At 44.2% G+C, this 144179-nt stretch overlaps 1 protein-coding gene and 1 long non-coding RNA gene across 2 annotated transcripts in view; one reads left to right on the forward strand and one right to left on the reverse strand.

Moving 5' to 3' along the window:
• Positions 1–31472: 31472 nt before the first annotated feature.
• LOC144753139 (uncharacterized) lies at positions 31473–106317 on the reverse strand. Its single transcript, XR_013594218.1, has 3 exons — positions 106238–106317; positions 35271–35350; positions 31473–31585 (listed from the first exon to the last, which is right to left on the reverse strand). It is a non-coding gene; the product is annotated as an uncharacterized LOC144753139 (long non-coding RNA).
• A 7814-nt stretch (positions 106318–114131) lies between these two features.
• Positions 114132–144179, forward strand: part of TMEM278 (transmembrane protein 278) — a 413837-nt gene continuing 383789 nt past the window's right edge. The window contains exon 1 of the mRNA XM_078640919.1: positions 114132–116297. Coding sequence (XP_078497045.1) covers positions 116028–116297 — 270 coding nt within the window. The 5' untranslated portion in view covers positions 114132–116027. The remainder of the gene's footprint in view (positions 116298–144179) is intronic.

A 144179-nucleotide genomic window follows, 5' to 3' on the forward strand; every position in this document is an offset into this window, starting at 1 on the left:
TGTTACTTGCATTTAAGCTGTGTGCTCTGTTATTTTATATGCTGTTACTAAAATTGAAAGACCAACACAAATAGTGACAGAATTCTTTGAATGTTAAAATCCACATCTGTAAATTGGCCTTGCCTGCACCCCATTCTTGGGACAAAACCCATAATGCACTCTGCTGCCAGATTCAACTATGCCAACCAGATGTTACTGGAGAGCACCTTCAAATCGGCGCTGTGCTGGGGACCACCAGGATGCAAACAGACTTGTGCTGGGCTGATTGCAGACTGCAGAGGCATGTGCCAGGAGGCCTGCTCTTGGCCTTTGAAATTGATCTCTTAAATTGCAGCAGACAGTTTCCTCACACGCAGAATCTAGGGCTTCACTGTGGCTGTGTTGTCGCCGTCACCCTTGCACTATTCGGAGGAGTAAAATGATGGCAATTGATTGCAGGCCGGCCTGCGCTGGCACTGTTAAGTGTGCGCTTATGCCAGGCTGGAGAGGCTGGCCAGAGAGAAGGTCAATTATCACACATTGCTATATTGAAGAAAACAGCCTGCTCCCACTGCCAAGCCCACCAACAGCACGACCACCTGCTGCTACCCCAGAGCGCACACAAAGAACAGGGTAGCATAGCACTACCTTAAAACACACACACAAAACACACACACACAGCCTGCCTGGACCATCAAAAGGTGTCAGGACAGTCTGGAAAAATAAATAGCATCTTGTTTTTAATGTTGTGTTCAACGATTCACTGCGACGTCTGATGCTTGGCCCAAAGGGGCCAGGCTAATTTGTTTATTCATTGAACAAACAAATGTTGCCAAATTTAGCTGTTAACACTTATTAGTCCAGCGAATGCTCACCCTCCCAGCCTGGCTAATGATAACATTACAAATGCAAAAAGTCCCCATGAGGCACAGAGTCAAGATTGATTTGCATATATCTGTGTCTGAACTGGGATGGCAAAGTGAGCTAATGAACGATGATGGATTCAACCCAGATCTGCGACTAGGGGTGAGTGTCTGAACAGTTTCAGCACTCCGTCCATCATCTCATTGTGTTTGCTTTTTTCGCCCTAAGTTGGCAGGGTATGCCCAGACGTGGGTCCCTTGCTCACTTTGCCACTGGATTCAAGCTAGCTTGGTTGATGAGGGCTGTTAGCCTGAAACTGGTCCCAGGATGCTTGTTTCTGGTCCACTGAAGACATGGCTTGGCAGTTCGGGTTGAACTGTTCCCATGAGGCACAGGGTCAAGACTGATTTGCATATAGCTCTGTCTGAACTGGGTTGGTAAAGTGAACTAAAGAATGGCACTCTGTCTGTCATGTCATCTCCTTGTTTTTGCTGTGATTACCCTACGTTGGCAACTGCATTCCATGATCCTTGTTTCCAGTCCAGGGAGGACCTGGCTTGGCAGTTGGGGCTGGACTGTTCCCATGAGGCACAGGGTCAAGACTGATTTGCATATAGCTGTGTCTGAACTGGGGTAACAAAATGGTCTAAAGAACGATGATGGATTCAACCCAGATCTGTGACTGGGGGTGAGTGTCTGAAAAGTTTCCGTGCTCCGTCCATCATCTCATTGTGTTTGCTTTAATGATAACATTACAGCAAAACAGAGCAACGCAAAGCCTCAGGGCACACGTCAGCCCCAGGAGCTGTAATAAGCTTAACTACTGCATTTTGGTGCGGTGCTGCTGACACCAAAACTAAAATGTGTTACTCTAACCCCTGGTGCGTGGTACTTGGCAGGGCTGTTGAAGGCTTGTATACCATTGCCTGAATTTAGGTCCTGCCCCTGGGAGGCTGACATCAATGCTTGATTAGCAGGCAAAGGAGATCTAGATCGCCTGGCTTGCATGCTAAACTACCTCCTCCTCAAAAGAGCAAGCGGGAGACAGGCTTCATCTTCTCACACCTTTTCTTCTCCATGATGTACTGAGGAAATGCCATTGTACAAGGAGTGCTAGTGATAACAAGGTATATGTAAAAATGAGATTGCAAGTACAGCAATTAATAGCAGATTAAAGAAAACCATTCCCCTAATTGCGCCAATTCATTTTGTTTACTAATTGGATACATGCCTACCCTCCTAATTCATATGGGGGACTACCGATTTAAAGGCTAGTGTACCACCTCCCAATTTCTGCATGAAAAAACACGATTCCTCTGCAGACTTCAGATGGCAGGGGCTGTCTGCCATAGCGATTTATATGTGCTCTTGACAGGCATGGAAAAAAATTATATTTGAATGTCTGATATCTGATCCAGCAGTGGCACACTTGCAAGTTCCATGCATGCCAGTAGACCCGATGCTGACCACAATACAAGTCAATGAGAGAAATACATCTCCTGATTATGTTTTTAAACCTCCCACTTACCTTTCCCAAAATGTTGGCATGTATGCATGTGCCAATCAGATATCACACTGCATCATTAAATATACGCCCCCACTGGAGCCTCCTCACCTCCATATTCCTGCTTTGGGATGTACTGGAGGACACCATCGCTCCAGCCTCCAAATTGTCACCCTGGATCAGCTGATGAATGCGCACTGTATACTCTTGCTGAACCAGGAAGTGAATGGAGCTCTTTCCAGCTGGCCCAACCTATCGCACATGCTGGAGCTGGGGCAACCTCGCAGTCACTGTATAAACAGCCTGAGGCAGTCCCTTACACCCTGCAGTCTCTGCTGCCCCCCATGCCCATATCTGCCACGGTTTCAGATTGCTATGTGTGAGATTTTCATATTTTCAGTGTAATTATGAGTGACATTTCAACGACTATGAGTGACACTTTCTCACAAGTAAATCCAGTGCATGGAAAGAGATACATATCAGAAGTACACCCTTTTGAGCAATAAGAAGCTCTGAAAGCTACTTGAAACTGCTACAAAACCCCTGAAAAGGAAGGTTTAAACTAGGTTTATAACAAACTAAGGGCCCGATTAGGATCGCGGTGAATCCGCATCCTCCGGGCCGGCGGAAGCCACCGCCGGCCTGGAGGATGCGGATTCACCGCGGCGGACACAGAAAAGACCCCCCGCCAGATTAGGATGGCTGGGGGGTCATTTTTCCGTCCGCCGCTTTTCCGCCGCGGTCGCCTTCCGATCGCGGAGGAAGAGCTCTAATATGGTGGCGGTGTCTATTAGACACCGCCAGCCATATTAGGATGCCGCCGGAGACATGCTTTTCCACGGCGGGTTTTCCGCCGTAGAAAAGCATGTGGAGTTTGAGTATGGGGGTGTTGGGGTTGTAGGTGCAAATAGGAGGGGTACCTATGGTACCCCCCTGCCTTTACATGCACGAAGCGGCAGGCACCACGCGGTGCCTGCCGCTTCGTGCATGCACAGGAAAACATGCACATTTAACCTTGCGGCGGGTGCTGCTTGAAGGAGCATCCACCGCAATGTTAAATATAGGGGATGTGACCGCCAGGGTGGCGGTCACATCTTAATTCCGAGGGAGGGAACACCGCAGCCCCTGCGGACGGTCCCTCCACCTCGGGCCAGCGTCCTTCCGCCATCCTAATCGGGCCCTTAATTAGGTGTCAGCAGCCTAGGGAGACATGGGTTAGGGTTTGTTCTAATGGAAACCTGGCAGTTACAGGCCTAAGTACTCTAGTGCTGCACTGCAGCCTAGGTCCTCGCGTGTCCTAGCAGGATTCAAAATGGCCTGTGAGCTCAAAACGGACCAAACTTGAATCACAAAGGCCCATAGAGGATCTGAGAAGACCCAGACTAATATCACATGGGCACTTTGAGAGCATGTGTCTGTTAGTCCTGTTGTCTATAACTGGTGCCACTGGAATGAGCGTGCCAGACACAACGGTGAAAGCACCAGCACAGTCCTGAAGCCCCAACTGCTCCTCTATTTATTTATTTATTTGCGGGTTTATAACGCGCTTGAATCGACTCTTTCCAGAGTATCTCTGCGCCCAAAACACCAGAAGCATAGTCAGACAGTCAATGGATAGCAGTTCAGTTCTGAAACAGGAATGTTTTGAGCTTCTTTCTGAAGCTCAGATGTTCAGAACATTGCCTCAGCTCAAGGGGTAGCTTATTCCACAGAGTCGGACCAACTACAGATAAGGCCTTACCACCCTGTCTGGCCTTTCTCACAGCTGGTACTCTCAAGAGAAGCTGGTTACTGGACCTAAGAGACCGAACCGGGTTATATGGGATGAATTTATCTCTCCAGTGCAATGGCCCTAGTCCATTTAGGCTCTTGTGTATTAAACAGCAGGTCTTAAATCTTACCCTGTTACGGACTGAGAGCCAATGCAATTTCTCCAGGAGAGGTTTAGACGGTGTTCTAGGGGGGGCATTTAATACCAGCCTGGCCGCAGTGTTTTGAATCATCTTGGAGTTTGGCTAGTACTCCATCGTTGGCCGATAACAGGAGGCCAGTACAATAGTCAAAGCGACTAAGTATCAGAGCTTGCACCAAGGTTTTCCTGGTATAATCCGGTAGCAGGGGGAAAACCTTTCGCAACATGCCAATGACATGGAAGCAAGAACCCACAGTGATGTTACAATGTTGCTTAAAAGAGAGTTCACGATCCAAGCGCACTCCTAGATTTTTCACAACCGATTTAGGGTCCGGGACGGGGCCAAGGTCTTGCGGCCACCAGTCCGGAGTCCACAGGATCTTTGCTTCCCCAAAGAGCACAACCTCCGTTTTCCCTACATTACATTGTAGGCAATTAGAAGTCATCCAATTTGCTACCGCCTTCATGCCATTGGAAAAAGAAGTTTTCAGTTCGTCGGTTAAAGTTTTAAAAGGAAACAGGAGCTGGGTATCATCCGCGTATGATACGGGGATGAAACCGAACTCTCTCAAGATTTTAGCCAGGGGGGCCACATAGTTGTTAAAAAGAGTTGGGCTCAAACAAGAGCCCTGTGGCACCCCCTTGGTAATCTCAGTTTCCGCCGAGCGAAATGTGCCCATACTAACCGATTGAGACCGGTTAGATAGGAAACTTCTAAGCCAGGCCAGTGCTGTACTCACAAGACCGATCTTAGCAAGCCGTCCGAGCAGAATATTAGGAGATATAGTGTTGAACGCTGCCGACAGATCTAACAGTACCAGGACTACCGAATGACCCTTGTCCTGGTACATGTGTAGATCATCCGTTACTGACAGTAGTGCCGACTCGGTACTATGTTTCGGCCTAAAGCCAAATTGCGAATGATCTAGACTGCCGGTCTGTTCGATATAGCTCGAAAGGTGCTTGTTTACGTGTCTTTCAGTGAGCTTTCCCATGAAAGGAAGTAGGGATATCGGTCTGAGATTAGACAAATCCGTCCAAGGGATTGTGGTATTCTTCCTAATAGGTCTTACCGATGCCTTTTTCCATGCCATGGGCACTCGGCCTTCAGTCAATGATAGATTTACCAGGCATTGAATCCCTGCGCCCAATGTCTGAGCCACCACCGGCATCATTCTGGCTGGGATAGAGTCCGAAGGGATGCCACTCTTGGTTTGACTCACCAAGCATTGCACCTCTTCCAAAGAGATAGGAGGGAATGCACTGAGAGTGGCTGAGCAAGTTTCTTCTTCGACTAATGGGGATGATAAATCTGCCATAGAAAACCGGTTGGCACTCATGATGTTATCATAGATCTTATCAATCTTAGTTGTAAAAAATTGCGATATTTCATCGCATAGCTGTTGTTAGGAAAGTTCAACACTCTCACAAGCCACTGGCTTCACAAAGGATTGGAGAATCTGGTATAATAACCTGGGGGCATTTCCTGCGGCCGAAAGAAGGGACGCAATGTGATTCTTGCGAGCGACCCGGATAGCCTTGTGATAGACAGTGAGAGCTGTCCAATAGTCTATCCGGTCGTCCACTCTGTGGGATGTTCTCCAGACCTTTTCCAGCTTTCTGGCGGCCTGTTTTAGGGAGCGTAGATGTTCCGAAAACCACACTTCCTGTTTGTGTGCAGGACGTGGATGAAACACTTTCATAGGGGCAATAATATCTACCGCCATACGAATGGCTAGATCATATTTGGCCAACGCAGTTTCCACTCCCTATGTAGGATTGAAAGAGGGCTCAACAAACTTCTCATGAAAGCCTTCAGGGGTCACCTTATGCCATTGTCTCCGTCTATTGGGCAATACTACAGGTCGAGGGAGCGGTTTACCTAGATTCAATGTATCGAATTCCATAATAAAATGGTCTGTCCATTTTACCTGGATGGGAGAGAGGCAGTTAATATTTGAAGTGTTCGAAAAGATAAGATCCAGGGTATGCCCTGCCTGATGGGTTGGGCCAATATTTTGCTGCGTGAGGCCAAGTAGTGCAAGATCAGTCAATAATGACTGCGCATCACCACAATCCTTCAACTCACTATGGACATTAAAATCTCCAAGGAGTAGGAATTCACTTCCAGGATCTATATGTGGAGCCAATGCCTCTAACAGAGAAATGGTGAAATTTACGCAGGGGCCCGGGGGGCGATAAACTAAAGCTCCTTTACGACCTGTTTTGTTAGGCATATTAATCTTAAAAATCATCAGTTCTAGCTCAGAAGTGCTACATTCTTCCAGAATTGTGATGGAAAGATAGTTTTTATAGACAATGGCTATACCTCCCCTAGTTTTAACTGGGTGGTCTAATCTTAACATCTTATAGCCATCCGGGATCCCTAGTGTAATTATTGGAACTGAGTGTGATTTAAACCAAGTTTCGGTAAGGAAACATAGGTCTGGCTTTCGTGAGGAAATTAGGTCCCAAACTTCAGGATAATGTTTGGATAATGATTGAATGTTACATAGAAGATTCTTGCAGCCTAGTCTCATGTTTTGAACCCACTCTCTAGTGGACACATGCTGTAAATCATCTAATTTCCTATCACATAATGCCTGAAAGTGACAATTGTTACAAGAGAAAGGACCCTCTGGAGGGGTTCCCACCTCCCCTAAACATCCCGGCCGGGAGGGTGTCCGTAAGCCTAATAATTCTCGTGCAGTGTAGCTTACCCGAGTAATGGCATGACAGCCAGGGACAGCAGATGAAAATGCCATGGCCCCTAGCCCCGTCCGGTCGCGGACGGGCGCAGACGGGCTTCTCTCTGGCTTGTCTCAGGCGCGTCCTCAGACGCACCCCTGCACGCGACCGCTGCGCGCTCGAGACGACGAGAGGGCTAAATAGCCCTTCTTAGTGGGAGACTAGACCGCTACCCGCTTCGTACTAGCGGAAGTGGAGTGTGTGTGTCTGCCTCTTACCTGTCGGCCCTCCGCTCTACGGCGCTAATTGCCGAGTCGGTCAGGCTATACCATCGAGTGCAGGCTCCCTTTATGTAAGTAAAACTTTGTTACCCTTGTGACCCTAAGCAGCGTGGGAAGTTAATTAAAATTAAAACGAAACAATTGTGCTTTTAAAATTATTCAAGTCGTGCAGATAATAACAACATCAACATCCAGGATTTCAAATACTTTGTCCAATATTGCTGTGCTTGAGGAAGCTATCTGGCGTCAAGCGGGTCGGGGAGACTCTGCCACCGTCCTCCCTACCGCAGTCAGCCGGCAGCTCCTCGCTGCCTAAATAGCCCTTCTTAGTGGGAGACTAGACCGCTACCCGCTTCGTACTAGCGGAAGTGGAGTGTGTGTGTCTGCCTCTTACCTGTCCGCCCTCCGCTCTACGGCGCTAATTGCCGAGGCGGGCAGGCTATACCATCGAGTGCAGGCTCCCTTTATGTAAGTAAAACTTTGTTACCCTTGTGACCCTAAGCAGCGTGGGAAGTTAATTAAAATTAAAACGAAACAATTGTGCTTTTAAAATTATTCAAGTCGTGCAGATAATAACAACATCAACATCCAGGATTTCAGAATTAAAATACTTTGTCCAATATTGCTGTGCTTGAGGAAGCTATCTGGTGTCAAGCGGGTCGGGGAGACTCTGCCACCGTCCTCCCTACCGCCTCTGTGCCATGACTCTCAGGCTCAGCAGCAGTAGTACTGTGGTGTGCTCTGCGGTAAGCGTCCACTGTTGTCCGTGGGGTGGCGGTCCAGTTCTCATTCTTTAAAACAAATTTTACTGCAGTGCAAGCAGCACTGGCATTGCCACTGACAGAAGCCTACCTCAACTTAATTTCATGAACTGCAGCCACCCGCTTCTGCAGCCATTCTCTCTCATGATGTAATCAATCAGTAATGCCACGCAATTTCTATTGGTACAATGTTGCAGTTAGAGCTGCAGAGCAGCTCAGCCAGTCCCCAATCTTGCCGGGAGCAGCACGCAGGGCGCGCTGCCGACTCCAGCCTTAGTTTCAATCAGGATTAATGGTGCATGATTAGCAGCACTAGGACTTCACAGCCCAGGAGACGCTATGCCTATTATGCGTGACTTGGCATTTCAGTGCAGTGATGCAGACCACCACACTGAAATGCGTTAGTCTAATGCCGATGCATGGTACTTGACAGGGCTGCATGCCAAGACCGTCTGTTTTCTGCTAATAAATCTGCAAGTGCTGACAAAAGTGTTTGCGAGACAAGAAAAAACTGGAGGAGGCAAGGAGATGAGGGGATTTTATTCTGATACTTGGGAGCAGGTTGGTTCTGTCTAGGAGGTGTGGATGTCTCAATAAGTATTGCAGCAAAGCAGCAGACAAGACAAGAGGGTAATGGAGGCCAGTCTTCTGTCCCCACAAGCCACTTGTGCAGACAGAATAAAGAAGATAGCAGCGGTGGCTCCTCCGCAATGGCGGAGGAGCGTCGCCCTACTGGCAGAGCCAGCAGCTGAAAAATAAAATTATATTTGGTTATTGTTTTATTTTTAAGCAGCTTGCTCAGCCAGAGAGTTTGTTGAGGGAGGGTGGGGTTGGGCATGGGAGGAGGTAGGAGGAGTGTTATGTGCACTCTCTAAGTGGACATGTGTGTCTGGCCGGCCGTCTCAGGTGAACAAAAACACACATGCGCACTTAGGTTTCTCCAGCCGGGCTGTATTGAGCAACCGGGCTGGAGAAACCCCAAAGTAGGGCATCTTTCTAGCCCTCTTAGGCACGGGTATTGGACAGGGATTCCGATGCAGCCCCAGTGCCTGCTGGGACATGGAAGAAGAATTACCCGGCGCGACGAGGGACTCAGCCGTCAACTTAAGGAAAGTTTTATGGGTTTTTTTATTCTCTCCCCACGTTCCCCCTCCTGCGTGCCCCCTCTCCCCCGCCCCACTATCTTTTGTATGTGGTGGCAGCTGCTAGAAGATAGGTACAGGTGCCTGCCACTGCTTGTGACTATTCTTCAAGGAAAGGGCGTTGGGGTTGAGAAGCACGGTATATTTATCTGTCTTTTTCCAATTTCTGAACATGAATTTAAAGCAGTTTTTTAAAGCATTGCTGTTGGTCTTTGTGGGAAATGGCACATACTTGTGTTAAAGTGCATACCCGAGAATGCATAGGGCCTCCTTTAAGCACTTGCTCTCTGCCATGCTTAAGAAAAGTGATTGTGGTTGTTGGCCTAGGAATCCCACATTCACATTCACAGCATCAGCAGTGCAAGCTTCACAAACACTAACCCGAGTAGTGCAAGCTTTCAAGGCATTCCCAACAGCTGCCACTTGAACAGCGAAAGTTCAATAGTTCCAAACCTATAACTACATAGCGTGGACAGTAGGAATGCAAGCTTTCAACACAAACACAAAGGGCCATATTACCAAGGTGAAGTATCGACGCTTTTTCGGAGAATTGTGCCGAGAAAGCGGCGATACTTCTAGCGCCCTATTAACAAGGGCATGCTAACGCCTGCCTCAAGCCCACTTTGCATGTCAGCGAGAAACATCGCTAATGACATGCAAAGTGGGCGTTCCCACGTCCAACCACATGTAAAATGTGGTTGGAGGTGGTAACACCCTATTACCAAGGCAGGCGTTGGGAGAAGGAGACCTGCGATAAACTCGTTTATCGCAGGTCTCCCAACGCCTGCTCTGATCAGGTGTTAGGCATTGATAACATGGGGGTGTGGATCATAAAGCTAAATCCACCCCCCCATATTATCAAGGCACACATTAGCGCGTGACAACAACGCTTGTTTTCACGCGCTAATGTTCCCTATCGCCGGATTTAATATTGCCTACGTGTTGCGCGTTGATAATGACGCGCTAACACGGCAATAAAATCCAGCGATAGCCGGCGATAGGGAAATGTGCGATGTGCGTTTTTTAACGCACATTTTGGTAATATGGCCCAAAGTACCTACAACACACGAACAGCAGCATTGCAGTGTTCTCCCTCAAAGACAACAGAGAGCCACAGAATAAGCTTCCTGCTCGCAAACAGGAGACGTACAACAGCACCGGCCGGTACTGAAAGCTTCTCAAGCACAGAACCAGTACCCCATGGACAGCAGCAAGCTTTTTCACTAAGTAAAACAGATAGGATATGGTCAGCAGCAGTGAAAGCTTGTGAGAGATACTCATCACCTACAGCATGAACATCAGCAGTGCAAGCTTCCCAGCCATACACAAATGTTACAGCATGAACAGGAATAATGGAAGAATCCGAGTCAAACTCGAAAGTTACAGCATGAGCACCAATACTGAGACCTCCCTACACATATACACTGGTGCAGCATGAACAGCAACAGTGCAAGCTTCAACGTCATACACGACAGTTACAACATGAACAGAGGTAATGCAAGAATTCGGGTCAAACACGACAGTTACAACATGAGCACCAACAATGTGATCTTCCTACACATATACACTGGTGCAGCATGAACAGCAACAGTACAAGCTTCCAAGTCATACACAACAATTACAGCATGAACAGGAGTAATGGAAGAATTTTAAACGACCACAACAGCATGAGGACCAATTCTGTGAGCTTCCTATACAAATACACTAGCACAGCATGAACAGCAACAGTGCACGCTTCCAAGCCATACACAAAAGTTACAGCATAAACAGGAATAATGCAAGAATCCGAGTCAAACTGGAAAGTTACAGTATGAGCACCAATACTGCAAGCTTCCTATACATTTACCCTGGTGCAGTATGAACAACAGCAGTTCAAGCTCCAAAGTTACACAACAACTGGTAGAGGATTAACAGTAGTAGTGCAAGCTTCCCAGCCACACATACTAGCTACAGTATGAAGAGCAGTACTGCAAGCTTCAAAATCAAATGTACAGCATGAACAGCAGTGCATGTTTCTCAAATGTTTATACAGGTACAGTATGAAAAGCAAAAGTACTAACTTTAGTGTTATTGAACAATGGGTACAGCACGAACAGCAGTAGTGCAAGCATCACAGTTACACATCTGGTACAGGATGAGCAGAAGTAGTGCAGGATTCACAGCATGAGCAGCAGTACTGCAGGCTTCAGAATCAAATGTACAGCATGAACTGCAGCAGTGCATGCTTCCCAGATATACATTGTTGGTACTCATGTTGTTACTGTCATGCTTGACTCAGATTCTAGCATTATTCCTCGTGTAGCATGCATTGTAGCAGTGCAAGCTTCCCAAACATATATAACAGGTGTAGCATGCTCAGTAGTAGTGCAAGCTTCTCAAACAAATGTAACAGGTGTAGCATGTGCAGTAGCTGTGAAAAACATATATAACAGGTGTAGCATAAGCAGTAGCAGTGCAAGCTTTCGAAACATACATGACAGTTATAACATGCGCAGTAGCAGTGCAAACTTCCCAAACATACATAACAGGTGTAGCATGAGCAGTACCAGTGCAAGCTTCCCATACATACATAACAGCTGAAGCATGTGCAGTAGCACGGCAAGCTTCCAAAACATAAATAACAGCTGTAGCATGTGCAGTGCGATCTTCCACACCATACATGACAGTTGTAGCATGCGCAGTAGCAGTGCAAGCTTCCCAAACATACAAAACAGGTGTAGCATGCGCAGTAGCAGTGCCAGCTTCCCAAACATACATAACAGGTGTAGCATGCGCATTAGCAGTGCCAGCTTCCAAAACATACGTAACTGGTGTAGCATGAGCAGTACCAGTGCAAGCTTCCCAAACATACATAACAGCTGAAGCATGTGCAGTAGCAGGGCAAGCTTCCGAAACATAAATCACAGTTGTAGCACACAGAATAACAGTGCAAGCTTCCCAAACATACATAAAAGGTGTAGTATGCCCAGTAACAGTGCCAGCTTCCCAACACATACATAAAAGTTGTAGCATGTGCAGTAGCAGGGCAAGCATCCCAAGCACACTTATCAGGTGTAGCATTGACAGTAGCAGTGCAAGCTTCCAAGTTACACTGCACAGACACAGAATGAGCAGCAGTTGGCCAAGCATCTGAAATGTACCTCGAAGGGTGAGTCTGGTTGCAGGGCTATAAAAGGAGCCACAACCATCCTCGGCCCTCTATGTCTTAACTCCTATAATCACCCAATCAAAAAATGAATAAATAAGAAAATGAAAGGCGTCTGTGTCAAACAGTCAATGACTAGATAAACAAAAGAGGGACCCTGAGAAAACTAATTCTAGGGGAAAATCCAACCAGGGGAAAAAGACAGACTGAAGAACATCAAAAGATGTCCCCAACAGTAGGCAAAAAAGGGCAGTAGCTCCAAGATATTGAAAATTCACCCACAGATCAGCTCACATGTTTTTTTATTTATTTATAATCATTAAATATTTTATCATTTTCTTTTAAAAGAAATCAGACAGAAAAATAGAAACATTTTCAATATCTTGGAGCTACTGCCCTTTTTTTGCCTACTGTTGGGGACATCTTTTGATGTTCTTCAGTCAGATCGTGAATGAGGCCAGCAGATCACTCTGACTATAAACCACTGCCAAATATTGTGTGTAGGTGCGGAGGAGAGTAAAAACACCTCAAAGTTTGGAATTCTGCTGGCAAAAACCTAGACACTAGTAAGGAATGAGGAAATTCACTATTTGGATGGTGGTGCTTAATTTGTAATCCACCACCAGACACGCCCTGCCCCTTAACGTCACACTTGTAGCTTCCTGCCTTCTCCTTTTATCACTGTTTCTCGTTCTTTTTCTCCTGCATCCTTTCAAACCTTTGTATTTTCCTCTCTCTTGCTCTGGATCAACGGTTCATGAGGGAAAATAAGTGTGGTCCTCAAAAATGAGTGCTGGTGAGCCCCACCTGCATCCATCAACTCAGATTAAGCACTTTTGGAGGCTGCAACACGCATTGAGTGCTCAAACACCCTGGGCATCGATACACTGTTGAAAAGTTAGTTTTACTGAAAATGCGGTTTGAGAGTGTTACTGTGGGGAGAGCTAGTACTTCCCTTACATCATCACATAACATAACCTTCCTGAATTGGTGGATGCAGACATTGTATTTAGCTGATGAAACTCCACACATCTGGTTTTAAAGTACTTGCAAGAAACGTCTGCTCCAGACAAGTGTCCCAATAATCAAGATCTATACATAGCTTTTTAATTGTGCAATAAATACATTCTCAAGCCCCTAGTTGTGTGTAGTTGGTTTCAGATACATTATAACACATAAGTAAACACACACAATAAAGGTCAATGGTTATCGAGAGGTACCTTGCTAAGAAATACAGGGGCACATGCATTAAGCTTGCATTTTGCTATTCCCAAATAGTGAATTTTACCAATTCGCTATTTGGTAATCTCAAAATGGTATGCATGTAGGAATCGCAAAACAATTTGCGATTCCCTAACATTACCTAATAGCGATTCGGAAATTGCAAATTGCTTTTAAGTAATATGACTCCATTTATTCCAATGGGACTACAGGTCTATAGGAATGTACTGCATTCGCTAATTGCGATTACCGAATTGGTAATCGCAAATAGCGAATGCAAATCCAAGAGGGACAGGGGGCCTAAGGCCCCCCTGAAGCACCCCACAAAAAAAGGTAAGTATGCACATGTAAAGATCACACATGCCCTAAGCGCTTGTGTGCGATACACGGCACTTTGAAAAATGCATTTTTGTGCAATTTTCAAAGCATGCACATATTGCCATCAATTTGAAATTGATGGTAATTAGCGTTTCCTAAATGCACAGTTCGCATTTAGGAAAGGCTACGTGCATCGGCATTAGGGAATCGCAAATTGCGATTCCCTAAATGCATTCGCAATTTAGGTAATCGCAAATAATTGCGATTGCCTAAATTGTGAATGCCAAAACCTATATGCATAGGAAAAGTCCTTTTTCCATTCGCAAACGGGAAAAGGCTTGATGCATGTGCCCCATGGTCTTTAATACTTACTGAGAGAGATAGAACAATTAAAAATAAATACAAGCTCATGTGTTTCGGCTCTGCTGACTGCAGTCATGGAGATTAGCAAGTCTGCATCAGGGCACAAGGGCCCTCAGGAACAGTACCCCGAGATCCTTACCTTTCAGAAGTTTCAATCAATCAATCAATCAAGGAATTTGTATAGCGCGCTACTCACCCGTAAGGATCTCAAGGCGCTGGGGGGGGGGGGTCGCTACTGCTCGAACAGCCAGGTCTTGAGTTACTTCCTGAAGGCGAGGTGGTCCTGTGTCAGCCGGAGGTGGGTGGGGAGGGAGTTCCATGTCTTGGCTGCCAGGTAGGAGAAGGATGTTCCTCCGGCGGTGGCTTTGCGAATGCGTGGGACGGTCGCAAGGGTGAGGCTGGCGGAGCGGAGCTGGCGGGTTGGCGTGTAGAATGCGAGTCGGTTGTTGAGGTACATGGGGCCCGCGTTGTGGAGAGCTTTGTGTGCGTGGGTGAGGAGCCGGAATGTGATTCTCTTCCTGACGGGGAGCCAGTGCAGATTCTTCAGGTGGGCAGAGATGTGGCTGTGGCGGGGGATGTCCAGGATGAGTCTGGTCGAGGTGTTCTGAATACGCTGCAGTCTTTTCTGGAGCTTGGCTGTGGTCCGGCATAGAGGGTGTTTCCGTAGTCTAGGCGGCTGGTGACGAGGGCCTGGGTGACCGTTTTCCTGGTCGCGGTGGGGATCCATCTGAAGACTTTCCGGAGCATGCGCAGGGTGTTGAAGCAGGACGATGAGACGGCGTTGACTTGTTTGGTCATCGTTAGGGAGGAGTCCAGGATGAAGCCCAGGTTGCGTGCGTCGTCTGTGGGTTTGGGGGTGGTGCCCAGGGCAGGTGGCCACCAGGAGTCGTCCCAGGCCGAGGGGGATGGTCCGAGGATGAGGACTTCCGTCTTGTCTGACTTCAGCTTCAGGCGGCTGAGCTTCATCCAGTCCGCGACGTCCTTCATTCCTTCCTGGAGGTTGGCCCTGGCGGTGGCGGGGTCGTTGGTGAGGGAGAGGATCAGCTGTGTGTCGTCGGCGTAGGAGATGATGTTGAGGTTGTGTTTGCGTGCGATGGCAGCGAGGGGGCTCATGTAGACGTTGAAGAGGGTGGGGCTGAGCGAGGATTCTTGTGGGACGCCGCAGATGACTTCGGTAGCCACGGACCGGAACGGGGGGAGGCGAACTCTCTGGGTTCTACCAGCGAGGAACGAGATGATCTATTCTAAGGCCGCGCCTTGGATTCCGGTGTCGTTGAGGCGTTGTATCAGGGTGCGGTGGCATACCGTGTCGAAGGCTGCTGAGAGGTCCAGAAGGATGAGTGCGGTGGTTTCCCCGTTGTCAAGCATAGACCTGATGTCGTCGGTGGCTGGGATGAGGGCGGTCTCAGTGCTGTGGTTAGCTCGGAAACCGGACTGTGATGGGTCGAGATATCCGTTTGTCTCGAGGAAGGCGGAGAGTTGTTGGTTGACCGTCTTCTCGATGACTTTGGCAGGAAACGGGAGGAGCGAGATGGGTCGAAAGTTCTTGAGGTCCATGGGGTCCGCGGTGGTTTTTTTCAGGAGGGCGCTGAGTTCGGCGTGCTTTCAGCTCTCTGGGAAGGTGGCTGATGCAAAGGAGCTGTTGATGACGTTGCGGCGTTGGGGTGCGATGATGGAGTCGGCTTTGTTAAAGATGTGGTGTGGGCATGGGTCGGTGGGGGAGCCGGAGTGGATGGCGCTCATAGTGCGGGCGGTGTCTTTGGTGCTGACCGGGTTCCTGGTGGCGGTTGGGTGCGCTGGATCGGTGGTTGGGTTGTGGGTCTGTGCACTGAAGCTGTCGTGAATGTCGGCGATCTTGCGGTGAAAGAACGAGGCGAGGGAGTCGCAGAAGTCTTACGAGGGTGTGATGTCGTTGTTGCAGGCACTGGGGTTGGAGAACTCTTTGACGATGCTGAAGAGTTCCTTGCTGTTGTGGGTGTTGTTGTCCAGGCGCTGTTTGTAAGTGGTTCTCTTGGTGGTACGGCTCTGCATAATATACACCAGAGTGACAGAGTGGCTAAACGGGGAAAGGGTTACATAGGGTAGGGACACCAGGTAGAGAGACCTGTAGATGAAATGGCAAACATAAAAATAATGTCAACAATGAAATAAGATCGTGCACTGCGTAGGTTATATTTGAAATTGAATGGTGTGCCGTGCTCCAGAAAATCATTCCCCGCTCGAGAGCGTAATTAATAGAATCCAAGTAGCACCTCCACCACTGTGGAAGTGTCTCTCTGGGCACTGATGCTTCAATGCTGTCGATTACAGCGAAGATAAACCAAAAATTCTCAGAAACAAATGTTGATAGATATGTTTTTACTTTTCAAAACACAAATCCATGATTGTTTTGTCTTCTAGTGTCATTTCAAATGAACAAGTTGAAGTATTCCATCATACCTCATCATTGTTGTTACACATAGATTCCATCCCTGTGCATTTCGGCACTGGGCCTTCGTCGGGGGAATTTCTATAATGAATGTAAACAGCCACTGTAACTAATGGGGAATTGCCGCTCTATCAATCACCATCACCACTAGATGCTACAAATGGCATAATGCAAGTGCTCTCTGTGCAGTACCGTGGTCAAGAGTGTGAAAACAATAAAAATACGGTGGAAACGACGCGGTGATAAGAAACATGCATGATATACCTTAACTCAGCATCTGTCCAAATTTAAAGCCGAGTGTAAAAAGATCTGTGTGCTCAACGTGTTGTTAAATGCCACTATGATGGTGAATGGGAAACGATAAAAAATACGAAGCTGGGACTTTTGGGGTAGATCTTCATTAGGTATTTCCTAACCTTTTCGTTGATAATCCCGTTGTCTGATGCTTTCTGGATAATGTTCGATAAAGTCTCCTGAATTTCTGATGTTGGAGGATGAAGTCCACTTGTGTCCTGAGGTCCTCAGGACACAAGAGCACCTCATCGCCCCACCAGCAGTGCACCAGAAGCCGCGTTTGCAGAGTGGTGTAAAAAGGGGCATGGCCTCAGGCCACCTCTCTGCAACGCAGCTCTGTTGTGCTTACTGGAGATACCTGGTGGGCTAGTTGGCCTCCAGGGACCCTCAGAATTCAAGGGAACTTAAACCCCCAACTTAGAACACACATTTGCAGAGTGCTGCAGGGAGGAGGTGGGCCTCCAACGAGTTGCCCCAAACCTAGCAGCCTTTTCAAAAAAATTATAATTTAGGGAGGGGGACTCCCTGGCCCCCCCTCCAGAGGCCAATTATGGCCCCGGGGACCACATCCCCTGGGGCCTGGCTAGCTTTTTTATTTTGGGTATTTTTTGGGAGGGGCCACGTGGCCCTCCTCCTGGGCCACTTCTGGCCCCGGGACTCCATCCCCACGGCCTGGCCTCTCTGTTTGGGACCGTGGGGGGAGCCCCAAGGCCCCCACAGTCCCTGCTGGTTCCCCACCTCCTGCAGGCATTGCTTTTGAGCAAGGGGAGCTGCTAACATGCATCTCCCCTTAATCAAAAGCAATCCTGCTTAGCTTAATTGAAGCGAGATGCATACATGATGGAAAGCAGAGTTTGCTATGGCAGGGTGCCCCCCGCCCTGCCATAGCAAACTGCAATGTCCCAGGTGTTGCCACCTCGGGACATTGCAGGAGCCGGCCCAGGGGAGTGGTGGTCCCCAGGGCCATCAAAGGCTCCAGGATGGGGGCTGCACGCCCCCCCTCCACGTGATTGCAAAGCCCAGGGGAGGTAGTGGTCCCCAAGGCTGGGGGTCTGTTACGGACCACAAATTTGAATATTTGGTGCCACGGGAAGGTAGTGGTTTCCTGGGCATGTGTGGGGTGCTCAACCCCCCCCCACACACATTGTTTTTAAAATGAACAAATTGGATTTAGCACCCATCAAGAATGATAACATCCACAATTTACGCAGCATCAAATGTCCAAAGGAAAAAGCACACAAGCAGGTCCCAGATCCACTTGTTATAGATGATCTTCTTTATTAATATACTTTAAAAACGTCTTTCAAAATCCAAATAGTCAAAATTTGATTCTTTTCTTATTTTTAAAATAAACAGAGCCCAGGAGAGGTGGCAGTCCCTGGGGCATGTGGGAGGGGGCTCAAGCCCCCCCCCCCCCCACACTTTGTTTTAGAAATTAGAGCACTGGGGAGGTGGTGGTCCCCGGGGCTGCGGGGGGCTGCCTGCCTCCGCAAATCATCAATAAAGCCCCGGGCTGGTGGCGGTCCCGCGGGCTGCGGGGGCCCCCGCAATATAATTTGGGCATGCTCCCGGGACCTGGTGTAGTAATGCTATGTATTCCTCCCTGTTAGAATGTTCCCTTAGCTCTATGGTGAAAGAATGTTTACTCTTGAAGCTCCCAGGGCTGTTGGTCATTTTCCCTGGAAGCTATGTTAGAATGTTCCCTTAGCTACATGGTGATAGAATGTTTACTCTTGAAGCTCCCAGGGCTGTTGGTCATTTTCCCTGGAAGCTGTGGTGATGAACGGTGATAAAGACCCTTATGCTACAACTTACCTTGGTTTGTGGTCACTTCACCTGGCCCACCAGGGGCTTAACAATAACGAAACGCCGGAGCCCGCGCTTTTTTTTTTTTTCTTTTCTCTGCCAGATTCATGACCCCAGCAGGAATTCGACCGATTTCTATTTTAAAAAAAAGGCTTTTTGGCCCTAGGGGTCCTTGTGAGACCCCCTGAGCAGGCCCAGGGGGTCAGTTGTTTCTACCCTGCCTCCTTGTCTTGGTTTTCAACCTCTTTTTCACTGTTTTCCTGTGACTCGGTTCTACTGAGTCCCAAGATGGCTACCAACACTTCCTGGTTTGGAGTGTTGGCAGCCAATTAGAATGAAGCTCGCGCTCTGAAGGGTTCGCGACTCCTCTTCGGTGCTCAGATATCGATATTTTTTCTTTTTTTAATTTCTCAGGAACTACTGAACGAATTTAAACCTTTTAAAAAAAAGGGCTATTTCTGAACCAAATGTAAATATATATATGTGTGTGTGTGTGTGTGTGTGTGTGCGTGTGTGCGTGTGTGTGTGTGTGTGTATATATATATATATATCACACAACAAAAGGAGCCCTTTAGAGGAAAGCCACAGGTACGTGATATCCGTGATTCTTTTATTCAAGGCAGCATGCAGGAGAACAGGAAATGAGAACTTCCGTCACAAATTAAAAGTCAAAACCAGACGCGTTTCAGGAACATGAGTTCCCTTCCTCAGTGGCGTGACTTGCTGCATGCATCGGTTTCCATGTTCTGCACTAATTATTTATAAGTACCTGCCCCAGTGAGCGTGCCCAGTCCTCTGGCCCTCTGGTACTCGTAGTGTCAGTAGTAGTATTCCTCAAGTGAGTTGGTCCGACGTGCAGATGTATAAAAAGTTTTACCCTTGTGGGTTGAAGGAGGCACATTGCTCTGTTCTCTGCGCCTCGTAGCTGCATTGTCCACAACACCGCCTCCCGTGTGAGATGATGTATGTTAATCCCATCTCGGGCCCGCTGTTAGTGCGGTGGGCTCTCCTCGCGACCGGACAAACAGCCGCTTCATATCACACAACAAAAGGAGCCCTTTAGAGGAAAGCCACAGGTACGTGATATCCGTGATTCTTTTATTCAAGGCAGCATGCAGGAGAACAGGAAATGAGAACTTCCGTCACAAATTAAAAGTCAAAACCAGACGCGTTTCAGGAACATGAGTTCCCTTCCTCAGTGGCGTGACTTGCTGCATGCATCGGTTTCCATGTTCTGCACTAATTATTTATAAGTACCTGCCCCAGTGGGCGTGCCCAGTCCTCTGGCCCTCTGGTACTCGTAGTGTCAGTAGTAGTATTCCTCAAGTGAGTTGGTCCGACGTGCAGATGTATAAAAAGTTTTACCCTCGTGGGTTGAAGGAGGCACATTGCTCTGTTCTCTGCGCCTCGTAGCTACATTGTCCACAACACCGCCTCCCGTGTGAGATGATGTATGTTAATCCCATCTCGGGCCCGCTGTTAGTGCGGTGGGCTCTCCTCGCGACCGGACAAACAGCCGCTTCATATCACACAACAAAAGGAGCCCTTTAGAGGAAAGCCACAGGTACGTGATATCCGTGATTCTTTTATTCAAGGCAGCATGCAGGAGAACAGGAAATGAGAACTTCCGTCACAAATTAAAAGTCAAAACCAGACGCGTTTCAGGAACATGAGTTCCCTTCCTCAGTGGCGTGACTTGCTGCATGCATCGGTTTCCATGTTCTGCACTAATTATTTATAAGTACCTGCCCCAGTGGGCGTGCCCAGTCCTCTGGCCCTCTGGTACTCGTAGTGTCAGTAGTAGTATTCCTCAAGTGAGTTGGTCCGACGTGCAGATGTATAAAAAGTTTTACCCTCGTGGGTTGAAGGAGGCACATTGCTCTGTTCTCTGCGCCTCGTAGCTGCATTGTCCACAACACCGCCTCCCGTGTGAGATGATGTATGTTAATCCCATCTCGGGCCCGCTGTTAGTGCGGTGGGCTCTCCTCGCGACCGGACAAACAGCCGCTTCATATCACACAACAAAAGGAGCCCTTTAGAGGAAAGCCACAGGTACGTGATATCCGTGATTCTTTTATTCAAGGCAGCATGCAGGAGAACAGGAAATGAGAACTTCCGTCACAAATTAAAAGTCAAAACCAGACGCGTTTCAGGAACATGAGTTCCCTTCCTCAGTGGCGTGACTTGCTGCATGCATCGGTTTCCATGTTCTGCACTAATTATTTATAAGTACCTGCCCCAGTGGGCGTGCCCAGTCCTCTGGCCCTCTGGTACTCGTAGTGTCAGTAGTAGTATTCCTCAAGTGAGTTGGTCCGACGTGCAGATGTATAAAAAGTTTTACCCTCGTTGGTTGAAGGAGGCACATTGCTCTGTTCTCTGCGCCTCGTAGCTGCATTGTCCACAACACCGCCTCCCGTGTGAGATGATGTATGTTAATCCCATCTCGGGCCCGCTGTTAGTGCGGTGGGCTCTCCTCGCGACCAGACAAACAGCCGCTTCATATCACACAACAAAAGGAGCCCTTTAGAGGAAAGCCACAGGTACGTGATATCCGTGATTCTTTTATTCAAGGCAGCATGCAGGAGAACAGGAAATGAGAACTTCCGTCACAAATTAAAAGTCAAAACCAGACGCGTTTCAGGAACATGAGTTCCCTTCCTCAGTGGCGTGACTTGCTGCATGCATCGGTTTCCATGTTCTGCACTAATTATTTATAAGTACCTGCCCCAGTGGGCGTGCCCAGTCCTCTGGCCCTCTGGTACTCGTAGTGTCAGTAGTAGTATTCCTCAAGTGAGTTGGTCCGACGTGCAGATGTATAAAAAGTTTTACCCTCGTGGGTTGAAGGAGGCACATTGCTCTGTTCTCTGCGCCTCGTAGCTGCATTGTCCACAACACCGCCTCCCGTGTGAGATGATGTATGTTAATCCCATCTCGGGCCCGCTGTTAGTGCGGTGGGCTCTCCTCGCGACCGGACAAACAGCCGCTTCATATCACACAACAAAAGGAGCCCTTTAGAGGAAAGCCACAGGTACGTGATATCCGTGATTCTTTTATTCAAGGCAGCATGCAGGAGAACAGGAAATGAGAACTTCCGTCACAAATTAAAAGTCAAAACCAGACGCGTTTCAGGAACATGAGTTCCCTTCCTCAGTGGCGTGACTTGCTGCATGCATCGGTTTCCATGTTCTGCACTAATTATTTATAAGTACCTGCCCCAGTGGGCGTGCCCAGTCCTCTGGCCCTCTGGTACTCGTAGTGTCAGTAGTAGTATTCCTCAAGTGAGTTGGTCCGACGTGCAGATGTATAAAAAGTTTTACCCTCGTGGGTTGAAGGAGGCACATTGCTCTGTTCTCTGCGCCTCGTAGCTGCATTGTCCACAACACCGCCTCCCGTGTGAGATGATGTATGTTAATCCCATCTCGGGCCCGCTGTTAGTGCGGTGGGCTCTCCTCGCGACCGGACAAACAGCCGCTTCATATCACACAACAAAAGGAGCCCTTTAGAGGAAAGCCACAGGTACGTGATATCCGTGATTCTTTTATTCAAGGCAGCATGCAGGAGAACAGGAAATGAGAACTTCCGTCACAAATTAAAAGTCAAAACCAGACGCGTTTCAGGAACATGAGTTCCCTTCCTCAGTGGCGTGACTTGCTGCATGCATCGGTTTCCATGTTCTGCACTAATTATTTATAAGTACCTGCCCCAGTGGGCGTGCCCAGTCCTCTGGCCCTCTGGTACTCGTAGTGTCAGTAGTAGTATTCCTCAAGTGAGTTGGTCCGACGTGCAGATGTATAAAAAGTTTTACCCTCGTGGGTTGAAGGAGGAAACCGATGCATGCAGCAAGTCACGCACTGAGGAAGGGAACTCATGTTCCTGAAACGCGTCTGGTTTTGACTTTTAATTTGTGACGGAAGTTCTCATTTCCTGTTCTCCTGCATGCTGCCTTGAATAAAAGAATCACGGATATCACGTACCTGTGGCTTTCCTCTAAAGGGCTCCTTTTGTTGTGTGATATGAAGCGGCTGTTTGTCCGGTCGCGAGGAGAGCCCACCGCACTAACAGCGGGCCCGAGATGGGATTAACATACATCATCTCACACGGGAGGCGGTGTTGTGGACAATGCAGCTACGAGGCGCAGAGAACAGAGCAATGTGCCTCCTTCAACCCACGAGGGTAAAACTTTTTATACATCTGCACGTCGGACCAACTCACTTGAGGAATACTACTACTGACACTACGAGTACCAGAGGGCCAGAGGACTGGGCACGCCCACTGGGGCAGGTACTTATAAATAATTAGTGCAGAACATGGAAACCGATGCATGCAGCAAGTCACGCCACTGAGGAAGGGAACTCATGTTCCTGAAACGCGTCTGGTTTTGACTTTTAATTTGTGACGGAAGTTCTCATTTCCTGTTCTCCTGCATGCTGCCTTGAATAAAAGAATCACGGATATCACGTACCTGTGGCTTTCCTCTAAAGGGCTCCTTTTGTTGTGTGATATGAAGCGGCTGTTTGTCCGGTCGCGAGGAGAGCCCACCGCACTAACAGCGGGCCCGAGATGGGATTAACATACATCATCTCACACGGGAGGCGGTGTTGTGGACAATGCAGCTACGAGGCGCAGAGAACAGAGCAATGTGCCTCCTTCAACCCACGAGGGTAAAACTTTTTATACATCTGCACGTCGGACCAACTCACTTGAGGAATACTACTACTGACACTACGAGTACCAGAGGGCCAGAGGACTGGGCACGCCCACTGGGGCAGGTACTTATAAATAATTAGTGCAGAACATGGAAACCGATGCATGCAGCAAGTCACGCCACTGAGGAAGGGAACTCATGTTCCTGAAACGCGTCTGGTTTTGACTTTTAATTTGTGACGGAAGTTCTCATTTCCTGTTCTCCTGCATGCTGCCTTGAATAAAAGAATCACGGATATCACGTACCTGTGGCTTTCCTCTAAAGGGCTCCTTTTGTTGTGTGATATGAAGCGGCTGTTTGTCCGGTCGCGAGGAGAGCCCACCGCACTAACAGCGGGCCCGAGATGGGATTAACATACATCATCTCACACGGGAGGCGGTGTTGTGGACAATGCAGCTACGAGGCGCAGAGAACAGAGCAATGTGCCTCCTTCAACCCACGAGGGTAAAACTTTTTATACATCTGCACGTCGGACCAACTCACTTGAGGAATACTACTACTGACAATACGAGTACCAGAGGGCCAGAGGACTGGGCACGCCCACTGGGGCAGGTACTTATAAATAATTAGTGCAGAACATGGAAACCGATGCATGCAGCAAGTCACGCCACTGAGGAAGGGAACTCATGTTCCTGAAACGCGTCTGGTTTTGACTTTTAATTTGTGACGGAAGTTCTCATTTCCTGTTCTCCTGCATGCTGCCTTGAATAAAAGAATCACGGATATCACGTACCTGTGGCTTTCCTCTAAAGGGCTCCTTTTGTTGTGTGATATATATATATATATATATATATATATATATATATATATATATATATATATATATATATATATATATATTTATATATATATATATATGTCTCCCTTTGGTGTCCCTCCTCTTGGACACACAATCCAGCGGCACCCGCCCAACAAACTCCGACTCCACTGCTTCCGGGTCAGTTTTTTTAAAAACATTCAAGTTTATTTGGCTTCCAAATCTAGGAGCACAGAGACTTTTTTAGCTGGGGATGATAGAGCAGTGGAAGTGAGAGAGAATAATTCAATCTTTGGTTCAGCCATAGACTTTGAAATGGGTAATGGTATCAGTCTGCAACGGAAGTCTCTATTTCATAAAAAGAACTAGAAGATGGCACTCAACCCTATTTCTTTGGGTTCATTCCCATGCTGGGCTGCCAGTGAAGATTCAAAAGACTGTACTGCTTATATGTATTGTATAATGCTTCTATGAGAAAGAGAGAGACATTTGTAAATGAACACCACATTTGGAACTGATATCTTGCACCAGTGAATGCCAAATGATGATTACTCATGTTATGGCTGGGGGGTATATTTATTAAACTAAACTTGGGGGCATATTCTCAAGGAGTTACCGCTGAGTTAATGGCAATTTATTGCAGCCACGGTGGCAATAAATACATCACCCTATTCACAAGCTGGTGCAAACAGCCCATATCACCAATTAACCTGCAATAGCAGCCGCAAAAACATCGCCACAGATGACCCCCGCAACTATCGCTAATGAGATGCAGAGTAGGCGTTCCTGTGTAAAAAGCCACAACAACACCACTCCACAACATTCTCGTTGACCAGCCTGCACAAGAAAAGGGAGCCAAGGCCACACATGAAGGGCAACAGATGCCATGGAGCCACTGACTATGCAGATGGGAGCCCCAATAGGGCCACAACACCCACCATCACTCCTCCCCAGAACCACCCCCCCCCCCCCCCCCGGACAAACACCAAGGCAGCGCAGACAAAGACAGAGACCCTCAGAAAATGCACCAACCTCACAGATCCAACACCAGAGAATGTCATTGCACTCCACAGGCTCAAAGGGACAACTATCCTCCGCATCCTGACCACCATTGCCCACAGGCTGACGGTACCAACACAGCGGACAACCAACACCCCACCTCAGACAAAGCTGCTGGCTGTGCTGCACCTGTTGGCCCTGGTACCCTTCAACCAATACCCGCCTGAGTCGGAGGAGTCTCACAGCCAGCCCAATCCAAGTCCCTCACAACGGTCATGGATGACACCATCAGCTTGGTTCCACACTATCTATACTTCCCCCACATTGTGCAGGAACATCTGGAGACAAAGCAAGGCGTCTACACCCCAGCTGGCAACCCACACATGTTATGGGTCAATTGACTGCACATATGTCCTACTTGTGCCCCCTGGCAACACTGCACACAATAACCACAACAGAAATCGCACATATTCCATCAATGTCCAGGCAATAGTGGACCACCGGGGAATCTCCACCAACGTCGACTCCAACCACCCAGGCAGTGTGCATGATCCCTACATCTTCCAACAGTCCATCACCAACCAGCTATACCAGGATGGCACCCACGGATATGCACTGCTCGTTGGCACATACCAAATGTACACACCACACATCTCAACTCCACAATCATGCAACTCGCAACTCTGGGGATGCACATGTAAAAAGCTCACATACAACATGCCCACCCACCAGACACGACAGCACAACTTACTGTGGGAACCTGGGCCAGCCATGCACAGAAGCCATCAACGACATGGCACCTCAGCCACACAATAGCAGAAGGTGGGAAGAGGTGGGGCCCAGGGATGTGCGAAGGAGGCAAGTGACCCATGAATAAGAATTTACAAAATGCCAAGTGTGGCATGGGTGTGCTGGCCAGACTGCAGTATGCAGACCACAGACATGTCCAGGTCGACATATACCGCTGGCGTTTGGAGTGTAGTGGACAGTGGACACAACCATGTCACCCCAGCCAGTGGGGAGCATCGCAGAAATGTAGTTTGTTACATCTCCCCCATAAGCGTGAGCGGAGTGGGCTGGCCCAGCGTACCCTAGGCCAGCGTAGGGGTGTGAATAAAAGGCACGTAACTATGGGCGTGGTCTTCTTCTGGAATGCCCAACGTGTCTGCCAGGGCGGCGCCTCTCACCCCGCCACGAAGCAGATGCCGTCACTGTGAGCGGTGTTGCCTGTGACCCTGTGTGCCTGCTGCCCCCAAGGGTCTTGTCCCTGAACCAGTCTTGCCCGCCCCTGCGCACCCAGGCCTCAATGCCTACCTGCCGACACCGGCGTGTGTCAAAGAGGGCCCACTATGTTCCGGTACAAACTCCACGCCTGAGGTCCACGGCCCTGGCAACCTGCTACGACCATCACAGCCTCTGCGAGCAAGGCCCGCAGTACTCCTCTCTCGTTGACGCACTCTACCGGCTGACACAGTGAACTAGTAGGTCACACATTTGGAATTGAGTCTTGATTACACAATGGTAGTGAATATTATTTAAAACAGAGTTATGCCACTATACTCCCTTCGATGTGGTGCCACCAAGTCTGTGCATAGCATTACAACCACACATGTCTGTGGGCCCACGCAGACTACTGCTCTCTGGCCACACAGCGCTCGGGTAGGTCACACATTTAGGACTGAGTCTTGATTTAGCAATGGCGGATTCCATATCATTGTACTGGCATCATCACAGACTGCATCCCCTCTCAGCCCCAGTGCCACTAAGTCTGTTCCCCGGCATTCATGGACACTCTCTGGTTGAATTTTGGTGGCGTCTGAGTCTATGGACTAGGGGGTTGTCTTCATCCTCATGTAGCTGATACCGAATTGGTGGTGGAAATGAGGCTGTAGCATTCCACTCCTCCATTTGCTGCTGCCGGACGGCTCCTGTCCTCTGCATCATACCCTGGAGGACACCTTCCCCTGTCCCCCGCAACCCTCTGCCACATCGTCGAGGACCCGCTCAGTTTGCATGGCCCTACCTCAGTGGACCGTAAGTCACCATCCCGTGGCGGTGTGCCTGTGCCGGCAGCTGTGCAACCGGGCTACTAACTCTGTGCAGCTCAAGTCAGGGACCCTGTCTGATCGAATATTGGATGGCCTCTGAGACGATGGCCTTGGGCTCATTAACGCCATGTGTCTGTGGCCCTGCGCTGCCCGCTGCCTCTAGCCTCAACTGCGGTTCACCAGGGCTCACACATCAAATCGAGACATGACCGGCCTGGATGTCACACCACTCCAGGATGCACACACCATCATCACCAGGACCACCTCCAACCGCCATCTGCAAGAGTCGAAACAGGGGTACTAGCAGATTAACGGAGTTGCTCACACCTGTTGTGGATGCCATCATCTGCTGATCCCCTGCTCAGCATGCTAGGTGCCTCTAACTCAGTGCACTGCAACCCATGGACCGTTACTGATTGAGTTTTGTGCTGTGAAGGGGTTGCGCAGCAATGTTAGCTCAGGGAGTGTGGGAGTCCTGGGACAATGATGAGGAAGAAGAAGCAGGTGTAACACACCCTACTGCAGCTGCATAAGGTATTTCCCAAAGGGACACAATCCTAGACAATTTGCACACATGAGCGGGCTCATCTCTAGTGCCCCAAACTCAGTGCACTGCAACTCACGGACACTTCTGTTTGCCTATTGTGTGACCTCTGTACTTGGTCCGGCTACCTCCATGTTGGTCAGCAGTTGTCTCTGTTATGCTGGTGTTTTCTGTTTCCGTTTTGATGGTGTTTACTGTTCAAGTTGTTGCCAGCACCAACCACTACGTGCGAGCTGGCTTACACTCACCCCACATATCCAGCACAGGCGTCACTGCACATGTAGTCCTGCCAATAAAGGGGCCAGGCGCACGTGCCCATAGCCAGTTCCACTTACTGTCTAAGTGTGTCCGTGTGGTCATGTTGTATGCATGAGGACCCTGGGCCCTACGACATTACATTGTGCTGTGTACAGCGGACGCAGGCATGTCACCGCAGGCAGCGGGTTAGAGCTTGGACATGTAGCTTTGTCGTCACCCACTCAATATGTAACAGGAGTGGACAGGGCCGTCGTACGCAGAACCGACATTGGTGTGTGAATGATAATTGCGTGCCTCTGGGCTTGGTTCTGTACTGCAAATGTGCATATGCATGTGTCTCAGTAGCGGTGTGGGTCTCCTTTGTGGGGTATAGGTGGTCCCTGAAGGGTATTAGACATCCAAGTATGTGATCTAGTTCATGGTGAACAACCTTTACAACGAAACTTCTACAACGCGGTCATTACAACGCAAACCATTACAACGCATTGCGCTGGGGGGCGCTCTAGGATAGGGAATAAGTTTAATTTACTATCCAACAGCTTCCCTAGTGTCCACGGGGACTGGAGTTGGAATAGTAAATTAAACTATTCACTATCCAGCACCCCAAAGCGCTATGCGTTGTAATGGATTGCGATGTAAAAACCGTGTTGTAAAGGCAGGCGTTGTAATAGCCTGCGTTGTAACGTCATACATCCCTAGTTCATCTTCCATGGGTTCGGAGCCCTACCACACATGTTCTGCCACCTCCTTTTGGCTATCTGACACCTGGTATTGGAATGGCATGTGTGGCTCGGTGGAGTGTTGTGAGCCAGCCGTGCTTGCGGGAGCTTCCTGCTGGGTGGTCTGCCCAGGGGCTGGGTTCTCCTCTATGTAGCTGGGTTGCCCTGGTGGTGGGTTGCCTGGTATGTCCATAAGCTGTTTTAGGGCGAAGGTGTCGAAGGCGTGGAGGTCCGCTCCTGTATCACTGATGAGTCGGCTGGTCTGCTCTGCTGGAGGTGTTGTTTGTCCCTCTGCAATGTGAAGGGGAGAGGCATGTGAACATTGTGTTGACATGTATGTTGATGCATGGATCTTGTTTACATGCAGACTGTATGGCAATGTACATTGTGACTGTTTAGGAGGTGCTGGTTTTTGATAATGGACAGTGGACATTTGGACTACATGACGCATGTGAGGTTGAACGCGTACATTCCCATCTCACAGTTTCCTGCTCTGTTGGATGTAGTTGGCCTGTTTCTGCGCATATACGGAGCCAATTGTGCCCTCTGTTCTGCAGTGTCGGCGTTGCACATTGTACCACATTGTCGTCAATGTGAATGTGTTGTTCTTGCTATGTGTGTGTGCTGCTGTGTGCCATGGGGATCAGGGTCATGATCCAGGGTCATTGTGGGTGTGCAGTATGCTACGCATCGTTGTGCAAGTGTGCCATTGTGCTCATCTCCCCCAGCCCCCCAGTCCCTGGTTGTTACTCGCCCTGTTGATGTTGTGTCAGGTCCTATCGAGCTATGTCCGTACTCCCAACTCCTTGCTCAGTCTCCACACTGATGACTGTGGCCTCCATTTCCTCCAGCTCTTCCCGTGGGGCAGGACTTCCACCTCCGGTCGCCGTTGGCCTTCCTGTTGGCAGCGGGTTTATCCTTGGTTTGGTTTTCACATTATGCCAGCGCCTCTTGGCCTCCTCCATTGACCTCCTCGACACTCCGACTGCATTCACGGTAGTCCAATTGTGGGTCAGTTGATGGAAGTGTTCAGTCACCTCCGTGAAGCTTTTCTGGTTTGCCTGCGGACGGCACCCCGTCTTCCTCTCCCTCTTTTCCTTGGCCTTCCCTGACCACGTTGTTCCTTGCTGGTGGTCTGTGGGGCTTGATGGGTTTGCGTTCATCTCTTCACTCGGTCAGGGTGCATCCATGTTGCTATGCACTTTGAATTGTTTTTGGTGTGTTTTTTTGGTTGCTTTTATAGAGCATTTTCCCACCAGACTCGTGGGATTTGCGGGCCTGCAGCTGTTTTCTGCTACTTTTTCTTTCGCATTTGGTCTCATTGCAACTTTTTGTCGTTCGTGTTTCACATTTTTGTGGCTTTGCGTTTGCTTTTTTGCTGACATTTGCCGGGTTGTCTGGGGCCTATTGCATGCTGCCTCCATGCTATGTATACTTAATTAACACAGCATAATTTTCCCGTGATAGACTGCTATGTTGAAGGTTGCACTAAGTTACTTTGGCGATACTTATCACACGTTCGTGAGAATATCTCCCTTGATATTTTATGTTTGGGTGATCATTCTGGATCATCAAATGTCATCAGGATTGTAATTTTACCTGATTGTCCTTTAAAGATCTAATGTCCATCACATTTAGGGTCTTACCTATCAATTACTTTTAATCTTCTGATCCACAAATTGATCTCATCTTGGATGAAATAAAGTCTGCAACTACCTTTGACAACAGTCAACAGAAGGACCAAAGCTTATCTACTTCTACATGAAACAAATGAACTCAAAGAGCCCTACTCCTGTTGACTGGAGAGATCTGCATTGATCAGGATAGAGCTGAATAGTAGTTCAAATGGCAAACTCTAATAAGTAGTTGTGGTCTGGAAAAGTCACATGATGGTCACAGTTAAATGTTTAGTGTAGCGCTACTGTGCCAGCTTCTGCTCCCTTGCCCTCTGACCCCTCATGCACCATGCTCACCTTGACTAGGACTGGGAAAAAATTCAATTACGCCAGCGTTATTTATGTAATTTTCTTAATTTACACGAAATACAGAGATTACGTCACATCTCGTAATTTTGGGAAGAAATATAAAGCGAGATGTTTGTCTATCACTCACCTTTCTCAAATTGCACCTAGGCATTCATTCATGAAATTCCTACCTCTCTTCCCCCAAGTAGTGAGGATGGATAGAAGAGAACAATTGCTTTGTGATGGGCCATGTGTGTGGTCAGCATAAGTTTTACCACGTTGGTGGATCTTCCTGTTTGAATAACAGGGAGGCTACACTGACCAGGAAAAACCTAGTTGTAAATTTAGAAAAGGCACATGGTGTTAAAAACCCATTTATTAACATATAAATGTTAACTTTGACTCTAGTCTCTCGCAACAAAAACAACCCCTCTCCCTAAACCCTAAAAACCCACTAAAATATCCTATAGAAAAACTACCCTGTCCCCAACTGTATTTCCAACCCGTACCTCCCGCAACAGGTCCAACCCCTCTCGGTAAACTCTACAAAATCCACTAACCTAACCTATAGAAAAACTGCTCCATTCACAACTTCCTTCCCACTCTCACCTTCCACAACCGACCCACCCAATCCCTAAAACAACTCTCCCTTAATGGCATGTGGCCCCCTTAAAATACTTCCTCCAGTTTTTTCATGACTTGCTGCGGGGGTTCCTCTTTGGTTGTGGGAGCTGCTCTGGAGCTTGGCTGCCAGCTGTTGAAACGATGGCATGGCCTTGTTGCCTTCAACTGCCAACCAGCCAGTGCATGGCCTCCATCTTCTGGAGGTGCAGCAGGATGGCGATCTCCCACTGGGACTCCAGAGCTTGGCCTCTGGCAGGGATGCTGGATAATCCAAAGAAAGAAGAAAAGAACATGAATTGTGGTACTCACGGCACACACTTGTTTAGACAGACACACAGTAAAAAACATTGCTGTCCCCTAGGGCCACTGGATTGTTTTCATATGATTATTTGTCTAAGGGCCTTTTCTCTCACATAACACAGTTTATAGTATGAATTAATCCACAACTACCACCATAATGTGAAATTGATTTTTTGCTAAAATAAATTAAAAGTTTAAATTAATTCATTGGATGACACTTTCATTAAATACTTGATCTGTTATTAAAATAGACTGAGCTGCAAAATATCATATATATATTGCTATAGAAAAGTATCATGCTTTAAATTTGTGCTGCACAATATATTTAACTATATATATATATATATTGCTTAACGTTACTTGACCCAACCTAAGTTGGCAGTGTGTTTTTTTTACAAGAAATGTCAGGTCATAATACTCTCTCCTAAGTTCTGCCATGAGTCTAGACTGAGTCCCACACTACACCCTCCATTCCAAATTCATTACACATGCAACAAATACTGTAGTCCTGGGCTAAGGAACATGTGGATGTTTGCTAAGGTCTAATAAAAAGTTGGTGCTTGGGCTAGGTTTAGGTTACGCCATGGACAGGTTGGGTCACACTCATATTATAGGCAATATGCTTATTCGAACGGTTAATGGAAGGTAGATGAGAGAACATTCTTATTGGAGGAAAAATGTAGCACATGTCAAAATGACATTGTGGACTGTGGGGGACAAATTGGGGAGGTGGTGGGTATGAGTGGCATGTTCCCTTCTGATTGCTTTCAGTGTAAGAGAGGCTGGGACTGGAACATGGGAAGGTGGGTAATTTAAAAGAATTGGTATCTGGGCTTGGAGTGGGTGATGTTGTGGGCATGCAGGGCCCTAGGAAATCTACAATAAAAAAGTGTACCTAAATAGTGGGTGGAATGGGCACAGGGCGACCCAAAGCCTATAAGAAAATTTGTCCCTAGAGAAGTTTCAAAACAGCATTTCATAATACAGTCAAAAAGAAAGCACTAACTGAAAAACTGAGTTTGAGATTAGATTTTAGGAAAACCATGAAGGTTTAATACAGGAAATAGTAAATGCAAAGGCAGTAATGAATTCATTAAATGACTTAGAAATAATTTGCCATGAAGGCTTTCAAATGCATAATAATATAATAATAGGAAGAAGTCAGAAAAATAATAAGTCTCAAATGTATAGCAAAATCAGTAAGAAATCGGACAGCATCCCTGGTGGAGAGCAAAAGGATCTGGCTTGCCCCCAAAGTCAGGGATTTAAATCGGTTTCCTGCACAGAAATTACTAAGCATTACAAAGTAAGCATGATATGATCACTGCTCCAACAAATCACTTTTTCACAATTTTAAATACCACATAACTCTATAACTTTAGCAGCACTAACCCACTACATGAATATTGATTCACCTCGTCTGATCTAATGTCTTCCGGAGGTGTTAAAAGAAACTAGTTACATAAACAACATTGAAGCATTGTGAATAAATGCTGTGTGCAAGCGGAAGGACCTTGAATAAGGTTGCAAAAGGATATCTTCTAGCAGACTCTTTGAGAACAGTGTCATTCAGAAATAAACAAACCACATCTTGCAGTTAAGCAAGAACTATGAACACAGAGTGCACATTATGATAATGCATCCAATTTGAATAAGATGGCATTGAGGCGTAACTGATGCCTAGTTAATCTAAGCTAGGAAAACACACTTAAACCAGTGTAAATATTGTGTTTTATTTGCAATAGCTCATGTCAGGATGCATGTGTAAATTGACATGCAAAACAAGTAATATTAATGCACATTTTAGTTTAAACGTACAAAAGCTTCTACACTGTTCTAGTTTGACAAAAATATAATGCACTTATTTAGAAAAGCAGTAGTACCAAACATATGTGAAATTATTGCTAGCCAAAGTAACATTTGACTTGAAGGTTTAATTGACATTTTAAAATCTGATGACGCGGTTTTAATATCCAGAACCGCAAGAGGACTGTAATTGTTATTAAACTGTTTTATAGATTTTATGGATTCTTTGGATTTGGTTACACATTTTAAAAAATCACATGCAATGACTATAGGTTCCAGGAAGTTGCTAAAGCAACATTTTACTGTAAGGGGATTGAGCTAACCAAGGTGTCTACTTCCCCATATTTTGGGGTGCTTTTTGAAGATCAACGCTCATGGTGTGCACAACGCACGCTTAAAAAGAATGTTTTAGCTAGAGCGGCAGGGGCAACATTAGATTTCACTAAAAGAATAGGTTCTAAGCCGCTCCCTGCGATTTTAAAGATGTATAACGCTAAGTGTATCCCAATGACTACCTATGGTTGTGACATTTGGGGCTACAGGGACACGATAGAAATACAAGTGGCAGAAAATAACTTTATGCGTAAACTACTTTCTGTTCCCGCATCTACCCCAATTTTTAACATACACGAGGAGTTGGGAGCTGGTTATATTTCAGACTTGATTGCAGTTGCCCCACTTCTCCGCTGGATGAGAATTTGGGCTCAAACAACCTCAAACTTAAGCCAATTAATAATTCAGGATTGCTTAGTACTGGATAAGGCACTAAGCATCCCATGGCTTAAATATATTAAAGTTCAAAAGGAGAATTTATGTTGCCCTGAATTGTTTATGTTCCCTAACCCTTTGACTAAGCCCACAGTTAGAGCAGTTAAGTAGAAGTTTTTAGATAAATGTCAATGCGTAAGGGAGGAAAAGGAACTAATTAAGATTCGGTTTAAAGATGGTACCCTGACTACTGTCCTTTCCGAATGGTTATTTTAAATCGAGCTCACCAATTAGGTGCACATGTGACAACTTCTCAGAGCAAGATACTCTAGATATTATGTTCTTTTGTTCCCATTATGATCACCTACGCAGAAAGTACATCCTCCCACTGGTAAGGGATCAAAACTTTGTTCATGTGAGCCCAGCTTTGGTCTACTTGCAAATTTTAAGCTCACCAGCAATCTGCCTGGGGGTAGCTCATTTTTTAATTGGTGCAATTAGATACAGGAATAAAATAAAGCAGAGTTAATTATTCTGAACAAGACTGATAGTATGTTTATGTGGATCATCATCCAAAGTTACCTAATAGTCTTAATTGTGGTTGGTTTTTATTATCTTTTGTATGACGTATTAATGGATTCTAAATATACAAAGATATGATTTTTAATAGATTTAAATGATGCTTATACAATGCCTTATGTCTGTAGATGTTTTATGTTGTACTTTTATGGCTTTAACTAGCCGAATAATGTTGATTTGACTGACTGACATTTTAATCAAGCAGTCAACATTTAAAAGCTATAAAACACATTTTTAATAATGGAGGCAAATGGATAGGAAAGGATCAGAAAAACAACGATTAAAGCAGGGAAAGGAAATTAAAAGGAGATATGAGAAAGTGGGTGGTAGAAAGGTTTCTGCAACAATGAAAAAAGGAAAGAAAGCTAAAGCAGGAGCAAGTCACCTGTGGAAACAGAGGGAATATCAAACAAAACACAAGGATGTATGCAGGGTTAACAGACATTGAAGTAGGTAGGGGGAATTAGGAAAAACGAAAAATGCAGAAGTCCATAATGCATACTAGGTAAGAATTATTAAAAGCAAGAAATAAGAAAATATGACTTGTCAGCACCAATAGGAATGGCTGATTGGGTGGTATGGTACTGGTGTCACTTTCCTCAGGGGCCTGGGCTGTGGTGGTGGTGCTGGTCCCTTTGGAAAGATAAAGAGAGCAGTGATTAGTTGTACTCATTACAAAAGAGTACTTTACAGACAAACAAACCTTTTATGCGACTAACCAGTCCTAATCCTCCCTTCAACATCCACCCTACAAACTGTTTCCTACAAATGATATTGTTCCTCCACTCGCTATATACATTTTTGCAATTTTGTCACTCTTAAAGCTATGCACAAAGTAAGTCTCCCATTGTTCTTTGCACCTCACAGAGATGGAGATTGTACTAGCAACAGAAGAGCCAAGGAAGAACACCAACACCCTTGATATCAAACCAGTGGCGGTTCTTCTGCTAAGGTGGATGGAGGAGAGCCGCCCCACTACTCTCTGAGCAGTTCAATAGGAACAATAAAAGGATTATAACGCAACGTTATTATCATTTTGTTTTTCCTTCTGCAGTGGCTCAGTTTCACGTGGGTGGGGCTGACCAGAGCAGGGGGGAGGAGTGGGGGCACTCTCTTAGTGTGGATGATGGTTTGACCACCCGTCTTGGGCCGCCAAACTATCATGCGCACTTTGCATGTTCTCCACCGGCTGTATTGTACAGCCATGGTGGAAAACTTGCACAGTACCCGTCTGAGTGTCGAACCGCGGCGCTCAGGACCAATCACAATATTGCTGTCATGGTGACAGCAGCTTAGTGGTTGGCTTAAGGGAGCTGGGAAGCCCGGGTGCTTCCTGCTGCAGTGACTCGAGACAGGAAGATGAAGAGGACGGAGGAGAGGCTGATCGTATGCATGTAAGTGCATTTTTTTCTTTTGTTCATTCCCCCACACCCCGCCCCACAACCCCTGTCCGGTAGTAGCCAGTACTGTATCAAACTATCCTCCTCCTAGTCCTGACATTATCCTGTTCACCAGCCAAAGCATACCTGGCTTACCATGGAATTGAATCAGGTCAGTACAATTCACTTGGTATGACAGTGATGTTATCAACTGTGTCATAGAACATGTCATGAGTGTAGTAATAGATGAGCTCATAGGCAGTGAATGGCAAGGACTCAAGTTATAGTTTCTTGAGTTAACTGACTGTGAATTAATGTTTTCTTCAATTGAGCTTAAAATGTTATGTTTTAACTGCAATATTTTCACCTATGATATCACCTTAATCTTTGGCTTTTTTCCATTGAATTACTCAGGTCTTTTTTCAAGTAAAGTGAAATGTTATTTCCATACCTAATTATAACATCATTTTCACCTTTGGCATTTTCTGTGAATTTCTCTGTGGCTATGTGTGTAGGTGTATGTACAGATGGGGAGGTGTGTGTGTGTGTGTTTCTGAGTGTGTGCTTGAATGTGTAGGTGAATGCCCATGTGGGTGTGTGGATGTGTGTGCCTTCCTGCTTGTGCTCCCTGCTAATTCTCTATTGGTGGACACCATGGGCTGGCCTAGATCGCCTTCCCCAACCCCAAAAAATATCTTGATTTTTATTCAATCCCAAGCGTTGACCCTCTGTAAGGGTCAGGGGTTTGTGTACCTCTACCCTTCTGCATTATTCCTTATTTTTCTGTGTTTTTGAGGACATGAGGACTGGGTTCCTGAGTCCTAAAATTACAATTGCAACGGTTTCTTTCATGGTGCGGCCAACATGTCACATGCATTCAGCTCGCGGTACTGCAGCATGAAATATTTATACATTTTGAACAGTACTGACTAATTTCCATCAAATCACAAAAAAGCCAGCTTTTTGGATCACGATCTGGCTTTCTGCCAAATTTGGTATAATTCCATTCAACTGTTTTGGCTGTAGCTGTGTCTAAAGTTCCGATAAGAAATTGCATGTGGAACATGTGTTTTGTTTTCCCCATTTTTCTTGACCCCCCACTTGGCAGGTAGCCTTGAAACTTTCCAGGAAGGAATTGAGGTGAACAAACTTTTTTTAATGTTAGAAAGTTTTGTGTAGATTCCTCAAACGTTGCCAAAGATATTAGCAAAACAAAAAATCCTCCTTCTACGGCAACCTGGTCCTAATTATACCTACACAGTGGCAACTGGCACTGTGTTATTTTTAATATATCATTTATACATTGAGAGACCCAATTCTTGCTCCTACGGGATCCTTTTGAACACCATGTATCAATATTTACAAGGTTCCCTGAGCCACCCTTATCTAAGTCGGATGGAAGAATCTGCAGAGCACTTAATGATCTTGGGCAGGTCGGTTCTTTCCCAAAATATTCCAGATGAGGGCTCCCTTCAGTAGAAAATGTCTCTCTCTCTTTCTCTGTCCTGTATATCATGGGTAAACTTTTCTATCCCCTACATGAACCGAAGTCTATCGCACCTATTATTATTATGTGACAAAAGGGGTGTCCCTCATTTTGACAGGAATGCAGTTTGGCGGATGGGAGAAGTAGGCTTATTGATGGTCTAGCCCTTTTCCTCCTCCCGCTCCTCCACTAGAACATACATCCCACTCAGTAGTATGCTCCCTAATGATTCTGGTATTTACACCCCCACTATCGAGACCAGGGCAGCAAGACTGCCCTTCAGAGATTCTGGATAAGGCGGCAAGTCCATAAAATGTGGGAAATTGTACCTATCTGGTTAGACCTCATCAAGAATGTATCTACTTTCCTACTGTAACCCGCGTGGAGGCACAGTGGGGTGTAGTGGGACTAAAGTAATATATGGGACCACCGCTCACGAGTGAAGTGATGGCTCACCTCTTCTTCCCATTTTTGCCTGACATCTGCCTCTACCTGGAGAACTGTTTTCCAGGAGGACTGTACAGCTACATGAAATAAGGCAGGAGTCATCTAGCACACCTCACAGATATTTTTCAGATGGGAGGCTGCCAGTTTAATCTGTGGGGTAACCGCCCAGTGCATGATATCTGTGTACCTAAACCCTTCCTCTTTCCACAACCCGTAATCAGACTTTATTTATTTATTTATATAGCGCACTACTACACGAAGGGCGTCTAGGTGCTTGTGATGGAGCGAGATTCAGAAAGGTTTTTCATTTCAACTCGCGAAGTCACACATCCATAAATAAAATAATAAGATTAACAGTTGTGCTGTGTATGTATTAATTCAACCTAGTTTAAGTTGCATCTACACATGAAAAACGCGGGATACTAAAATGTGTGCTCATAAACGTGCATTATGTTGCATTTCCTTGTTTGTGAAAAATAATAAATTAATCATGTCTATTTGTCATGTCAAAAATTAACTGCAGCTGTCTATGTTATTAAATCATTTATTGAGCGCACTAACACTGATTAGTTTCTTGGCGCTAAAAATTGACAGTAACACAATCGGAGGTGAGGAGAAAAGTAGGTTAAAAAGCTTGTCTAAAAAGCCAGGTCTTCAGTGCTTTCCCGAAAGGTAGGAGATCTTGACATAGCCGGATTTCCCAAGGAAAGGTGTTCCATAAGCAAGGGGCAAGTGTTGCAAACCTACGTCCACCAGAGCGTTTAAGTTTGAAGAGGGGGTCTGGAGAAGGCCTAGGTGGAGTGAGCGAAGGTTGCGGGAGGGAACGTATCTGGTGATTAACTGATTAATGAATTTAGGGCTTTTGCCATGCTGTGGAAAAGTAAATTTTGCCATGTTCTGTGTCCCTACGTGTCCTCCATCTTATGTTATGTGTGCATGATTAATATGCATATGTATCCCCCATGTTCGATTAAAGACGCAATTACAGTTGTGTCCATCTCTAGTATGCCAGTTTCCAGTTCTCGTGAAAGCTACGAGTATTAGGCCTATGTAAGGTTACGTTGCCACGTTTCTCAGTGTGCACGTTATTTCATTGTAAAGTCCCCGTTTTCTAGGCCTCAAATGGGCCCGGACACCAGATTCAGCTTCTGTCTCCTGAACCCTCGCTGAGGAGCGATACAGCCCCCACCTGTATCCTCGACCCTTCACTTACTTCCTGCCTCGCAGTGCCCGGCTCGGCCTGGCTCTGCCTACGAGTCTGCCAAGAGTATGTTATGATTCTAGTTATCAGTTCAGCCCTCCTTCTCTGCATTCCTAAGCTACTGAATCGCATCAATAGTTTCCGTCATCGTCTAGCCTTTACGTCTCCATGTAAGAGAAATACTGCATTTAATGGTTATTTAATATTCTTCAACGCACTACATGTAGAATAATGCATGCTCCAGTCTTAGAGTCTGTTAGCCTTTCCCCTCCTAACTTTTAGTTTATATCAACATGTTCTCTAAACATCAGATACTAGATAGGGTTTAGGTACATGTCGCCCTGACTCTCCAGACTTCAGTCTCTACTCCTAGCACAGAGTTCATAGCCCCCAGCTTCTCCTAGTAACACGTCATTGTCAGTTTGCGCGCACCATTAGGTTAGAGGTCCCGGCTCCTTAGGTAGCCCCCTCCATGTTTCCGCCCCATTTATGACATACTCTGTTACGTTTACATCACATGTCTATGTATACGCCTCCTGTTACACCTACTTTCACCCTTATCTTTCGCGACTGCTATTGACCACACCCACTGCTCCGCCTATTGTATTCACTGTAATGCAACTGTTTTAGTATATATGCTTGTGTACTGTTATTAAAGTTAGCGCGCTCATCCCAGATCCAGCCCCGGCAGCTGCCGGGCCCTGTCATCCTATTCCTGTGCAGGTTGTCCTGTTCCTGTCCTTTATGCTGTATTAAACCTGCAAACTCCCACTACCTCGAATCTTGACTCTTATTTATTGAGCTATCTGTTATTCATTTATCCATTCAAAAATAGAGGTATTATTTATTTATTTACCACATAATGGCGCCCGAATAGGGACTTGCCCTTTCCCCACGCGCCGGTGAAGCCACGCCGGCCCCCTGACCCTCTGCAGCCGTGACGGAACTCTTCTGCGCACCGGCAGATATTTCTGCTTCAAGTATCCCTCAGGCCCACGGAGGAGACGGAGGTGGCGGTCCAGCATCCAGACGAGGCGGTGGAGGAACGCGGCGAGTCCCGACCAGAGCCCAAGCCGAGAGTCCAAGGTCCGAGGTATCCGGAGGCCCACCCGTAACAGAAGTCCGAAGTTCGTCCGTCCGGCGTCGAAGCAGTCCAGTCCAGTCCGAGGCCTTCCGTTCTTGCTGCCCGGTGAGTACCATTGCTGGGGTAGTATCTAGACAGGGTCAATCTAATTGCCTCTGGTCCGTGGGTTGGTGGTACACAGACCCCAAACGAAGTGTCCACTTTGGTGGATGCGGGTCCTGACGTGTCTCTTTATGAGACCGGTGAGTTTCGTACTGTTTTAGCAGTACATCTAGTTTCTGTTCTAGTCAGTTCTGTTTCTCGAGAAAATTCATGTATTCTGTTTTCAGTATTCCAGGTAGTATTCTGTTCGAACTGTTATTTTAAATGTTTTTCATGTATTGTAATGTCGTGGTATGAATGTGGAGTAATTATCGTGTTCATGGTGTATTGTAATTGCGTATTGTGTCTAGGTTACAGTTCAGTCATGCCCTTATTTTCTAAACTACGTCAGTTAAAAACCAGAAAAGGTCTGCTAGAAGCAGCAGTTCCTGTCCCGCCTAGGGACAGTCCAGGTCATTTTATGTATCAAAAGCATGGCATAAGTGCCATATTATATCTAGATTTATGGGTAGAGTATACCAAACAGTTAGAGGAAAAGTATAGATGGCCCGTATCAGGTACGTGGGATGCCGAGTGCATCATGCGAGTAGAAGAAGCATTATGGAAAAAGAAAGCCAGACAGTCACAGAAAGATGCCATCGAGTTATGGCGAAAAGAATCTCATAGAAGAACCGAAAAAGAAATCAGAAAGTCAGAATTAAGTAGAGAATCTTTAGAACGAGCCCAAGAAAGGGAATTAATCGAGATAGGTGAACGAGTCAAAACCGAACAGTCAGACAGACAGAGGCATGCCCTTATTAAGGGTATGTATCCTCTTCTTGCCGAGGGCTTGCCAAAAGCGACCCCGGAGGCATCCAGTAATTTTCCGCCACCATTAGTTCCGATCAAGCTACGTCACAAACCGACCGCAGCCGATATTTTCATCTCGTCCTATTTGGACGACACAGTCCCAGAATATGCAAATCCTGTTCCGCCAGCTCCTGTAAATAATGTAATTCCTGCTCCTCCAGCCACCGGGGCACCTGTTACGGTACCCCCGGTCCAGCCTACATTACAATTTCCCACTCTGCCAGCACGAAGAGTATCAGTCGACGATTCCAGTTTAGGGGCCGCAGGAGGAGGTCCTCCTGGTACCCCGCCACCACACCAACGTAGAACGTTGGCCGAGTTACATGAATGTGCGTTACAGCGTACGCCCAAATATAAGTCCGTTGCAGATATCCGACGAGCTCTCACTGAATGCCGCTATGATCCAGTTGCAGGTGATGATAGTACAGTAATATATTCCATCCGTGTAAGACGGGTGACCGGGTATTTGGACACCCTACCGGATATGCAAGAAGATCTAGACAGAATATATCGTTTCATCCGTACAGGGGATGATCCAGAAAGTATTGGCGAAGCCATGTCTCAAAGGAAAGCTGAGATCCAGCTCATGATATTAAAGTTTCTGATTAATTGTCTAATAAGAGAACAAGATTATCCGACTAAAGATCCGGCCGAAATGAGAATCCTGACAGGTGGAGTGATAATATAGCCGAGGGTAAACACAGGACACTCAGTAGTATAGAGAGTATGTACAAGAAAATCCGTAAAGAAATAATAAGGTTACACGAGAAACGCAAAGAAGCACTAGTAAACGAGAAAGAAAATGACTCTTCTACTGAAGAGGTAGACGACGAGAATCCCACGAGAATAGCGTATGTAGGTAGAACTAGACTTTCCGACCGACATTCACGTTTAGACTACAAGAAAACTGTTCCTCATCCAGCACCAGAACAAGGTTCTCTAGAACAAGTATTTCAAGCTACCGATCACATTCTGAAATCACGAATCGGTTACAGTGAGTTAAGTACTATGCATGAACAAGAACTAGCCCGATCAGCAGTCCGATGGATTACTGATTCTACCACTTTTCCAGACGAAATAGTGGCACAAATGTTTCTGAAACTGCCTCCAGCCGAGCAACGACTGGTGGGTATGTATATGATCCAGCACCTCATTACTCTGTATGAGGGTCAACATTCTGATCCAGGTCCGTTACACGATGTCCTGAACGAGTTACTCAAGTATAGATGGAAAGGTCTAGGTACCGATTTAATTAGTGTTATTCTAGAACAGCGCCACAAATATAGAACGTTTTTGAACCCGCATTTTGTTCATGTCTCACCCCCAGAAAGTAAACCCTTTTACATAGATAGACAGAATCCGTTACGAGAAGTACACCCAGTCAGGACAGCAGATGGTGAAATGCAACGAGTGTTTGTTTACACCCCGATTACAAAGATGGAAATCTTAGAGATGAAGAAATTAATTCCCTGTCATGACAAAGATCCAGCAGGGTTCCACCGAGAATTAAAAGACATGCTCCGTATGGGAGAATACACGTATCCAGATATTATTAAAATGTTAAAGGTCCTGTTGCCCGCAGGGGTATACGAGAAACTCAAGGAAAAAGAATGGGAGGTGGGAGAGAAAAAGATCGATTGGGCAGTTCTCGAAGCTGAAGATAACATACGAGTACCAGGTACCGGTCTAGGAGAGAAATGTAAAGAATTACCAGAACTGTTAATACAAGTTTTGCCAAGGTTATTAGCCACTAAAAAGGAAGACTGGGATGCAATCTCAGCCTGTAAACAGAAACAAGACGAAGACACTAGTGATTTTTATTCTAGATTCGAGAAATGCTTTAGTATTAACAGTGGCCTCAAGACAAGTAGCGAGTCATATCCTCATCTCTTTGTTACTAAATTAGTCGAGAATTCAAGTCCACAAGTTAAGAACCGAGTTTTGAAAGTCGAAAGTACCTGGCAAGCTAATACCACGTCCCAAATGTTGCAGATGCTTCAATATCACCAGAATAGAATCAGAGAAGAGCAAGATCATGAAAGAAAACGTATGAAAGATACGAAAATGAAAGTACTAGTTGCACAATCTGTTCCTCAAGACAGTCAAAAGAGGGGTACGAATCAAGCCAGTCATCCTGCAGTTCCCGTTAAAGGGACCTGCAATTATTGTAAACAGCCAGGTCACTATATAAACGAGTGTGCAGTTCTGAAACATAATATAGCTACTGGTAAAACTAAAGAAAGACCACGTCCGCCTAGACAAGAACAAGTTCCACAGACTTCTCAGTCACAGAATGCACAACAGACAGTTCCAGCACCGCAGCCTATTGCTGCAACACAGCATGTTACACAGCAGATGTACCAGTATGCACAGTCCGAGTATCCAGAGTATCAGCCATATTCATGAAACAGCCTAGAGAGGGAGGTAGGCTTGCCTCTCATCGAGATACCTGTAGATCAAGAGGGTCCCTATGTTCATAGTCAAGTACTAGGGAAAGACAGAAAGTTTTTGATTGATACAGGGGCAAGTAGGACGACCATCAGTCACGCCGAAGTTCCAGGGGCTCCGCTCTCAGGCTCTAGAAATGTTTCCCTTGGATTTTCAGGAAAGCCTATTGTAAACGAGATATCAAAGCCAGTTATTCTAGAAGTAGGCCCATTGTCCTGCACTACCGATCTGTTACTTACGAAGTCATGTCCAGAAAATCTGTTAGGTATTAAAACACTGAAAGAATTAGGTGCAGTTATTTGCTGCTCCCCAGAGGGAATACGATTGTTCTTACGTGACTTCAAGGGTCACTATGTATTACGAGATTTTGATCCGAGATTGTCTAATGTTCCGCAGCATCTATGGGCACAAGGTCCAACTGATGTTGGCTTCATGCAAATCACACCCCATCGTGTGACTCTCAAACCAGGTGTAGTGTTACCACGAATCAGACAGTACAGATTGCCACCTGAGGCTGTAGCAGCCTTATCCAAAATTATTGACGAGCTCATCGCTCAAGGAGTAGTTGTAGAAACTGACTCCAATGTATGTAATTCTCCGATCATTCCAGTCATGAAACGTACTGATCCAAATGCACCCCCAGTATATCGATTAGTGATTGACCTTCGAGAACTCAACAAATGTATTATTCCCCAGTACCCAGTTGTCCCAGATATCTCTTCCCTATTGACAGCCATTGATTCTGAAGCCTCATTTTTTACAGTCATAGACCTCAAGAACGCGTTTTTCAGTGTCCCCATTCATCCAGACAGCCAGTTCCTTTTCGGTTTTTGTTTAAATGGAAGGAGCTATATGTTTACACGAGCTCCTCAAGGTTTCACAGAAAGTCCTAGTATTTACAGTCAAGCACCTAAGAGACAACTAGACAATATTCACATGCCAACTGACACTGCCCTGCTCCAGTATGTCGATGATCTACTGATCACAGCCCGTTCTGAACGTGCTTGCGAGCGAGCATCCCTTACAGTTTTGTATTTCCTTGCCGAGATGGGGCACAAGGTGTCCCCTTCGAAGCTTCAATTCTGTGTCCAGCAAGTGATCTATTTAGGCCACTTACTGTCCAAGAGGGGTAGGCAGTTGACACCTGACCGTATCCAGTTAATAGCGAGTCTTCCTCAGCCCAAGACCCAGAAGGAGGTACGTGCTTTTATCGGCCTCACTTCTTATTGCAGACAATGGATTCCTCAGTATGCATTTCTAGCCAAGCCACTGATACAGTTAACGACACAGGAGGCAGCCGTATCGACTGTCCTCCCTTGGACATCTGAACATACACTTAGTTTCAATGAATTAAAGAAAGCCTTATGCCAAGCTCCAGTTCTCGCTACACCGAACTACAGTAAGCCTTTTACACTTTTCGTCACTGAACGCGAAGGTACAGCATTATCTGTTCTTACACAAGATCAAGCAGGACAATACAAGCCCTGTGCTTATTTTTCGAGCACACTAGATCCTGTAGCCCAGGCGCTGCCTGCGTGCCTCAAGTCAGTTGCAGCCACAGCACTAGCTATCAGACAGAGTGATTCCATAGTGTTAGGACATTCCTTGACAGTACAAGTTCCACACTCCGTGGAAGTTCTTTTAAACCGAACACAGACTCAGCACTTGACAATTGCACGTTTAACAGGTTATGAATTGACACTGTTTCAGCCACACATAGAAATCAGACGCTGCAACGTTCTAAATCCTGCTACACTGTTACCATCAGTTACTTTAAATCCTGCCACACATGACTGTGTGGAAGTAGTTAACATTATGACAAAGCCAAGACAAGATCTGACAGACATTCCATTACCAGATCCCGACCTGACACTTTATGTGGATGGTTCATGTATGAGAACAAGTACAGGAGAATTAGTAGCCGCGTATGCAGTGACTACAGACACTGAAGTTATAGAGACACATCGTATTGACACCCTGTCCGCTCAAGCAGCAGAGCTAGTTGCTCTGACTCAAGCCTGCATACACGCTAAAAACCTGAAAGTTAATGTTTACACAGATTCACGTTACGCATTTGGAGTCGTACACGACTTCGGAGTGCTCTGGCAGGAGAGAGGTTTCATGACTTCTCATGGAACCAAGATTCAGCATGGTTTCCTTATTCAAGCTCTGTTAGATGCCATACACTTACCGACATCTATTGCTATTATGAAATGCAAAGCACATACGAAAGTTACTGACACTATTTCCCAAGGTAATGATCTAGCAGATCGCACAGCCAAGCTTACAGCTCAGACACCAGACATTCCAGTTAATAAGACACCGACACACACTTCAGATCTGACTACCTGTATGACAGTTAAGGACCCTACTCAAGATGTCATAGATATCCAGTTACATGCTACTCCCGATGAAATCAAGAAATGGTCCGAACAAGGAGGGGTCCAGACAGATCAGGGATGGGTAACGAAGGGTAAAGCCACATGGTTTCTCCCCGATTCTATGGTTCAAGTCATTATCAATACCGCACATAGTCCAGCACATTTAGGAGAAAAAGCTATGTTAGGCAGTATCCAGAACATTTGGTCCAACAAGCATTTACGAGCTGCAGCCAAGCAGAAGGTCCGTACCTGTATGATATGTTGCCAGTTTAATCCAGGTAAAAGTGTCCCGGTGGAACAAGGTGGATTCCAGCCCCCTGACCACCCTTTTGAAGTCCTCCAAATGGATTATATTCAGATGGAGCGATGTCGAGGTTTCAAGTATGTCCTTGTAGTTGTATGCGCTTTGTCCAGGTGGACAGAGGCATATCCAGTCCCAGATTACACAGCCGTGACCACTGCCAAGCAGTTGGTTCGTGAATTCTTCCCCCGTTATGGACTCCCTAGAGTCGTATATTCTGATAACGGCCAACCATTCTCATCCGAGCTTATGAAACATATTTCCCTGTTGTTAGGGTACCAGTGGAAGTTCCATTGTGTACGCCATCCTGAAGCAGCCGGTCTCGTAGAGAGACATAATCAGACCCTGAAAATTCGAATTGCCAAAGTATGTAAAGAGAAAGGTGTAGACTGGCTAGTAGCTCTGCCAGTTGCTTTGTTTTATATGCGCATGGTCGCACATTCCAGATCAGGTTTGTCCCCGTACGAGGTCGTATTCGGCCGCCCCCCTAATATGTGGGGTACACCTAGACCCCGAAGTATTACCGATGTTTCAAGTAATATGCTGACAGATTACCTAGCTTCCTTGATGTCTGCCCTACACTCTTGTCGTTCACAGGTTGCTGCCGCATTTCCAGACAATACCGAGGTGGCACCGCATGAAATCGTTCCCGGATGCATGGTTCTTGTGAGGAACTTTGATCGTTCAAGTCCGCTGGAGCCTCGCTGGAAAGAACCCAAACAGGTCCTCCTGGCCACCCGTACTGCCGTCAAGCTGGAAGGCAGGAAGGGCTGGGTCCATTTGTCACATGTGAAAAGATTTTTTGGATTGAAGTCTGTTACCAAGAACATTTCCGAGGATTTGAAAGACTGCCAAAGTACTATTCTTAAGGACTGTCCCGCAAAAGACTATGATACGAATCCCTCCCTGTTAGAGAAAACTCCGCAGCAGGAGTATAAGAAGAAATTAAGGTCTAGTAAAATAAGTCAGCCAGTTTGATTGTCTAAGTCCTCCCCTAGGTGAAACGGTTAGACCGGTTTCTGACATGTATAAAATAGACCCCCATAGTGAGAGAGTTAGTCAAAACTCAATCCGATGTATCGTTTTTCTAAGTTTCATATTGTTTTTCAGCCTTATGTTTACCTGCACATGTTATGCATTTTACTTGTGTTTTCCAGTTTCTCATGTAAATAAGTCTGCTAATGCTACAGTAGAGCATACGTTTAGTGATCTGCCTCCTCATGAACTCTCATATCGTCTTGCTATGCGTAATAATTCTTTTATCCGCATGTTACATTATTCACACCAGACCAGCAATGCCACTAATTGTTGGGTGTGTGGTCGACTCCCCCCTTTCCAGACACCGAAGGGAGTTCTGCCACTCTTTCCCTATCCATTTTCACATAATGGTTCGTGTGGAGCATGGTCCACGTTAACGTCATCCTCAACAGATATGTCTTTTCTTAACAGTGCATGTTTCCCAGGCAAGCAAGGTCTTCCCCACAGAACAGGGTTAGATCTAGAAAATGAAGTTTATAATTTGGGTAATTATTCTTCGAATTTTATGGTCCTGAATGTTCAGTCTGATTCTACTCCAGACTTACCTGCTATGTCAGTATTACCAGTCAAAGGCGAATTATGTGTCCGAAATAATGGTTCCATACATGTAGGCCATAGTGATTGTACGACTATTGTCAAGTATAGTGACAGTAGGAAATCTATTTTCAAAGCTTCACGTCATTCTTATTTTGTTTGTGGTCAGACCGCATATGTTCGTCTGCCCCTCGATTGGGAGGGAACCTGTTACATTGCCTTCCTACTGCCACCAGTTTTTCTAGCCCCACCTGACTATCATAGGAATTCCCACCTAGTACATACTAGACACAAGAGAGACCTCCCGATTGTCGATTATACTGAAACTGCTCTAGAACAATACATAGATATCAATAAAGGTGTCTTCCCCTACTTAGGTACTGTCGTGAATAGTAAACTGATACGTAGATTAACCAGAACCCTTGAAGCAGTAGTGATTGAGACTACCTCTGCTCTAGGTAACTTAACCGAAGAACAATCCTTTATGAGAATTGTCGTGTTCCAGAATCGTCTCGTCCTTGACGTCATACTGGCCGATAGGGGCGGGGCATGTAGAGTCATCGGATCTAGTTGCTGCATTTTCATTCCTAATAACGCGCCGTCTGTTTATTCAGCTATAACCAGACTCCATAAAATTGCCCATATGTTACACCAAAATCCAGGCACCTGGACATGGTCCGGTTGGTTCTGGAATATAATTTCCACCTGGGGATGGAAAGTATTGTCATTTCTGGGTATTGCAGTAGCGATCATATTCAGTTGCTGCCTCTGTATACAATGTGGCCCTGCAATTTGCGGCATTTGTGCTACATCCTGTATTCCTAGTCCCAAGTCCCGTTCTAAATCCCGTTCCAAGAAAATTCGAGACGAGCAAATTATACTGTATGAAATGATAGATGGTATCATGAATATTGATGTTTCCTGATGGAAACGTAGTGACAAGGAGGGAATGTGGAAAAGTAAATTTTGCCATGTTCTGTGTCCCTACGTGTCCTCCATCTTATGTTATGTGTGCATGATTAATATGCATATGTATCCCCCATGTTCGATTAAAGACGCAATTACAGTTGTGTCCATCTCTAGTATGCCAGTTTCCAGTTCTCGTGAAAGCTACGAGTATTAGGCCTATGTAAGGTTACGTTGCCACGTTTCTCAGTGTGCACGTTATTTCATTGTAAAGTCCCCGTTTTCTAGGCCTCAAATGGGCCCGGACACCAGATTCAGCTTCTGTCTCCTGAACCCTCGCTGAGGAGCGATACAGCCCCCACCTGTATCCTCGACCCTTCACTTACTTCCTGCCTCGCAGTGCCCGGCTCGGCCTGGCTCTGCCTACGAGTCTGCCAAGAGTATGTTATGATTCTAGTTATCAGTTCAGCCCTCCTTCTCTGCATTCCTAAGCTACTGAATCGCATCAATAGTTTCCGTCATCGTCTAGCCTTTACGTCTCCATGTAAGAGAAATACTGCATTTAATGGTCATTTAATATTCTTCAACGCACTACATGTAGAATAATGCATGCTCCAGTCTTAGAGTCTGTTAGCCTTTCCCCTCCTAACTTTTAGTTTATATCAACATGTTCTCTAAACATCAGATACTAGATAGGGTTTAGGTACATGTCGCCCTGACTCTCCAGACTTCAGTCTCTACTCCTAGCACAGAGTTCATAGCCCCCAGCTTCTCCTAGTAACACGTCATTGTCAGTTTGCGCGCACCATTAGGTTAGAGGTCCCGGCTCCTTAGGTAGCCCCCTCCATGTTTCCGCCCCATTTATGACATACTCTGTTACGTTTACATCACATGTCTATGTATACGCCTCCTGTTACACCTACTTTCACCCTTATCTTTCGCGACTGCTATTGACCACACCCACTGCTCCGCCTATTGTATTCACTGTAATGCAACTGTTTTAGTATATATGCTTGTGTACTGTTATTAAAGTTAGCGCGCTCATCCCAGATCCAGCCCCGGCAGCTGCCGGGCCCTGTCATCCTATTCCTGTGCAGGTTGTCCTGTTCCTGTCCTTTATGCTGTATTAAACCTGCAAACTCCCACTACCTCGAATCTTGACTCTTATTTATTGAGCTATCTGTTATTCATTTATCCATTCAAAAATAGAGGTATTATTTATTTATTTACCACAATGCAGCGACTTAAAAATCATACAGCCTGCTTTGAAGGTACAGCGTTGTGTGACCGGAAGCCAGTGCAGTTTGATGAGAAGGGGAGTCGCTGCCTGCCACCTCAGTTGCCTCAGGATCAACCTAGCAGCATAGTTCTGCACCATCTGGACATGCTTGAGTAGATAGCTTGGGAGACCCAAGTAGATGGCATTCGCGTAATCCAGATGGGACAGAACAGTGGCGATCACAACCTGGGTGGTAGCTTCTGGCGTTAGTAGTCGCCGGACCTTCCTGATTTTTTTTAGCTGGTAGAAGCATTTGGAAACCACCTGGCCCACTTGTGCTTTTAATGAAAGGTCACTGTCCACAATGACTCCAAGCGTTTTAGCCGATGATGATGGTTGCGTAGCTTGACCCAGATCTGATGGCCAATAATGGGGTCCCCAATGCTTAGCACTATCCCCAGTCAATACCAGTTCGGTTTTACCTGGATTTAGTTTCAGCTGATTTTGATCCATCCAGGATTTAATAAACCTCATGGTTGACTGGAAGTGACTAATGGATTTTTCGGAGTTGTCAATGGTGAAGAGTAGCTGCAGGTCGTCTGCATAGTTAAATACTCTCACCTGTTTGTCCCTCAAGGTTTGTATAAGAGGGAGTATGTATATATTAAAGAGATGAGGTGACAGGGAGGAGCCCTGTGGCACTCCGCATGGGATAGGCTGTTTAACACCGGTTAGGTCCCCCAGGCGCACCGCTTGGGAGCGATCCTCTAAGAAGGACCTTAGCCAGCAGGCCGCCGCGCCCTGTATGCCGGCCTGTCCGACACGGTCGACCAAGATGTTGTGGTCGACCGTGTCGAACGCGGCCGACAGGTCCAGGAGCACCAGGGCCTGGGGGGAGCGTCTATCTGCGCAGTCTCGAAGTGTGTCCAGAACTGCAGTGACCACTGCCTCCTTTGAGTGTGCAGGCCGGAATCCAGCCTGATGAGGGTCAAAGCAGGAGGACTCCTCCAGAAAATTAGAGAGAATTTTCGCCACGTCTGCCTCTAGGATTTTTGCCAGGTAAGGCAATAAGGAGATGGGCCTGTAGTTTGCCTTACATGCAGGGTCAGCCCCGGGTTTTTTTAATAGAGGTATGACCATGGCTTCTTAAAAGCAGACGGGACTATGCCCGATAAGAGGGAGTCGTTTAGGAGGGCAAGAACAGAGGTTGGGTAGGTGGAGAAGCATTCTTTCAAGATGTGAGGGGGGCAAATATCCAGTGGGGAGCCGTATTTGACTCTCATCATTAGTTCCGAAAGCTGGCCATAAGTTATGGGTTGAAATTTGGTAAGGGTGGCAGAACCGGTCTTGATTGACATGCCGGTCGTGATTGGAGTCTTTGATTGGGGAATGCTAGTTTTTATGTCTGTGATTTTGTCACTAAAATAAGTGTTAAGTGAGTCACACAGACACTGAGTAGGGATTACTTTAGGACGGACATTCTCCAAGTTGGTCAATTCATTAAAGACAGAGAAGATATCTTTAGATTTGTTTGATGAATCTAGGATACGAGAAGAGAAATACTCTGCCTTTGCTGCAGAGATGGCATTCATATATTCCTTCCTCGCCCTAGTATATTTAATTTTTTTCTCAATGTCATAATCACGGCGCCACAGGCGTTCAAGATGCCGGAGGGCCAGTTTCCTAAATTTCAAGTCGGCAGAAAACCATCTGTTGGCATCCGTGCGCCGTGCTAGTCCAATTCTTTTATAAGGGGCATGAAGATTGCTAGCCACTTGTAGCCAGTCAGTCAGAGTGGAACCTGACAAGTTTATGTCGTTGTCCAGAAAGGGGACATCATTGGCTAGTGACTGTAGAAAAGCGGTCTTATCCATTGCGTTCCAATTTCTGGCTAACCTGCCAGCGATTGGCACAGTGGTTCTGGTGGGAGTAACACAAATCTTAAATTTAAGAATAAGATGCTCTGACCATAGGCAAGGCAGGGTTAGCGGGGAGGTCACGCATGTGGTATTGGACCACACCTGGTCCAGTATGTGTCCTTTGTCGTGGGGGGGGGAGCACCAGTTGCTTAAAGTTAAGGTTAGACAGAAGGTCAGTCAATTCTGCCGATTGAGAGCCCTCTGATGGATCTTTGTACCAATAATTAAAATCACCTACTAACATGACCCTGGCATGATCCAAAGCCAGGTTAGCAACTTGCTCACTAAAAGCCATGGGAAACAGTGGCATTGAAGTGGGCGGTCTATACAAGAGGACGCATGCTATAGTCATGTGGGGAGTAGCAATTTTTAATACAAGGTTATCTGTGTTGGCTAGTGTCAAACAGGTAAGAGTAGTGACATCCAGGCTAGAGTGGATGATCGCCGCGACTCCACCTACTCCTTTCCCGGTAGCGCGGTCTGCCTGAATAATGTAGTAGTCAGGTGGTAGAGCTGCTATTATATCGGCTGCTGAGGTAGGGATTAGCCAAGTTTCTGCCAGTAGGAGAATGTCTGGTTTCTCCGTGTCTAATAGCAGGAAGATGTCCATCTGATGCTTAACAAGGGAACAAGTGTTGAGGTAGAGGATAGCAAGCGAATTGGGGGGTAGATTGGGCGGTGCCAGACATGCTGCACGAGTGGAAAGGTGACAGCCTTGGCTCAGGATACCATGCTTACAGAGCTGATGGAGTGTATCCTTTGATAGGAGTAAATGATCTTTATTATTATTACACTCCAAAAGGTCGGCCCTGGAGTAATGGGTGGTTTGGGTATAATGAAGTGCCCCTAGTCCCGGTCGGTCGCGGACAGGCGCAGACGGGCTTTCCTTAGGTGCGCCTTCGGCGCGCAATCGTCGCGCCCGGTGCGCTCGTCCGCTGCGCTTCCGCGGGAAACACATGATTTATGGGAGTGTGGGCAGGAAGGCGGGGGGCGTGGCCTCCGAAGGGGGCATGGCCTGCGGGCAGAGCGAGGCGCGAGTTAAGCGTTCCACGCCAGATGAGAACAGCGTTTTTCCCGCTATTCACAAGCGTGAGGATGTCAGGGGGTGAGTGGCCAGTTAAAACACACAATCAACAATATTAAAAGAGACTACCTCCCGGCTTTCCGCCTCAGGAGTGTGATACTGCAAATGGCGGCGCTAGTAGTTCAGCGTCCCTATGTAGTATTGGGCGGGGGCGTGGCCTCCGAAGGGGGCTTGGCCTGCGGGCACAGCGAGGCGCGAGTGAAGCGTTCCACGCCAGATGACAACAGCGCTTTTTCCGCTATTCACAAGTGTGAGGATGTCAGGGGGTGAGTGGCCAGTTAAAACACACAATCAACAATATTAAAAGAGACTACCTCCCGGCTTTCCGCCTCAGGAGTGTGATACTGCAAATGGCGGCGCTAGTATTCAGCGTCCCTATGTAGTATTGGGAGGGGGCGTGGCCTCCGAAGGGGGCGTGGCCTCCGTAGGGGCGTGGCCTGCGGGCAGAGCGAGACGCGAGTGAAGCGTTCCACGCCAGATGACAACAGCGCTTTTTCCGCTATTCACAAGTGTGAGGATGTCAGGGGGTGAGTGGCCAGTTAAAACACACAATCAACAATATTAAAAGAGACTACCTCCCGGCTTTCCGCCTCAGGAGTGTGATACTGCAAATGGCGGCGCTAGTAGTTCAGCGTCCCTATGTAGTATTGGGCGGGGGGGGTGGCCTCCGAAGGGGGCGTGGCCTGCGGGCAGAGCGAGGCGCGAGTGAAGCGTTCCACGCCAGATGACAACAGCTTTTTTTCCGCTATTCACAAGCGTGAGGATGTCAGGGGGTGAGTGGCCAGTTAAAACACACAATCAACAATATTAAAAGAGACTACCTCCCGGCTTTCCGCCTCAGGAGTGTGATACTGCTAAATGGCATGTGCTTATTTTGCTTCCCTGTCTATGTGGTGTCATTCTATTCTCTATAGGTGCATAAAGAGCATTAATTATTTTCTTGTGTTTGTTTATACAATAGTTAATGAAAAAGGCTTTGGGCCTAGTGAAATTTTCCGTGTTTGCAAAAATCTGCTTGGAGCCAGAGTGAGTCCATGATGGCAACAGTTTTCTCCTGCCTGAAAAGTTTGTTGTGCTGAGATGACATTCTCTTAGCCGAACAAGGCCAAGGCCAGGAACCGGCAAAAGGCTTGTGACATCCACGTATCCGAGGAAGCTAAAAACTTCATTTGTTGCAATTGTTGCGAACTGGAGGAAACTGCGTTGTTCGAAAACTGGAGACAATGGTCTCTAAGAATGATGACGGAACTATGATTCTGAAATGTTGTGACACGTCGCCTGTCACTTTTGGACCAATGAGGCTCTGATTTCAGCAGTGAAAATATACAATTTTTAGATTAGCTTAGCGTAGAAAGGTATAAAAACTCTTGCCCCGTGGAAGAGTTATGCTTCTCCTTGCAGACCTTTTGATGAGGGCGTTATGCTGTTGGACTTCTCTTGGAACACGTAAGAACCCTCAAAGACTTTACTCTTTAATTTTCCTTATAGTTAGCATTAGCTAGGGACTTAGGTTTTGAAAAATGTCAAACTAATAATTTTCATTTGCAATAATATTTTTGATTCATAATAAAATTGTCATAACCATTTGCAATGATACAAATAAAATGCTTTAATAAAATTTCTAATACATTTTCCAAATGAGTAGCTAATAAAAATCTTACTTTGGAAAACAAGCTGGTCTTGTTATTTTCATGGGTATAGGTTATTCATAGCTAGATCTTATCGCCACAGTGGCTTAATTAGCTTGTAGGTTTGTGAAGTATGCTGAATTCATTTACCATGGTTGTATATAAATGTATATAATTTGTGAATAGGTTAATTAGGTCACATGATTCAGTTGGTTATAATATGTCATGTTAGATTTATGGGCCTTATGAGAGTTTATTGATTGATGGTGTATATAGTGGAGTTGGGTAGCGTTGCTTATGACATATTTCCTATAGCCTGCTGGATCAATTTTTCTGGTAGCAGATTTGATGGTTGCTATGGTAACCGATATGTTACATGGTAGTTACATAGGATCAATGATTAACATATGTTGAGTTTGTTCATTTGTGTTATGTGTAGTCGAAAGGTTTTTTCCTGCATTGTGAAAAATCCTAGTTGTACCGGTACAGAGTAGTGTGGCCAGAGTGTAAAGTCACAAGTCACACAGTGCATTTGATCTGTTTCAGAATAGTGGTATTGTCGTGTATCACAAGTGTTGTCGTCGTGCAGCACATGGTAGGGATATAGGTGTGTCAGATAGAATGTATGCATAGTGAGGATAGTCTATGAAATCGAAGCTTTGAGTATAGGGACAATGCGCCCGTTCTAAAACTCTCTGTGGGAAAGTAATAGAATAAATTCGAGCTTGAGTGAAGGGTAAGGTAACGTCGCTTATTTTACTGACGATTCATGTTATCAGTGGGGGGTTAGAGTCCCGCCAGGATTTCATTTGTGTGCGGTTAGGGATACTTTCCGTTTGCAAGTGCGTAAATGGTTTTGTAATTCCGTTAGAGTCAAACTTTGAATTGCTACTTTATGTGCATTCAGAGGGAAGCGCGTTCGTTATTACGTGTGTGAAGGGTAGAGTAAAAGTTTACTTTATCGGCAAATGTATATTCTGTGAGAATAGCGCCGTCTATTCCACGCAAATAATTTCTCATGTGTCTGTAAAAACTATTGCCTTAATTTAGAGAAACAGACAAATGGTTTGTTCTTTTTGTTGTTGTTAATTGAATTTCATTGAGAAAAGCGTCTTTAAAATGGCGCTGTGAAAAGTTTTTTGTGAAGGAGGGGTGAGCGCTGAGAGTGAGACGTGAGAAACCGCAGCGGCTGTGTACGTCACACGGTCCGCGCAGGGATTGGGTACTATACGTCACAGGCTGTACTGTGATTGGCTCACGTGACTTTGTTGAGCTGAACGCTGATTGGCTCTGGTGGGAAGCTCTGTTTTCACTGGTCGAGCAAGGTGGTGACGTAGCTCGAACCTGATTGGCTTGTTGGTGTGTTTCGCGCACGGATTGGCTGGTGTTACGAAACAACCAGGAAACATTTACGATCATTTCCGATTAAGCGGATTTGATTTAAAAATGGCTTATTACTTTAAACATGTCGAGAAAAAGACTTCGATGTTACAAAAATTTAAAAATGTTATTTCACCCGACAAGAAAATTCAAACGAGAGGTGGTAAATTACTTCATAAGTACAAGACACCTGCAGCATATATGGAAGGTGAATATGGTTACCATACTGTCCTGTGGTTTGATGTTTGGAAAAATTACACAAAGGACGACGGCGTATTGGCTTGGCCGGATGATGGTTCATTTAATGTTAAGGTTTTAAGAAATCTGAGAGAGAAAATGTCAGCTCTTGTACCACGGCCTAGACCGACACAATTTGAAGCTTTGGTTGAATGGGAGGATGAGATGTTTCAACTTCAAAAAGAAGCGAGTGGGATAAAAAGACCTCCAAAAACACAGAGTTACAGACGAGAAACGCATGAAGATAGAATGCGTATGTGGAGACAGGGAGACATGTGTGATGGTCTCTATTTAATTAGAGAAATGGTTTTAGGGTCCCCAGGTGAAAAGAGAATTGAAAAGAAAAATAATGTTGTTGTAGATAATGAATCAGAGGATCCAGTCTTAGAAGAAATTTTTACGACAAATAATAAAAATGCCCCTTTGAGACAGCCTCGTTCATGGTCCACTCCAACGGTTTCTGCCGGAACCACTCCTAGTGCACCCCCAAAAAATGATTCTCCAAAATTGTACCCAAATAATTCTGAATCTTTTGGAACTCCAGAACAGTTTGAGGCAAGAACCAATTCTAGTGCTTGTATTGAAAACAGAAGTTTTCCTATGGAAAGGGAAGCCCCTAGAAATCTGATGAGAACTGACAGGAATGAGGAAGTTGCAAATACTTCAGAATACTTGCGATCGAAAGAAAAATTAATTCAGCAAATAACCAAGAGCATGGAAGCAGTGACAGTTCCAGTAACAATTGGTCCTGTTCAGCCTGTTTTTGATCAAAAGGAAATTAAAAAGCCAGGTTTAACAATTCCATTAAATGCAGAAATTCAAAAAGTAGCTGAAACATTTTATTCAGATTTATCTGAAATAAATCGTGAAAAATCAAGGATGCCTGACTTGACTTTTAATCAAGGTTCTTTTAACCAGACACCAATGGGTGCAGAGTCAGATGCTGAGTCTCCTGAGAAAAGAGAATCAAATTCAAAACTTGATGTTGCAAAATTAAAAGCAGATTTGGAAGAATTAATAATTGGCACAATTGGTCCTGACAGTTTAAAATTTTACCGAGATGATGAACTCCTGTTCATCTTTTTTGGGAAAAAAGGGGGGACCCAATAGGTAGCTGTGGACCATGGGTAGTCACTTATTATGAAGAACAAGAGGTCCAAGGCTTAAACAGATACATTTTTTCTATAGTATAGACCACAATGAGTTACTATACGTTTCCCTTGCCCAGCCGGGCAGAGAATTTTATTTATAGATTAGTGCGAAAGTTTTTCAATTTTTCAATACATTTTTACAGTACACAATTTTTACTGTGAGGCACAGTCATGCGCCATACATAGAGGTTTTAGAAATGAAGGAAAGAAGTGAGCGAGAGATACTTCAGGCAAGAAAGAAGTGAGCGTTCTGGGCACTGTAAAAATAAAATGATATAACAATGTTTCCCAGAGCAGAATATACATGCAAAAATACAAATGATCAACTGTAAGTCTACTAGGAAAGGTCGACGTTTCGATCACGCGCTCTAATAAAATGGGATCCTCATCAGGACTTAAACGAATTATTGCCTGAATAAAACATTAATTACGCCTGTTAAGGAAAAAACAGCTACAGCAGCAACCACCCCAGAGCATTGAAAGACTCATTGCCCTACTCCCAATTCCTGAGGATAAGGCGCAATTGCTCTTCTAAATCAGACTATTTCAGAGAAGCAGGTAATCTGGCTGAAAAGCTCAAGGCCCGTGGGTACCCGAGGAGGCTAGTGAACACTGCATCCAAACGTGCCTGGTATTGCCCACGAGAAGTCTTATTAACACCCAAAACACGGGACAAAACTGAGAGAATAGCCTGTGTAACTACATTCTCTCCAGTCTCCAATAAGCTAAGAAAAACCATTCTGAAACATTGGCCCGTAATAAATGCAGGTCCCATCTACTTAGAAAGACCTCTTTTTGCTTACCGAAAAAATAAAAACTTAAGAGATCACTTGATCAGAGCAGCCTTACCTGCCCCCACTGCGAGAAACACGATTGAAGCCAACTGGGGTTTGCCACCTGTTGTAGGTCATGTGAAATGTGGATCATGTAATGTGTGTGAATTTACGATTGAAGCACGTAATTTCTGTCACAATGGCATAAATGTTGAATTGAAATCTTTCACAAATTGTAACACTTGCAATGTTATTTATGCCATACTCTGCCCATGCTCTAAAATGTATGTGGGCCAAACAACCCAGAAGGCAAAGACCCGCATCTGCCAACATCGAAGCCGCATTAGGTGTGGTACACCCAATGCTCCTCTGGTAGAGCATTTTTCAGAACAAAGACATACAGCTGATGATATCAAGTGGACAATTCTAAAAACCATCAAGCTGCCACAAAGAGGAGGTAACCTAGCCCAACTAATGAACCGCGAGGAACTGAAGAGCATAATTCAATTCAATACCATCCAGACTGGACTCAACCGAAGTGAAGATTGGACAACTCTTCTTTAATCACTTATTCAGATGCTCCACTTGATAATGTGTACAGTTAATTATTTTACTCTCACCGTTTTAAAACGCTGCGCCAAAAGGTTTTTATCTTAACAACTGACCACTCACTTTAACACCCGTTCCGGTGTCCTCACTAATACACACTTCACACAACATCACTGCGCCGTCTTTTCTTTGAATTATGTTTATTCAAAGGGTCACCAATCGATACACCGGTAAGTGGTAAAACAAACCCCTTTCAAACCACCAAATGCATGTGGAGTTCTCTTTCACCACTACAAGATGGCCGCCACGTTATCCCTGCCGTATCAGTGCTTGTCCCTGAACACACGTGATACTGTCACCTGACACCATCACTAATTTTAAAACAACCAACATGGCCCCTGTTGTTTTCAGTCCTGCCACGCAGCGTGGAACGAACAGCAAGACCGGCCCACATCGGGACAATGTTCCCTCCTTGGTAAGCCCAATTTGTGCGCCCTGCCGCTCGTAACACTTATGTGTTCGCCACAACTATGTTTGGTCCCAAACTAACCCATACCTTTTCCCGCCAGCGGATCGATGCATTAATTTCGACCGCCAACTCCGAAAAAACATTGAGGACACCGAGCCTCGAATCGCCAAAAATTGGTAAGATGTTGTTTTTCGCCTCCCTTTAACCATGGTAACGAGAGCCGGGCACAACAGTAACCCTTATGCCCTCTCCCTCCTAGCGGACCTCTCCATCCCCCTGATACCCCTCCGGTCTCCTGCTCAGGACATTTAACAGACATGGTCCATCCGACAATCGGTAAGGTTTCCCGTGGTTACTCAATAGCCAGTTGCCTCAGTGACATCTGCATAACATTAATGTTTATGCCCTCTACCTTTCAGCGGATCAATCCAGACCGCTCGAAATCCCTCTCCATTGAGATCCCTGCTCGCTGTGGAACCAAAAGGTTCACAACCGCGTTCACCAGACCCCGGGTATGCTCACTAATTTTTACGCTTAACTTTAGCCCGAAGCCCTGGACAACCCTTAACTGATTCATTTAATTTCCCTTACCAGTGCCCTCACCAGCCCTCCTCAATTTAAGTGGGAGCCACGCGCATCGTTACAACCAGCGCCCACCCAGGTACTTCAGCTTCCTCACCATGCCTCCCCCTCACTCACCACTTCAGGCATAAGTGTCAACAATAAAGAAGCCTCAATCCCTGTCCCCATAGCCACAGTAGCACTTTGGGCACACTCACAGCATGCAATGTAAAGTTGCCAAAAAATTTTTTTTTTAAAACTGTCACTACCTTGAATCTCTCTGAGAGAATGCGAATGCGTTAATCTAATTTTTCACTCAACACAATTTTTCACTCAACATGCTTGAATCTCTCACTGCGAATCCGAATGCGATAATTCGAACTCTTCATTCACTACGCATAAATTTCTCACTGCGAATCCGAATGTGGAAATGTGGTAGATCTACATACTTAGTACTCTAAACTGGCTATTTTCTATTTTTTCTCTCCCTGTTTTTTCCTTAACAGGCGTAATTAATGTTTTATTCAGGCAATTAATTCGTTTAAGTCCTGATGATGATCCCATTTTATTAGAGCGCGGGATTGAAACGTCGACCTATCCTAGTAGATTTACAGTTGATCATTTGTATTTTTGCATGTATGTTCTGCTCTGGGAAACATTGTTATATCATTTTATTTTTACAGTGCCCAGAACGCTCACTTCTTTCTTGCCTGAAGTATCTCTCGCTCACTTCTTTCCTTCATTTCTAAAACCTCTATGTATGGCGCAGGACTGTGCCTCACAGTAAAAATTGTGTACTGTAAAAATGTATTGAAAAATTGAAAAACTTTCGCACTAATCTATAAATAAAATTCTCTGCCCGGCTGGGCAAGGGAAACGTATAGTAACTCATTGTGGTCTATACTATAGAAAAAATGTATCTGTTTAAGCCTTGGACCTCTTGTTCTTCATAATAAGTGACTACCCATGGTCCACAGCTACCTATTGGGTCCCCCCTTGTTTCCCAAAAAACTTGAGTGCAATCGCAGGATTGCAGGGGTTGCTTAACCTTCAAGCCTCGTTGCACGAGGACGGCCGCCCTAGTGCCTTCACACTTATCTTTTCTCTCCCCCCTCTTTATCCCTCAATATTACCTAAGTATGTCAGCTCATGCACCACTCTACACTGCAGAATACCTCAAACACTTGTGCTCTGGGCCCTCCCTATTGTCAGACACCCCCGACGTTCCCACTGTGACCACATCCTCCTTGCCAGACAAGCTAGAGAAATTAAAAAAGAAACAGGTTCGCCTACAGTTGATGGTGTTAATGCTAACAGACTACCTAAAAGCAGACGTAATTCCAGTAGGCCTACAAGTTCGCAATATTCCCGGCATATTTACAGACAACCCGAAGTACTTATCAAATTTTAGCTATATTGGTACCACTTGCTCTAGGCACTGGCTAGCACTAGGCATAGACATAGCCACAGAGACGTTAAAATCTCTGGAAATAGAAAACAGCGATCTTTTGAAACAAATCAACGACTCTGACGCAACTGCAGACTGCAAAAAATTACTTGAGCAGGTTGAAAAGACGGTGGCCGATTTCCATAGAATTGAGTCCAATAAGAAGTCAAACAAGATCAAGAAAGACATCAAGTCTTACAATAAAGAACATACATACCCCTATTTGCACAGAGATTTTTACACCAACAGGCCTCATTTCAATCCAAATAACAGACCTTGGGGCAGATATAACAAACGGCAAACCTTAGTCTCCTTCACTGACACGTCTGAGGACTCCTCGGAGAGCTCAGACCCCGGTGAGGGCAGCAGTAATCCAAGACGAGGAGGTGGTGCACAATCCAATTTTTTATCCAGAGGCCAATCAAACACCCCTCAAAGGGGCAGAGCAAAGAAACCACAATGATGGTTCAACGCTCTAGGGGAACGCAGAACGAGGAACAATTACTACCAGTGGTAGAAAATAACCCTCAGTCCATTGTGTCTCAGGATGAACTTATACCGATCTTCAATCTGTCAAATTACACCTTACATGAGACAGAACTAGATATACTGAAAAAAGGACTAACATTCGTTCCCACTGTGCGTCCCAATTTCATGGATCTGCAGACCGAACTACTGGGATTTCTTAGATTGGTACGATTGAAAGCTTTCTTTCAATTACACCCCTCCCCGAGTATCATTGCCAACACACCCTTCCGTCCACCTTCTAATTTTTTACCAACGGCCAGTATGATCCCACCAGAGATCGTAACTTTTGAAAAATTGGTCCAGAAAGATCTTGTCGAACTTGAAAAGAAAAAGCTTTTCATCCCTTACAATATTTCTGCTAAAGAAAAAGACGCCATAGGCACACTCAAGAGCAATTCATCGCTCATAATAAAAAGTGCGGACAAAGGAGGCGGTATCGTCCTCCAGGACATTGACTCATACAAAGGTGAAATTTTGCGCCAACTCGGCAATACCGACCATTACCAACGCCTACCAGGCAATCCCACCAAAGATATCCAGGCTACCATATTGAAATTAACATCAGACGCCTGTGCTGACGGATATCTGAGCAAAAAAGAGTACATCTTCCTCAATGTTAAAAGCCCGCGTCTTCCTGTGATATACACCCTCCCGAAGGTGCATAAAAATCCCGACCATCCCCCCGGTAGGCCAATTGTCTCGGCATGTGGCTCAGTCTTGGAACCACTAGGTGCATATGTGGACTTCCTTATAAAAGAATTTGTACCAACAACAGCCTGCTACGTAAGGGATAGTATGGCAATGATTAATTTAGTGGAACACTACCCCTATGATCCAGCACTCAATACACTCTGTACCTTAGACGTAGAGTCGCTATACACAAATATCCCCCAAACAGCGGCTCTTCTTGTGATCCAAAAAATTCTAGACTCCCGCCCCCGCCCACACAGGGTTCCAACTTTGTTCATTCTCCAGTTATTAGAACTATGCTTGTCCAGGAACTTTTTCACCTTTGACAATGCTTTCTACCAACAAATCAAGGGCACGTCCATGGGGGCTATTTTTGCCCCTAATCTAGCTATTCTGTTTATGGACGCCCTTGAAACAGGTTCTATCTTGGCAGATGGAAACCCATTCCTCCCCGGGATACTTCTTTGGCGACGATACATAGACGACATTTTTTTGATCTGGAAGCTTGACATTGAAACACTGAACCTGTTCCTCCACTGGCTGAACAACAATTGTGCAGACTTGACTTTCACTCTAGCCCATGACAAAAATCAGATCGCTTTCCTAGACTTGACCATCTTTCATAATGAAGGCGAGCTCCTAACACGCCCCTATCGCAAACCGACAGAGCGTAACACCCTGCTCAGCTACAGCAGCAACCACCCCAGAGCATTGAAATACTCATTGCCCTACTCCCAATTCCTGAGGATAAGGCGCAATTGCTCTTCTAAATCAGACTATTTCAGAGAAGCAGGTAATCTGGCTGAAAAGCTCAAGGCCCGTGGGTACCCGAGGAGGCTAGTGAAAACTGCATCCAAACGTGCCTGGTATTGCCCACGAGAAGTCTTATTAACACCCAAAACACGGGACAAAACTGAGAGAATAGCCTGTGTAACTACATTCTCTCCAGTCTCCAATAAGCTAAGAAAAGAAAAGGAAAGAAAAGAAAAGACATACAGCTGATGATATCAAGTGGACAATTCTAAAAACCATCAAGCTGCCACAAAGAGGAGGTAACCTAGCCCAACTAATGAACCGCGAGGAACTGAAGAGCATAATTCAATTCAATACCATCCAGACTGGACTCAACCGAAGTGAAGATTGGACAACTCTTCTTTAATCACTTATTCAGATGCTCCACTTGATAATGTGTACAGTTAATTATTTTACTCTCACCGTTTTAAAATGCTGCGCCAAAAGGTTTTTATCTTAACAACTGACCACTCACTTTAACACCCGTTCCGGTGTCCTCACTAATACACACTTCACACAACATCACTGCGCCGTCTTTTCTTTGAATTATGTTTATTCAAAGGGTCACCAATCGATACACCGGTAAGTGGTAAAACAAACCCCTTTCAAACCACCAAATGCATGTGGAGTTCTCTTTCACCACTACAAGATGGCCGCCACATTATTCCTGCCGTATCAGTGCTTGTCCCTGAACACACGTGATACTGTCACCTGACACCATCACTAATTTTAAAACAACCAACTTGGCCCCTGTTGTTTTCAGTCCTGCCACGCAGCGTGGAACGAACAGCAAGACCGGCCCACATCGGGACAATGTTCCCTCCTTGGTAAGCCCAATTTTTGCGCCCTGCCGCTCGTAACACTTATGTGTTCGCCACAACTATGTTTGGTCCCAAACTAACCCATACCTTTTCCCGCCAGCGGATCGATGCATTAATTTCGACCGCCAACTCCGAAAAAACATTGAGGACACCGAGCCTCGAATCGCCAAAAATTGGTAAGATGTTGTTTTTCGCCTCCCTTTAACCAGCGGATCGATGCATTAATTTCGACCGCCAACTCCGAAAAAACATTGAGGACACCGAGCCTCGAATCGCCAAAAATTGGTAAGATGTTGTTTTTCGTCTCCCTTTAACCATGGTTACGAGAGCCGGGCACAACAGTAACCCTTATGCCCTCCCCCTCCTAGCGGACCTCTCCATTCCCCTGATACCCCTCCGGTCTCCTGCTCAGGACGTTTAACAGACATGGTCCATCCGACAATCGGTAAGGTTTCCCGTGGTTACTCAATAGCCAGTTGCCTCAGTGACATCTGCATAACATTAATGTTTATGCCCTCTACCTTTCAGCGGATCAACCCAGACCGCTCGAAATCCCTCTCCATTGAGATCCCTGCTCGCTGTGGAACCAAAAAGGTTCACAACCGCGTTCACCAGACCCCGGGTATGCTCACTAATTTTTACGCTTAACTTTAGTCCGAAGCCCTGGACAACCCTTAACTGATTCATTTAATTTCCCTTACCAGTGCCCTCACCAGCCCTCCTCAATTTAAGTGGGAGCCACACGCATCGTTACAACCAGCGCCCACCCAGGTACTTCAGCTTCCTCACCATGCCTCCCCCTCACTCACCACTTCAGGCATAAGTGTCAACAATAAAGAAGCCTCAATCCCTGTCCCCATAGCCACAGTAGCACTTTGGGCACACTCACAGCATGCAATGTAAAGTTGTCCAAAAATGTTTTTTTTTAAACTGTCACTACCTTGAATCTCTCTGAGAGAATGCGAATGCGGTAATCTAATTTTTCACTCAACACAATTTTTCACTCAACATGCTTGAATCTCTCACTGCGAATCCGAATGCGATAATTCGAACTCTTCATTCACTACGCATGAATTTCTCACTGCGAATCCGAATGTGGAAATGTGGTAGATCTACATACTTAGTACTCTAAACTGGCTATTTTCTATTTTTTCTCTCCCTGTTTTTTCCTTAACAGGCGTAATTAATGTTTTATTCAGGCAATTAATTCGTTTAAGTCCTGATGATGATCCCATTTTATTAGAGCGTGGGATCGAAACATCGACCTTTCCTAGTAGACTTACAGTTGATCATTTGTATTTTTGCATGTATGTTGTGCTCTGGGAAACATTGTTATATCATTTTATTTTTACAGTGCCCAGAACGCTCACTTCTTTCTTGCCTGAAGTATCTCTCGCTCACTTCTTTCCTTCATTTCTAAAACCTCTATGTATGGCGCAGGACTGTGCCTCACAGTAAAAATTGTGTACTGTAAAAATGTATTTAAAAATTGAAAAACTTTCGCACTAATCTATAAATAAAATTCTCTGCCCGGCTGGGCAAGGGAAACGTATAGTAACTCATTGTGGTCTATACTATACATTTTTTTTATCTGTTTAAGCCTTGGACCTCTTGTTCTTCATAAGAACTCCTGTTCATCAGCAAAAGTATTCAATGGAAAATAAAGAATAAATATGATCAGTTAGAGGAACTGGCAGAGGAATTAGAAATTGATTTAAACAAACAGAAAAACCTGGGAAAGCATTACAGATTAAATTTTACAGAAAAAGACATTGAAAATTTCAATACAGGAGAGGAAGAATTACACACATAAAAGAATTGATTGTTTACATCAAGAAATTGGGTGACTTGAGTAAATGGAGAGTGAAATGGACCAAAAAGAAGGAAGATGAAAGGCTGGATAGGTTGGATAATCTGTCCAAACAGTTTCCGATGAGAGAAATTGCAGGTGGAGGGTATGTACATGTTCCCTGGACAAGACAGGACATTCTGCTCTTTACTAATGATTTTCCTCGGCTGAGAGAAAAGCCTGTGGAATGGTACCGACAGGTAGACAGGTTTATAAGGGTTTCAAACGTTCTGTGGATTGATCTGGATGGCTTTTTCGACATTGTTGTCCCATCAGATCTCTGGACAGAATGCAAAATTGCTATTGGTTGGCCAAAAGCTGAGCCAGATCTAGTTAAAGATACTGGTGCTCCAGCACCTGAGGTCATGGAATTTTATGAAAAAGTGATTTACTGGTTAAAACAAAAAATTGCACCAAAGGAGGTTGACTGGGTTAAAATAGACAGGACAAATCAGGAGCCGAAAGAATCAGTTCATTCATTCTATGAAAGATTATTATTGGTTTTCAAACAATACAGTGGCTATGAAAAATTAAATGAAAAGGATATGAGCCACTTTATTTACAGATTTGTTTATGGTCTTAGACCAGAAATTGGAGAAATGATCAGGAATAATATTGTCGGATGGCAATCAAATTCAGTTGATGATATTCTGAGGAAGGCAAAATACTGCAGTGATGCGTTGGAGGCTAAAAAGAAAAATTTAAAGGAAAAGGCAATGTGGGCACAGGTAAAAGTGGCTGAGCAACAGATTACAAACCTTGAAAATAAGAATTGAAATTTTGTGCAAAATGGAAATTTCGTGCAAAATCAGGGTCAGGGAAAGTTTAAAAATAACTTCAACAATTCTAACAAGCCGAGGTTTAATCCGAAAATTGAAGAGTTAAAACAAAAGATGCCTTGTTTTAATTGCGGGGAGAATGGGCATCGGAGGAATGAGTGTAAAAATCCACCCAGAAATTTAAAAAATGCATCATTAAACCCACAGATGCAGAATGATGTTGATCTGCAGCAACAGCTGCAGTTGCAGCGTCAACTGAGCGATTTGAGTCTTCAGCGACAGCTACAACAGCAGTTGACCCAGCAGCAGAATCAGATTCCACTGCCTCCTTTCCCTAACTGTGGGGGAGGTCAAAAATTCAATCCAGATATTGGATTCAGCGGATGTGATCAGGTAATAAGAAATCAAAGACCAAATTTGCAAAGTGCAGCAGGACAATTTTTGTTAACAGAAAACAAAGGAAGCGATTCTGATGACTGCTTCTGACGGTGCCCGAGAGAGGGGGAAGAGTGTGTGATTGGAGCCACTCTTGAGGTTGACCAGCCTGGTCCATTTGTAAATGGAAAGGTGAATGATGTAGAGATCACTTTTCTTGTGGACACTGGTGCTACCCGTTCTACTGTTAGATCAGTGGAAATTGAAAACCTACCTCTCTCTGGGGATACCATCCAAGTAGTCGGAGTCAGCAATCAACAAATGAAGACTGATCTTACTGAGCCTGTGAATGTGGAAATAGGCAATTTCAAAGACAAACACAGATTTGTAGTTTGTAATAGCAGTCCAGCGAATTTACTTGGGAGAGATATATTGTGTAAAATGAATTGCAGAATATATTGCTCACCTGGTGGAATTGAATTACAAACCATGGAGGAAGATGGGTTGTATAGACTGACTATGTTGATGATTGAAGCAGAAGAGGAAAAATGGTTTCCTACTTTTGATAAAGAACATTTACCAGAGGAATTGAAAGAGACAGTTAAATCTGAGATTTGGGATTTAACCGGAAATGAGATGGGTCTGATGAAACATGTCGATCCAGTCAAAATCACAGTGAAGCAGGGAATAGATTTTCCAAACATTCCTCAATATAAAATGAAGGCAGAAACGATTGAGGGTGTTATTCCTGTAATTGAAAAATTCATCAAGCAAGGTGTTTTGAAAGAAATTGAGAGCAGTCCTTGTAACTCACCGATTATGGGGATCAAAAAGCCGAATGGAACGTACAGAATAGTTCAGGATTTGAGGAAAATTAACCAGATTGTCATTCCTTGTTGCCCAGTTGTTCCAAACCCTGCTGTCATTCTTTACCAGATTCCGCATGATGCAGAATGGTATACTGTCATTGATCTTTGCAATGCGTTCTTTACTGTTCCATTGCATCCAGAAAGCCAGGAAATCTTCACTTTCCGGTTCCAGAGTAGGACCCTCGCATGGTGCAGAATCCCTCAAGGATATACAGAAAGTCCTTCTATCTTTAATGAGTTGTTGAAAAGATCTTTGGAGGATTTGAATCTACCTGGCAGGTCGACATTAGTACAGTACATTGACGATCTGTTAATCGCAGCAAAAACAAGAGATAATTGTGTGACAGACACGATTACAATTTTGAATCATTTGGCAGACGAGGGACACAAAGTGTCTCCTGCAAAGTTGCAGTTTTGTAAACAGGAAGTAAAATACCTTGGTCATAGAATTGCAAAAGGAATGCGACAGGTGACAATCGAGAGCATAAAAAATGATTCAGGGAATGCAACCTCCAAAAACACAAAGACAGGTGAGAATGTTCCTGGGAATGGTTGGTTACTGTCGTCAATAGATTAGTGGATTTTCGGTAATTGCGAAGCCACTGCAGAGACTGACAAAATCAGATGTGAAAGATCCAATCGTTCTTACAGACATTGAGTTGGAAGCTTTTGAGAAACTAAAAAGAAGCTTATGTGAAGCTCCAGCTCTGGGCATGCCAGATTACGAAAAGGGTTTTGAACTGTATTGCAGTGAAAGAGAAGGATGTGCTTTGTCTGTGTTAATTCAGAGACATGGTAACATGAGAAAGCCTATTGCTTACTTCTCAGCAGTTCTTGATCCAGTTGCAAAGGCCTTACCAGGTTGCTTAAAAGCAGTTGCAGCAACAAGTGTTAGCCTGGAACAGTGAGGGAATAATAATGGGATTTCCTGTAAAAGTCTATGTTCCTCACTCAGTTGAAATTCTCCTTACATGGAGTAAAACGCAGCATCTGACAAACAGCAGACTGACCAAATACGAGCAAATTATTTTGGGATCAGATAATGTGTCAATCGCAAGGTGTGTGAATTTAAATCCTTCCACACTGTTACCTGATACTGAAAATATTGATGAAAATGACGTGGAGCATGAGTGCTTGGATGTCATGGAATACTGTACCAAGCCAAGGCAGGACATTAAAGATGTACCATTGCCTGAATCAGATCATGTCTTCTTTGTGGATAATAATAATAATAATAATCCACATTTGTAAAGCGCACAATCACCCGCAAGGGTCTCTAGGCGCTGGGGGCCGTCGGGAAGATTAAGCAAGCTATTGCCCAGAGTCACATGGTGCTGGGCTAATCTGCCGCCGGTGCGGGGGATCGAACCGTGATCCCCAGATTCCGGAGTCAGTCGCCCTAGCCGCGGCGCCACACCTCTTTACTGTCTGAGATCAGAGGGAGGTGTTTTGAGAGCAGCATACTCGGTCTACACAGTAGCAGATGTTGAAGAAGCTTCATGTCTTGAAGGAATTCGTTCAGCACAGGTGGCTGAATTAATTGCTTTAATTCGTGCTTGTGAAATAGCAAAAGACTTGAGGGTTACCATAATTACAGATAGCCAGTACGGATTCGGAGTTGTGCATGATTATGGACAGCTCTGGTCTCAGGGAGGCTATATGACGTCAGCAGGTTCTCCAATCAAAAATGCAGAATTTATTAAAAGATTAATTGATGGCATACAAATGCCAAGGGAGATTGCTGTGGTAAAATGCGCAGCACATCAAAAAGGTGAAGATTTTATCACCAGAGGTAATGCTTATGCAGATGAAATTGCTAAATTTTGTGCAAGAAATGATTATGCCTCAATCGGGGAAAGAACAAAGATTTTGGTTCAAGTTCATTGATGCTAACATCTGTTGTTGAGACATGGGAGGAAATTAGGGACTTGCAAAACGAAGCTGATGATGATGAGAAAAACACATGGTTGAGAGCAGAATGTAGGCCACAAGATGAGGATGGAGTTTGGACTTACAAAGATGGCAGAGTAGTCTTACCAAATTGCATGATTGCTGACATGGCCAGAATGTATCATGGTCCTGGTCATATTGGAAGGGACTCTATGATCAGGCTTTTCAAAGAGACATGGTTTAATACCAAGTTCAGGACAATTGCAGAATCTCTTTGTCAGAGGTGTTTGACTTGCCAACAAATGAACCCAAACAGGAAATCAGTTGTGGGAACGGGAGTCATAGGACGGGAGGGTGGTCCTTTAACCAGATTACAGATGGATTTCATTGAGATGCCAATACACAACTGTTTGAAATATGTTTTGGTGATTGTATGCTTGTTTTCAAGATGGGTAGAAGCATTTCCCACACATCATTGTGATTCAATTACAGTGGCAAAGTTGCTTCTTAGAGAGATAATACCAAGGTATGGTTTCCCAGTCACTATTGAGAGTGATGGAGGGGGACATTTTGATAACAAGCTGATGAAATTGATCTGTGAAGCATTACACATTGAGCAGAAAATACATTGTGCATACAGACCAGAGGCATCTGGAGTAGTTGAGCAGATTAATGGAACGATACAAAATAGAATTGGAAAAATGTGTCTTGATACAGGTGTAAAGTGGACAGATGCTCTTCCACTTGTTCTGATGACTTTGAGAAGTACACCAGATAAAAAGACAGATCTGAGTCCTCACGAAATCCTTATGGGTAGAGTCATGAGACAAGCTTTTGTACCAGTAGGAAAACTGTTAAGCATTAATGACAGTGCAATTTTGGAGTATTGTAAGCGTCTGTCTGACGTAGTGACTTCTGTGTCTAATCAGGTGGGAACTGAAGCACAATCAAAAGACAAAGTGCAGACACATGATCTGAGACCTGGAGATTGGGTCAGAACGAAAGTTCACCGAAGAAGGAACTGTTTGGTCCCGAAGTGGCAGAAACCGAGGCAGGTGATCCTTGTTACTACGAATGCAGTGAAGTGTAGAGGATTGAAAAGGTGGATACATCCAAGTCACACTATTCCAATACCTACACCTGAAAACTCTGATGAAGAGAGTGATACAACAGATGATTCAGACTCTGAAGAGGAAGTAGAAAGAAATCCAGATATTGAAGATCGACAGAGTGGTCGACATCTGGAAAAACCATCTGTGAATGGGGATTTTATTGGAAAAGACTTGAAGATTATTGAAATAGATTCTGGAGATGAAAATAATCTGCTAGACAAAGAATCAGCAGAGGAAGCAGAAAAAGAAACAGGTGAAGAGAAAGAACCTGATCAAGATTCGAGAAAAGAGAAAGAAACAACAGAAGAGTCTGATCAAGTTCAGAAGAAATACCAGGAGGGTATCGAAAGGCAGGAAACGAGCTCTGAAAGCAGGAACAAGAAATCCGGATCTGGGAAGTTAAAGGTGATTGAAGAATTGGAGGAAGACGAATTACCTAGTACCAGTGATGGGAGAAGGAGTGCTGTTCCTCACGGAGTAAGGCTGCCGATTAGAAAAGATCCTGGGATAACAATTGAAATTTCTGACAGTGACTCTGGAGAAAGTGATGAAGAATGTCAGAAAGGAGGAGTGAAGAAAAGATCATGGAAAACAGAATCTAATGAGTCTGAGCCAAAAAGAAAAATCTTGAGGAAAGGAGAGACCTGGCCAACTGAAAACGGAGGGTTGAGAGTCAGGCTAGTTTAAAGATCGAAAGAGCAGGTGAATGAAATCACTGGTCAGGAGGATCCTGAAAAGAAAGCTGAGAAAGGAAAGAAAATAGAAGTGATTTCTAGAAAAACAAAAAGAATTTTGAAACCGAATCAAAAATATAAGTCTCCTGAGTGGGCTTATATAATAATACCACCTGTAATTGAAATAAACAGTAGCAGTCAGGAAGAAATTGAGGACAATAGTGACAACGATTGAAGTACTAACCTGTTAGAATTTAGGACTAAGTTTAGGTTTCTGTTTTTGGCGTAAGGCTGAAGAAATTGTGTTAGGTGACACAAGGTCGAAGAAATTGTATTTAGTTGGAGAATAACTTGTGACGCAAGGTCGAAGAAAAATTGTTAGTGGGTTTTAAAAAAAAATGTAAAAGGGGGGTGTGAGGTTTTAGAAATTTTTGAAAATTTTTGTTTTCTCTTTTTGTAAATAAGTTTAAAAAAAAAAAAAAAAAAGATGCCTTATGTAATGGCGCGTGGTACTTCAAAATATTCCATTTTCAAGAAATGCTGTAAGATGACTCTGGTGTGTGTGCTCATATTAATTCTGCTCTGGTTAGTTTTAGCTGTCATCTTTCCTTTCGGGATCGATAAGGAGAGGTACAAGGTCAATATGACAAGCAAAGCTTCAGTTAGTCAAGACAAACATAGTGCAACACACAAAGCTAACAAGGTTATTGATCACAGACCAGATGTTCATCAGGACAGGTCTGTTGGTGATTTTTCTAGCAATACATTTTCAAGGCTTTTGGGAGAGTACGCTAAGGTCATGGGTGTCAAAGATTGCTATATCTGCGTGAAGTTGCCTGCTTCTGTTTCTGAGGGAGTGACATACAATATGCTTCCTCTTACTTATGGCATAACCTGCAGTGTGATAGCTAGCTTATTTTACCAGACTGGTCGGTTGGAGTATTATTATTCCAACTATGATGAACATAAACAAGCTAAACAGATGAGGGATTTCTTTTTAGTAACTAATGAGCTTACTTATGAGTACGCATACAGAAATAACTTAACTTGCAAATTGAGAGCTGAGGAAAAGACTTTCCTGAATCTTGTTGAGGAGAGAAGGGCGATTTATAAAAGAAACGAGATGGTCAAACAGACCAAATCGAAGTTTTGGCAAAAAGAGGATGCTAAGCTTAATGGCAAATCTTTTGACAATGTTGCAATTCACATAGACAAACCAATTAGTGGCAAGCTTTGCATTAGGAGAGATAATACCCTGTTTGATAATTATTTTGTAGGAGCTAGCAATTGTGAGGACACTTACCAAATCATGGGGGGTTGGGGATTCAAAGGTGGCAGAGATCCAATTTTTCCTGGGATCTATTTTGTCTGCGGGGATAAGGCTTATTATAATCTCCCAGACCATTGGTATGGGACATGTTTTGTTGGTCTTGTTTTCCCCAAAATTTTTCATGTTGACAGAAATGCAGAAGGTTCTTTTGAAATCAGTAGCCATGCAAACAGGTATAGGAGAGAAAGTTTCTCAGAAATTTTGGGAAACATCTTTGAGGCAGTGATACCCTTAGTAGGTATAACCCTGAATGCAGGAAGAGTCAGAAAATTATCTACCATTGTTGACAGATTGTCCACTGACACAGCAGGTGGTTTTCAGTTAGTGGATGTGGAGGTCATTGCGGTCAGATCAATGGCGATGGAAAATCGCCTTGCTTTAGACATACTCCTGGCAAAAGAGGGAGGAGTCTGTGGAATTTTACATGTGCAGCATTGCTGTACTTACATTCCAGATGAGAGTAAGAATATTGAAATGTACATTAGAAACATCACAGAGATGCACTCAGAAATAGTCCCCTTAGAAGAGGATGATTTTTCAGAACGTCTTTCAAAAAGATTCCAAGCTATCAAAACCTGGTTTCAAGAAATTGGTGGTTCAGTTCTTGGCAAGATTCTAACACCTTTGTTTGTGATAATTTTTGTGATAGTTTTGACAAAGATCAGTTGCATGTTACACAAGAGAAAGAAGCACATGCGGGAAAAGAGAAGAATTTACAAAATCAAAAAGGAGCAAGAGAAAGAGATAGAGCTTAAGGAGTTGCGCAGAGCTCAATATGAAAGTTGCAAAGATTTTGCTGAAACAAGTCTTTAGAAAATACTAACAGAATGAAATTGAACCATTTTCGTTTGAGATAAATTTTACCAAATTTTTGGGTGTGGTGTGGTGATTGGTTAATCACCAGATGAGGGAGTTGATGGAGCGAGATTCAGAAATGTTTTTCATTTCAACTCGCGAAGTCACACTTCCATAAATAAAATAATAAGATTAACAGTTGTGCTGTGTATGTATAATTTCAACCTAGTTTAAGTTGCATCTACACATGAAAAACGCGGGATACTAACATGTGTGCTCATAAACGTGCATTATGTTGCATTTCCTTGTTTGTGAAAAATAATAAATTAATCGTGTCTATTTGTCATGTCAAAAATTAACTGCAGCTGTCTAGAATAAATGGCATGTGCTTATTTTGCTTCCCTGTCTATGTGGTGTCACTCTATTCTCTATAGGTGCATAAAGAACTCTGCTGGATAATAAGAAGAATGGTAGATATAAAATGCTGCTTTATTTGTTTGCTTCTGCTAGGTAACTTTGACTAATGGGTTAATTATTAGCAATGGAGGGTGGCAACAGAACAAATTATATTACTTGCATTAATTATTTTCTTGTGTTTGTTTATACAATAGTTAATGAAAAAGGCTTTGGGCCTAGTGAAATTTTCCGTGTTTGCAAAAATCTGCTTGGAGCCAGAGTGAGTCCATGATGGCAACAGTTTTCTCCTGCCTGAAAAGTTTGTCGTGCTGAGATGACATTCTCTTAGCCGAACAAGGCCAAGGCCAGGAACCGGCAAAAGGCTTGTGACATCCACGTATCCGAGGAAGCTAAAAACTTCATTTGTTGCAATTGTTGCGAACTGGAGGAAACTGCGTTGTTCGAAAACTGGAGACAATGGTCTCTAAGAATGATGACGGAACTATGATTCTGAAATGTGGTGACACGTCGCCTGTCACTTTTGGACCAATGAGGCTCTGATTTCAGCAGTGAAAATATACAATTTTTAGATTAGCTTAGCGTAGAAAGGTATAAAAACTCTTGCCCCGTGGAAGAGTTATGCTTCTCCTTGCAGACCTTTTGATGAGGGCGTTATGCTGTTGGACTTCTCTTGGAACACGTAAAAACCCTCAAAGACTTTACTCTTTAATTTTCCTTTTAGTTAGCATTAGCTAGGGACTTAGGTTTTGAAAAATGTCAAACTAATAATTTTCATTTGCAATAATATTTTTGATTCATAATAAAATTGTCATAACCATTTGCAATGATACAAATAAAATGCTTTAATAAAATTTCTAATACATTTTCCAAATGAGTAGCTAATAAAAATCTTACTTTGGAAAACAAGCTGGTCTTGTTATTTTCATGGGTATAGGTTATTCATAGCTAGATCTTATCGCCACAGTGGCTTAATTACCTTGTAGGTTTGTGAAGTATGCTGAATTCATTTACCATGGTTGTATATAAATGTATATAATTTGTGAATAGGTTAATTAGGTCACATGATTCAGTTGGTTATAATATGTCATGTTAGATTTATGGACCTTATGAGAGTTTATTGATTGATGGTGTATATAGTGGAGTTGGGTATCGTTGCTTATGACATATTTCCTTTAGCCCGCTGGATCACTTGCAGAATGGGCACAAAGAACATGCTGAAACAACTGATTTCCTATCCCTGGACAGATTTACAGAGTAAAGAGACATGTCTTAAGTCCCTTCCTAAAGGACAATAGATCAGAAGTATTTTTTAAATAAAATGGTAGCTTATTCCATCCACCATCTTGTAGTAATACTGATGAAGCTTTTACCACCCCATCTATGAAGGCGGAAAGTAGTGGCTCTGTCACCAGCTTCAGTGAAGCCGACCGAAGTGTGCGTGCTAGGATATGCCATTTGAAGCGCTTTATCAGATAACTGGGTCCTGAATTTTGTAGTGCCTTAAAGGCAATACATAAGGCTTTAAACCTGATGCGCTTTTCCATTGGTAGCCAATGCAGAGAGTTGTGAGCGTGTTTGGCCAACAAGTATTTGGCTAGTCCAAAAAGCAATCTCGCAGCAGAATTCTGAAGTACCTGCAGCTTAGCCACTACCGTTTGATTTACTCCAACCAGTAGCCCATTACAATAATCGAGTTTTGATAACACCAGTGCTGACACTGCCGTTTTATGGAAATTTGTCGGTATAAATGGGAGCACTTTCCTCAGAATTTTCATAGTGTAATAGTTGGAAGCAGTAAGCATTTTTACATGCTGGGAGAAGGATGGGGACGCAGACAACACAAAGATTATTATATTGATCTCAAGCAAAAAGGATGAAACAGCTCTGAATTTCAAGGAGTGCATGAGATGTGTCAGCAAATGGATGGCTGAAAATTGCTTTAAGTTGAACTCAAATAAAACAGGGATTCTACTTTTTGGCAAAGGCACAACATTTTGGTCCCCAGTCACCAAGGCCAAGCCTCTTGGAATTATTATGGATTCCACCCTTAATCCATTCAAAGGGTTTAATTACATCCTTGTCAAGCAAGTTTCTTATCCTTATGGAACATGCCAATCACTACTTCTGAAAAACTCCCTCATCATAGCCATGTTCGGAATGCAGCACTGCTAAATATTGTACTGCAGGAAGAAGAAAAGTTGCTTGTGTGTTCTCACAAGTCTAACATTGCTTAGTTGCTGGGGGCTTGAGCATAGTCGGTGGTCTGTCAGTGATATCTTGCCATGGTGTCTCTCTGAGAGGCTGCTCTGCCAATGTATCATCAAAGAAGCACATGTGCTTCTCAGTGTCTACTATTGACTACTCCAATAGATGTCCCAAATGAGTTGCTGTATCATGTAAAATGCTCATTGTTTGCTGCCAGGGTTAGCCATGACACTTGCCTTTTCGCCCTCCTCTATAAAATTTGTTGAGGCTGTTTGGAGTTGTGTTATAATTTATGTTTCTCACTCAGTAGCAGGGACTGAAACATAAACAGTATCCTAGCTAGGACAACCATTTTTACTGTTGCTATGTGTAGTGGCAGCCGGGCGGGAGGCGGAGGGGTGTGCGGGGAGGTTGTCGCGTAGGGGGTGGGTGGGAGGGAGGTGTGATAAATAAAAAGAGTATTGAAAGTTAAGGTTAACTTACCTTTGCTAGCCCATCCTGCGCCATCGGTCTGTGTCGTCCCGCATCCTCTTTACAGCAGGAAGCAGCCACAGGCAGCCTCCCTTCCCTCCTCTAAGCCAATCACAACGCTGCAATGGCAGTGTTGTGATTGACTGGGAAGCCGACCCCACAGGCGTCTTTGGGGAGACAATTTTCTCTATGTAGGCTCCATGTGGCATACACAGAGAAAATGCAGAGTGCGTATGACTGATTTGGTCTGACCTGGGGCCGACCAAACATTCAGCGCCCACAACAGTGGGCAAGCCACACCTCCCCGGCCTGGAGCAGGACCGCCCACCCGCCCGCCCCCAACCAAACCCTGCCTTCTGCTTTCTCGCAGTGCAAGAAGCAGGAACAGAAAATGGTATTCAAAATATATATACCATTTTACGTTTCTGCTTCTTGCACTGCAAGAAAGCAGTGCGGCGACGCTCTTCCATCCACATGGACGAGCCACCCCGCCTATGTGACCCAGCAAGGACAGTGAGTGATGATTAGGCCCGGGTGAAATTTAATTAATGCTGCGTGATTCCTATATTATCAGGTATTTTACCTTACACTTGTTATGCGAAATTCCACCATGATGCCATGTTGCATAATTGCACCACTGCCCATGGCAAAATTATGCCATGTAGTTCATCGCTCGGATGAACTACACCTCGTTGACATCCCTAGAATCAAACGAGTCAGAAGTGGCAGCAGACTCTTCCCCCTGAATGCCGGTAGGCTTTTGAATGCACTGCCCCTCCACCTCCGGAAAGATACCGGTCATCTTGCCTTACGGAAACAACTTAAAACACTTCTGTTCCCCTAAATTATGCTGTTCCAATTGATCTCTAGTCATGCCTAGCGCTGAGAGGCCTTCTGATAGCCATGCGCTTTATTAATGTTCTTTTCATTTCAGATGTGGGAGCATGGGAACAACGCAAGCAACCAGGGGCCATATGAAGGAAACCTATTTGCGCGTGCAAATGCTGAAATTCACAGAATTTCAGCATTTGCGATTGCGATTAGGGCAGTGTGCTATGTAGCACACAAAAATCCACATGCAAAATAAGGAATCGCAAAATGTGTGATTCCTTATTTTGCAATTGCGATTCCTTAAATGCAATGTAGGAAGCACCCAAGTTGTGCGAATTTGAGCTTAAGGAATCGCAAAATACCACCAACTTCAGGTTGGTGGTAATTCGCAATTTCTGACAAAAATGCACTTTTTGGAATTTTTCAAAGTGCCATGTGGGTCACATAAATGCCCTTAGGGCATGTATGTGGGCCACATTTGCACACATGTTAATTTCAGGGGTGCAAAAGGGTGTCCTATGATACCCCTGCAACCCTGAAATTGCATTCTCAATTCGCGATTCTCTAATTGAGAATCGCAAATTGAGAATGTTTTCCCATTCAGTCTTATGGGCCTTCTAGCCCATAGGAATGAATGAGAAGGTATTCCTTATTTGCGAATCTCAATTTGCGATTCGCAAATAAGGAATAAGTGGGATTCACAAAATAATTTGCTAATCCTACCTAGATTGCATTTTGCGATTCTCTATTTGCGATTCCCTAAAAATCGCAATTTGAGAATCGCAAAACACAAATTACCTACATATGGCCCCAGAACATGAGTGGCTGTTGTTCATAGCAATTGTGTGTTTTTTTAGTGCAAAATGAATCCTTGTGTCAACTGATGCAAGGGCACATTTTATGCACAAATATAGCACAAAATGAGAGATTAGTCTTTCACATAATTACGCATAATTCAGCGTCATTTTCCCACAATTTTGAGTAATTACATGAAGGCACATTATGTGAATTTCATACACTCCTAGTGGTTATGTCATTGTAAAAGATACTTCTTTATGGAGAATTGTAGGGACGCAAAGTATATCAGAGATGATGCTGATGCCAGTTGTATACCGAATTATCTTACGGGGGTTAGTACTCAGTTTGAAGGGAGAGTGCAGCTTTAACCATTCTGTATCCCTCCTGCGGCTTGCCACGCCCTCAGTCGCTGACTTTTGCATGTTGATCTTGAACCTAGCTACTTCACTAAACCTCAAGACCAGACAGGCCTTTTATTGCCCTGTGCATTTGCCTAGTGGACTGGAGCCCTTGGAGGCCCGGTTTACACGAGGAGTCAAAGAGGGTGGTGCTGGTTTGAGCATTTTTGCCAGGACTGCTTTTGGTTCATTACTCTGGCCCAGCTAAGGGCCATATTATCAAGAACGGTGTTAAAATTATCGCTGCTTTAGCGGCAGGAAACTGCCGCTTAAGAGGCGATAATGAGTTTGGTAATATGCCCTTGTGAATTCCCATAGAAGCCCAGGTTCACACCAGAACCTGGGCTTCTATGGAAATTCACAAGGGCATATTATCAAGCCCATTATAGCCACTTTAGTGGCAGTTTCCTGTCGCTAAAGCGGCGATAATTTTAACGCCGTTCTTGATAATATGCCCCTAAGTCTTGCACTTCCTGAAGAATGGGGTTTGGTGAGTGCACTGGTCTGCAAAGAATATCAGTACTTTATCTGCAAAGAAAAGGTTCACTCCTAAGGTAGTTGTTCCCCTGTGAATGGTGTTCGCTGGCAGCTGTAGATATAATGTGAAAAGCAGAGAACATCAATGCCTGGTGCCCCATTCAACTCTTACTTTCCCTGAAAATGCCCCACTCACTGTAACCTGGGCATGTGGTGTGACATATTCCAATGGCATCATATTCAAAATAAAGGGTTCCTTGTCTTGTGTTTGAAGTGGCTCCCTCAAAAAACATGTTAGCCCCGTCAAATGCTTTCTCCACTTCCAAGGACAATAATAGTTACCCCCATGCTTATTCATTCCATTTATTAAGTGGATTACCTGTAGCTTGAAGATGAATCCCACCTAATGCAGGTGGATCCAATGCCGCATTAGGTGATTTAATCAGAGGGTGAAGATTTGTCACCATCACTTATTTGAGCTTAATGATATGGTAATCTGTAACCCGCATGTTCACATGACTTCCACATGATTTACACTACTTGTGAATGATTCCACATATTATTTTACACATTGTATTATATTTAGTAAACTGAGTGAACCACGTTTTTTTATTAACTTTAGGTTAGCATATGTGCATCTTAACATTATCGTGAGTAGGCCCTATTCCATTTTGGAATAAATGTTTTATTTCTGCTTGCTGTGCATAACACTTTTTCTGTATCAGGTTAGAACCTATAACGAGTGGAGGGCCCCTATCAACCAGTATAGCCTAAGGAAGAAGGACTATAAGGCTATTAGAACATTCCACCCACTGAGGGTAGAATGTTCTAAATTAAAAAGAGAGAAACATGAAGACAAACAATGTAATGTTCGCGCTCCAGGCTTAATCCAGCCATTATTAGCTCATAGCAATTCCATTCACTTTAATAGGGCTCTCGAAAATCCAATGTTCCAATATGTATTAAACCATTATCATTCACAAATCTACTTCTCCATGAGCCTGATTACGAGTTGCTCATAATACTCCGACCAGTGCGTTAAACCCCTATTTACGCATGGGTCAGAATTACGTGTTTGAAGATATTTAACTCATGCAATATTTATTGGATACATTAAATTACTCAACCTTCACTAAATTTCAGTACGCCAAACCCATGGATGTCAATTCTCCAAAATGCCAGGGGTAGCGGAAGTAACATCACAGGCCCTTGGATCCCCACTTTGACTCAAACGCAGATGCTTAGACATACACACAAATTCACACATATACTCTCTAACACATAAACATAATCTCACCCACAAGCACGCACACAACATACATTTAAAAGCATTTTTACTTACCTTGTGTGCCACGGAAGGGCATACTCCTTCTTATTGTACTCCATTTTTATTACACTATTACTGAATAGTATATTTTATTTGTTCACTATAAGTGTAATATTTTCATTTTCATTAATCTTTCTTTCGGCACAATTGGCCATAAAAGATGCATAAAATAAACAGTACATAGCATATTTGTAAGTAGAGGAAAACTGGTTTTACAGATAGTCGGGTGCAGTTTAGGAAATCAATACAATAAAATACATAATTTAGTTAAGAAGGCAAGCATACAAAATATATAAAAATTAATTTCACCATATCCAGAATTAAAATTATTGACAATAAAATACTTGGATGTACAACAAATTGATTAAATCAGAATAGCAGCACCTTATGTTAGATCATTTGCAATTTTTATTTATAGTTCCAAACCCTTTTTTTTCCGTACGAAGCTTATTGCAAGTAGAAATCTACTGACACCAAAAACAATCACTTGCCTAGTATCCGATTTTATAATCCTATACGCCTCCTAATATGATCTGACACCTATAGCATTACACAGTGGCTTGATCCATCTTTTCCTGGCCATCTCGTATACTGCACAGAAAAAGAGGATATGTTGTTCATCCTCCTTGGAGCAATTCTGACACAGTGGGCATAATTCACAAATTTTTGTTTTACTTGACCTAGACCACCTTTCCAGAGCTGTATTGATTTTCAATATTCCGTATCTAAATTTCATGTAAAGGCTTTTGGCCAAAGCTGGACAAACTTCATCTTAAAAAAAACTCAAAGTACGGAGCATCCTTGAATATCAAAAAATTCCTTATCATTGATCTGCCAGTATGGCCAGTGGACAAGTTATGTGCTATGTGGGCCCAGAAGGTAGTTTTCACCAATTTTTTTGAGGCCTGCGTCAAACTTTTAGGATCTTTCCAGAATTGCGACAGTTCAATTCTAATGAGCCAAATGTGCACGTGTTTTAACCATACATTAGAATTATGCAAGTCCAATCTCATTATTTCTTGGAGTCCATCTCTGTAATCTACAAGCTCTGGTGTACACCAGAGTCTTACCCAGAAAGATAATGGTCGTAGGATTGCATAATGGTCAGTGCGCCTCATGTTTAAATCTAGCATTAAGGGTATTAGTGGAGTACGTTTTGGTAGCTTCAAAAGGATTCTATAAAATTTATTTTCACTAGTCTTAAAAACATTCCCAGCTATAGGACCCCATATTTCTGCACCATATAACGCTGCAGACTGGGCCTTGAACTTAAAGACTTCAAGTGCCGGAGAAACGGCCTTACTAAGGCTCGACCCATGTTTTTTCAGGATCGGAAGAGTGTTCTGGGTTAGTATCAGTTTGCTCTTCTCAACTTGGGTTTTCCATGAAATCTTTGAGCCTAATGAAACTCCCAAGTAGACAAAATTCTGTACTAATTCAATCTTTTGATCATTTAAAAATAGATTTCCCCTAAACGTTTTGTGAGGATTTATGGCCATACATTTAGGTGCTCATTAGGATGGCGGACGGACCTGCGTCCGTCCGCCACCCCAGAGTAGGAGGGACCGTCCGCAGGGGCAGCGGCGGTCCCTCCGTGCAAATTAGGATGTGACCGCCACCCTGGCGGTCACATCCTGTATTTTTAACATTGCCGCGGGTGCTGCTTGAAGCAGCACCCGCCGCAATGTTAAAAATGAATGCTGTGCATTTGCATGCACAAAGCGGCAGGCACCGTGCGGTGCCTGCCGCTTCGTGCACGCAAATGCAGGGGGGTACCATAGGTACCCCCCATGTGCACCCCCCACCCCACCTTCACCAAGGGGGCCCGCAACGGGCCCCCGAAGTGAATGTCCGTATGCTTTTCCACGGCAGACAAGCCGCCGCGGAAAAGCATGCCTTTCACGCATTTCTAATATGGCTGGCGGTGTCTGATAGACACCGCCAACCATGTTAAAGCTTTTCCGCCGCGGTTGGAAGGCGACAGCGGCGGAAAAGCTGCGGACGGAATGCCAGACCCACCAGCCATCCTAATATGGCGGTGGGTCTTTCGAGGCTCCGCGGCGGTTTTCCCGCATCCACCGGGCCGGCGGTGGCTTCCGCTGGCCCGGAGGATGCGGGAAAACCGCAATCATAATAGGCCCCTTAGTGTTTTTCGTATTAATTTCTAGGCTTTTTTTGTTGCAATATAGTTGGAATGAGTTTAGAAGGGATTGCAGAACTCTCGGGGTTTGAGAAATTAGTATTGTATCGTCTGCAAATAACAGGGCAGAAACCCTTTTCCCGTTCAACTTGGGGGAATCACTGTTACAATCTTCTAGGTGAGCTGGGATATCGTTAACAAACAAGGAAAAATGCGTAGGAGCCAACACGCAACCTTGGCGGACTCCTTGCTTTATCGAGATAGCTTTGGTTAATTCTCCGTTTGGTCCCCAGCGCACTCTTGCGTAATTATTTTCATGTAACCTTATGATCTGTAGAAGTAAACAGACCGGGAGCCCCAGTGAATACAAGGAATCCAATAAAAGATCACGTGAAACTACGTCAAATGCAGCCATGAGGTCTACAAAAGCAACATAAATGTGCCCTTTCCTTAAATGAACATACTTCCAACAAAGACAACAAAATCTAAAAACTTGATCAGTAGTGCTTATTCTGCTCCTAAAACCATCTTGGAACTTGGTAAGTATAGTGTTTTCTTCCATCCATAAGTTCATTCGTATTAAAATGTGCCTAGCATATATTTTCTCTAAAATATCCATTAAACTAATCGGGCGGTAGTTGGATGGCTCATTCCTATCGCCCTTTTTAAAAATTAAAACAATTTCCGCGCCCTTCCAACTATCTGGAAAATCTGCACCAGCTGCTAATATATTACACAAATGGTTCATATATGGCGCCCAGACATTAATCTCATGTTTGTATAGGTCGCCTGGGACTTTAACTAAGCCTGGAGCTTTGCCATTTTGTAATAAAAAATTGACAGAAAATAAAGAGTGGAGCCCCAACTGCCCCTTTGTTCCTGGCACTCAATGTGCCACCTCTGAGGCCAGGGGTCACAAAAGCAGTGCTAGGGGCAGCAAAGGGCAAGCCAGGGGTCGCAGTTGCGACCCGTGGCGACCCTTAAATACCATCCCTCTAATGTTTTTCCTTAAGTGGTGACACTGTCTTTAATCAGCAACATACCAAAGTGAGCCCCGAACCATAACACCCCTCCTTCCCCATTGCCCTAGCACTTACTAGCAGCACTTTGCTTTAGTGTTGAGTACTACTTGTTCTACTGATCCCCGGGGGGCGGGGATGGGGAGGGGAGGCAGGGTGGAGTGTATTTCAGATTCTTCGGTGAGGATATTTTCAGTGCTTAGTTTGTAAAAAAAAGTAAGTGCCAGGACCCTTGTCAGGAGGCCACAGCAGCCAGCACCACCCATTGTTACAGCATCAACACAATCACAAACCATCACACTGCTACAAGTGTGAGATTTCACACTAATCCAGGCCACCCAAAGATATAGAAATGGAGTGGGATGCAGGCATTATTCATTTTTAACGTATATTGGCTAATCAAACACTGTTGAGCTCACCTCAAAGTTAGACAGAAAGCGCCACCAGGTGGTGCATTGCTATTATTGCCGATGTTGAGAATTAAGCACAGGTGCCAAGCCCCTGAAACCACTGTCTCAAATTAAGCACTCGATATGTCTGGAAATAAATCTACTGTTCCCGGTAAGTGTTGTGATTTACATTTGTCAGAGGCAAGGTATTTCTTTATTGTATTTGTTTGTTTTTTCTCATTTGATTGTGTAGTCTCGTAACCTGTGTTGGATGTATACGTGTGTGTAAATCTCCATCTCATCCGATCTCTCCACTGCTGGCCTTCACATAGCAGTGAGTGTTGACAGCCGAGCCTACCAGCCACCCAACTCCATGCGCAGACCCCACTGCTAAGTGGGGCGTGGACACGCAGAGCTACCCAAACACCCTTGGGTCTCGACTGCATATGGCAGAAGCCTGTTTCCAGAGCAAAGGTGGCACTATCAGGCTCCTTAAACAGACCACTGAAAGGCACAGAGATTAACAGACATGAGTACCTTCTCTAGTCAAGAAGCACTTTTCACTGCAAAAAGCAAGTCTTATTGGGGCTGTTAATGGCTATTATTATAAGCCACTATGTGTAAAGTTCAGAAACCCTTTTAGCAGTAATTTACTACCTTCAGATAATGTTTCGGAAGATATAAAAATTACAGAAACATAGTTTTTTCACTCTGGAGCATCTTAAATATGTCTGGTGATGGCTGAGACCTGCAGCGGTAATACTAGAAAGTGTTATGATAATACTGCAGATTGCCTGCCAATCGGAAATGCATCAGACAGCCTTTGTTGAAGTGGAGGTGTGTAGTAATGGCTGCTATTACCCAAAATCTTCAGACGTGTCATAAATATGCTCATAATGTTAATACAGAGCCTTTATGCAAACATTAAGTTTAGAAGGCGCCCCAAATAACCAAAAACAATGCAAGATTGATGTATAAATAAATTAAATATCATTGTAATAGTCCAACTACCTGCAATGAGAAATATCAGGACCTAGATTAACAGGGCGTCAACTCTTGTTTTACTCTGGTGAGGTTTAAGGCCTGATTTGGGAATCACCCCGTTTCCCCTTAATGCAATAAAGGTTAGGTGGAAGGTCGCCCTCAGTTTTACTGGCAGTCCATCAAACTTTTAATTTTTTTTGATTTTCATAAGAAAACTCACAAAGTAGGAGATTTTTTTCTGAGAAACAAACAAGTAATGACCCACCCACACTCTGGGAGTTTCCTCCCAAGGTGTGGGCCTCATTATGTTTTTCTATCCCTCACCACCAGTTTTTTTCCTGGCTGTGACAGACTGAGAAAAGGACAACGCATCTTCCCCTAACTAGGGCAGATTGTGTGATTCCCTTCCTTTGACAGCCCATACTCCGTCAGGCCCTCAGAGTAAGCTTTCCATGGGCAGAGCCAGCAGGGGCTCAGTCAAGAGTAAGCCTTCTCTGATTCCCTTCCTCTGATACCCCCTACTCTTTTGTGTCATTGGAGGACGTTTTACATCCATAAGACCAACAGGGGCTTTGTCACTGGAAAGCCTAGGGACTGCCCATTTCTAAATGAGACCGGTGGACCAAGAGTTTGATGGACAGGGTACTCCTTCGCATTTGCGAAAGAATGCCCTGTCCACCAAACTCTAAATGAGGCCCTCTATTCTTGTGGCTTTCTATATTTAGTGTGAGCAAAATCACATTGTTATTTTCACCTTGCATGCATGATTCACAGGAGAACTACATGTATTACACATGTTACAAACGGGTGGGTGTCCTCATGAAAATGAAAATTTTACCAATGGTTTCTTGGCGAAAGCCCTATTTTCACTATCTGTTCCCAGGTATTAATGATCTTACCTTCCTCATGGCTGTCCATTGTCCACTTTCTGTAAGTGAAGTGATGAACATTCAAGTGCACCACAAGTAACACACATCTGGGTTCAGAGGTCCCACAAAACACTTCTGCTCAAACTCAATGTCCCGTGAGATGAAGCTACGAAGTCTGCTTTGGTGTGAGGAAAACATGAAATTACCTGAGCTACAATAGTCTCGGTCACGAATTACACTTGAATTAAACATTATGCTGTAATTAAAATTAAAGACAGGTCTTGTTATTTCACACTAAATCCAGTCAACGCACAACTCATTGTGCAGCACTCCCTACAACAACACAGATCTAGCAGAACTATTCAAGGTCATCCTTGACTAGCCATGGTATACTGTCTGTGCAGAGGATCAGTTGTTCCACATTCATTTGCTCTTGCCATGGACCACCAGGGTCAGATTGGTATGGTGAACATTCAGGCAATGGGCGGATATCTAAGTTGCAGCTGTGGGCCGCTTTTTTGGCCAGCGTGGTTGCCGAATTAGGGTGTGCGGGAGGCTATGCTGTTCAGATTCCTCCAGCGGCCCAGTTGGGGACTGAGTGGCGTTTTCAGAGGCAGGTGGGCATCTAGTACCTCCCTTTTACCAACGGGGCAGAGATTCCCAGTCTCTTGCTTTGCCGGCTCATTATTGTATCCAGATTGAGCAGAGGCAGGGGGCTAGAGCTGAAGTGGCCACATTTAAATTCAGATGTGATTCACCTTTGTGAATGAATCCGTGCACAAAGAGTCCTGGCAACATTTGCATTTTATTTTTATCTGAGTGAAGCTAAGAAAACATGCCTCTTAAAGAGAATTCCCCCTCCTTCTTTTTAGAATACTTAAAATACTGAAGCAGTGTTTTGCAAAAAGGCACAATTTGCAAATGTGGGCCACTTTTTTTTAGGGTACCCGGGCCCATTTTTTATCCCAATCCAATCCTGTAGACCACTGTACAGAGCTGACATGACTCCCAAAAAACGTTCATGGAACAGCATCCTACTCTATCTGTGCCCCATATACATAGCATGGAAGTGATCACAGCCTATGAGACTCAAGACAGGTGGTCATGGGTACCCAACAAGTACAACATCACATGAGGATATAATCATATGACAATCAAAGGAAAGCTGATTACACCTCTGCATTAACAATCTGATTACTGATCAGTAGTTTTCATTCCCCTGAGTCCTACTGTTACCTGTCACTGTCCTCCACTGTAATGAGGTGCCCTCTTCATCCTAGAGAGAGCTGCAGTCTTAGATATACACATTCAGTTTGAAAAATTACTCACAAAGGGCCACCTTTATTTGCCTTGTCCAAGAGACTTTCCTTCCCCTACTCATTGTGGGGTGACTGCTGGATTGGTGGCAGTGCCTGCTTGGTTGGTGGCAGACCATAGAGTGTTTGGGATATAGTCTATTTGATACCGGAGGGCGAGTGCTCTGGACCCCTCTGTATAAAGTCCACGCAAATACCCAATATCATGTTCTGTGGTGCTGGGGTAAAGCAGTGACTCCACTTAAATACTTCTAAAGAATGGCTAACCGAGGCTAGTAGGTTAAGAACATATATTTTGGTATAAGGTATTAACCTCTTCCATGCTCATGACGGCTCCCGGACGTCATGAGTCACGGTGGGCGTGTGCTGATGACGGCCGGGAGCCGTCATGACCACGCCCAAGATTGGAATCTCAGCACTGCGGCGGAATTCGCGCCGCAGCGATGAGGCTAACCACAAGAAATTTTAAAATGGTGCAGATAGAACTAGGTCTATGAACAACAGTGAACCAGCATGCTGACGAACGGTTGACCGGATGTACAACCCAAGCAACCTAATCAACGTCATATTCAGTGACACATATGAAGTGAATAGAGCACCTGCCACACATCATGATGGCCAGTGCTCCCTATGCAGGCCTACATAGCCTTCCTATTGACCAGCATTACTGAACACACAAACACACCATCATTCATACATCAGCATTGCTCATTATATTCCTGCAGCTACTGAACAGCAAATGATATGTTAATCACTCCTGCCACTCCTCAGCAACCACTGCACAGATTGTCAACTTCTATTTGATCAAACATGAATCCTGACAAAAACCCGACTTCCCCAACCAAGACATCTACCATCTTAAAGCTGCTAATTGAACATCAGCTTACATGGTTTCTTAAGCTTCCCAGGCAAACCAGCCATCAAGATGGGGAAGGAAGCCTTCTTCAGCCCACTGTAAATTCCTAAAATCAAACCACTCATCACTCAAACAATATACAAACCAAATACCCTTGATTTCATCTGGGCATCCTGCACAAACATCAACTGATTCACCTGCACAGCCACCTGACAGGACCAATCACACACAAGTCTTCTTTATCTTTCTTTGACCAGAACTGAAAAGGAATTGACAAATGAAAGCCTATATGCAACATTTCCACTCATTCAAAGTCTTGTCCATGAACTCAACCTGACACACATTAATCATTCCGGCCAATGAATCTCACCCTGACTTCTATTATCAACTCCTTGTTTCCCCACCTCAGAAAATCTTTCTAAAGCTTAGTATCAATTTATGCTGTGTTCAAAAGGCAAGCAATCCAGAAGATTGTACACAGAAAACGTATAGACAGGGAATGTGGTATGAAAAAGCAGTAGAAGCAATAGGCACTAGAAAAATCTGAATGTAGGCTTGGCAGTACCAAAGACACCCCACCCACACCAGAGGTAACTAATGAGAGAATCCAAGGCCACCTACTCCATGACCATCCCTTAAGCATTCAACACAAGCGTAGAATAGTTCAAAGTAGTAAAGCACTGTTTAAATCCCACTCTGCTGTAGCTCTAAAATACTTAAAGGTTAAATACTCAAACATCAATAACTTCTTTAAAGAGAAGATCAACACAGTAAACCGCACTTTGACAACCCAGACAACTAAGTTACTTCCCCAACAGAAACAACCCTCAACACATACAAAGAAAGTCACTTTGACCCTCTCTCCCAAAAATCGCACCTCAATTCTCTGAAAGCATCATAATATGTAGATATCATCTCATATTTAATAGTGGAGGCTGTATCTGATAACACTTCACAAGCTTCATCAACATCATTAATGTGTCCTTCTCTTAAGGCAACTTCCAAGAACCTTTCAAGAAAGGACAAATCCTACCACTTTTGAAGAAACTTTAATTGAACCTGACACCTCTACAATTTAATGTCCAATTACACATCCACAGTTCCTGGGTAATGTTGCACAGATGGCAGTTGTTATTCAACTTCATAGGAAATGTAAGAACAATTCCCTCTTCCAGAACTAATAATATCGATTGAGACCACAATGAAAGACTGAAACAGCAACCATAAAAGTTGTACACGGCACGCGTAGGAACTCCGACAAATACAGTTAGACATCTATATCATCTCATCATGCAAGAGGTATTTGCTGTTATTGACCATAAAAGCCTACTCAACAGCCTCTCTGGTCATCCTTGGCATATTTCTGTAGAGGTTTGCATCCCACCTAACAAACAGATTTCTGCTTGTTGGGCTCAGCTCCTCCAGATCTGACGTCACTCGTTTAACCAGTGCTATCTCCGCCCTATTTCCAGTAATATTTTACCTCTGCAGGCATCTCCAGATGTTCCTTAAAACCAACAAGGACATTAAGATCCATCAGTTTACTTAATGACACCTAACCTTAATAAAAATGCACTTCAGAAAACTTAAAGTTTCGAAGTCTGATTTGTGCTAAAGGTGTTCGTTCCATGAAGGTTCATGGTCCGGTGTGCACTTTAGGAATTGGGAAAAAAACTCTGCTGTGAATGGTAGTTTTTTGTGTATGTGCCCCTAAATATTGTTGTCTGTTCCTGTGAACTTAACCACAATCACTGAAACAGACTACCTTTCTTGTAAGCTTTGTTTCAACCTAGTGTTATATTTAAAAGAACCACTGTTGAAACCTCAGGTACACTTCAAGTACTTTTATTGATCTCTTGAAGAACTTAACTTGCATTTGGATCCCAGCATCACAACCATGAAAGGGACTGCAAGTGACCGGTCCTTCGATTACTGGAAGTGCAGAGCTGACTGGGCTCACAACTCCAGATACTTGACAGTCTCTAAAAGGCTTTGCAAAGACTGCCCCATCATTGTGGTATTAATCAATAGTATGGAAAAATGGTTTAGGATGTTAAATTGTAACTCATAGGTGGTGTACACCTCTGGGATGCTCTAGAAATACTTATATGTTATTAGTGTAACTTTATATTTATGACATGTTTAAAGCAATCACTCTGTCAGGGCATTGACCTGCTTGCGTGAGATCCTGGCACAATTCATAGCTGTCGAATTACCAGCCTACTGGAACCATGCTGTTAATCAGTCATAATGAATTTTAACTCTTGAGATTTGTCAAAATTGCTCAAAGTTTAAGGTTATCTAGCTGCCTTGTATGAAGGTATATCACAGATTCTCTTCTTAATATCTTATAATGCAATATTTCTACGACCTTTCTTTGGCCTCTCACTCCCACCACTTCCACTTCCTCCTTCAGTTATAGTCACTCTCCTTATATCTTTGTGAGGGGGGGCTGAGGGGACAAGGGGTATACCCTCCTTAAATTATGAACAGCCCATGCCCATTTTATTCCTTCGTCCTCCGTCTCCTTGTATATTTACGTCTGTCACCCCACCTTGTCCTTCTTGGCTTTACATAGTTTTGGAGACTATTTTTAGAACCTACATGGACTGGGCTTCTGTAATTTAATGACAAGACAGAAGGCTTGCATAATATTGAGTAATGTTGCATAATGGATGATTTATTGCTGATAGAGGGATGCATGGGGATGCACAGTTCGCCTCACAAGAGCCTGGGGAGAAACGTTAGGGCATATGTACAAGCCCCTATCGCCACCACAACGTCACTTTTACTGATGTTGTGGTGGCGATAAGGGCTGCGCCTTATGTACAAGGCAGCGTTACACCACTTATCGTGGCTTAACGCTGCCTTGTACATATAAGTCAGCACCAAAATTAAGATCATGTAAATCCTGGTCTTAAGTTGGCAAAATGAGGAGAATTGCATTTTTTCTCCTCGTTTTTGCTTTTTCAAGCACACATGGAAAAAGCAAAATGCCATGGTTTCCCTTGGTGTCCCTTCCTGTACATAAACAAACCTTTGGCAAAAAAACAATTTTGTCACTTTAATGTGTGCTGCATGAAGCAGCACACATGAAAATGACAGAATGGCATTTTAGGAGTTTTTATGTGCAGGACGGGACACCTTTCTACACATAAACAATCCTCCCCTGCATGCAGACACCCTTGCACTATGGTGCAAGGGCTCCTGCGTTGGCGCTAAGTTGCTAATTGAAGTGTCATCGAATGAATACACGGCAGCAGTTGACTTAAATTGGTAAGTTTAATTACGATATAAAGGCCCGCGGTGCAGGACCGGTATGGCGAACAGCTGGGGCTTCAATGACAGCCCGATAAACAACAGTGCCTAATGATACATGACGTAGGCAAGGTATAGCCAATAAGAAGTTCAGGAGAAGGGAGTGGGAGGGGAATACAAGGATAAGCTGGAGCGTCAACTCCTCAACATAGATTGCATGTTACAACATCTCCCTTTCTTTCAAAAGAACAGAAAGAAATTAATACATTATAAAATCTCTAAACTTACATGGAATTTGAACCCTTCTTCCTGAACTTGTACTAGCAGATTCTACAGTATTAGGATAAAATGACCTCTTTTGCTCATTCTGCAAACTATCACCATCATTGTATTCATTTGCAGCAGAAACCTGGGAGTTCGACTCTGGGATATTAGCAGAAATATCATCTAAACGCAAATCTCTATTTGATCTTAATGCAACATTAACTGTGTCTTTTGGCTGGTAAACTCCATCATAAGGATTTGAAGAGAAACACATTTCAGACTCCTTATCATTAACCATATTCTCGTTACTAGATGTCAACTCATACCAAAAGCTATCTGCGAGTGACTCTGCATTCTGATCTTTATAATCAGACATCAATTTCTTTTGAAAACCCTTGATTTTGATTACATCACTCTTATTCCTCCAACCCAACTCCGACACACGAATTGCACCTCCTGATACTTCCACAACTTCTCTTGGACCCAAGTATTTAGAATCTCCTTTTTGTTTTACAATAGGTTTTTTTACTAACACCCAATCCCCTACAGCAATGTCTTTGTAAACTGCTTTATGTGTCTCATCATAGTATTTCTTGGATTTTAGTTGTTGCTCGCAGATGGAACTCTTGACTTTTAGGCTATCATCATCCACAACTGTAAAGTCACTTTTCCCTTTTTGATACACAGAAAGCCTGGGTGAGATGCTTGTGACGGCTTGTCTACCTCTCATAAGAAAGAAAGGGGAAAAATTGGTAACGTTATTGACAGTTCTGTTAAACATGTCCACTCTCTCTTGAGTGAATTCTACAACCGACAATTTGTTTGCCAGGGCCATTTGAATTCCATCTTTAATAAATCTGTTGACACGCTCCACCTGCCCGTTGGATCTGGGAGAGTACAATGGAGTTTTTTCTTGTGAAATTTGATTTTTCTTTAAAAAATTCGTCATCATTTCCGATGTCAGCTGCTTACCATTATCTGACACTAAGATATGGGGCAAACCTTCAATTGTAAAAAGTTGTTCTAGAAATTGAATAACAGTTTTAGACTCTATGTTAGAAACAAACTTGAAATAGACCCATTTACTGTAATAGTCACACACCACCATTAGGAACTTACATGAACTTTCTAAAGCATGAAAAGGGCCAGAAAAATCAATGGCTATTTTTTTCCAAGAGGAAGATGGTATTTCCACTAATTGCAACTCTTGAACTCTGGATTTCCAACGTTTGTCAGAATTCAAACAGGTGGTACAAGATTCTATATATGAATTAACCTCAGAGTCCAAACCTGGCCACCAATAATACTGTTTAAGGGCTTTCTTGGTTAATGTAGATCCAAGGTGAGTTTTGTGAGCTTTCTGCAAGAGAATTCGTCTTACCTTAGGTGGGGGTACCAAAAGTTCACCTCTCATTATGAAACCATCCTCGATGCTTAAATCATCAGCCACTTGTGCATACGTTCTCAGATCCGTACTCAAATTTCTCACAGGGGGCCAGCTACTGGAAATAAATAATTTAACTTTACTTAATACAGGGTCATCATTAAGCTGTGAAACCCAATCAGATTCCTCACAAATACTGGTAAATTGACTACTACTGTTTACAAAAGAGACTACACATTCAGTGTCATCATATTCTTTAGAAACATCACAATCAAGAGGAAGGCGTGAGAGACAATCAGCTCTCACATTGCATTTTCCAGAAATATGTTTGATAGTGAAGTTATACTCTTGTAATTTCGACAGTATCCTGATCAATCTTGAGGAAATTTTTCCGTTCCCTCTACCACAACCATCCATAAGAAAAGTGAGTGGCTTATGATCTGTAAATAAGTCGAAACTTTTACCCCATAGATACATTCTCAGTTTCTCAACCGCCCAGACACAAGCCAATGCTTCTCTTTCTATGGTGCTATAGTGTCTTTCAGATTCCTGTAATCTCCTAGAAATAAATGCAATTGTATTATTTTCATTACCAACCCTTTGTGTGAATACTGCTCCAAATACCCACAGAGCTCGCATCCACAGTTACAACATTTTGCCCTTCTGGATTGTAAGGCTTCAAAGTTGGGGCATGGAGTATTGCATCTTTGACCATTTTAAAAGACTTATCTTGTTCCTCAGTCCAAACATATTTCTCTCCTTTGCGCAACAATACACGTAGGGGTTCAACTTTTCCAGAATAATTTTCTACAAACCGCGAATAATATTCGCTAAGCCCGAGAAATGATCTAAGAGCATCCTTATCAAAGGGCCTTGGGGCATCAGTTATGGCTTTAACTAAATCAAGTTTGGGTCTGATACCCTCACAGCTTAACACGTGGCCTAAGTATTCAACCTCATTTTTTAAAAATTTGCACTTGTTTTTAGATACAGTCATCCCTCTATCAAACAATTTTCTCAAAACAGTATCCAATATTTCATTATGTTCTTCTACTGTTTTTGCATGTATAAGAATGTCATCTTGGAATTTTTGAACCCCATCAACTCCACTAAGAATAGCTTCCATCAATTTTTGAAAAACACTGGCTGAAGAAGCCAGCCCAAACGGAAGTCTTTTAAATCTGAATGCCCCTAAAGGAGTGATGAATGTGGTCAACTCCTTCGACGCTTCTGATAACTGTACTTGATGATACGCAGACTTGAGGTCAATAATTGAAAAATATTTTGATCCACTAGTGGCTGCCAAAATCTCCTGTATATTTGGCAGAGGGAAACAATCAACAACAATATTTTTATTTAACGACCTCAAATCTGCACATAAACGGATTTCGCCATTTCGTTTTTTAATTAAAACAATAGCCAAAATCCATTCTGAAGAATTGGTTGGCTCAATTACTTCCTCCTCCACTAGCTTGTTTAAGAGTTCTTGCAATTCAGATTTTACTGATAAAGGAACTGCTCTTACCTTGTGCTTAACTGGTATTGCACCTTTCTTCAGTTTAATTTCGTGCTCGAATCCTTTAATACAACCAATTCTATTGTCGAACAAAGATTCATATTTGTTAAAAATATTCTCCATGTTACCATTCAAAATTGGACTCACCACAGATATAGATGTTTGTTGCCAGTTTTCATCCAACACTATTGGGTCATCTGCACCTGGTTTAAGTATAATGCCTAGCTTAGCTAAATCTTTCCATCCTACAATGTCTTTTCCTTTTTCAGCCACATAGATTTTGGTGGAAATCATTCTCCCTTTTATATTTAACATGTCATAAAAATACCCAAATGCATTAATGTCAGACTCTCCAAATGCTTTGGCAAATATATCTGTAGCTAACAAGTCTGTATTAGGCCAATATTTTGCATATTTCACATCTGAAATAATAGTGATCGGAGATCCTGAATCCGCCATGATCTTTACCTCTACATCTCCAATGTGTGCAATACCTAATGGACCCTTAATATTTCCAGATTGATCATCAATTGACAGAACAATGTTGGCACACATACCTTCCTCAAAATCATTTACATAACTAACTTTCACCTTCTGCAATTTTTGTGATCTGGAATTATTACAACTCGTTGCGAAATGACCAATTTTCATACATTTTGTACACTTCCTACCCTGTGCTGGGCATCCTTGAAAATCTGCTTTATGGTTCTTTGACCCACATCTATAACAAATAATAACACTTGACTCTGTGCCCCTGACATCTCTATTTCTTTTCTCATAAGTAGGGTACTTTTGTTTTAAATCATTAACAACATATACTTCAGCCCTTGAATTTGAGGAAGCAGATAATACTTTTGATGTCTGAAGAGATCTCTCTATCCCTTTGGCAATATCTATCGCCTCTTGTAAAGGAGGATTTTTACATGACAAAAGCCTCTCTTGTATTTTCTTTTCATGGCAATGAAAAACAAACTGATCCCTAATATATACATCCACCATGTCATTATATTCACACTTGGTTGCTAATACACGTAATGCACCAATATACTCCTCAACAGTCTCATTTTCTTGTTGTTTGCGCATAGTGAAATGATGACGCCCAATCATAATATTTGGCTCCTCACCAAACTGTCTTTCCAAACGTTTGAGCGCCTCTTGGTATTCATCTAAAGGAATAAACTGTCCCGGGGTGGCTCATACTCAGGCAAACTGTCGAAAATTTCCTGACCATTTGCTCCCAATAATCCAAACAAAATTGCTACCTTTCTCTCTGGTTCATAGTTCTTCCCATCTATTGCAATCAAATAACTTTCAAAAGCCCTCAACCAGTTTTTCCACTTCATGCTTGGTTTCCCTGGATCATTCAAGAATGGAGCTGGAGCACATATATTTGAATTTGTAGACATTTCTGATACTTTTCCTTCAACCTCTTTCTTTACAAGAAAAGAAATTTTAAAAACGTATTATGAAAAGAGAAAAGAGAAAATTTTACAAATCCTATAATTTCTCTAAAATAATACCAAATATTAAATTTAGTTTTATAAATAAAATAACTTTTTGAAGTGAGGAAAATATAAACTTGAAAACAGGAAAATATCCTTTTATATCATGTACATCAAAATCCTCTCATGAAAAACGCTATTCTGAGAGAAAACTAAGATTTTACTGAACACAAAATGGAGTCACGCTCCAGATCGTAGGAAACGTGAAGACGTCAGCAAGCTAATCAGCAATGACAGTTACAGCTGACAGGAATGCTTGGCTGCAAGAATCTAAACTGAAAATTCCAACGGCCGACGCTGAACAAGACGTGACCGTTGACAGAATACAGCTGAAGAGAATGCTACTTGCTTCCTCGAAACGATGTCAAAACGTGACCCTTCAACACGTCAGCACATGGAAGAAAGTAGACGAAAAAATGATTTAGCGCTAGAAAATGTCTTTGGCAAAATTCGAAATATCATAACTTGCCTGAAAATAACTTTTAGGAGGTCGCTGAGTCTCGAGCCAAAAGAACACTCTCTTTCTTCAGCAATCGACCTCACATGAAAAAGTAAATGAATCAATTAGCGCTGAACACTTTGCCCCGAAAAAAGAAATATCTGAATAACTTGCCTTGAAATAAATATTTTGAAGAAAGAAGACGATCCTCTGTAACAACCAGCGGGCCTTGAAGGACTCTTTAACGTCCCGTTCTCGTCGCCATCTGAAGTGTCATCGAATGAATACACGGCAGCAGTTGACTTAAATTGGTAAGTTTAATTACGAAATAAAGGCCCGCGGTGCAGGACCGGTATGGCGAACAGCTGGGGCTTCAATGACAGCCCGATAAACAACAGTGCCTAATGATACATGACGTAGGCAAGGTATAGCCAATAAGAAGTTCAGGAGAAGGGAGTGGGAGGGGAATACAAGGATAAGCTGGAGCGTCAACTCCTCAACATAGATTGCATGTTACAACACTAATCTTAGAGCCATTGCAGGAGGAAATGCAAGTCTGCACCACATTCTTGTAAATATGGTGCAGCCTTGCGTTTCAGAAGTGACAGAGCGCTGCGTTAAGCCAAAGAGGCTAACGCCGCGCTCTGTCACTTCCTTGTACATATCCCTCGTAATGTTTTTACTGATGTTTTTCTTTATTATACTGAATCATCCAAGACAAAAAGTGATGTATTAATTTCTCTCCCTCTCCTAGTGTGCTGTATATTGAAAGTTTTGAAAATATAAATAAATGTAGAAAAAAAGTCTCACAAGTGCTAGAAAGAGGACTGCCGTGCCCCACTTCCTGTTGGTTTAGCTAATTTCCAATCTTATCTCTTGCAGTTGTTATTTCTTGTTTAGAATAATTAAAACCCCCACTGCCTCAGACCTTAAATCTGATTATATTGTGGCCACTTTTATGGTGCTAACTCTGCCAATAACATGTTGGCAATCTGACAAGTGAAAGGGCCTTTAAAGGAAAACTGAGCATTAGAAATATTCAAAGGGCTCATACCGGTCCAGTAAGTCCATGTCTTCTTGCGCCGCACCATCACACACTCATGGTGTTTCAGACCACAGCACATTGCATTATGGGACTTGCATTTTCCCTGTCAACATTGTAACTATTGCCTCAAAAATATCAAAAGTGTTGATGGTTAAAGTGGCGGGAAAGACTGAAGGCGATACAGCTCAGTGCTTAATGTGTGCAGGTGGTTGCAGGTTCTGGCCATCGGCACTCATTATTCTACACCACATCGCTTTCACTTGCTTGTCGCGACAGTCTGCACTACAGGTTGGTAGAAAGTGCAACAGCATCACACGGGTCGAACTGGATTCTGGGAAAATTTGCAGAAACAGAGGTGTGTCTACATTTTTGCGTGTGTGTGTGTGTCTGTCTGTCTGTCTTTGAGCTGGGGTGGGCCAGTCATGGGTGTAGCCAGAGTGGATATGCTTCACAGTGAACAGTACGGTAGTTAAGAAAGTCCAGGGGCACCAGGTAGTGTACCCAACCATCTGCCAATTAAGGCTGCAGTTTATGTGGTGGAGCAAAAATGGTACTGAGAGTGGGTGAAACTAAGGTGGGGGACCAGGCATAGTAGCTTCATTTTTTTGTCAAAATTTCTTGCTCGCAGGCTGAAGTCTTTCACAAAGTTTGACACATTTGCTTATATTTTTAATATCAAATTGAGAATTTATTGTAAATAGAAAGTAGCACAAAATATTGCTTTGAAACTATTCTTCGAAAAGGCCCCTTACTCCGCTAACTCATTTGAAATGTTTGGTTTCCTTGCGATGCATATATTTATTGTCTATATATATAAAAACAAAAGTATGTCTGTCGGTCTGTCTGTCTGTCTGTCTGTTTGTCCTTTATGCATTACTACACCATTCATCCGATCACCATGAAACTTTGGGAAGTTGTTAAGTACTCTCCCGCGAAGGTTTCTGGCATAACATTTTTTAAAATATCGGCCCCCCAGGGCCCTCATAATCTTTCGAATACTGATGTACGCACCAGATGGAAAAACAAAAAATGGTGTATCCACAAGCACTCGAATAAATAAATAGAATTAAAACACCATTCATCCGATCGCCATGAAACTTTGGGAAGTGGTTGAGTACACTTCCGCAAAGGTTTCTGGCATAAGTTTTTTTTTTAAATATCGGCCCCCCAGGGCCATCATAATCTTTCGAATACTGATGTTCGCACAATACGGAAAAACAAACAATTGTGTATCCACAAGCACTCGAATAAATAAATAGAATTAAAACACCATTCATCCGATTGCCGGAAACTTTGGGAAGTTGTTGAGTACACTTCCGTGAAGGTTTCTGACATAAATGTTTTTTAAATATCGGCCCCCAAGGGCCCTCATAATCTTTCGAATACTGATGTACGTACCAGACGGAAAAACAAAAAATCGTGTATCCACAAGCACTCTAATAAATAAATAGAATTAAAACGACACTTTGAAATGTTTTCCATATTAAAATGAATACGTTTCAATAAAAATGACACATGTAAATTAAATGTTATCATAACGAGTTTCCTTGAATTTCCTTTCTTCAGAGATCGCAGCAACGCTCGACGGGTAAGCTAGTGGTAAATAAAAAAACACTATGAAATATCACTTTCTCTACGTTAATCGATGAGTGTGTCTGCAGGCCTCACTAAAATGCTTTAACTTGCTTGTAATACTCAAAATTATAGTACTTTTGTGAGAAATAATGTGGGCATTTTGGGGCCCCGGTTAAGTTATGAGACGGGCTCGGTATTTGAAGGTTTGAAGAGCATAGAGAAGGCCATAACTGTTCACCCATTGCCACCACTGGAGAGTCATGAAAACCGAAGAAGTATGCCTAACTATAATCCTAAAGGTACTACTTCCAGGGGCAGCAAGTGCAGTATCACTTTTGAAAGAGCTACGTGTGTTCAAACCCCACCAAAGAGAGCTTGAAGAACGGTCTGACTCCATCATAAATTAAACATCACAAAGTGAATCGTTTCTCAGACAGAAAATAACATTTTCAGACTCATTCGGGCTTATTTCAAGAATCTCATATAAATCAATACTATGAGGCTCAAGGGAACTGGAAACCACAGAGATCTTTGAAGCAGGCTGCAAAGACAATAGGAGGACAGGAGGGTTCAACCCTTTATCGACAGAAGAGGGTGTATGAGGCGGGGAGGCGGCCTTAGAGAGGCGCTCCATCCCAGCATGCACTTCAACGGTCGAGTGACGCAGGTAAAGCAACGGTTGTCCTCGCGGACAACTCAGGATTCCATGCACGAGGCCGCCTTCAAGATCATTCAGTAAATCACATCATGACACTGTCCCATTCGCACAAAACAACAGTTGAATGTTTACACTTCCCAATAAACAAAAAAAACATAAATCACATACATCTTGCTGAACTTTGACAGTTACCAAATAATAAATATACAATAATGGGGTGAACATTGCTTCAATAATTTATGTGCTTTCCCGCAAGATCATGAGAACCACCATAACTCTCACTGTCAACCAGGACCGCGCTCCAGTACAACTGCTTATCACCCGTGACACACTGATGATGACACTCCCTCTCATACAAGCTTCTTTAGACTCGTCACACAAGACATAAACAAAGGTGCCTTACCATACCTCTCATAACTTGCTATACTACCTTGTGACCTTAATGCCAGACCCATACAGAATAATCCTCAACATCTTGCTCCTAGCAAACCCAATGTCTCTGCTATTTCCACACACAGTTGACATTTACCCACTCCCTGTCGTATATGCAAACAGGGGTGCATATTTATAAACCATTTGCACTGTCGGTACATCACTTTTTGCGACACTCCGGTGTTGCAGAAGCCTGCTCCATATTTTCCAGGCAGCACTAAGGCACTTTTTTTGGCTCTATGCTGCCTTGTAAATATAGTTTACTTTAACACAATTTTCAGTGTTAAAGGGGAGTGCAATTGGGTGTTGTTGAGGGCGTTCCCAGCAACACCCATGGCTTTTAACACTGCCCCATATTTATGACAAATCGTACCTCTGAAGTAGCGCCAAAAACATACAACCCTGGGAGGCACAACGAGGAGAAATAGCTTTATTTCTCCTCATTTTTTCCTTTTTCTATGGGTGCTGCATTTTGCAGCACACATAGAAAGAGGAAAAGCCTCTTGTGTTTGTTTTTGTGCTGGAAGGTCTCCCTTCCTGCATAAAAACAATCATCTCCACAAAGCAGACTCCCTTGCACCATGGTGCAAAGCTGCCTGTGTTGGAGCACAGCAGCCCATTGTGAGCCAGCACAGGGGAAAAGGACAGGAATGCACTGCATTTGATAGATACGGAACATTCCTACCCTTTTCTTTTTTCGTAGGGCAGTGCCGCAGAAAGTCTTGCAGCGCTGCCCTACGACAAAACCTCATAAATGAGGGCCAATACTCTTATCAACTTCAACTCTTTGCAGAGCTTACAATAGGCTGAATCACCTTTAGTTTGAGTTTCTCAATCTTGCCTAGTCCTCGCGTTTTACACTTACAGAAACAACCTTATACTTATCATCATTGCACTTCGTCTATCTCACCTTAACTCTTAGACATCCTTTTTCCCACCTTGTCACAATACTTTTCCACACACAGCATCAGATCTGTCCAAACATGCTTATATATAGCAAGAACCCATCGAGGACCCCAAACACGTGATGCCTGATGACCTCTAAGCAACAAATGGGGTTTCATTACTTTCAAAATGTAGTATAGTCTTATAAGCGCTAATCAAATATTTTAAAGCATCAAAACATTACAATTTGAAGCCAATGGCCACTACATGCAACCTTTGATGACAAGATTAGCTCTTTCCACCAATCTCTTGACTTGAGGATGGTTTAAAGTAGTCCTCTTGTGTTCGATCCGATTCACCTTGAGGATACTGGTAATTTTATGCAACATAAACTGCACTCTGTTATCGCTAATGTTAATAGATGGGATACCTTCCTGGAAACAAATGTCCTTCAAAAAATCTCACAACCAATTGTGGAGTGGCATACCGAACAATCTGCCACTCAATTTCAAACCATTTTGGGAAATAATCAGTCAGCACCACAAGATACCCAAACGCAGGTTTAAATCACTGAAAAGGGCCTATGAAATCAATACTGATTGTGTGCCTCGGCACAACAAGTGGAACTATAGGCTGAAGAGGAGCCCGATGTGTACACATGGACTTGACATCCCCACAAAATTCCATAAAACCCTACACCAGGATGTCAATGTCACCCGTGCCCAAACACCAAAATAACATTCTCTGCTTTTTTTACTCCTTCAATGTGACTGGCATAAGCAACCACAAGCAATTTATGACTAAGCATTGGCAGAGGGATTAATTTATAATTTCTGCACAAAACTGTCCTCCTCTGAAAGCTCATCTTTCACCTTTCAAAAGCATTGTATTTTTTTTTGACAATGTCTTATTTTAGGCCAACCAATTTCATATACTTCATGAGGTAAAAAAGAATGGATCATCCCACATTGAGCTCACCCATTCTTCTTCATCAATACACATCTGTACATTCTTTTATATCCAAACTAGCAATGATGCATCTTCCTGTAATTTCACACCATCACAAGTCTCAATAGGCAACCATGACAGACAATCTGGGAGTGCATTCTTCCTGCTGACAATGAGACAATTGTCTCGCTGATAATTCATTGATGCGTGCATCTAAAGACATCAAGCAAGCTGAACAATTTCCTCTTTTTTCACCCTATATAAAATGTACGCAAGCGGGTTTGATCTGCCTGGATCATGAATGTATTACTCCATACGAACTGTTTGAAATCTCCACAGCCCAAGTCCAAAGCAGTGTCACCTTTTCTCTCACTGAATAATGGTGCTCTGTCGTTTTTAATGTTCTTAATGGTAGTGCTACATTCCTCTTGATCACTAAACTAATTTAATACTGCACAATGCCATTCTCCTAGCAACTACTGTGATAATACTCGTCAAACTGGAATCAAAACACTTGAAGGCTTTAACTGAGTTGACTTATTGGTGGCGTTAAAACACCTTTGGCAGGACCTATCCCCTAACATTGGTGTAGTTTTCTTTACCAACCTTTTGAAATGTTCGATTTTATCAACAAAGTTCTTTACAAACTTGGAATAATAGTCAAATAATCTCATGAGCTGTACCTTGTCAACCGAATAGGGTGCATGGAATAGGGCCTGGCATAGGTTGGGTAAGACCCCCTTCTCATGTAATAACATTATATAAATACTCAGTCTGTCTTTTACGAAAACTGCATTTACCTATTTGCAAACCCTCTCACTTAACAAATACTAAGCTCTCTCTAACTCTTTCTCATGCTCTCAGGCATTCTCACCAAACACAAGGATATAATCTTGGAAGGATATTATGCCTTTGCCAGTGTGGGTCTTTCAAACAAAGACAGAGCTGAATCAAGGTCAAAGTGCATACTTTTAAACCTGAAGGCATTCTGTAACATAATAACGGAAGTCAAGTAGGTAGAATTGTTCTCTAGCTCAATTTAGTGAAAGGTATTCCTTAAATCAAGACCATGGGATAGGATTTGCAAAAATTGAGAACTATCAAACCGATGTCATTCTGCTGTACTGGACGAAATATTGGAAGCAGGATAGGTCTCAATTCATCACAAACTCTATTTTTTACTGTCATGTAGATCCCAATATTTGTTGAGAATATTATATATCTGTTGACTGATCGTGGGTTGTTATAAACACTAATCAGCTGTCTCTTTCCTTCTTTTTAGCATTGGTACGACTCTCTCTAGGAATTGCTTTCACTTTCTGTTTGGTCTTTTTCAAACTGTTAGGGTTATAACTTCTCTGGATTATATGATTGATTATTATACATTAAGCATCCTCAACACATTTTCTCTGAATAAAGAGCATTTCCCCAAAGCTGATCACTTTTATGACACGTGCTTGGCGGGCACTGACAGTCAGTCTGTAAAATACATACACTGTTACATGCTGTTGGCTGATCTGAGCTACAAAGTAACAGATCTTTAAAAAAAAAAGCCATGCAGGCTTTGTGAAAGGACATGATTATAGTAACATTGTAACTATTGTTGTCTAGGTAGCCCATTTAAAAGCCTAAGAAATGGATATGATGTACCCATTCCAAGGTTTCTCTGGACCAGGCTTGCCACCGCCCCTTCTCAAACCAACCCATAAACAGGTTGGCGTAAAAGGGAGCAAACCTGAAGTCCACATTCTATTGTTGTCTCTGCAAACTCAATAAGTAACAAGGTTTTTAAGTGGTCTGCCGCCCACTCAAAGATGGCTGACAGCCATTATGTGCAACAAATCTTTCCCACCTAGAGTATACAGAAGTTGGAGAGAGGTTCAGTTGTAATAGCTCGGTCTGGTGGCTCAGTGGACTACTGCATCCACTGCAGTGGCCTGTTTTTGACCTCATGGTCACAGGTTCAAATCCGGCAGGCCCACTCAGCCTTTCATCCATCTGAGTTTGATAAAATGAGTACCATCGAGGTGGGTAACAATAAACATCTGTTGTTCAGCAGCAAGAGACCATGACGGGGTAAACGTGTGGTTTGCAAATACACATGTTATGATAGTATTCCATACTGTAATGAGAAATCTCTTGGTTTGGGATTTATGTGAATATATTCCTAGAACTCTTTTTATTTTTTAGAGTGTGATGTAAGCATAGTTTTATGGCATACAGGTGCTGTACACTGCAATATGTTGATTGAGATATATTCTATGTTGCAATTCTTTATTTATAGGGGACTACTGACTTGATGAAGGAATATTCAGTTCATTTGGATTGAAAAAAAACAAGGCATACTCAAAAATACAGAGGAGCTAAGTTCGGTATGGAAGGAGCACAGGATATTTTAGCATGGGCATTTATACCATTACAATGAAATTGATTGCTTCTCTAAAGAAATATTTGAAACACTGAATGACATACACTGATAAGGAGTGGGAATATTGGTTGATTGCCTTTTTATGGTGATTTTTTAAATGTAATTTTAGAAATATGTGTGAAGTATACTGGTTGTGATGACAAGTCGACTTTATTTCAAATTATTTTTATTGACATTTTTATAAAGGAAACAGTACACTTACAGTACAGAGGGAAGAAATAAAGACATCGCATATTGGAGAATGATAAGCGACAATAGTTACATAATGAATTTCAAAGGAGATTTGGTATCAAGGAGGCATGAAGTTACGACAAATCATGGTATCTTTGGAGCATAGAACTGTGTTACCCCAAAGTCCTAGAGGTAATTGAGGAACTATAGAGTTTTAGTTGGTAGTTTGTGATGTGGGATACCCCAAGGTAGCATTGTGGCTTGGGAGGGGAGAGTGAGAAGAGAAACAAGATAGAGGAGAGAAGTAGCTATATAGAGTGGGAGGGAGGGTTGTAGAAAGTTGAGGCGGGAGTAGAGTAGGGGGTGGTGGGTGGTGGGTGATGGGTGATGGGGTGATTATGGGTGGGGGTGGAGGTTGGGGAGGGGATTGGAGAAGTGAAGAGGAAGGACAGGGAAAGCCTGGATAACACGCCTTTAGCTTAATTGATAACGTTTATTACAGAATTATGATAGCATAGGTTGTTAAATCAGATAGGTGCCTCAAAATAAAATATATACACTGGTTACACAGATAATAAATACATGTTTTTTTTTACATTGTATTGGCAGATGAAACTGAGATTTGGGCCAAGTTGTTGTACAAAGGTTAGAATGTATAAATAAAATGTGTATGATGCATGCTTATCTTTCCTGTTTTAGGGACAGATGATGATGCAGTTGTTTGCCCCTTGGCAATTTGGCTGAATGCAGATATGGCTCTTTTTAATTATGTAGTTTGTTTCACTAATTGTTGCTTTATGAATGTCTGTTGTGATTTTTGTGTCTGACGGGCTTGTAGAAGTGCTGTTGCTTCTGGGATGGAACGTGTTGTCTGTGATTCATATTGAAATCATAAAAACAAAATAAAGTCTATCATCCCTTGCATGGATTTTCTTCTTATATTTGGACTACACAAATGTATTATGCAACACATTTGGAATACTTTCTTTTGTTTTTGAGTGTGAAGCCTATCTGAAATGTGGAATAATGGAGTGTCATGGCTGTCACGGCTCTTCTACAAGCTCTCCGATGCAGCCGTGACCAGGAAACGGGCCAGTGCACAGGACGCTGTCTAGTCTTTTTTTACTACGTTCTGTGTGCCGGAGGCAACGCCCATTCTGTAAGTCCGCAGAGGGGCATATTATCAAGGACGGCATTAAAATGATCGCTGGTTTAGCGGCAGAAAACTACCGCTAAAGCGCCAATAATGGGCTTGATGATATGCCCTGGAGAATTCCAATAGAAGCCCATGTTGACACCAGAACATGGGCTAATCTGGAGATAATTTCTAATGCCGTTCTTGATATTATGCCCCAGAATTTGTTGTTTTGGAGTTTAGTTGCAGCAGGAATAAAAGCTGCTGCGGAAAGCCATTATTTTTTGTGCTATACTGAATACTTACCGGTTTTACTTGCCACGCTGATGCTTATCTGCTGGAACATTTTCTTCTCAGCCATTCATCTCGCTGACAGTAGACCAGAGCCTTTGGTGCTGGCGTGAAGTTTCCGATACTTGCCTGACTCCTGTGTCTCGGTGAATCCAGGAGCTTGCCCATTTCTCCATGTTTGCTTCCCCGCTCCGTAGAAGGAACTTGGGGCCTGCAAAAGAAATTAGAAACTCTTTACCAACGGAGGACTGTTGCTAAAAATTGGTAAAGTGTATGCACAAATATGACATGGGGAAGTACTTACCATAATGGATATCTGTTCTCGAGAATCATCTCTTCTGGAGTTTCTGAAGTTCCTAAAAATAGAAAACGCTACATGAGGAATAGAAAAGTGACTGTTGTGTTTTTTAGCAAAGACTGTGGCCCTAAAATCAATTGTTGGACATTTGGATAACTAATGACATTTCCTGTACTGATTTACTATTTGGACGTAATGAGGGAACAAAGTGATAATTCACTGGATTTTCTTGCTTGGTACTGTTCCTCCGTATGTAGTTAAATCCATACTAATATTATAAAGAGAGAGCCCAAACCTTTGAGGCGGGTAATCTCAGTAACCACAGCACCAATCACAACACCCAATACAGCGTTGGAAAGGGCAGTTGCAGCAGAAGGACATAGACTATGCAGACGGCCACCATATATATATTTTTTTCGCAGAGTTTTATATAGTGCGAACTTGACCCGAACTGAATCAGGTATCAGAGCGCTTTACATAGCACCAGTTACGTTACATGAGGACACACATTCATTTTTGTTAGGCACGGGGACATTAAGTGATTTGCCCAGAATCACAGGATGTTTGGCGTTGTTACCAAGACTCAAACCCAGATCCCCAGGTCCGAGGTTGAGCGCCTTAGCCGTTAGTCCAACTCCTCTATACATTTAAAAGGTAAAACAACTGTGCCAGCAAAGTAGTCCCTTGTGGGCATGCCTGCGTTGTGCTGTGGGCGTGTGGTACGGCCATCACATCGTGGGCTGTGGGCGTGTGCTGGGGGTCTGACAAATGTTGGGGGCGTGACAAACCCTGGGGGCGTGTGCCCGTCCTTCATGCCATGTGAGTCGTACATACAAGCGCCAATTACGTTGCTGCGCAGCATCAAGGGGCACGCTGGGGGTGTGACACGCTGGGGGCGTGAGAAACGCTGGGGGCCTGTGTCCAGTCTTCATGCCATGTGAATGCAATTGCGCCGCATCAAGGGGCACGCTGGGGGCGTGAGAAATGCTGGGGGCATGTGCTACATTCCACCCTTCATGCCATGTGGGTCATACATTAATCAGAAGATCGTCTGCTGTGGCTGTGTGCTGGGGGCGTGACAAACGCGTTCACCTGGAGGCCTGGTAAGTAACGTTACTGCAGCCTCTCCTGCGCGCTGTTACTGAACTCTCTCATTCAACGAAATTACACACGCCTGCTACCATCAACCAGGGCTCTAGCCGGGCTCAGGCGGCGGATCACTACACCAATTACACGCGCCGGATAACATCAACCAGGGCTGCAGCTGGGCCTCAAGCGAGGGAACACGCGCCTGCTAACATCAAACAGGCTTGCATCTGGGCCTCAAGCGGGGGAACAGGCAAATGAGCGGTTCTGCGGGGACAATTACTGCAGCCTCTCCTACTCGCTGTCACTCAACTCTCTCATTAAACGGATTTACCCGCGGCTGATAACTCTCTCATTCAACGACATTACACGCGCCTGCTAACATCAACCAGGGCTGTAGCCGGGCTCAGGCGGCGGATCACTACACCAATTACACGCGCCTGCTAACATCAACCAGGGCTGCAGCTGGGCCTTCTCCGTCCCTATTCTAATGAAACAAACATTTTTGTCTACCGCGAGATTTTAAAATAAATTGCCCTTGCCAAATACACACATTACACACATTCTATTTCATACCCGGACAACGTCGGGACAGGCTGCTAGTAAGTAATAAGAGAGGTTTGTTAGGGAAGTCACATACATTACTACATTTTATCATACTAATTCAGTGGTGGTATTTTGTATGTGTTTCTAGGGATCATCATACACATACACTGTTTGCCAAATAAATAACAATCTAGTGAGAAGAAAGTAAGTCTTTGGTATGCTAAATTCAAGGGAAGTGAACAGTATTTTTTTTTACCTTGTATCAAGTACCTAGACTTAGCATTTCTTTTCATTTGGCAGATATGTACATATTTTATGATCACCAGAAAGAGAACAGTAAGAAGTGCCTGTGCACAGAATGACCAGAATAACGAAGGATGTTATTTCTTCTTTTATCCAATTCTCCTGAGTACTGACAACGTTCGAGTCTTCTTTCGGGACTCGGGCAGAGTAAGTGGTTGGATGGCGCAAGGAACTAGCTTCTGAGATCACATCTCGCACCTACAGGATTACACAACCTGAAGAAGAAACTAAAGTGCAGGTTAGTGCCAAAGTGTTAAACTGAGGGATAACTGCCTGTGTCACTCTGTGTAAATTCCATCAACTACTAAGGGGCTTATTTACAAGCCCCTTGCGCCACCCTTACGTCCCTTTTTCCCATGTTAAAAATGGCGCAAAAGTGGCACAAGAGGCTTGTACATAAGCCCCTAAGAGTCTTGGAACAGTTAACCCAGAGAGATGGGCACCCGTAACTTGGAACGACTTTGAGTGTAGAATTATATACCATAGCTGTTCTAATTTGTGTTGTTTGTAATTCAGATTTCGCCCTGACCTACTCTAAACCCTCGGTGGGAGGCCTATTAAAAAGACATAAGACCCTCTCCCGTGTTGGTGGCATGCTTCATCGTTCGGTTTGTTCCTGGACGAGGATCAGACCCAGTAGATTAAGGCCCAATGATACAGTATGCAACCCAAGTGGGTGAAAGTTTTGCGTCTTTTTAATATGCAAACCACATAGGTGTTTATATGGGTTTGTGCTGCTTAACCTCACATTTGCAATTATCCATGCATCTTAGGCCAATTGTATCTTGCTTTCTTATCACATATTTGAGAAGATATACAATACACCATCATTCCCTCTCTCTCCTTTTAGCCCTTTTCTGTCATATTTTTGAATTGTATGTTGCACGATCAACCATGTGGACTAGATTATCCATATCTCCATGATACCATCATAAACGTTAGTCTTTTCCTCCTGGTTCCCACACACCTGATCAAAATGCACTTTTTATCTTCACGTGTGTGATTTACCTTCTGCAGGGCAAGTGTTTGGATTCCTTGACCCGAGCACGTAACCACACGCCCTGTACTATGCAAACGTCTAATGATAAAACTATTTTCAATTCTTTCCCTGGAAATCCTTGATTTTAAACGTATCATTAACTGTATTGACTGAAATATCCATAGCCATATTGACTCACCTAATCTGATTCAGTACCTTGATGTCTCCATAGATTGGTCAGTTCCTTCGTTAATGTCAATTGTTTCTTCTAATGAGAGATTCTTGCATGCTAACCAGTGCTCCTGCGCCCTCCTTTTGTATCAATGGCAGACAACGCAGCCCCAGATCCTTTGGTCAATGAAACTCTGACGCCCCTAACTAGCAGCTAAGATCCGCAAAGCTGCCACGATTGGTCAGTACTCTCATGCGCCTCGTGGACACAAAGGTATTGTGCACTGTACATTTTACAAGTCTTCATTTCATTGATGTGCATGTGTCGCAGTGCTCTTGCATTGCACAAATTATTTAAATTCGTGTGCATTGCAGATCCATTTCAGATCTCAGAACACACTAAACCACGTGACCAACTGACGATTCCTTTTACTGGTGGGCGCATCACAACATTTTAATTTCACACAAATTGTTTTAGAACTTGCGCACCACAGACCCAAGGGTGCCAGGAACTGCTTGACCCATCTGCAATCTGCATTACCACATTGTGTGCGCGCACCGCAGATTTATTTTTCCCTTAGCGCCATGACTCCTCTCTCGAGCTAAGCGTCTGCATCTCGCCCTAACTCCTGGCAGCCTCTGCAGCTCATAGACAGGCGTTGGCTCCACCTCACGAGGCTTTAGTCCAAGGCCCGCCTCTCTTTAGTCGAAGGTTCACCTCTCTCCTGTCAGCCATCCAGCGCAATCTCTTTCAGCCTGTGAACACAAGGCGCTACTGACACCCGTCACCCGTGAGTGACTGGAGCAGAGCTGCTAACTGTCTGCTACTCTACTAGGTAAGTAATGTCACAAGCGCGTCATCACCTTTGAAAGGCGAAGGGGCAACACTTGGGGGCAGATTTATGGGTTCTGGCGCATCTCTGCAAATCAGCAGGGATGCGCCAGAACTGATGTGTAACGCAATTTCCTCCTTGCGGCACCACAGATGTGCCGCATTTACAATGCGGCGCACCATGGTGCAAGGAAGGGCAGATGCGTGACGCATCTTGTGGTGTACGGGCGGCGCATTGCTTGTACGCTGCATTGTACGGGCGGCGCATTGCAACTCCTGCAATGTACAGAGGCCACCCATACATAACGTGGTGCGTCACTCCTTACGCCTGCTTCAAGCAGGCGTAAGGATTTGACCCAGCAGCGTCGTAAAACTGACTCAGTGAAATCTTGTAGATTTCACTGCGTCAGTTTTACGGGGCTTTCCTACGAGGGAACGCCCACCCTGCGACAGAACGCCCACATGAAACCTGACGCAGGTTTCATGTGGCGCAGGGCTTTACAACGTGACGCATCTGCCTAGATGCATCACGTTATAAATAGGTCGCAGGGATGCGCCACGTTTCCGCGCCGTTGCGTGACGCAACGGTGGCGTAAACGTGGCGCAAGTCCGACATAAATCTGCCCCATAGTGTTCTGCCCTTTGATAGGAAAGGGGAAATGAATAGGCCTGGGTGGAACGCGTGGAGTTTTACGCCATGGAATTCTGAAGAGTTACCAAAAAACTCTGTGAGATTCCATGGAATTCTGTAAATGTGCTGAAGGAAGCGCATCGTGCTGATCACACTGTGATTTAGTGCCGGGAGCTAGGTCCATGTTGAAAAATCTGTGCAAATGGCACCCTGCAGGGTGCCCGAGCGTGCAGCTTCTCGAACTGTTTTTACTGACTCTCAAGTAGATTTTCTACTGGACCCGCAGCTTTCTGGCCGCAAATAGTTGTGACCACCCATGTTGGAAAAATCCCACTAGGTGCCCCCCTAGAAACAAAAACTGTGCTTGCGGACATCAACGCTCACTCGCCACCATACTGGGCCTCATTTATGAAAGCCTTGCGCCACCGGTGCGTCACTTTTTCCCATGTTAAAATTGACGCACCAGCGGCGCACGGCCTTCATAAATAAGGCCCACTGTTTTTAAGTTGCACTTGTGGAGACAACTCTGCCATGCGGTGGTTGGCAGAATTTGGCCAGAACAAAATTCCATCAATTCCGCCGGCAGAGCGTAAGATATCACCCACCCCTAGCTATGAAGTGGAGCAACAGCCTCAGAGAGCTACTCCACCAACTGCACATTCAACTGTCTACTGTCACCTTCATGCACACCACAGGGACTGTGGGGCATATTTACAAGACCCTATCACCACAGGAATATCACTTTTTATGTTGTTACTGTGACGATAAACACTTTGCCTTATTTACAAGGTGGCATTAAGCCACGCTATGTGGCTTAACACCGTCTTGTAAATAAGGCCCCCTTTCATGCTACACTTAGCGTGAAAGGGGCATGCAATTAGTGTTGCGGTGGGTGTTCCGCCGCAACAGCCATTGATTTTGACGCAGTGCTCTAGTTACATGGCGACATAAATACGACACAGAACCAAAAGTGAGATCAGTGAATACTGGTGTTAATATGGCAAAACGAGGAGAAATACTTAATTTCTCCTCGTTTTTGCTGTTTCTAAGTGCGCTGCATTGTGCAGCACACGTAGAAACAGCATAGCAACATGAATGATTGTTTATGTGCCGGAAGATCTTCCTTCTTGCACATAAACAATCATTTAAAAAATTACGATTAGCAACTTCTATGTGCGCTGCACAATGCAGCATGCATAGGAGTTACAATCCGCCATTCTGGATTGTTTATCTGCAGGAAGGGACACCTTCCTGCACATCAACAATCTTTCCCCCCAACGCAGGCACCCTTGCACAATGGTGCAAGGGTGCCTGCGTTCGCGCTTGGCAACTAGATTTAGCACCAGCGCTAGGGGAAACCTTGTAAATACAGAGCATCCCTGCATTTTCAGAATGGCGGAGCGTGGCATTAGCACTGTGTGCTGAACGCCACACTTTGCCATTCCCTTGTAAAGATCCCGGTTTCCCTCTCCAAGGAACTGCAACGCGGACATCAGGATCAAGACATCCTCCTAAGCAAAGGGACATCACAAACCATTGCACAGTGGATTCTGGGATGTGCGCATTTTAAGTCTATGTGGCAAAACAGACGAAGTAGTGTTTAATATTACCAAAATGTTAAAGTATGGATAATCAACCGAAAACAAGAATATAAGGAAAACAAACTGCGCGCAAAAAGAGGCAAAAAGAAGTCAAGATTTGATGTTTCTAGAGAGTGTTGCAGATTTAAATGAAGGGTTGTGGAGTTGCAACATTTTTCTCTTCTGAACTTTTTGTAATTACTGCGAGCACTGTGATTACTTCCCGTGGTTCGCAAAGTGTTCTGCGTGTGCGTTTCACGTTAAAATCAAATCTTTTGCACCCTTTTTAAGCTAAGAAAAAAATGCCAACATGCGCCCAGTCTCAAAGCACGAAGAAAGCCCTTTTGAAAGAACTCACTATAGAACAGCGCATGCGCTGTTTGATGGATACCTGGATTCAGAGCTGGCTGTATAGTTCCAATCCTGACTATATATTCAACAATATGTGCGATGTGCTGCAGAATACTTGATACGTGTGGCTACTACAGCCCCGGGCACACGTTAAATGTATTTTTCCAGTGAAGAGAAACTGATCTTAACAGTACAAACCGGGGACTGTGTTAACTCCAACTAAACCATATCTGTTATGTTATGACACATCTATATTACTGTGTTCATTTGTGATGGCCAGTGAGCACTAAGACCGGTTCTCTGGCAGAGCAGAAATATTATGTCCAGTTCTCTAGACTGAATCTGTTGTTTTGTCTCCAGTTGAGGGGCCTGTCTCCGGAATGCTGCATTCTGCTCTTGTTAGTATGTCTGAAATTTTGTAACCAGTCACGGAGGCTGTATCAGGCGTGTTGCGGTCAGTTCGAGAGGTCGCATTTGGAGTAATGTGTTAACTACTTAAAACCACATCTGGAGTTCCGCCTGAAGGGAGATGGTGGAAGCTGAGTGGAGGTGTCATAAGGAAGAAGAGGTACATGATGGTAGGAACAGATTGGAGGAGCAGAAGTAATTTCTAAAGTACCTGTGCTGTAGCAGAGGAATGACTGACAAATACGCAGTCCTGCGCTCTCAGGGCTACCGTGCCAAAGGCTGCACTGAGATGGCATTGCAAGTATAAAGTTGCTTTACAGCAGGAGAAGCTGGACAAAACCAGCAACATGATTCAACAAAGGGGGGTTTGTAGAGTAAGAGCATCGAGAGAGCTGGACACGTCGCTGATTGTGCTAGGTTGCTGACAGCTCAGAGATCATTCAGTACGCATCAACCTTCAATATCTGTCTGATTTCACGCCTTAGTCATGGATTCCATCCAGTTTACCGCTGCCAGTGCATGAAACAGATCCTCTTCTGACCTGTGAGAGGAGGCTGCACAGTGCGCACAGGTGCAGCTCCGCTCACTAAGTGATGAAAAAGATGCGGTATCAGCGCGCGCACCAGCCGCGGCCGCTCATTGGCTCTCGCGCTCAGAGAAAGCTTTGAAGCTGAGAGCGGAGCATCTTAGATCCGGCAGAGCCTGGGCTGGGAGCGATGAGGGCGTTCAGCACCGAGGACTCCGGACAGCTCCGCTCCCGCTGATGTCTCTCTCGGGACAGTTCCACTCCGGGCAGCTTTCCTCTGGCAGAGCCCTGCTGTCTCGGACAGATCTTACACCTGCAGCTCCTCTCTCTGGCACAGCTCCGCTTACTTGGACAGATCTTACCTTTGCAGCGCTATCACAACTCTGTCTGCTTGGGCAGCTCTGATGCGTGCAGATCCTCTCTCTCACACAGCTCTGCCTACTGCTCGGATGTTGTTGGCACAGCTCCGCGTACTAAGCTAACTCCGATCGTGGCGTCTTGTGTCTCGGGCACAGCTCCACTCTCTGCAACAGCTCTGCTTACATGGAAGGCTCCGACCTAGGCAAAGCTCGCTGAAATAGCTTTGATCATCAGTGGAGAGCTCAGCTCCTTGCACGACTCGTGGGTTTTGAACAGCTCCGCTTCCTTGGACAGCTCCTCTCCAGGCAGATTCCTTCTCATACACAGCTCTGCTCCCAGGCACAGCGCAGGTCCTGACACGGCTTCTTTCATTAAGCTCAATTCCTGGCAGCTTCCTTTACTCTACCAAAGCTCCGCTCCTGACAACCTCTCAGGTACAGCTCCGCGTACTTACACAACCCCTGCCCTGGCTCTATCATACCTCGACTCACTTAGACATCCTGCCCTCCTTCACATTTCCGCTTAGTTGGACAGCTCCGTTGCCGATAAACCTCTTCACACAGATTTGTTCGCTTTGTTAGAAGCACAACTCAGTTCTCTGACACGACCCACCGGCACAGCTCACCTTCCTACACAATAACCGCGCTGTTGCCCCGCTCCGTGTAACTGTTCCCTTTAAAAATCCCTCCACCCTAGCAAAGCTCTCTTCTTTGTAACACATACCTTCTGGGCGCCTCTTCCTGTCTCCACTGCGCCCGACCTAACTCCTCTCCTTCGTGGCACAGCTCCGCTCGCTGGTGCAGCTCTCGGTTCAGCTTGTCCTTCACGGATCTTGCAGTTTAGATTTAGGGGCCCCGCGTGCACCCCGTTTTTTAGGGCTGGGCGAAGAGACCTCTTTTAAAGCAAGGTTAGGCAGCGGAGTCTGTCTGCAGTCACCCTCTGGTGAGGCTGGCGCCCGTACAGAGAAGACAGGCGCTGAGCCCTTATAGATGAACGGAGGCGGGTCTATTGTCACCTGAACTTAATCCGAATACAATCTGGTCCCTGACAGTCTCTGTGGATCTCTGTCTGTCAGTCTTTCCTGCCAGCTTCCACTCAACGACAAATCACCTATCCTTCAGGGAGACACTGCAGGGGCATCTGTCTTACACTTCCAACCACCGCTTTCTCAGCCGCGGTGTGCCTAGAAGAGCTTCAGTTCGCAGTGCGGCGCTACTCAAGCGCTTCCATCACGTCTTCGTGAAGTGAAAGAGACAGGAAAGGGGGGTGGGTTCATTGTATTGGCTCACAGTCTTCTGCGCCCTTTCCAGAAGAGCAGACAGCTGGACGTGCGGATAAACACTGTCTGCAAAGTGTCCTGTACTGGAAAATCCTTGCTCGTCTCTTGGATGGTGAAAAGTGAGCATTGGTCCAGCGTGTGGAGATATATCACCATCTAATGACATTCATTTGACTTTGCCCTAAATTCTCTGGACTTCTTATATGGGTTTCAAGGATCTCGGTCTGAAATAACTTCTCTTTGGTGATATCAATTTGCTGCAGATATCCTTGGGGTTCGCGGCCCCAAAGTTTGAGCAGTGAAAGTTAAAAGACTTCAGAAAGTCTTAGCACCAACCTTGACCAGGCAAAGTAAGAGAAAAGCTAATTACAGAGTGAAGGAGCCAAATTCAGACACTTTGTGCTAAAGGACACTGTGCTTACATTTCCCGCCAGAGAGCTGCCAGTGCCCTGAAGATGTCAGACCAAGAGATTGAGGACTATGATGTGGACAACCTGTCTGACACCTCGCGGATGATCCCCGGCCTACCGCCGTACAACATGGAGGACCAGCTGCTGCCCATGGAGCCACGCGGCACCCTTGGGTGCTGGGCCTGGACCGTGCTCGTGTCCGCCATGAACTTCCTGGTGTTCTTGCTGAACTTCGTCTTCATGGTGGTGGTCTTCAGCATCGTGCTCCTACCGACCATCGTAGTCGTCTACTTTGGTTTCAAGTGTCACTCCAGGGTGAGTAACTCTACACAAAGAGCTTTCCTTAACGCCTGCCCTGGTGGGGATATTTTGCATAAAATATTAAATAAATATAAATCTGCATTTGTAAAGCGCAAACTACTCAGCCTTACGGGTTTCAAGGCGCTGGGGGTCGTCGTGGAAATTAAGTGAGCTATTGTCCAGAGCCACATGGTGCTGGGCTGAGCTGCCGCTGGGGCAGGGGACCGAATTGTGAACCCGGTGCTCCGAAGTCAGCTACCCTGGCCGCTGCACCACACCTCTGCATAGCAGTAATTGCAAACTATTGCGACAAGGTCCTCCGCTTAGCTAAGGGTGTTTCAGGTGAAAGCAGGCACACTGGGGATCCAAATGAAGCCAGCTCACGTTACCTGCCTTTGGGCCTCAAGCCTGCTGAGGTGGGTGGGAAGAGGACATCCTTGAACTCTGGCAAGGACAGAATACTTGGGGCCTCCCTTCTCTCCTTCACTCAAGAGAGAGTAGTACAAAGCTGAGCAAAGTGGAAAGTAGAAGAAGCTGCACTTATGTCCAGGGTGAGAGGGCACGTGTGGAAGGTATCAAAGTAAAATCAGAATAGAAAATATGTAAAGTCATCCCCCCTTCCCACCTGGGTGAGTGCAGGTGGAGCCACTCTTCTCGTCTGTGCCCAGGAGAGAAGAAGAAGCAGTCCATTTAGCCTACGCAGAGACTAGTGTAGTTGGACACCGTTCTCTCTCACATCTTGTAGGGAGTACTGGATATACTTCTCTCCTACTCCCAATAGAGAATAGCAGAAGCCATTTCCCAGGGCTGAAGCTACAGAAAGCCCAGACTATGCACTTGCATCAAGCACCAACCACAGCAGACTGCTGATATAAGGCTTAAATATAGGCCACTGAGCATGGACAGGGGGGCTTACTTCACCTGCAGAACCTCCAGTTACTGTAGTGGCTATCAGCTGCCTCTGCTCTGTAGAGAACAGGGGAAGCCACCTTCTTCCACTACACCCAGTAGGAAGTTGAAGAAGCTATTCTTCACTCCGCTGCTCTGTTAAGTGTCATTGACGGTGTCCTCGCTCTCATGCCATGTGGAGGGCGGTGGAAGTCATTCTCTCCGTCAGACAGGAGGGAGCGTTGGACGTCCTTCTGATGTCCCTGACTAGAGAGACTACTGAGGACATAGCATTGCCCCAGTGACGTAACAAAGCTTGAGGGGGCCCCCTGCAAAGTATATTGAGGCCTCTGCCCACCACCTACCAGTTGGGTCCCAGACCCTGTCAGTGTACTGTGCTTGGAAGTTCCTTTAGGTACATGCATGAGAAATCTACAACCAAGTTCAGGAAAGTTCCGGGCTGACAGCACTAGAGCAAGCTTCTTAAACACAAAACTCATCAGCTTAAGAAGTGGCAGTCAAGTTTTTACAAACACACTGTGCAGAATGAGGTATATCAGTTCAAACTTCTGTCCCTCACAGAACTGGCACAGCACGCGCAGCACAGATGCAAGCTTCCCTTGGAATGAACAAACAGGCAGAAGGCTGGCAGAAGAAATGAAAGCATTCCAGACATAATAAAAAGGTGCAGCATGGGCAGCAGCAGTGCAAGCGTCTCAAATATACATACCAGGTACAGCAGGAGCTGGGCTTGGGCCAGCTCCTAAACATATGCATTATGAACAGCTGGAGCAGCACTCATGGCAGCTTTCATAATATACACAAACGGCAATGTAAAAGCAGCATCAGTGCAATGTTCCCAAATAACCAGAACAGGCACGGCATCCTTGTGTGTGGTTTTGAAGGAAAAAAACATCCCTTCAGCTGTGTTTTTCACCAGGATCATGGCAATCTTTCATTTCCCATTTGAGGGATGAAAAAATGTAAGTGAATTTAACCATGGTGACAGATACAGAACTATAGATGAATAACAGGCAATTACGGCTATGTTTTTCACCATGGGTTCTGAGAGTCATCAAGTAGACGACAGCCCTCTACTCCAGAAGCTGCACTCCATGGTTCCAGTGCTGCCCCGACAGGCTCTAATAGAGCCCAGCCAGAGCAGCTTGGAATTCCATTATGACGTAGCGACAGTGCGTAAAACTTTTTGTTAACAACTTTTACTATACCATAGCAGAAACCTATTGCATTTGAATCTAGTTATCCACGATTGTGGCACTCTACCAGAGCCATACATACCACAAGTGTTTACTTACACCTCTTCTCCTGCTTAGTCTGCGGTAACTTCCCCATACAGAATCCCAGAGAGAGTAACAGTCTAGACTGCACACACACTCAGAAGTTTTCTGTCTCATAGGCAGGGACAAGGGATACTACAAAGGGTTCAATCTTGTGCTCAATTTTCCTCTCTCAGCTTATCCTCTCCAGGTCTTGTTTGTCATGGAACCAATTCTTCAGCTTTACCCTTTTCCTTTCCTTTCCTTCTCATACCCTCTTCCTATATCTGAGACGGTCCTCTCCACGTCTCACGTGGCTGTATTCTCTTCCGCCCTGTAATTTAGCCACATTTACATCCTAGTAAACCACCACTAACAATCCCCTAATACCTCTTTCCCTACCTTTAACATACACAACTGTACACCTGTTTACATCCTAAGAGCACTGTTGCCTGTACCACACCATCTCTCACTTCCTATGCCCCAGCACCTCCGCTCTTGCCTCTACCCCAGTATATTCTCTGCTGCCTACACTGTAGTGCTTCCCCCAACTATATTCCATTAGCACTATCTCTTCCTATACCCTAGGACTTTTATCGCTGCCAATACCTTGGTATTTATGACACTGGCCATATCTTAATAAACTACTTCCTCATACACCATAGTAAATCAACCCTATTTATGCCCTAGTACACAATTACACACTTTTTTCTTTTGGCACATTTTCTTGGTCAAGTATCACTTTTTTCAGCTTTTTTATGAAAATAATTTCCTTCTTTTCGGAAAGTTCAACAAGAAGTTTCACGAGTCAGGGATCAGCAAACACATACATGCATATACGCACACACATGCACATCGGCAAACACGCTAGAGTGATGTCACAGTATGGATATTGTTCATACTTTGACATTCATGTTCATTATATTTTGAGTTGCAGATGTCATGCACATCATGAACGAAACTATCTCTAGGCTTCAGGTCATCAGATCACTGAGAGATCTCTTGTGTAAGTGATTTTCTGTAGGGGTGTTGGGTGGATGATGCCGGGGTTCATGCGCACTTGAGACAAGACCCAATTCTATGTTTGGCACATACTTGTCAAGTGGCTACACCCAAGAGCCATTGGGTTAAAAACAATTATTTTAGGCTTGGGACAGGATTGTGCCCATTATATGCATATGGTGATAAATACGGTAAGGAATCCCTAAATCCGGTGTAATTTTTAAAGCAAAATATGCTGCATTTATTTAAGCCAGCGATACAGGTACCCAAAGAACAGCCACGGGAATCGAATTTTGGGATTCCTTACTCCAGTTATCACTGTATGTATATATTAATCACAAACCTGTGGCAAGCCTAAAATAATCCCTCTTGTGTCTGGCAAATATGTATTCAAATATAAAAAAAAATTTAAACTGTGATTTATATAAGTTAGACAAATAAAGCACACCCTTAAGATGACCATTAAAGAGAAGGTACCTGTTTTGGAAAGGGGGCGATTTTGATTGTAAATGAGTGTAGATCGTCTGTTGCACACTGATTGTGGTTAGCTGCAATGTCTACAGAAAACGTGCATCTGTTTATTCCAGGCACGTCCTAGTGTTCCTACAAGAGGAACCCTGTTTAATATTCGCACTGCAATAATTACTACAGAGCATTTGTTTGCAAGTGCTTGTTGGAGTAAAGAAAAGCCCTGGCCTCTCTCCAGCACTGGTAGGTATGGAACTCGCACAGCTGATAGGTAAATCCGGCTGGGATATGCAGGTAATGATCTGTAGTGTGCTCTGAGAGAGTCGTTGCCTGGCCTGACAGCGACAATTCGATAGGAACTAATGCAATGCCTCCCCCTGGCTAGGGGGAAGCTTCTCAAAGCACAACGTAGATAGACACAACGGTCTTATTCCATAAACAAATATAATCCAAATGTCATAGAGAAATTTAAAGTTTCACGTCTTAATTAAACGTATCCGCAGTTCAACATGCGTTATTTCATAAGCATTGGGTGCTTCATGCTTAGATGCAAGATGTAATACACAGCTATATAAATTCCCGATGCATTTCGGGCTCCGCCCTTCTTCAGGGGATCACTCTACAAACAAAAACGAAAGAATCGCCGTTTCAGCAAGTAAAAAACTCTGCATATTGTCAATAACAGTCCATGATAACTTGGGAAAATCACTTCATGCGTGCCATGCTTTAGCAAAGTAAATGTAATCAACCAATAGTACAAGAGTTCAAAGAACCCAACACCAAAGTATCACTCCGTGTTTTAAATAACGTGTGGAAGAGACTGCTTATATATTCGTGACACAGTATAACCATACCGCCACCGTCAAACAAACATAAAGACCCATGCACGTGTAAAGTGTACTGGAGTGCCGCATGCACCCCACCTCTATCTGAATAGTCATCCAAGCATCAAGCCATTAGTCAAGTACTCACGTGAGCGGTAACGAAACACGGGCTCCGAAGAGTTCCCACTGTTAACAAACGAGCAGACGCCCTGTGTATCTATTATGTACGCGAGTGAAGGGGACTGAACAGAGAGGAAGGCTAAGTGATGTTCGCATCATGCCGGTTAGTGAGAAAATATAGGCGCCATCTTGGAGTGAGTTACAATGTATTGAAATGGGTGAATGAAAGGAAAAGTCGATTAAAGAAATGGTGTAAGCAGCAGCATAATGAACTCAAAGTGCAAAATAATCAGAAAAGGTATCGAGGAAAGCATGCACATGCGCATAAAATAATCACAAATAACATAGAAATTCCATTCGGTCATTGAGACCATGCGGGGCCATGGTGGACAAATATCGGATCCAATAGTTCTCGCGCTTCAGCAAAGTGTTCTTATTGTCCGTAGTCATTTTGACTTGTTCAAGTATTAAGAACTTGAGTTGTGCAACGTTGTGTCGATTCTCCTGGAAGTGTACGGCAATGCTGGATCTCTGGTTGTTAGTCCGGATATTGCTTTTGTGTTCGAGGATACGAACACGTATCTTCCTCTCGGTGTGGCCCACATAACATTTGCCACATGGGCATTTAAGTAGGTAGATCACGTTATTGGTGTTGCAGGTGGCATTCACCCGCAGCTTGATGAGGTATCCTTTGAGTGGATGGTTGATGGTATTGCCCAAGATACAGTTGTTACAATTGCTACAGTTGTAGCATGGTCTTAGACCTTTGTAGATTACCTGGGTGGATGATTGCTTATCTCTAGAGAGCATCTCTTTTAGGTTGCGACCTCTTGTGAAGGCGAACACAGGCGGTTGATTGAACAATCCTTGAAAATCTGGTTCCAAAGTTAAAATGGGCCAGTGTTTACGTATGATGTTTTGGAAGGTTTTCGAGATGATCGAATATTTGGACACTACAACCATGCGGTTGGACTGAATTTTAGGTTTGGGTGAAAGTAGTGTCTTCCTATTTACGGTGTGACTTCTATTCAAGGCCAAATCCAGGATCGGTGGTGGATACCCACGTTCCTTAAGTTTCATCAGGAGCTTCCTCATTTCAAGTTTACTGTCACGATCATTGGAAACTATGCGTTTAACCCGTAACAGTTGGGCAAACGGCAAATTGTTCTTAAATTGCCATGGATGAAAGCTGGTGTAATGTAACGTGGAGTTGCGATCAGTTGGTTTGCGGTAAAGGTTCGTGTGCCATTGTTCGCAGTCTCTATGGACCTCAACATCCAAATAGTGCACCTTGGTTGTGCTGTACTCCCATGTGAACTGGATTCTGTCATTTACACTGTTCCATGACATCAAAAAATCCACGAGGGCCTGGGCGGTCCCATCCCACAATAAAAAAATGTCATCAATGTAACGTAAATAAAGTTTGCCATGTTCGTGCCATTTCATCTGGTTGGTGATGTGTTTTTCCTCGAACTGCTTCATGAAAATATTCGCGTAGCAGGGAGCTGCGCAATTTCCCATGGCCGTACCATTTAATTGACGTATCCACTTGTCATGTATGGTGAAATAACTGTTGTAGAGTGTGAATACAGTCAGTTCCATCAAGAACACCTTCAGGTCGTGATCTAAATCTGAATTCAGCAATACTTGTTCCACTGCTTCAATGCCCTGATCATGCGGGATTGAAGTATAGAGTGCACATACATCCACTGTACACATAATCACTTGTGAGTTTTTCAGCTCATCCATGGTGGGTGCCAATTTCAGTAAAAAGTCTGTGGTGTCGCGTACATGCGATTGAGTGTTCAAAACAAAAGGCTGGAAATATTTGTCCAGGAATTTGCCCGTCTTCTCGTGGATGCTACCCTTGGTGGATACTATGGGTCGAAACGGAGGCCTGGTGGGATGCTTATGTATCTTAGGTAACATGTGTAGTACAGGAGCTTTAGGATTGGCAGGTGTCAAGTATTTCCGAGTCTTGTCGTCAATCGTACCATTGTCAAATGCCTGGTTGATGATCAGTATCAAATTTTTAGTGTATTCATTAGTTGGGTCCCCAGGTAGTACATCGTATAGGTTGGTGTCCATAATGTGGGCCTCTATCTGTTCTTCATAGAAAGTGGTGTCCATCACCACCAGTGCGCCACCTTTGTCAGCATTCTGACACATGATATTCACATTATTTGCTAATTATAGCAGGATGTTCCTCTCTTTTTTGGTTAAATTGCCATGTCTAATCGTTGTTTGGAATGGTAGTTTGGTGATTTCTTGCTTGACCAAATTTTCGAACGAATCAATGATCTTATGGCTCACAGGAGCCATAAATGTGCTATGGGGACGTAGTCCTCTGAGCAAATTCTCAGTTGGAGGGGGTGCTGGACAAATGTTCTGAAAGAAATGTCGTAATCTCATGTTGCGTGTCAATTTGAATAAACTGACCTCCAATTCTAAAGTGTTCGTTCTGGTCGTGGGGACAAAGGACTGTCCCTTTTGGAGAGTCGTGATTTCATCACGAGTCAGAGGTGTGGAGGAGATATTAATCACAAGATTCATTTCCTCTGTCATCTTTTCCTGTTGGGTCTCTTGTTCTTGCCGGTGGGTGGTGTCTGTTCTTTTTCTGTTGCCACGGCGGGTCTTGCCCCTCCGGGGTCGGCTGGTGGATCCTGGCCAGGGTCCAAAAAATGAACCGCAGGTTCAACGGATGTGGAAGGTGTTTGCGGTTCCGTGGCGGTTGTGGTGCGGGTTTGACGATGTCGGTTTTCATCTTCAGATGATGATGTTTCAGCCCCGGAAAACGGGTTGTATGGCTTGTTGGGACGTCGGCGGGCATACACCTCTGCCCAGGTGTATACCTCGCCGAGTTTATAATCTATGGTGTCCCTCTTGAACTTCCTAAGTTTCCTCTCCTGTATTTCACGAGTGTGTTTCTCTAGCTGGACCATAGTGTCCTCTAGCATTTGTTTGAGCTCCTCTGCGGTCATGGCACTGTCCAGCTCAGCTCTGACGTTTTTAATTTCATGGGTAAGTTCTTCCAGGGTTTTAGATAACTCTTCGACTATCAGCAATATCAAGTCGAGCGAACACTTGTTTAAAATGGAATACCACCGTTCCACAAATTTGGCGTTGTTTTTGCACAGTAATGGTTTCAGCGGGACCCTCAGGCCCCGTGGGATCCTTTGTACACGATGGTACCGTATCAAAGTGCTTGCGTGTAATTTCTGATTCGATTCTTTCTTCAGTAGGTAGAGCAACTGCTTGATGTTGCTCTCAACACTGCGGGGGTTAGCAGTGGAGGTAATGTCATCTTGGATCATGCCATATATCTTGTCGGCATCCTCTGCGGTGAAAGCGAATGTGCTCGCTTTTTGATCGGTCATCCCAGAGACCGAGTCGAAATTCATGGTGACTGTGTTAGCGTGCTGGGTTCCCGGGTCAGGAAAAGTGAATACTGGTAGGTATGGAACTCGCACAGCTGATAGGTAAATCCGGCTGGGATATGCAGGTAATGATCTGTAGTGTGCTCTGAGAGAGTCGTTGCCTGGCCTGACAGCGACAATTCGATAGGAACTAATGCAATGCCTCCCCCTGGCTAGGGGGAAGCTTCTCAAAGCACAACGTAGATAGACACAACGGTCTTATTCCATAAACAAATATAATCCAAATGTCATAGAGAAATTTAAAGTTTCACGTTTTAATTAAACGTATCCGCAGTTCAACATGCGTTATTTCATAAGCATTGGGTGCTTCATGCTTAGATGCAAGATGTAATACACAGCTATATAAATTCCCGATGCATTTCGGGCTCCGCCCTTCTTCAGGGGATCACTCTACAAACAAAAACGAAAGAATCGCCGTTTCAGCAAGTAAAAAACTCTGCATATTGTCAATAACAGTCCATGATAACTTGGGAAAATCACTTCATGCGTGCCATGCTTTAGCAAAGTAAATGTAATCAACCAATAGTACAAGAGTTCAAAGAACCCAACACCAAAGTATCACTCCGTGTTTTAAATAACGTGTGGAAGAGACTGCTTATATATTCGTGACACAGTATAACCATACCGCCACCGTCAAACAAACATAAAGACCCATGCACGTGTAAAGTGTACTGGAGTGCCGCATGCACCCCACCTCTATCTGAATAGTCATCCAAGCATCAAGCCATTAGTCAAGTACTCACGTGAGCGGTAACGAAACACGGGCTCCGAAGAGTTCCCACTGTTAACAAACGAGCAGACGCCCTGTGTATCTATTATGTACGCGAGTGAAGGGGACTGAACAGAGAGGAAGGCTAAGTGATGTTAGCATCATGCCGGTTAGTGAGAAAATATAGGCGCCATCTTGGAGTGAGTTACAATGTATTGAAATGGGTGAATGAAAGGAAAAGTCGATTAAAGAAATGGTGTAAGCAGCAGAATATTGAACTCAAAGTGCAAAATAATCAGAAAAGGTATCGAGGAAAGCATGCACATGCGCATAAAATAATCACAAATAACATAGAAATTCCATTCGGTCATTGAGACCATGCGGGGCCATGGTGGACAAATATCGGATCCAATAGTTCTCGCGCTTCAGCAAAGTGTTCTTATTGTCCGTAGTCATTTTGACTTGTTCAAGTATTAAGAACTTGAGTTGTGCAACGTTGTGTCGATTCTCCTGGAAGTGTACGGCAATGCTGGATCTCTGGTTGTTAGTCCGGATATTGCTTTTGTGTTCGAGGATACCAACACGTATCTTCCTCTCGGTGTGGCCCACATAACATTTGCCACATGGGCATTTAAGTAGGTAGATCACGTTATTGGTGTTGCAGGTGGCATTCACCCGCAGCTTGATGAGGTATCCTTTGAGTGGATGGTTGATGGTATTGCCCAAGATACAGTTGTTACAATTGCTACAGTTGTAGCATGGTCTTAGACCTTTGTAGATTACCTGGGTGGATGATTGCTTATCTCTAGAGAGCATCTCTTTTAGGTTGCGACCTCTTGTGAAGGCGAACACAGGCGGTTGATTGAACAATCCTTGAAAATCTGGTTCCAAAGTTAAAATGGGCCAGTGTTTACGTATGATGTTTTGGAAGGTTTTCGAGATGATCGAATATTTGGACACTACAACCATGCGGTTGGACTGAATTTTAGGTTTGGGTGAAAGTAGTGTCTTCCTATTTACGGTGTCACTTCTATTCAAGGCCAAATCCAGGATCGGTGGTGGATACCCACGTTCCTTAAGTTTCATCAGGAGCTTCCTCATTTCAAGTGTACTGTCACGATCATTGGAAACTATGCGTTTAACCCGTAACAGTTGGGCAAACGGCAAATTGTTCTTCAATTGCCATGGATGAAAGCTGGTGTAATGTAACGTGGAGTTGCGATCAGTTGGTTTGCGGTAAAGGTTCGTGTGCCATTGTTCGCAGTCTCTATGGACCTCAACATCCAAATAGTGCACCTTGGTTGTGCTGTACTCCCATGTGAACTGGATTCTGTCATTTACACTGTTCCATGACATCAAAAAATCCACGAGGGCCTGGGCGGTCCCATCCCACAATAAAAAAATGTCATCAATGTAACGTAAATAAAGTTTGCCATGTTCGTGCCATTTCATCTGGTTGGTGATGTGTTTTTCCTCGAACTGCTTCATGAAAATATTCGCGTAGCAGGGAGCTGCGCAATTTCCCATGGCCGTACCATTTAATTGATGTATCCACTTGTCATGTATGGTGAAATAACTGTTGTAGAGTGTGAATACAGTCAGTTCCATCAAGAACACCTTCAGGTCGTGATCTAAATCTGAATTCAGCAATACTTGTTCCACTGCTTCAATGCCCTGATCATGCGGGATTGAAGTATAGAGTGCACATACATCCACTGTACACATAATCACTTGTGAGTTTTTCAGCTCATCCATGGTGGGTGCCAATTTCAGTAAAAAGTCTGTGGTGTCGCGTACATGCGATTGAGTGTTCAAAACAAAAGGCTGGAAATATTTGTCCAGGAATTTGCCCGTCTTCTCGTGGATGCTACCCTTGGTGGATACTATGGGTCGAAACGGAGGCCTGGTGGGATGCTTATGTATCTTAGGTAACATGTGTAGTACAGGAGCTTTAGGATTGGCAGGTGTCAAGTATTTCCGAGTCTTGTCGTCAATCGTACCATTGTCAAATGCCTGGTTGATGATCAGTATCAAATTTTTAGTGTATTCATTAGTTGGGTCCCCAGGTAGTACATCGTATAGGTTGGTGTCCATAATGTGGGCCTCTATCTGTTCTTCATAGAAAGTGGTGTCCATCACCACCAGTGCGCCACCTTTGTCAGCATTCTGACACATGATATTCACATTATTTGCTAATTATAGCAGGATGTTCCTCTCCTTTTTGGTTAAATTGCCATGTCTAATCGTTGTTTGGAATGGTAGTTTGGTGATTTCTTGCTTGACCAAATTTTCGAACGAATCAATGATCTTATGGCTCACAGGAGCCATAAATGTGCTATGGGGACGTAGTCCTCTGAGCAAATCCTCAGTTGGAGGGGGTGCTGGACAAATGTTCTGAAAGAAATGTCGTAATCTCATGGTGCGTGTCAATTTGAATAAACTGACCTCCAATTCTAAAGTGTTCGTTCTGGTCGTGGGGACAAAGGACTGTCCCTTTTGGAGAGTCGTGATTTCATCACGAGTCAGAGGTGTGGAGGAGATATTAATCACAAGATTCATTTCCTCTGTCATCTTTTCCTGTTGGGTCTCTTGTTCTTGCCGGTGGGTGGTGTCTGTTCTTTTTCTGTTGCCACGGCGGGTCTTGCCCCTCCGGGGTCGGCTGGTGGATCCTGGCCAGGGTCCAAAAAATGAACCGCAGGTTCAACGGATGTGGAAGGTGTTTGCGGTTCCGTGGCGGTTGTGGTGCGGGTTTGTCGATGTCGGTTTTCATCTTCAGATGATGATGTTTCAGCCCCGGAAAACGGGTTGTATGGCTTGTTGGGACGTTGGCAGGCATACACCTCTGCCCAGGTGTATACCTCGCCGAGTTTATAATCTATGGTGTCCCTCTTGAACTTCCTAAGTTTCCTCTCCTGTATTTCACGAGTGTGTTTCTCTAGCTGGACCATAGTGTCCTCTAGCATTTGTTTGAGCTCCTCTGCGGTCATGGCACTGTCCAGCTCAGCTCTGACGTTTTTAATTTCATGGGTAAGTTCTTCCAGGGTTTTAGATAACTCTTCGACTATCAGCAAGATCAAGTCGAGCGAACACTTGTTTAAAATGGAATACCACCGTTCCACAAATTTGGCGTTGTTTTTGCACAGTAATGGTTTCAGCGGGACCCTCAGGCCCCGTGGGATCCTTTGTACACGATGGTACCGTATCAAAGTGCTTGCGTGTAATTTCTGATTCGATTCTTTCTTCAGTAGGTAGAGCAACTGCTTGATGTTGCTCTCAACACTGCGGGGGTCAGCAGTGGAGGTAATGTCATCTTGGATCATGCCATATATCTTGTCGGCATCCTCTGCGGTGAAAGCGAATGTGCTCGCTTTTTGATCGGTCATCCCAGAGACCGAGTCGAAATTCATGGTGACTGTGTTAGCGTGCTGGGTTCCCGGGTCAGGAAAAGTGAATACTGGTAGGTATGGAACTCGCACAGCTGATAGGTAAATCCGGCTGGGATATGCAGGTAATGATCTGTAGTGTGCTCTGAGAGAGTCGTTGCCTGGCCTGACAGCGACAATTCGATAGGAACTAATGCAATGCCTCCCCATGGCTAGGGGGAAGCTTCTCAAAGCACAACGTAGATAGACACAACGGTCTTATTCCATAAACAAATATAATCCAAATGTCATAGAGAAATTTAAAGTTTCACGTTTTAATTAAACGTATCCGCAGTTCAACATGCGTTATTTCATAAGCATTGGGTGCTTCATGCTTAGATGCAAGATGTAATACACAGCTATATAAATTCCCGATGCATTTCGGGCTCCGCCCTTCTTCAGGGGATCACTCTACAAACAAAAACGAAAGAATCGCCGTTTCAGCAAGTAAAAAACTCTGCATATTGTCAATAACAGTCCATGATAACTTGGGAAAATCACTTCATGCGTGCCATGCTTTAGCAAAGTAAATGTAATCAACCAATAGTACAAGAGTTCAAAGAACCCAACACCAAAGTATCACTCCGTGTTTTAAATAACGTGTGGAAGAGACTGCTTATATATTCGTGACACAGTATAACCATACCGCCACCGTCAAACAAACATAAAGACCCATGCACGTGTAAAGTGTACTGGAGTGCCGCATGCACCCCACCTCTATCTGAATAGTCATCCAAGCATCAAGCCATTAGTCAAGTACTCACGTGAGCGGTAACGAAACACGGGCTCCGAAGAGTTCCCACTGTTAACAAACGAGCAGACGCCCTGTGTATCTATTATGTACGCGAGTGAAGGGGACTGAACAGAGAGGAAGGCTAAGTGATGTTCGCATCATGCCGGTTAGTGAGAAAATATAGGCGCCATCTTGGAGTGAGTTACAATGTATTGAAATGGGTGAATGAAAGGAAAAGTCGATTAAAGAAATGGTGTAAGCAGCAGAATAATGAACTCAAAGTGCAAAATAATCAGAAAAGGTATCGAGGAAAGCATGCACATGCGCATAAAATAATCACAAATAACATAGAAATTCCATTCGGTCATTGAGACCATGCGGGGCCATGGTGGACAAATATCGGATCCAATAGTTCTCGCGCTTCAGCAAAGTGTTCTTATTGTCCGTAGTCATTTTGACTTGTTCAAGTATTAAGAGCTTGAGTTGTGCAACGTTGTGTCGATTCTCCTGGAAGTGTACGGCAATGCTGGATCTCTGGTTGTTAGTCCGGATATTGCTTTTGTGTTCGAGGATACGAACACGTATCTTCCTCTCGGTGTGGCCCACATAACATTTGCCACATGGGCATTTAAGTAGGTAGATCACGTTATTGGTGTTGCAGGTGGCATTCACCCGCAGCTTGATGAGGTATCCTTTGAGTGGATGGTTGATGGTATTGCCCAAGATACAGTTGTTACAATTGCTACAGTTGTAGCATGGTCTTAGACCTTTGTAGATTACCTGGGTGGATGATTGCTTATCTCTAGAGAGCATCTCTTTTAGGTTGCGACCTCTTGTGAAGGCGAACACAGGCGGTTGATTGAACAATCCTTGAAAATCTGGTTCCAAAGTTAAAATGGGCCAGTGTTTACGTATGATGTTTTGGAAGGTTTTCGAGATGATCGAATATTTGGACACTACAACCATGCGGTTGGACTGAATTTTAGGTTTGGGTGAAAGTAGTGTCTTCCTATTTACGGTGTCACTTCTATTCAAGGCCAAATCCAGGATCGGTGGTGGATACCCACGTTCCTTAAGTTTCATCAGGAGCTTCCTCATTTCAAGTTTACTGTCACGATCATTGGAAACTATGCGTTTAACCCGTAACAGTTGGGCAAACGGCAAATTGTTCTTCAATTGCCATGGATGAAAGCTGGTGTAATGTAACGTGGAGTTGCGATCAGTTGGTTTGCGGTAAAGGTTCGTGTGCCATTGTTCGCAGTCTCTATGGACCTTAACATCCAAATAGTGCACCTTGGTTGTGCTGTACTCCCATGTGAACTGGATTCTGTCATTTACACTGTTCCATGACATCAAAAAATCCACGAGGGCCTGGGCGGTCCCATCCCACAATAAAAAAATTTCATCAATGTAACGTAAATAAAGTTTGCCATGTTCGTGCCATTTCATCTGGTTGGTGATGTGTTTTTCCTCGAACTGCTTCATGAAAATATTCGCGTAGCAGGGAGCTGCGCAATTTCCCATGGCCGTACCATTTAATTGATGTATCCACTTGTCATGTATGGTGAAATAACTGTTGTAGAGTGTGAATACAGTCAGTTCCATCAAGAACACCTTCAGGTCGTGATCTAAATCTGAATTCAGCAATACTTGTTTCACTGCTTCAATGCCCTGATCATGCGGGATTGAAGTATAGAGTGCACATACATCCACTGTACACATAATCACTTGTGAGTTTTTCAGCTCATCCATGGTGGGTGCCAATTTCAGTAAAAAGTCTGTGGTGTCGCGTACATGCGATTGAGTGTTCAAAACAAAAGGCTGGAAATATTTGTCCAGGAATTTGCCCGTCTTCTCGTGGATGCTACCCTTGGTGGATACTATGGGTCAAAACGGAGGCCTGGTGGGATGCTTATGTATCTTAGGTAACATGTGTAGTACAGGAGCTTTAGGATTGGCAGGTGTCAAGTATTTCCGAGTCTTGTCGTCAATCGTACCATTGTCAAATGCCTGGTTGATGATCAGTATCAAATTTTTAGTGTATTCATTAGTTGGGTCCCCAGGTAGTACATCGTATAGGTTGGTGTCCATAATGTGGGCCTCTATCTGTTCTTCATAGAAAGTGGTGTCCATCACCACCAGTGCGCCACCTTTGTCAGCATTCTGACACATGATATTCACATTATTTGCTAATTATAGCAGGATGTTCCTCTCCTTTTTGGTTAAATTGCCATGTCTAATCGTTGTTTGGAATGGTAGTTTGGTGATTTCTTGCTTGACCAAATTTTCGAACGAATCAATGATCTTATGGCTCACAGGAGCCATAAATGTGCTATGGGGACGTAGTCCTCTGAGCAAATCCTCAGTTGGAGGGGGTGCTGGACAAATGTTCTGAAAGAAATGTCGTAATCTCATGTTGCGTGTCAATTTGAATAAACTGACCTCCAATTCTAAAGTGTTCGTTCTGGTCGTGGGGACAAAGGACTGTCCCTTTTGGAGAGTCGTGATTTCATCACGAGTCAGAGGTGTGGAGGAGATATTAATCACAAGATTCATTTCCTCTGTCATCTTTTCCTGTTGGGTCTCTTGTTCTTGCCGGTGGGTGGTGTCTGTTCTTTTTCTGTTGCCACGGCGGGTCTTGCCCCTCCGGGGTCGGCTGGTGGATCCTGGCCAGGGTCCAAAAAATGAACCGCAGGTTCAACGGATGTGGAAGGTGTTTGCGGTTCCGTGGCGGTTGTGGTGCGGGTTTGACGATGTCGGTTTTCATCTTCAGATGATGATGTTTCAGCCCCGGAAAACGGGTTGTATGGCTTGTTGGGACGTCGGCGGGCATACACCTCTGCCCAGGTGTATACCTCGCCGAGTTTATAATCTATGGTGTCCCTCTTGAACTTCCTAAGTTTCCTCTCCTGTATTTCACGAGTGTGTTTCTCTAGCTGGACCATAGTGTCCTCTAGCATTTGTTTGAGCTCCTCTGCGGTCATGGCACTGTCCAGCTCAGCTCTGACGTTTTTAATTTCATGGGTAAGTTCTTCCAGGGTTTCAGATAACTCTTCGACTATCAGCAAGATCAAGTCGAGCGAACACTTGTTTAAAATGGAATACCACCGTTCCACAAATTTGGCGTTGTTTTTGCACAGTAATGGTTTCAGCGGGACCCTCAGGCCCCGTGGGATCCTTTGTACACGATGGTACCGTATCAAAGTGCTTGCGTGTAATTTCTGATTCGATTCTTTCTTCAGTAGGTAGAGCAACTGCTTGATGTTGCTCTCAACACTGCGGGGGTTAGCAGTGGAGGTAATGTCATCTTGGATCATGCCATATATCTTGTCGGCATCCTCTGCGGTGAAAGCGAATGTGCTCGCTTTTTGATCGGTCATCCCAGAGACCGAGTCGAAATTCATGGTGACTGTGTTAGCGTGCTGGGTTCCCGGGTCAGGAAAAGTGAATACTGGTAGGTATGGAACTCGCACAGCTGATAGGTAAATCCGGCTGGGATATGCAGGTAATGATCTGTAGTGTGCTCTGAGAGAGTCGTTGCCTGGCCTGACAGCAACAATTCGATAGGAACTAATGCAATGCCTCCCCCTGGCTAGGGGGAAGCTTCTCAAAGCACAACGTAGATAGACACAACGGTCTTATTCCATAACCAAATATAATCCAAATGTCATAGAGAAATTTAAAGTTTCACGTTTTAATTAAACGTATCCGCAGTTCAACATGCGTTATTTCATAAGCATTGGGTGCTTCATGCTTAGATGCAAGATGTAATACACAGCTATATAAATTCCCGATGCATTTCGGGCTCCGCCCTTCTTCAGGGGATCACTCTACAAACAAAAACGAAAGAATCGCCGTTTCAGCAAGTAAAAAACTCTGCATATTGTCAATAACAGTCCATGATAACTTGGGAAAATCACTTCATGCGTGCCATGCTTTAGCAAAGTAAATGTAATCAACCAATAGTACAAGAGTTCAAAGAACCCAACACCAAAGTATCACTCCGTGTTTTAAATAACGTGTGGAAGAGACTGCTTATATATTCGTGACACAGTATAACCATACCGCCACCGTCAAACAAACATAAAGACCCATGCACGTGTAAAGTGTACTGGAGTGCCGCATGCACCCCACCTCTATCTGAATAGTCCCAACTGTTACGGGTTAAACGCATAGTTTCCAATGATCGTGATAGTAAACTTGAAATGAGGAAGCTCCTGATGAAACTTAAGGAACGTGGGTATCCACCACCGATCCTGGATTTGGCCTTGAATAGAAGTGACACCGTAAATAGGAAGACACTACTTTCACCCAAACCTAAAATTCAGTCCAACCGCATGGTTGTAGTGTCCAAATATTCGATCATCTCGAAAACCTTCCAAAACATCATACGTAAACACTGGCCCATTTTAACTTTGGAACCAGATTTTCAAGGATTGTTCAATCAACCGCCTGTGTTCGCCTTCACAAGAGGTCGCAACCTAAAAGAGATGCTCTCTAGAGATAAGCAATCATCCACCCAGGTAATCTACAAAGGTCTAAGACCATGCTACAACTGTAGCAATTGTAACAACTGTATCTTGGGCAATACCATCAACCATCCACTCAAAGGATACCTCATCAAGCTGCGGGTGAATGCCACCTGCAACACCAATAACGTGATCTACCTACTTAAATGCCCATGTGGCAAATGTTATGTGGGCCACACCGAGAGGAAGATACGTGTTCGTATCCTCGAACACAAAAGCAATATCCGGACTAACAACCAGAGATCCAGCATTGCCGTACACTTCCAGGAGAATCGACACAACGTTGCACAACTCAAGCTCTTAATACTTGAACAAGTCAAAATGACTACGGACAATAAGAACACTTTGCTGAAGCGCGAGAACTATTGGATCCGATATTTGTCCACCATGGCCCCGCATGGTCTCAATGACCGAATGGAATTTCTATGTTATTTGTGATTATTTTATGCGCATGTGCATGCTTTCCTCGATACCTTTTCTGATTATTTTGCACTTTGAGTTCATTATTCTGCTGCTTACACCATTTCTTTAATCGACTTTTCCTTTCATTCACCCATTTCAATACATTGTAACTCACTCCAAGATGGCGCCTATATTTTCTCACTAACCGGCATGATGCGAACATCACTTAGCCTTCCTCTCTGTTCAGTCCCCTTCACTCGCGTACATAATAGATACACAGGGCGTCTGCTCGTTTGTTAACAGTGGGAACTCTTCGGAGCCCGTGTTTCGTTACCGCTCACGTGAGTACTTGACTAATGGCTTGATGCTTGGATGACTATTCAGATAGAGGTGGGGTGCATGCGGCACTCCAGTACACTTTACACGTGCATGGGTCTTTATGTTTGTTTGACGGTGGCGGTATGGTTATACTGTGTCACGAATATATAAGCAGTCTCTTCCACACGTTATTTAAAACACGGAGTGATACTTTGGTGTTGGGTTCTTTGAACTCTTGTACTATTGGTTGATTACATTTACTTTGCTAAAGCATGGCACGCATGAAGTGATTTTCCCAAGTTATCATGGACTGTTATTGACAATATGCAGAGTTTTTTACTTGCTGAAACGGCGATTCTTTCGTTTTTGTTTGTAGAGTGATCCCCTGAAGAAGGGCGGAGCCCGAAATGCATCGGGAATTTATATAGCTGTGTATTACATCTTGCATCTAAGCATGAAGCACCCAATGCTTATGAAATAACGCATGTTGAACTGCGGATACGTTTAATTAAAACGTGAAACTTTAAATTTCTCTATGACATTTGGATTATATTTGTTTATGGAATAAGACCGTTGTGTCTATCTACGTTGTGCTTTGAGAAGCTTCCCCCTAGCCATGGGGAGGCATTGCATTAGTTCCTCTCTCCAGCACTGGCAGGTTCCTGGCCTGAGAGCTCCAAACTGGGTCCAGGGCATGGAGGGGCCCCTGCATGTACTCTACAGGGGGCCCCTTTAGTTTCGTTGCACCACTGAAGAAGAGATCACAGGGGCGGGGGACTTGAGTTAGATGTGCATAGGGAGGCGGACTAGAAACTAAAATCAGCACCGGAGAAATGTTCATTCCACCTCCTGACTGCAGAAGGTTGTGACTAGGGACTTTCATTGTTGTGTCATAGCAGCTCACTCTGCTCTGAAAGCAGCCCCCTGCCTCGCGGCCACCTGTAAAGGGCCAGAGTTCCAGAATGGCTAGTTCGGACCTGTGTACAGGGTGCACCTCCCACAGTCAGAGGGTCTGGCAGAGCCCCTTTATCGAAGATGGCCGTGCGCTAGTCCGGTGGATCCATAGTTGAGCAAAGCATCCCTAGGCGGCATGGTCCTTCCCCACAAAAGTTCCTGAAGTTGACTCTTGAAACCTCTAGTGATCATTGTTTGAAATTTCACAATTTTCTCTTAGAACAATTCTCAACGGATTCTGTTAAAAATTGAAAAATTGACTATTTAGAAATTAGCCAAATGTTCATGCCAGTGCTCCCTAAAAGACCAATTGGGATAGCAAAAATACATTCATGTCAAGCTTGGTAGCGACAATGGACCAGAGTCTGTAAGCACAACAGGGCCTCATTTAGAAAATACTTCTCAAAGCACACTGTGCTGCTTAGTAGCCATTACAAAGGAAAACCTTGCCATGCTCCACAAATGTACTCAAAGGAACACTATTATAGGAACAGAAACAGACAGACATCCACCGAAGAAAGTATTCCATCTAAAATCTAAGTAAAAAATATAATGACTACAAAAATATCATGGACTAAAACATCAAAGTAAAGGATATTGTGCATTTTCTGTTTTCCCATAATAGCAAAGTTTAAAATATTGTTTACTGTTGTTTTTTGTCATGGGGTTTGATGTATTGTGTAATGTTTTTATTTTTTTATATATGTTATTGAAGAAAAGTTTAATTCGTTTTTTAAAGTAATATATCTTTTTTAGGGCGCTGGTTTTATTGAAGGTATAGCAGATTAGTCTTTTAAATTATATATAACAATGTTGAATAATATATTGCTTAATTTTCTAAAACATTTTTTTTTAAAGTTTAAATGACAAGTCATATTTTAGTTTCAATGTGTGGGTATCTTATGGGGCGATTGTGTGGGTAGTGTTTTTTAAATATATAATAATTCGTATTAAATGTCTAATATGTGAATTGTTTTATATTTTAATTTTAGTTTATTTTGTAATTGTATTCATTTTGAACGTTGGCTTGCGAGGTTTATTGAGGGATTAGGTGGGTAGTTTATATATCTATATGTAATTTTTTCAATTTGACATTAGAAGTTGTCGTAATATTTAAAACAATTCTTTATATACTTTTAAAATAAATATGAATAATTTTTTAATGAGTGATGAGATTATTGAGGTAAAGGGTGGGTATTTTGTTTGTGAAAAGGATTTATACAAATTCACATTTTAAATATTCAAAATGAAAACAATGTATATTTTAAGGTTTGTTTATTTTATGTGTGAGTTTGAGGATATATTTGATTTAATTATTTTAATAGTTTTCATTTGAGCAATTGTGTTAAATATTTAATTTGTAAAAAATATTTTAGGTTTTGCGTCCAATTTTATTGGTTTTTAGGTTTTGCTATTTTCTAAACTTAATTTCTTATTACTTTTAAAGGAATATGTGTAATGTTTGGGTGTAATCAATCTGACCACACAGATATATGCCCTTACCCCAATATTTAATAGACTAGAGTTGGAATAGTGAAGTGGACCCCGAAAATAAATGCACTTTCTTCAATGTTTGTTGGACTGGCTTTCAAATAATCAATTTGAAAGACACCACCACAAAGCATGCACTTTGCCTATAGTAGCAGCTGGTACCGGACTCAGATGGTGGGGTAGGCGGGGGTAGGTGGGGGAAATTAAAAAGATAAAATAAAAAAAAAAACACTTACTGCCTTAGCGGAGGAGCCGCCACAGTTTGCCTAATGTTTCTTAGATTGAAGCTAGAGTGGTAAATGACCAATTGCAATGCAAACACTTTCCTCGATATACGTTTGTTGGAGTGAAGTTGGAAGAATATGCCTCCTTACACTGCATTTGAAAACATTGCATACCATTACAACGCAGTCGTTACAACGACCACGTTGTTACAACGAAATCAGTACATGGTAAGTCATTACAAAAACTTGCTGTAGGGGGCATGCTGGACTTAGGAATAGTATTATTTATTATTCATACTCCAGTTTGTGCAATAGTAGGGAAGGTGTTGGATTGTAAATCCAACACGAGCGTGCCCCCTACCGCAAGTCGTTGAAACGACTTGCGATGTAATGGTACGCGTGGTAACAACGCGGTCGTAAAGGTACCACGTTGTGGAGACTGCATTGTAAACGCTGTTTCTCAGTAGGAATAGTTCATTTGCTCCACTTCTATGTATGCACTTTCCTAGAGTTTGTTAAACTTTAATGTGATTTAGTATTTAAAAAATATCAGTTTTTGTTACATATTGATAAAGCAACGTTCTAATGCCTTAATACATATAATATAGTTTAGTTGTTTTTTTTAGAAATTATGATTATACATGTTTCTAAGGCTCTTTATTACTCAATATAAATTAATTCTGTTTTATTTACAAATGTCATGTGTTTGTATAATACATATGTTTTAATTAAGAATGTAATATTTGATGTGTTCAAAACAATAATTAAATCTATTTTTAGATTTGTTCTTCATGAACCTATCTCCTGCCAGTGAAAATTGTATGATACAAAATTTTGAGAAATTTCACTAATTATATGTATTTTGCCAGCGTAATTTAAGTTTCACCCATGCCTACTGAAAGTATGTGACTCTGCCTTGGAGACAATAATCTTAAACATATTTGCGCAATAGATTTGAAAACTTATGATTTGTATTCAATATTTCTAAGCAGAAGTGCTCCTGTTGACCAAAACATTTCTTACATTATGCTTGGCAAAGTCTGAAAATTTGGCACAGGCTTATGATGCTCTAAAAACTGAAAATGTTCTACTGCTGCCAAAATACAATGAAGGAACCCCATTTTTCCGCTGTAATAAGTTTAGTTCCCATTGACCAAATTAAACCATTTCGCAATGGACACAGTCCATGTACAAAAGATTGTGCAGATGTTTCAGAGAAGTCAAACGATATAGTGGGATGCCAAACCAAGTCAGTTTTGCAAATAAGATGGGAATCACCATTGATGACTTTCATTACAAGCCACTCAAAACCCGCTGAACGAAAATTCACCCAATTTCTTTTACTCTATCCATGTGTCTTTTATTAGTTTGATGAGTATTCATCCTCCTATTTTTAAGTTATGAGTGAAAAAAAGACAATGGACAGTGTCCTAGCTCCTGAAATTTATTTCAGTTAATGTTCATGAATATTGACTGGAAAAAACATGAGGAAATCATTTACAAGTTTTTGATTCGGGCAGCGCAGTGAGTCGCTTTGCTGGCACTGTTTAGGCTGCCTTGTGCCAACCATGATGCAAAGGTATCTGCGCTTAAGGGATGATTGTCTTTGTGCAGGAAAAGACACATTCCTCCACCAAATAATCAATAGAGGTGTTTTTCTCCTTCTATGTGCGCTGCAGAATGCAACACATATAGAAAGAGGGGAAAAAAAAGAGAAAGAAAGTTATTTCTCCCTGTATACGCCTCTCCTGGGGAGGCATAGGCTTTTGACGCATTCCCAGGTGTGCAAGTCCTTCTAAATCTGGGAATGCGTCAAAACCAATGGCTGCTGCGTGGGAACACCCACTGCAACGCCCATGGAACGCCTCCTTGTCGCAGATTTAGGCCTTACTTCATTTGTATGAGGTCATTTAAAGCCATGCAGGGTGGCTTTGCATCACCTCATAGATATGATTGAGAGGCCTGCGCCACCGCAGCATCAAAAAAGTGACGCTCCGGCAGCACAGGTCTCTTGTAAATAAGCCCTTAAGTGTCTTCCGGGAAGGTGTGTGACATCTCTTGAAAGTGAAGAAATATGATGGGGGGTTCTAGGATTATAGGTAGGTAGATTGACTGTGATGGAAGTCCAAAGCTAAGAGTCTATTCAGCAGTATGTGTTGAGGGACCTGTGACCTCTCCCACCCCACTGTTTTAACCTGAGTTGAAAAGAAGCAACAATCGACGTGGAGGGGTTCGCTGTTGTGATTAGGATGTCGTCGGCGTATGCTGCTAGTTTGACGGTCTTTCTCTTGAGCTTTACGCCTGTTATCTCGGTGTTGTCCCTGATTCTGGCTAGCAGGGGCTCTAGTGCGAGCAGGAATAGTCCGGGGGAGAGGGGGCATCCTTGTCTGGTTCCTCTGCCCAGCGTGAGCGTTTCGGATGCGCTCCCGTTTACCACTATTTTCGCCTTCGGTTTGTTGTAGAGAGCCATGACCATCGCCGTGTACTTCCTGCCTAGGCCAAACGCTCCCAGACAGTTACCCAGGAAGGGCCACGAGACTCTGTCAAACGCCTTCTCCGCATCCAGCGCTATCATGACTGCCTGCTCGTTGCTGCTTGCTGTGTGGTTGATCAGGTGGCACAGTAACCTTGTGTTGTCCTGCGACAGTCTGTTCTTTATATATCCCACTTGTGAGGGGTGGATGATGTTCGGCAGGATCCTGTTTAGTCTGTTGGCTAAGACTTTTGCGTAGATCTTGCAGTCGACGTTTATTAGCGATATTGGTCTGTAGTTCTGGGGATATTGTGGGTCTTTCCCCTCCTTGGGAATTATGGTGATGTTGGCCTCGCACATGGACTCCGTCATCCTCCCTTTCTGGATGCATGTGGAGTATGTTTGTGCCATCAGTGTCTTGATGTGTTCGCTGAAGGTTTTATAGAATGTCGCCGAGTAACCATCTGGTCCTGGCGCCTTGTTCCGTTTCAGTTGGCTTATGGCAATTCCAATCTCTTCCTCCGAGATATCAGCTTCGAGCGATTCCCTTTCCGCCTCGTCCAGCTTCGGCAGATTGGTTTGACTGAGTAGGTCACGTCCTGCATCTTTGCTCAAGTTTTGATCCTCAGTGTACAGTTCTTGGTAAAATTGTCTGAAAACCTCTAGTATTCCTTTGTTCGTTGTTTGGGATTTGTTCGTGCGGTCCGTTATCGCTGCTATCGTGTGTTGCCTTTGTTTTGCCTTTAAGTAGGACGCCAGCTGTTTCCCTGCTTTGTTTGCTGCACATAGGTTGACCGACTTGAACTTCGTCAACCAGGAGCCCGCTCTTTCGCTTAGGATCTTGTTCAGCTCGTATTTCTTTTTTGTGAGCAAAGTGAGCGTGTTTTTGTCCGTTATGTTAGCACAGTGACCTCTCTCCAGTGCTGTTATTTCCTCCTCGAGCTCACGGAGTTTTTTGTTCCGCCCTCTGTTCATCCTGGCCTTGATGTTTATCAAATTCCCCCTTATTGTCGCTTTGAGGGCATCCCATACAGTGTCTTTCCCTACCTCGCCATTGTCGTTGTGTTCGAGGTACTCTTTGATTGTGGCTTCAATTTCTTTGACGTTCTCTCTATTCTGGAGGATGTCATCGTTCAGTCTCCACCTCCTCGTTGGGTTCTCATTGTGTTTCCCACTTAGAGTGAGTGTTATGTGAGCGTGGTCTGAGACGGTGATTGCGGCTATCTCCGTGTCTTCTATGAGGTGCGTGTGTGTGTTGGACATCAGTATGTAGTCGATCCTGCTGTAGGAGTTATGTGGGTGTGAGTAGAAGGTGTATTCTCGCGCTGTCGGGTGTTGGAGCCTCCACGGGTCTGCCAGTTGATGTTTGGTGCATAAGTCTTTCAGGGTGTTGTTGTTGTTGTTGGAGTTGTGACTCGGTCTGTTTGGGTGTCTGTCTGTTGCCTGGTCCATCGTCTTGTTCATATCCCCGGCTGTGATCAGGAGGTCCTCTTGGGGGAGATCTGATAGCTTGCTGTCCACTCCCAGCCAGAATTGCTTGTCTTCCGAGTTCGGACCATAGATATTGACCATGTGGATTGTGTCGCCTCCTCTCTGGACGCTTGCTATGAGCACGCGGCCATCTTCATCAGTGTCTACTGCTAGTGTTGTCATGTTGGCCTTCTTGCTCAGGATAGTTATTACTCCTCTTTTTTTCCCTTTTGCCGGATGGCCACAATAGGTGAATACGCAGAAGCCTCAGGCTACAAACTCAATAAGGAGAAATCGGAGTGTAAGCCAATGAATGTCCATACCACAAGAGAAGTCCTAGGCGACTCCGGCCTAGCATGGCAAACGAAACCTCTGAAATACCTAGGGCTCCACTTTGGGAGAGACCTCACGTCAACCCTGCAACACAACGAGGACCTCACGCTGAAGAAGATAAAGGAGAGACTGGAGTTATGGTCACCAAAGTTCATCAGCTGGTGGGGACGCATTGAAACGATCAAAATGATGATAACACCGGTAATAAACTACACGCTATCAATGCTACCACTTCCAATGACAGAGACATTTCACAAAAAATTGGACCAGCTCATAAACATCTTCCTGTGGAAAAACAAGAAGCCAAGGATAAGCCTACAAAAACTAAGACTGTCAAGAGACCTCGGAGGCCTCAACCTGGCGAACTTCAAGACATACCAGACGGCTTGTCTGGCGAGACAGGGGATCGCCTGGGTAGATGCCACACAAACGTACAGGCCAGTATGGCTGGAGGTCGAACAAGACATCCTAGGAGGACTCAAGCCAATAGCACTCCTAACAGCGAACCGGCACCCACTGAAAACGAGCGCCATACTAAAACACACCAGAGATGCCCTGCTGAAAGTGGACAGGCACATGGCGCAGAAACTGAAGGGCACTGCTTGGGAATCCATCTGGTTCAACACTAAAGTGACCTACCAAGGGGCGACACTGCACAATGATACGTGGATTGGAGAAGGTATCAGCACGCCCAGTCAATTGGAAACAAAGAAAAAACCGCTGACGTTCCAGAACGTGCAGCAGCTACATGACCTCCCGAACCAAGAGTTCTATAACTTCCTAAAAATTAAGACAGCAATAACAAAGGCTAACCTATGCGGAGGAGAGCCGGGGATCATCAAGTATCTGCAGCTCATCGACTCAGCAGGTCATCAAACGGCAAAAATCTATAAACTACTCAGCCCATCCAAGATGGCGCAGAACAAAAAAGCAACCAACACATGGGAAATGCGCCTGGGCAGGCAATTAAATGAAAAGGAGCGAGCGATAATGTGGAGTTCAGCGACAACAAACAAAATCACCCCACAACTAGCGCAAACAAAATACTGGCTGCTCCACAACGCATACTGGACGCCATCCAAACTCCACAAGGTCGGCATAGCAGACTCAGACAAATGCTGGAACTGTCTGAAAGAGGAAGGGACCCTCGAACACCTTATCTTCACCTGCGTGAAAGTCAGGAAGTTCTGGGCACAAATCAACACTTTCCTGAACGATATGCTCAAAACACATCTGGAGATCAGCTTCGTCAGCCTGGCGACTGAGCACCTAACAGCGAACCTAAAAAGTAAAGAAGAAAGAGAACTCCTAGACCTACTTCTCACAGCAGCCCTCAAAATGATCCTAACGAACTGGAAAAACACAGCCAAAGCAAGCTTTAAAACATGGATCAACTGGATTACCTTCCTGAGGGGAGCCGACAACATCACAGGCACCTTCTCGAAAGAACACAAAGCCAAGCTGCACATGTGGGACCCGCTTGATGAGCTCCTGAGGACGACCCAATAAAGGACAATCAAAGACAACTACGTGCGCACCCCCCCCCCCCTCTCTTCTCTTTTCTTCTCCAGTGGAGGGAGAACAGTAGATATATATGACCGTCGTCTGTGTACCTATATCTGTATATATATATTTTTTGTACGACCTTCTTTTGTATACCAATAAAAAATTTCTAATAAAAAAAAAGAAAAGAAGCAACAATCTTGGCTGAATTGCTGTGCAGGAAGGTCTTGCAGTGGAAGCGTTTCTCTAAATGATCAGGATTAGATCAGAGAACACGTTTAAGGACATCTTAGAGAATCTGATGGGGCAAGTACATGTCCTAGGGTCTTGGCTAGTGTCATGGGAGTCAGAGGCACAGCTATCAATGATACAGCAGGTGCAATGGCACAATAAACCAGGCCTGTGCATGTCACTATGCACTCCTGCCCCCTCCAATGTGTTAAGGGATCCTGTATTCTATGCTTGCATTGGGGCCCCTGGAACCCTGGCTGTGCCCCTGACAGGAGAGGTCGAGACCCTAGAGTATGGGTAGGTATATTGAATATTGTTATTGGACACCCCGCATGTACATGCGATTCTGGAGTCAATTCTAGAGTCAGGGCAGGAAAGTGGTCATGCAGCTAAATATTGCTTTGATGAGATGAGCCGTTGCAGGCTTAGAGGGAGCTGTGTGCAAGAGGATTCATGGAGAGAGACAGGGTTGAACTAATACAGTTTGATATTCTGCCCAGGCAGTCACAGTCAGCATGACTTGCGGGTGGGGGGGGGGAGGTCACGCGGGAAGGGGGCACGTGGGGGGAGGTTTCATTTTAATTTAAAAAAAAGATATAAATTACCTTAGCCCTCCCTAGCCGTTCCCGCATTGTCTCTGCTTCTCTGCCCCTTGCAGGAAGCTGGCACCCCCCTCCCCTCCCTTAAGCCTATTACAACGCTGCAATGGCAGCGTTGTGATTGGTGTGGAAGGTGCCCAGACAGGCGTCTATGGGGAGGCCATTTTCCCCATGTAGGCTGCATGCAGCCTACATGGAGAAAATGGCAGAGTGCGCATGACAGTTTAGCCAGAGCCCACAACATTGGGCTAGCCCCACCTCCATTGCCCTGTTGTAGGACTGCCCAAACTCCCGCCCCCAACTAAACCCTTCTGCTTTTCCGCAGTGCGAGAAGCAGAAACATAAAAAGAAATGTATACCATTTTATGTTACTGCTTCTTGCACTGCGAGAAAGCAGTGGGGCAAAGCTCCTCCGCCCACATGGAGGAGCCGCTCCTGTGTGCAGGGCCTTCCTAACGCCCAGCTAACAGAGCAGAATAGTCCAGGGGTG

The sequence above is a fragment of the Lissotriton helveticus genome, chromosome 5_1 (assembly GCF_964261635.1).
Source record: "Lissotriton helveticus chromosome 5_1, aLisHel1.1, whole genome shotgun sequence".
NCBI classification, from domain to species: domain Eukaryota; kingdom Metazoa; phylum Chordata; class Amphibia; order Caudata; family Salamandridae; genus Lissotriton; species Lissotriton helveticus.